The sequence below is a fragment of the Varroa jacobsoni genome, unplaced genomic scaffold, assembly GCF_002532875.2.
Source record: "Varroa jacobsoni isolate VJ856 unplaced genomic scaffold, vjacob_1.0 scaffold_345, whole genome shotgun sequence".
Taxonomy (NCBI): Eukaryota; Metazoa; Arthropoda; class Arachnida; order Mesostigmata; family Varroidae; genus Varroa; species Varroa jacobsoni.
The window spans coordinates 96,865-229,740 of NW_019213247.1; the positions used below are offsets into that span (position 1 = coordinate 96,865).

A 132,876-nucleotide genomic window follows, 5' to 3' on the forward strand; every position below is an offset into this window, starting at 1 on the left:
ATTCTTTTCTGACGAATTAGTTGGAGCCAAGGGAGCATCCACTTACCTGTGGCTAGGATTTTAATAATGGAATTATTATTGGTTGAATTCATAACGCATAATAGCGCTGCATCTTTATATACATATATAAGGCGAAGCAACTGAAGTGGGAATTGTCTTCGTGGGTTTTTAGGACTATATCTAAAAAAGGATAAATACTTCAGCCATCATCAGCGTGTGTTAGAAGTGTCCTTCAGGATAATCATACTCATTAACTACAATCATCTGTTCACTGTAATTGCATCGTTACTTCCTTACTATTCATTTTAGAATCTTCCATCTTTAATCAGCATCAATCGATATTGATAGATATGAGCCTAACTCAAATATACTAGGTGGAAAAAATTCAGCGAAGTTAAATATGGGCCCGCTAGCTGGTTCAATTCCAAGCAAACAAGAACCCAAAGGGGTCGACAAATCTAAGACATGCAAAATGGTGCACAAAGTCTCAAAAGAACTAGCTGTCGTAGTTTGCTTAGACGATCCAATGGACGGTTCACATCCTGCTTTCCAAAATGATTTAATTTCTATATTAAAAATCAGGCATATTCAAAGTCGATTTTTAAACACCTCAATGAATTTCCAAGTCCTTTAAATTTTCTTCTGTATTTTCTGGTTTGCTTCGTAGCGATCCCTTTGGAATTTTCAAGAAAATCTCGGCAAAAAAGTTTTTAATCTTGCTGAAGGTTCCTCTGGTACGAAGAGATTGGACAATGGCTCACTGTTGTTCAGATGATGTACGGTTTCCTGCCGTAGCGAGTCTGATGTCTGGTTTTGGAAAAAAACTTATTTCCTTCCAGCAGCAAAGATAGCGAAGGAATGCAGTCCCAGGTTTAGACATCCCACCCCGTTTGCAAGGTTTAATTACGGCTTCCTTCTCGATCCGAAATCACTACTGAACATTTTTGAAGATACTGTGACCATCAAACTTGCCTTCACAGTTACAGATAGACCTTTACAGACTGTGCGCTTCCCAAATGTATTTCGCTCTGTTGTCGAAATGCATTCATATACTGCGATGCTGCCTTGTTGCATGAGATGGAAGTACGCAAATAAAAGCGCGACAGAAATAGAAAAAGCTATCAAAGCTTCAAGTCATTTGTATCTAATGGATGCATCAATTTCAGGCCAACCATGTTTTTCTTATATATTTTTTTAAAAAAGTTTGTTTTTAGGCTATTAGAAATCGTCTGGATTTACGCTTAGCGGCAATGCCAAACGTAGAACACGAAACACTTTTACATTATTAGTGATTTTTGTTTTTCAAGTATATGTTTGATCATGATTATTCCGCAGCGTGTCCACCTTAAGGCTTGCAATATCATTCGATGACTCAAAACGCTTTAACAGTACACATTGGAATATACATAATTTTAATTTATTCAAAGCTTTTAACTTTAATTGCTTTCAATGTTTTTTTTTTTTTAGATTTATTGAAAATGCACAGCAGCCGTCAGATAGGAGAATATAGCCAATTTTGAAATTAGGACATAAACAAAAATGGAAAGAAAAAAATTTTGGTATGATTAGAGCTAGAGCATCTAAAGCAGAACTTAACTGAGAGAAGACTCCGTTCATTCCAATAGATGTGCTAAGAGTGTTTTTTTTCGGCAGATCACGTTTTTACATCTTTTTCCATAAAAGTCCTGGAAAAAACGACAGTGCAATAATTTAATATAGCACAGCAATAACATGGTACAGTTCATGTACAAAATCCGTATTCCGGCTATGAACTTTACTAGATCACATTTTTTCCCATTATCTGCATCGAGCTCTGTGTCTCACCGCGAGAATTGCGGAAAGTGTGTTTATGTTGCATTTATCAAGTACCAAAAACGGATTTGCTATTGTATTATACTTCATACAGTTTCACAAGATGGGACCATTATGCGTGCTTAGTTTGTTCTAACAGGTAGAGAGAGGGTCGTTCTAAAAGGTAAGCAAATGGACCAGCACTCTCTGGCAAGACTCAAGATCAGCCCTAGAAACGGTAGGAGGTTTCCGAGAAAGAAAGTATGTGTCAGATGACTTGATAGGTACCATTATCCTAATAACGGTTATCTGGGCTAGCACTCCTTACTCCATCTAGTATGGTTGAATTACCTGGACAATTTCAGCAACGATGGTGTTCTCTTCCTTCGAATTACATCAGAAACCAATCTTTGACTTAGTTTCTACTTCAGCCACTTCGCATGGATCCTTTTATATACCCAGAGTGTTAAGAAAGGAAAAAAGGGTGTTAAGAAAAGAAGTTAAAAAAGAAAGGGGTTAAATCAGAGATAAAAAATCCAATTGGAAATCTCATTAAATAATTTTATTACTTCTGTTTATTCTTTTTTTTTTTAATTTTTCCACTCCTGTCAATAGTATGACAGACGCACATTATTCGTAATGTTTTCTTCATTGTTATGAGCCGTCTAGATGGCGCATGGCGAGAGTAAAGAACCGGAATCGGCATTTAGGGAACCTCCCGACCAGGCCAGGTTGTAAATGTATTTTTTTTTAAATTTCATTCAGTGAAGCGGCCAGTAAAGTTTCCTCACGAAATGTAATCATTTAATAATGAAACCTTACAAAAATATATAAGATAATTTACTAAAAGCTCATGCTTTTGTAGATCTCCTTTTTAGCAGTGGATTTGTGTCGAATAAGGAGTCTGTGACAAGGCATGCACAGGTTTCTCACCTTCTGCTAACACTCCACTATAGTATCGATGACTGCACCTATTTGCATTAGGTTAGTAACGAAAGATCTTTACTATTTCAAGCACGACTATGTCAGAATAGGCTTGTTTGTTTTGGAGGAACGGCTTACCTCTTTTCAGCTGTGTGAAAAAAGCTTTCGTCTTGAACAATGCAACAAGTATCCACCAATTGTAAATTTTTTCCTTACGAAAACTATCTGCGTCAGATTTTTGTATTTGACAGTGATATAGAGGCTCTTAATAGGAATTGATTGTCGTAAGTGAGATGCACTGTGATTAGAACTTTTTGTGTCGATAAATTTCAAGTTATTCAATAAGCATGCATAAGAGTACTGGCCTAAATCTCATCGATGCATGAGATTATTTTTGGCGGCATAAGTTACTTACATGTGCTGGTAGGAGTTTCACGGATTAGGTCATTTAATTCTTTCTCACTTAGTTCAGGAATGAGGCTTGAATAATTATGGGATGCTCAATATATCGCTAACTAAATTTGTTTGTGCGAACTTCAGTTTTGGGGTTTTTACGAACGTACTAGTTGGAGCCAAATTTCTGTCACAGGTGAAGACTGCAGAAAAAAAGGAGAACTTTTACTTCGGTACTCGATTCTTTTCATCGTCTACTTATACTTTCGCAGCAGCCTCTCTGCATTAGGCTGCTTGACCGGATAGATATCATTATTCTTTTGAGTTGGCGACTTGCAGCTGTCCAATAGGGTTATACGAAAAAGTAAACTGTTTTACAAAACAGTTTCGGACCCCGTTACAGTGTGCCGGATTGCAGTCTTCCATGTTCTTCCTAGACGAATGTCATCTCCGTGCAGACGAAGCAGTGCACACCGGACGACTATTAATTAACAACAGTCACCAAGAGATAAAGAAACTCACTGATGTAACTACTCTTAACGTATGGGCTCAATTGTGCCCCTAGATAGTGACAAATCATTCAACCTCTAGCGTGGCATACACAATTTAGCCCGTGCAGCTTTTTTCTGAGTTTTAGTTTTCTTATGTACGTGCATGTGGTGCATGGATGCCCGCTTGTCGCGTTTGGTCTAGCAGATTAAATACGGCCATTGTTAAAACTCAACCCAAAACAGCACATTGGAGGCGGGTCACAAACAGCTCTATGCTATAGATGAGCTATGTACGAGCGAAACGTTCACAAACATACGTTGCCGTACAGTGCGACAAAAATACTTGGGAAACAAATTGATCCTCTATAACAATAAGACCGCCGAAAAGTTAGGTTAGTTTGAAATTATATATGTACCTGTATGTACAATGAAAATTTTGTGTATTATGAAAAAAATAGGCAGAAGTTAACAATTTACTGAGGAAAGATGTAGTAAGCAAGCAAAATTGTCGTTGCTATAAGGTTATTCATATAGAGAATATCAGAAATCAATCAAGAAATTCCGGATTTAGCACTAAGTAAGATCTCGAATCAAGCCTCTTGGGTATATCTTGATACAAGATAGATTAGATCTTATATATTTTGATCGAACATTCAAACAACAGGACCTGTACCTGTGAGAGGAAACATCTAACAGATAACAATGTGTGTGTAACACAATTATCGAACCTTGCCGAAGATAATATTGTAAAATGATTGGATCATCTGATTGGTCTGTTTCTAGACTCTTCTCAAATGTCTGAAGGACTTTATTAAGAATATCGGTTTTACAGCGAACACAGTGTAGGACTAAAACCATTATTATTATTATTGAAGTTTTATTTGCTAGGCCTAGGTAGTACCTTCGAATCAAGATGTTTAGGCATTCCAGATGCTCAGAATCGGACCACAAAAGAATATGAGGTGCTCTGGTAGTGGATGACTTGTACCATGTTAACATATATTATGTGGTTTCGGAACCATTTATGAGAAAACTATGTATGTAAAATCTTATGTTTATTTTTGTTATTAGAGGCTTCTTAGGTCCTACAATTGTTTAGTATAGAAACAGTAAACTACTAAAAAATATCGCGCTGTTCACGCTTTCACTAATCTGAATGAATAAAGTAACGCTTTTTCCTATAAACAAAAATTCTGTTTAGAACAATCTTTGGTTACTCACACTGTAACAGTGGTGAATCAGTTTGTATTTGAGAGATATCGTGCATTCTTTGAGACATATGAGATAACGGCAAATGTATAAATTGTTTTCCTTTTTTTGAAAAAATTTTTCTGAAAAATTGGCAAGAATGGATGAAATGTGTACATTGGAGTCAAAATGGCGACCTGGTATCTCGAGCTTTTCATAGGGAATGTAATAGTTCCTCTTAGAACATACTCTGGTTGACTTCTAGAGCTGTACACTTACGTTTTTATATAAACGTACACAAGTAATACGTGCCTTAAATGAAGCTAGTGTCGAGTGCCGTCCCAGTATTTTACAAAAGCGTAAAAACGTGGCCCGCCGTGATCACGTGACAGATCCCAAGATATGCTCTAACCACTACTGTCGTGGACCTTACACGCGCACCTTACTGCCCGCCTAAGGCCTCAGGGGATTTAGTGGACATTCTTCGTTGGCTCAAGGATTAGTTCTTAGGTTGGCCTGCCGTGCTAGCATGAAAGTTCCCTACTAGACGCTGCAATCGCTCAGAGGAGCGTGGCTAATGGGGAGACCTGAGTCGACACGACTGTCCACTTACGACCAGACGCTCCAGCAGGTCCTCCCTAACTCAGGTTATTTTTTGTTTCCTTAGGTTGCTGCCATCCTCCGCTAAGCAAGACCAAGGTTCTATCCATAGCTAGCTACTATACGTTGAGATTTTTTGTTGTTTTTCTTTTCTTTAAAAGCATCTGCCCTACGTTTATGCCTTTTCTCTTTGTGAGTTATCGTCGGAGTAGCCGATACAGCCATAGCCACAACGATGGCATGCTGGCTCTACACGTCGGCGCACGAATATAAACAACCGTAGCCAAGGATAAGTCATGGGAAAATGAGAATGGAATGAAACGAACAGACTTAGCTAAAATGCGGAGTTTTCCGTGTCGCATTTTTCTTCGCCGCTCCGCTTGTGTCTGTCGATCAAACCCCGCGTTTAGGGCGTCGTTTCAAATCACTTCTGTTCCTTGTGACTGCTCAGCAGATCCGCTTGCCTGTCATTATGCAATTGCTGAGACTAGAATACTCGACTTACCCATAAAGACGTTGGGTATAAACTAGTAGGATAACAGGAGTGTGATGCCTAGTATGTATCATGTATGTATACCTGGTTAAGCAAAGGCAGCCTTGTATAAACCAGTTTTGCAAAAACATCAACTCTACCTGTTATTTCCTTTATGTTGTTGATATGGTTAGCGAAAATAACGTCATCTACGAAACGGAGCAGATTAATTACTGCTACTAAATTCAATAGGCGTTACATTTCTACTGGCCATCTTGATTTACAGTAGAAGTACGGTATTTTGCGCCACAAAGGTACATCCACAGCTCGCGAGTACGAAGAAAGTTAAGGCTATGGTGCGAAAAACACAAAGTGCAGTTGTGTGGTTGTTAATAAGATCAACGAAAAACAGAAATCTGTGGGAAAACTTTTCCAGCCTTCTGAGTGCGATTGTCAACGATGATCTAAACGTTAGGTCACTCCTGAGCGTTAGACTAATAATTCAGAGCGGTGATGTCACGACTGCTTCAGCTGGATGGTCAGCAGTTGCCCTCACGAACTCCTGCGACGAACAACATGGCTGTAAAGGAAAAGTGGCAGGTAAGCCATTTTAGGAATTACCGCAAGATTTCTTTCTTACAGATTTGCGTCTGTGGATCCTGCTATTGCTCACGTAAAATCAGGGAAGCAAGGGGACAAGATACGCCTGGTGGTAGCGTATTGGCGGCATTTAAAGATTCAGCAAGCTTCCTTTGTACGAAGACAGCAAGCTGTTGTGATCTTGACCCTATGCACCATACACTACACGGAACCCTACCGCACTTCGTCACAGCTCCTGTTTATGCAAAGGTATTGGTTAGAGAGAACGGACGGCTCGTACATTTCTCGGCCAGCTCTTCTTCAGATTCGCAGGACGGCGGTACGCACTTGCTCATTTATATATATTAATGATGCGGCTTTCGTCGCTGCGTTAGCAAACAGCGTAAATGACAAAACGACCCGCACTATTATTATTTGATCTTATTTTTGCGATTCGAACAATTTTTCACTGAACATTTAATTTTATTGATTAACCTCAAAACACGTAATTATTTAGTCTTCTGTATGCTATAGGAGTTGAAACAAAGATAACTTACATGTGGATTTCGATTCAATTTTGTCCGACGTGAGGGCTGATGCTTGTTACTCTACACAATGTATTTATAGAGTGTCGTACAGCTAGTACATATAACGTAACATTGAAGTAAGCAGGATTGGCTTTCATTCAAATGAAGATTTTTCGTCAGCTAATTCTATGTACTTCTTGCATTACTCAGTCCCGTGTTTACTTGACACCATTTCCCGAAAGCGTTGATTACTACCGGCTGTAAAGGTATTTAGCATCACACCGACTAATTCGGATTGGAAATCAACCGCAATGAGCATGGCTATTCAACTGTACCGTATTTAATAACCTATCGTACGATGTAAACACGGCTCGGTTTTTACTCAAAGAAGTAATCCAGCACAGAAGAGAACAAGTCTACACACACACTGATGCCTTTAGTTTCTTTGTAATTGAAGTAAATCATCCTCTTCACGCAGCTAGTCAGTTGTTTCGTAGTTTTGTAATTTAATAACTTCTTAGTTGTGCAGTCTATATCAGTCATCTTTAGTGTGTGTGTGCGTGGTTTTGAGAGAGGGCGTCTTCAAGAAATGGATTTCTTTAATAGCCCCCCCGTCCCCTTCAGATTTTCCCGGCCGAGTTAATCTTTACTGCCGTTTAATAAACGATGATATTAAGAGTTCTTCAATGTGTTTTCACGTTCCCTAAGCCTCCGTTGCCCCTTTAATCGCCTTTGGCCTCTGTTCAGGTGCCTCTCGAGGCACACCCTAAAAATAAGCCTTCGTTCTCCCTTTCTCTTTCCATAAAGGCCTTTTCGCCGACATCACAGCGACGGCCGCGAATTGCTTCGCCTAAACTAGTTCCTCTAATACCGTGCTAGTTCTTTTTTACGCGCTCTTTTTTCAAAGGTGACTTTCAAAGTGGCCCGGCAATACTTACTGCCGGGCAGCAGAAGCTTTGAACCGACTCACCTGATACCACGCTACCGAGGCTTCGGTAGACGGATAAATGCCAACCGAACGGCAAGGCTAATTGGTAATACAGGTTTGGTTGCTCGAAAACGACAAGCGAATTGGCCGGACAGATTTTAGCTAACGCGAAACTGTCCACCTCGTTAGCGCTTACATCTTTGCCCGCTTACGCACTTCTGTGATTGAAGCGGCCACGACGGAGATCCCGAGTTGAATGTCGACGACATCACGCTATTCCTTTAGTCGATCACGAACCAGTCAAAGCATTAGCGACAACACTGAACTTCTATAAAACAATATGACGCTCCGCTACTTGTTTGCGTAATATCCTTGGAAGCAGCGCGACGATTATCCCGACCGTCAAGTAAGCCAGAAATTCTCCCTCAGACGAAAATTTGAAAAGGCGAGGGATAACGTTCCGCACACACTGAACGAGATAAACAACGGCAACGATAGTAGATAACACCAGCTGGGTCCAGCAACTCGAATTCAAAAGCTTATCTCATTCTGTTCCGTTTTACGCGAGTCCATCATTTCGAGCAGGTTACAACGGACATACATGCGGCAAATGCGCCGATTCGCCCACGTTGGTGCGTACATATGACGGTTCTACTCCGACACGTTGCGCGGTGTTGGCCTACTCTCGGATCTGCAAACCGGCCTGTAAATTTGCTTCTTGTCAATGGCTAGTAGGTACGTAAGCCTAGATGGAAACTGGTACGATAGTATTAAAGGCCATAAAGACTGTCTTTCACAAACCTTATGTTGTTCCGTTTTCCCCATCGAAACGCAATAGGAGCTACTCCATCAAAGCCTCAAGGTCAACTTTGGGAGATACTAGAGATGACATTCAACCGTGGTCTACACCATGGTCGCCCTTCTTACGCAAAATGGGTGCAAGTAGTTTCTTATTGCAGTTCACTGTACAGAGGGATCTATGTAGCACAAACATGCCACTGAGCGACATATGACAGTTTTTTTTTTCTAGTACAACATTAACAGACGAGGAACTAACGAGATTGCTCGATTTCCGTGTTTCATCCCTAACACAGTCTTCATCCCTCTACTAACTCATCGGCAAACTGAACACTGATAGGACAAGCTAAAGGGAAGAGTCATTTATTATGTTCAGTACTGCAACTATATTTTTTGGATTATACTAGTTCAATATTTCATTGTCAACATCTTTCCTTGAATACTGTCCATCACTATCGTCTTTATTATTATTTCCATTTGATTACGGTCATCAGTGTTTAATGATTGGATTCTATCCATCTGATTCCTACGTGCTTGGGCAACTTTCTGACATCGATTGCTTCGTTGATCATCTTATCAAGTCTACGGCCCAGCAAACACGGTACCTCACAGCTGTTCGGCGGGACAATGGTGCTTCTCACACTTGCCTATATTAGGCATAAAGACCTGGAATGAAAAAAAATGCCCCCGCTCTATTTGTTATATATATATATGTATCTGTTTTCTCGTTCTGTATCTTCCGCAATCAGTCAACGAACTAGAAGGACGGTGCTACCTGCTTATGGAATTTGCTCAAAGTCAAAAGCCCCTTTCAAAATTGAATGAAAATACGTTTTTTCTTTATCGAAGAAGTCTGCTACTATAACGTCTACGCACGAGCCTGCCTTTCACTTACATAAAGTTATCAAGTGATTGGATACATCTAAGGGTTGGAATTCATCTTTATGTTTGTCTTCAACTATTGACCAACAAACATCACTTTACGTTGTGTACTACTTCATTAATCGTCGCTTTATTTGTTATTATCTGTTTTCATTAAGCACATCAGTGTGAAGTTATTCATAGTAGTACATTAGTTAACATCAGTGCTGTGGCGCTGTCTTTTTGCCATTACGTGCCTACTTTCTACTTACAACAGCTACTTATTAAGGTGTACAATGGATCATACTGATACCACTTTTTCGATCACTCATGGTCTTATGTATGCATGCGAACGTTATCGACTTCTATGGGGGAAAGTGCACTGTTGCGCGACGGTCGGGTAGAAGAAGCAAAGGATTCAGCGGAGAGCCCAAAATTGCGTAACTGTCTCGTTTCGTCCTTTTTCGCAGAGGAGGTCTAACCTGGTCAGTACTGTTGGACGTAGGGGGACTTCATCTCCGGGCCACGAACCGCGAAACAGTGAGGTCGGGACGAATCGCAGGCGAAGGAGAACGGTGGTTCAAACCCAGCAGGGGCAGGTTTTTCATTAGTCGCTGTATTTGGGAGGACCGCGTATTTGGTGTATCTGTGTGTGTTGTCAAGAATAGTCAATCTGTTTAACCGGCAACGCAATGAGATATCGAGTGAGACTGACTCGAGAACAATAACGAATCTCCTCCTTTTTTTGTTCCTTCCACCTTCCGAGCCCCTTTTGTTTTAGTTTTTCTCATTCTAACTGCTGCCGCTATCTTTTGCTCGGATCCTCTCTGCTACCTCCTCGATGTACGTTAGATTAGGAGCAGAGGCCGGTGGAGGGGGCTCGCGGCCCAACCTTGCGCTATCTGCGGAACAATTTGGCTAGGAGGGCGCTGCGGTCGAGCAGACGTTCCTTAATGTTATGGAAAAGATTACCCCCGCCTACGTTCGACCTGTCGGACCCTTCTTCAGGCCCCCCGCTACCCCCAGCGCCTCCACTCTTCGAGCCAAACGCGTAGCAGCTTTTAGTCCGAACGGGTTTAATTTTGGCACCGCCAACCGGTACGGCGGGGTCGGCGCAAGCTAAGGCACTTAGCTGATCACTGGACGGCAGTTTCTTCGGGAGATCTCGGGACATCATGGGGCCCGGGCCAGGCGCAAGCAAGCTGGCTTCTAGCACGGGCCCCAACTCTCTCATAGCGCTCGAACCTTGTGACGCTGTTGCTGCTTCAGTTGCTAATATATGAGGAAGCACATTTTTATCTCCACCTCCTCGCTCTCTTCTACAGCCATTTCCATCGAATGGCGTCGCTAATAGCGGGCGCTCGTCCCGCATATCGGACAACAAAGAACCGGCCGTAGGGCTGTAAGGTCAAGGCACATGGGTAAACGAAAATGGCCGTTAGCATGCCCTACACATAATTAGCAACTTAGTCGTGCGGTTTGTAAAAACAGTTGCTTGGGCTCGTTTCGGATCGGTCTAATGTCGAGAAAAGGAGCCCTAAAGATTTTTATCGATCGTGAGCATGCCATGGATGTAAGTGAGAAAGAAAATATGGATATGGGCAGATCAATTCCTACACACGTAACCCCAGTGATGATCATTACTAGAAATGGTCCATTACCAGATAAATACTCCTTAATGCAACTTTACTACTGTGCAGTTTTATGTGTACAGAAACAATTGCGCCTAATTGCATTAATAACAAAATGCTTTCATGATTTCAGGTGTTTTGTATAATTTTACTAATACATTAAGGTATGTGCGTGCGCTCTCTTAGGTGCAGATATTAAGAACAGAAGGGTGAACAGAATTTTGTGGTCAGAAGAATGACCATCTCTAAAGGCAGAGCAAACCTAACCATTGTCTGGTCTAGCCTGTTGTCAACTATAGCTGACGCCTAAGTCAGACTCATACTTTCACTAGTAGACTCGCGCCAGTCAGGTTGCCGTCGAATTTGGAAATCACAGGTTAGCCAGGACAGGTACCCGTCTGGTGGAAGGCTTAACGGCGATGCAGGATGTTAAACTCCAAACATAGGTGACTGAGACAGCAAGGAGATAAGTAAGTAGTTTTAGGCGGAATTGTCAGGTTGATACTCAGGCAAACCAGGCTGAAGACAGGCTGAGTTCAGGTCGTCTCAAGCTTAACCCTCAGGAGAAGAGAAGCTCTTGGAGATAACGCGATAGAGGACAGTGAGCGCCTTTAAATACGTCTCAGAGGTTTCCTTGTTTTTCATATCCTTGAATAGATTACCGTTGAAGATACCGTTCTCTAGTTGGTGACCCTACCTGGATACGGGATCGAACTCGCCCTCAAGCGACCCTTGACGACTAGGGACCGTCTCGATGCTGATGATACATGGCACAATTTTCAGAAGGTCCGGATTCGACGACTGGCATGCTTCAGTTAATCGGAGCGGAGATGCCCTAGAGAATAAGGCAGAGATTAAAGAACTTACAATAGGCACGACAATCATGTTGATCGCACGACAAAATTAGATATTACTTTTTGACATCAGCTAATTTTAACATCTGCTAAACTACATCGAGAATGTCTTGTTTGCATTTGTTCGGACATAGTAATTAAAAATGTTCTGCTTAGTTCCTACCCTCTGACAGAATCATCATTTAGTCTTCTTTGAGACCAGTAATATTGTTAGTAATTAGCAAGATTGAGATTACAGGCACTCTACGCGTATGTGCATACGAACTCCGTTGCATTAATTTAGAACAGACACTCATTGACATAACTGCTATATGTAGTCCTTGTTGTCTCCTACTTTATTCTCGATGTACCTGGGATTATTTCGAAGTTCATCTATTTCCGCCTGGGCGTGACGGCGTTCGTTGTTTGACCCGATAATGTCAGACACTGAAGGGAGGTCGAACTTCTTTCGAGCGCAGAAAATTTGCCGAATGCTCCCCTGGCGCGAGACGTTTTCAATCTCCTCCTGAATTGTCCCGCAAGACAATACAAGGACATATGTCGATCGAGGAGTTGATACGCCAAGAGGCGTTTAGGCCGAATCAAGGATTCAAGCATGGAGCAACCAGCAACGAAAAAGGGAAGAGCTAATTAGCCTAAATATATCCATTCTCGCTAGAGCGCTCAGTTTCGCACTCAGTCTCCTCTTGTCTGTATACCTACGAAGACCATGCAGGCTGTAGACTATAATCGTCACCTGAGGATTAGAGTGCGCTGGGAAATCGCTGTTCCGCTGAACGCAGCATCGAATACTAGTTGAGACGACAAATAATAACACACAAGATGTCGCCTAACACTAGCTAGCTTTCCTTCCTTTTAACGAGACTACGAGAGTTTTGACACTCATGGTTTTATCCGCAGTCACGTTCTTGTATGTTACAGACGATCGAAACATTATGCTAATTTATTTTGTACTTAATCCTATTATGCTAGGCGTTATATTATTCTTAAGCATTTAGCGTCTCTTGCAAAATCAATGGGATAGTTTGAAAAAAAAACTGGGTTTATCGAGTAAAAATACACGCGACCGACAAAGCACTTATGGTTTTAGCTGTCTTATTATCAACTCACCCAGACACTAGTCGCTATAACTTTTCTCCTGACTGTGGTATTGAAATGAACATACCGTATTAAATTGATTTAATTTTGTATGCTAGCAGCGACAACGCTATGTCTTTTACTCAAATCGAAGTTATTACTAGTTACTATTTAAGTTACTGTCAATTATAGCCGTCATTCAACCATTAGGCGCAGATCAATATAACTTCACTTTCGTCTAGATTAGAAATCCGTTTAGTGTCCTAGAAAAATGCTGCTCTTTAGATTTTTTTTTATAATTAAAATGTTGTGTGATTATCGGTACCAACAATCGATAATTTTTCTTCATTCAAAAATGCTTACGCTTCCCAGTGGCCAGGTAGGTTTTCAGCTCAAGACATGTATATTGAAACGCTTTGAAAAAGTTCTGTTCTTCTGTTGCGTTTGCTATAATTAACTGTTTCAACAATTTACTCTTATTAACGTAGCACATAAACACCAAGTCCTCCCAGCTTCTACAGTGCCTGAGTCATACGAATCTTCCATCTATGGCCCTCTGTATTTATGTGTACTTTTCTATGTGGCGATAAAAACCTACCAGCTGAACCTCAAGAGGTGAATCGGAAAGCGAGCTGGACGTAGAGTGGGGTGAGGCTGCGGCAGGAGGAGAGTTGGATGGTGACCGGAAGTGACCCCCACCAGTGTTTAGCGAGACCGGAAGCTGCTCATCCTCGGCGTTCCATCGGCAGCTAGAAGTGCCTACGGATCGAGGCAAAACGAAAACGAAGAAAGAGACAACTGGTCAGTGAGCTGTAAGCGAGAATTGTGGAGTAGTTGTTGGTCAGCACCAACTAACAACGGCACGATGCTCCATCTCCCGTAAGCCAACAGCAACAATAGCAGCATCAGAAGTAACAGGCGGCAGAAAGCGTACGGAACAACAGTTGTTTTGCGTGACATATCTATTAAGAAACTCGGTGTGTTTCAGGGTGGATGAATAATCGCGACAAAATACAGCTTATAGTACGTGGCTAAAACAGAGGCGCTTCAAATGGCCGCCGCACTTTTAGGACAATTCGTATCATTGAGTACTAGTTGTTCATGGATTACCTATGATAATAATAAAAAAACGTGAAAATTTAAGCGTGTTTGCCCACGGATACGCTCTCGATATACCTCTCCTTTCGCACTGCGTATCTTAACTATGTGTCTATTGCATTAGCCTAAAAGTATCTCTACCTAGAAGTTACGGACACGAGTAGAGCGCGTTACTTGTTTGTCTTTAGTTGTTTAAGGCATTCACCTTCACAGACCGAAATGGCTTACATGTTACGAAGTAGCAGATGACGTCCAGGTCGTTACAATTCGTGTTTCGTAGAAAAAAGTATCTCTGTTGGTCCATGAGAAGCTCCTTGGTCACTGCGCTAACATTGACGTGCGAAGGTAGACTACGGGCTTCTATTCGGTTGGCAAGTGTTACCGTATGGCCGAACAGACAATAACGTGGCATGTGTGCACCTACGATGCCTGCCATTGCTGGCCCGGAATGGATGCCCACCCGAATCTGACAGACAGACAGACAGACAGAAAAGAGGATAGGCAAATATCATGACTGAGTAAGAAAAAGTTAAGAATGAAACTAAGAACAGCTTAATCGCCTACCGCATACGCCCCTTTTATCTCTTTTATTTGAGTTTGTCTTTCATTATTTATACACGCCGGCCGACCCACAGACCCAGTGTGAGAGACACACGTTGCACACAGTGACTGGCAAACGCCGCAGTTAGCGCTACAACAAAAAACAGTGTAACGTAGCTGAGTACCAACAGAGAGACACTTAAAGAGCGACAAGGGTCTTCTTCGCTGTCTGCCCTTGACAACCCCAGCGACATGACACCATCATGCGGTAGCGACGTAGCTAACCAACGAATGGACCAAATCGTCTTTGCACGTCACCCCGCGGGAGAAAGAAAATTGGATTTGGGGGGTTCGCGGGTTGAGGGAGACATGCGGGAGACAAGTGTGGAAGCACTCATAAAAGCACCAACAGCTATAGCTCTAGCGAGAGTGATGTTAACTCAGGACGAAAGAACGAATGCCAACGAAAGCAAATTGACCACGGCAACAAACTGAACTGCACCGGCTATTCCACTCATCACTACTATCGTCATTTCACCTTATTGTGACAAAAGCTTAATCGCGCGTTTTGCATATCGCCTCCAAATGGCTTTTAGAGATCACACTGCCAGCGTAGATTCTGCCATACTTGCCGCTTTCACTCGCCGGCAGAATCAAAAACTCAGCTTCATTAGAGCGTTCTTGAGGAGGTCGCTAGCCGGTCGCGCGTAATAGCGCTTCTTGTCCCCATCATTGTCATTACCATAGTCGTCGGGAGCTGTGTGGTGAAAACGGTAACGCTATCTGCGGTGACCGAGCGTTAACCAGCGAAGACGGCCTTTAAATGTTCTAGACTGGGGACGAACCATAGAGCTGTTTCACTTGTGCCACCACTGCGATCCTGCTATGGCTGGTGGACGCAAAACTTGATCCGTACTGAGGAAACGCAAGGGTTTGGGCACAGAAAGCAATGCACACAAGGACAACGTAGAGGCTCAGAAAAGGCTAGCGTAGGGCAGACCCGAGAGAGCCGCCTGTGTTTGAGCCGCTTACCAGCTGCCTGCTTGCTTGCTTTCTTGTTAGCTGCTTTCTTGTTAGCTGCTTTCATTCTATGCTAACCAATCTGGTTGGGGGTCGCTCGGCCTATCGGGCTACACTTAAATGTGAATGAAATGTACGAAACAGAGAAAAATAGGAATGAAAGAAATAAGGAGAGGATTATGGAAAAAACGATAGTAAATAAGTGTACTGTATTATTGTACCTACCTCAAGTTTATGTCCGGGTACAGGCGATTGTACCTTACGGGATATAGTGACCATCTCGAGCCCGAGCATCACTAGCCGGTCGGCGTGGTCCGCCATCGGTTCGGGAACACTCGAAACCACCATGTATGCATCTCCGATGGTCTCCACCTATATAAAGATAATATTAACGAAATCCCCAATTATGACGCTGGGGGAAATGAGGCAACTAAGACGAATTACCATGTAAATCACTATTGCCATGTAAATTATTATAATTTTTTTGTTCGCATCTAACTACTTTCTAAACGTCGCGTGCTTCATTAATAATTAATAAATAAATATATTGACTTTTAAATTAATAGTTTGATTCAAAGTGTACATACAAACGCTAAAATATAATCGTTAGCACAGGTAAAAGCACACATGACCGGTGACCATTGCGATAATGTAATAATTAAAAGCCTATTCGCAAATGCTTCTTTGTTGTTACTTCAATTATAACATAACTATGGCACCTCAGCTTAAAAAAAATCATTATAATGTGTAATTAATGGCTCAGTTCAACGTAGACATTATGCTTTAAGCATTCCACGCTACCAAAACAGCTACATATGGAACTATTTGCCGCCCTCTCATCTAGCCTTTGTATGGCTAACCGAATAATATTCCGGTCAGAATCTGAAAGTTTTTGTACGCCGAATGGACTGTAATTTGTTGTTATCAGGTATTAAGCAGTACCGAAAAGATTAGCCCATAAACCGGTAACCGGCAGGGCTACATAAAACATACTTCTCTTCTCTGGGATCTGAGAAAGCTGTCTTCTTTAATGAGTAGCGGATAGAAAACTACCCCGTTAGTAGGACTAAATATATTTAGCCTTGGTATTTTAAGTCTGGTGACGCTTTGCTCAATCCCATCTATGTGCCAATGCATCAAGTGAGACTCGATTTGAAGCTGAAGGTGATTTCTATTTGAGTTTGATTGCGAGTGGAATCACAATAGTTGGTCGGAGCCATAGAAAAGCGTGAAAGATATATGCTGCTACAATAGGGACACCTTGAGACCGATAAACCCAAAACATCTTGATTTCTTTGAGGCACATATATACCTATATTAAAAAGATTCCACTACTGGAGGGACAATCTCGCTAGACAATTATGCCCTCATGGGCAGCTCTTGCATGAGAAATGCAGTTTAGCCTCAGTTAAATCTACTTAGATATAAGGCGTCAAGGGACTCAATGTAGATTTCACTTGCCTTACAGAGAAGAGGGAAAGATTACCGATAAAAAAGACGCCTATGAGTAACAGCAGCTATGGAAGTAGCCCTTATTTGTTATGTCACGTCCTTCCTTATCGTCGAATATGTGATCTACGAAAAAATTCGTTGAGACAAGAACGACGTCGAGATTAAATTTCGTTCATTTAATCTGAATCTTTATTCAACACAAAAGCAGAAAGTTCGACGACTATTCTTAGTGTCTATAATGTAACAAGACATATACTTTCTTTACCCAATACCTGTCAAGAAAAGGCCATATTTTTGCCCGCAAATAAAGCGGTTAGTTAAGACTTCACCTCTCCACAGCTCGATACAACATTGGAGTTCGACTCATTCCGCATGGGTTTCCGTTTCAGACGGTATCAAAAGAGTTTTATATTCCGGTCTCTGAGTTTCGATTCTCAAACCAAGTGACTTAGCACTTGATGGGGGAAGAAAGTCGGATGATGTAACTATACCATTATGGTTTCAAGGCCAATCTTATGTTATGTACAATGTCCCATTCCTAGGCTTGTCATGGCATATCTCTCGACCGAGACATTAGTGTCGATTGTTTGTTTTGAAATTTATCTTGTTCGAAGATTAACTCTGTGCAGCAGATAGATTAAAGACAAAGTGGTGGATCTTTAACGATGTTCGCTTAGAGGTTGTAGCCAATGAGGTGGTAACCATTACTAACAGATTGCGTAATCAATGTTTAATCTCTGCATGTTTCTCTATGTGTCAGCTGTATTTAATCTACAAAAAAAGACAACTGTCAAGAGTTTATCATTCGTAGATCGTTGTTTGCTTTTTGTTTAATTACTTACGTTCCCGTGATCCGAAACGCCGAATAAGCACCGAACCACAACGATTTCGGTTGTTTAAGCAACTTGTGAGTACCTACGTATGTATCTCTGTGTAGCTGAAAGTTTAATATGCCTCCTTCAACAGCATACTCCAGCGTTGCTCGCGGCAGCTGAACCCCAGTAGTGCCTGACTAATGCAAGCCAGCCCAATGTCAATTAGTCCAGCCCACTGCCGACATCCTCCGTCTGAAAAGCTTCACGAACTAACTTATCGAGTTGCGAAAGCGCTTGGACAGTCAATTTTTTCGAGGGCTATTCTCGAAAAAAGTGGCGGCGGGGCCAGAATTAAGGGGTATTAGGGGAAGTTAGCGTTTAGCAATATGGATCGCATGAGGACATATGCCCAACAAGCTACTTAGAATGTTACCCCCTCGATCCGCCACTACCGCCCCTGCTGCCACCGTCGTTGGCCTCCGTGATATAGATAAATCCAGCTGTAGAGCGTGCAGTATCGTGCTGTTTCAACCACTATTCCATAACGTGCACAAATACAGATGCAAAATAGACAGGCGTACATACATACCCTGGTAGTTCACGGACATGGTTGCTGTCGAAAATGAGAAGCCCGCAAGCTGCGCGCGTTAAGTGAAGAACAAGAGGAAGATATTATACAATGGACTTGCTCGACAATGGGTCGGTCGCAGCCGGTAAATGACAAATCAGCTACCGACCCAGTTATAAAACAGAAAAAGCTACGCCGATGCCGGTGACCCGTCCGGTCGCTCCCGACTCTCGTCTAGGTAGTTCGATCCATTAACATCAACATAGCGACAGCCGCTGCAACCGATACTAGCACAGATGCGGCACTCGCCAGCTAAAAACGCCTTTCCCGTTTTTACCGTCGATGGTGCATGTAATGCATCCATAAACGCGCAGATATATAGGTAAGTTCACTCTAATCCATGACGATTGCTTACATAGCACAGCCTGGTGACACAGCGGGAGAACACGGTCTAACTCACGTCGTCGCTAGCTTAGCATAAAGCAATAAAGGACCCTACGCGTGGCTCTGTAACATTGTAATAAGTACCTAGCTGCTGGCCTGCAATATCGACCTCAGATAAGAACAGGCTATAACACCTGCGGTGCACTTTCAAACGACAAGACCCACCTTGTACACTTGATGGATGTTGGTAAGCGCATCGAATTGCACGTACAGCCGATTGAGTAGTCGAATGATGTCCATAGGTACGACATTTTCGTTGCTGCAAAGCGCTGTGAAGCCGACAATGTCGGAGAAAAGGCATGATATCATCGGAAATTGCTCGGCCTCAACTGGCAGGTCCTTTAGGAGGCAGTGTGCAACTTTTGCCGGGAAAATCGAGCAGATCAAATCTTCAGTCTTTTTTTTATCGTCACGCAACCTCGCTTCGAGCACCTGCAATGATTGTGCCGACAGAAACACAGAAGTATAAAAGCTTATAAAGGGCAACCAACAAAGGTATTTCGTACTAGGAGCAATCAATATCTGTGTGTGATAAGAGGTGTAAACAAGAGGAAGGCATCTCATTTTGTAAAAACGTTATGGCTATTAGCCAAACCTCTTGAGGATAATTTACTAAAATTTTTTGTTTCATTTAAATGTGTACCGTTAGCTTTGCCTAAAACACACGTTACCGCTCGGTGTCCAGCGGTATTGCCTAAGCTATAATATATTCCATCAGAAAGTTCTTTCATACCTTGAGGTGATTGCTAGCTTCGTCCAGCTTCTCGACGAGTTCCCGCTCGCCTTTTTGATAATGCGAGAGCAAGACGAGATCCTTTGAAGCGTCGTGTACAGGAAAATCAGAAAAGTAGACACCCGTACGAGCCATATCCTCGATTTCTGTAAAACGTGGAGAGCCTACGAACAATAACGTGTCGCTCTCCGGGACCGAAATCATCTGGCCCTTGAAGCGTACAGACTCATTCAGATTGCTCATTGCATCGTTCCCGACAACGTTCGCCTAAGGGAAAATAAAGGTAAAAGTGCTCAAGGACTGAGGATGAGAAAGCGTAAAACTCGAGGACAGATGCGCTGTAATACTGAACCCCACCACAAATATCGCCCTTCCAATTATGAATCGACTACATTGAAAGCACCAACAGTAACTACCTGGACAGCTGAGAACCGAGGTGCGTCTCACTGTTGTCATATGCAATGAATGGTGCGTGAATTTTTCGCCACACTACGCCCTCCAGGCAGGGGGCAAAGGGATGCATACGGAGTAGTGTGGTTGGGCTGGGTCGGCTGGTCGCCTTCGAAACCCAACACAGCCAGACAGCTATGTGACTAGTAAATAGGTCTGTGTAACGCCAGTAGCAGCATATGCACAAATGCAGAGAATCTCAACGCACGCAACACTTGCACCACGCCAAATTTTTCCCCCTCGCTGACTAAAAAACAAAAACTACGTCTACAACTGGTACAGATGCTACGATGGCTACTGTTACCCTCGTCAAGCGATTATTTCAAGGGTAGACTTCTTTAAATGTTAATGCAGCTGCCAAAAAGATAATTTTTTCTCTCGGTGCCGAACAACGAAACTGAGCTGGCAAAACGCCACGGGTGGCGGATAGGCCCGTCGATACGTCCGGACTCTCTAAACGGCCATAGTAGAGGGGACAAGTATCTGAAAGTTTAGTTGGTCACTAATTAGCCAACTAACAATGCCGAGACTTGCTTTAGGCGGTCGCGTAGGAAAATCCCTTTCTGAAAATATCCGTGCAGTACCTACTACGCTAGCGAGATAAATATATGTCAACACCTTTTTTTTGTTTTCCTTATTTATAAACTGGTTTCGAAATTTGCTGTCAAGTACGCAGTCTGCTCTCGGTTCCCGACAATTGAATGTAACTGTTTTGAAAAATTGTCTTAATTTATTATTAATTTACCATTAAGTAATTAATAATTAAATTACCATTAATATGCAACGCTCTACAAATGATTTTCGATTACAATATTGTAAATGTCACTAGTCGAACCGGGCTCGTCAAATTATAGTTGAAGAAATTTGTATAGTACGGTGTCTGCATGATGATTCTGGATGCGTAAAAGCAACAAAGCCAGCTATCGCAGTAACAGCGATAAGCACAGAATTATTAGGATTAATTTTAACTTTATATACAGCTAGGGTTAATGAGCACGCTTAGTTTAACTTACCCGCACATTAGCGGCATCATTGCGGAGTAAAAGTACGAATGCCTGGTTGAGATAGTCTAAGATCGCGTCGAAGCTCACCTCCAATACGGGTCTCGCAATACGAAATACGTCCGTAAGCTTGACGGAGGCTGGACCGCCGAGTGATGACGATGTCCATACGCTGTTTCGGATCATTGCACGCAGCGCGTCTCCTACTTCTAATATAATCAGGTCCCTGGATATATGCCCCGATCCGTATTGCGGTAGGATAGAAAGTGAACGAAATGCATGGATAGTAGGAACGAAAAGCTTCACTATAAAATTACTCGTTAATTCGACTTGTACCGTCGGCAGACTGGTTCGGCCCATTAAGATATTTTTGACTTCATATTCTCCAAAACAATTGTGCCAGAGCGGTTTCTTTTGTGTGCAAGTCCACAAAGATGGAGTATAACTAAATGCCACGACTCTATCTTCTATGGATGACGTGTTTTGCTTCGCTCTGTTATCTAAGTCCATTAACCGTGTTGTCTGATGTTCGTCATCCAGTATTATCATTCCCTTCAACATTGAATTACGATTTCCCAATAAATAGACTTTTTTCCCCAGGTATGGAATAGTTCGTGGTTTTCTTAAGAAGCCCTCAATAGTAAACTGCACCGTAGATGTTCATGCACTTTTAGACCTGGACTTAGTTGTAATAAAAAACAATAATCGACTGCACGATATCATATTCATCTGTTTTAAATACTGACAATGAAACAGATACGTGACCACAAACACAGGTATATAGATAATGTCAAAAATAATATAAAAACACAGTTCTCATCATTATTTTGTAACAACTCTACTTAAAGTAACTTTTTTATTGTTTAGTCACACAGTAACTCGATTACTGCTATTGCACGTATCGGCTTACCTATCAAAAAGTGCATGGAACGGGAGTGCTGTACAGAGGGTTCGTGTTGAAATGCACAGATCCTGGGGTTGCTTGCTGAGGTGGTCGGTGATATGTGCAGAGGCGAACGACGATCGCTTACTCCTATTTCCACAGCTACTTCCTCCACTTCCGCGGCGCACGCCGTCAGGAGTTGCAACCTGCAACATGTTGACCTACCCAAGCTTATGACATCCACCGCTCAAAGTTTCATACGAAGAAGGATAAACAATAAAGGTAGAAGTAAAATGGGCCCATATAAACAGGCATCAGTTTCTACGAAGACGGCAATCCTTTTCTGCTGCTGCTCTACTTGGAAATTAGGCCTTGCTGGCCAACTATCACGAGCCAACTATGATACTAACTAGCTGGCAGACAAACTTAATAAATAGACTTATGTTAATAGGTAAGGCTTATGAAAGCCTCGATCACACTTTATCTGGTACCTTTGCATTACCCAAGCAAATATAATGATCGTATAGCTTTCATATAATTGAGTGATTGCGCATGTACGGCTGTACGTATCACCTGCTGAAGCTTCTTAAAAGCGGTAAAACGATCTGTCGCTTTTCAACTTACTGGATTTTTTAGCTGGCCTATCTATTTTCTAACAGCTCATCATTGGTGTTTTATACGATATTGGTATTTTTAATATTATTCGCATTGCCTACTGCGAAGATAATGAATGTACGTCCTCTATTGACTGGTACTCTGGTTCCCGATTAATTAATCCCGATCATCATCGTATTACCCATTAATTGACTGGGACAAAGTCTCTTTTCGCATTAAGTATCTGTACATAGCCTGTCTTGCCCATCGGTGTCTCCTAATCGAAGGATTACGAAATCCGCTGTCAGGCCTAGCTGTAGGTCGCCGGCGCCGATTCTTGAAATAGAAATAGCAAGCTCAGTATTCATCGCTATACTTTAAAATACCGTAAACATTTTTATCAAGAAAAATCTATTTTGACTGGATACGAACTCAAACATCGTCTGATACATCTTTACAAAAAGCTAATTACGCAGTTTAGTTGCCGGAATCCAATCATCTAGAGCTTATTTCATCCACAAGCTCCAGGAATTTCCTAAATAAATAGAGAGATTTTTATAACTACGAGTTCCTTTTAAAAAGGGAAGAGTGAAATGTTGATTAATGCACAGAACGTACATTCGATCGATTGAAAGGGGTCTTTCCATATCTCATGACTAATATAGCAATCCCAAGTTTTATAAAAATTACTTTTAACCACTATCGAAACCTATTTTTAGCGCCTCAAGATATATCACTTTTCAGTCTGACACATAGAAAGCCATCCATTTTGCTAAAAGTAAATGCATCCGCAAGTTTTTTTTCCGTAAATATCTAAGTTCTCAAGACTATAAGAGTTTTGGGGGACTCTGCCACTCCGCCTGACGAATGTGCTCAAATAGAGTTCGCAGAAAGTATCTAGGTGACTAAAGCAGACATCTATTGTGTTTTACGGTTCATATCTGAAAATTTTCTGAAGAACTGCACAGATTTGACTGACCGTTCCAGCTCGCCTCATTTTTGTATTCAGCCCGCAATTTTTTCTATGCGCTTTCTTTGCCATTGTTCTACGTCAGGCGTTATCAAACACTTGGCTCGCGATTCTATTCCTGCGTCCATTAATTCCTTATTGCCAGGGAATAACCTCACGTCGACGCTACGTGTCACGAAGATCAAGGCACCGTTACCTGCTTTTATGTGCCCTACACAGATGGTGATAAGGTACAGCCTGTTCACCTAAGCAAGCATATCTACCGCATCAGATACTCTGCTCACATATTGCCCTGGTCTACCGGGCCCTATAGAAGTCTAATGCGTTTTCTTACGTATTTCTCAATTGCGTAGGACGATACCGTAGCAAACCGGTAAAAGCACTGATTTCTTGTGTCTTCGCATGGCCAACAAGTGTATATATATGTTGTCGTTATGCAACTAAATCATTTAAAGATCTCAAGAGAAATTGAGTACCCTGTCTTTTGTCTCGTAAAACAGAGGCGCACCGCAAAGCTAGACGAGGGAAACGCTAAAGAGAAGGTGAACATAGATCTATATTTTGGGCCTTTTGGTGACTGCAGCTTGAGCAAAGTTAGCATGTCTTCTTTTTCCGATACCTTTTTATGCCCCTTTTGGCTGCGTACACAAGTGTCAAAGAGAATTTGCTAAACACGCCAGGTCCTTTCGTCTTCTTTCTCTTTTCTCTACGAATAGAGGTTCGATTTTATCTCGTTGAATAATTCTTGGTTCAGGATGAAAAGCGTTCGAATATAGAACGTACGACATGGGTTTGTTGAAGTATACAGGGCGGGGTGGAAGTATACATGCGAATGAGGCACCAAAGCAAACAAACGTTTCCCTTTAAGACTCATATTTATCTCTCTTATAAGTTTATTTTTACATTATTCTGACTTTATGCACTCTACAGTAATCCCGCAGAACGCCATTAGACTCAGAAAATGTCAACACCAGTGAAGTGGTGGACATATAACAATGAGTTCGATCGCTTACCTTGAGGAGGGAGTTATCTGAGATTTCCATGAGGAAGTGGTACCTCTCACCAGCCTGTTCGAGCACCCGACAAATCCCTATACTGACGTCAGTTTCGAACAAATCACGCGCTACCGTTTTAACTAGTCCACGCACGATACCCTGCAGGCCCTTTCGTGTCGAATAATAGTGGAGATGAATGGAACCGTTTGGCCCCGGCGTGACGCGGAAACTTGGCGCCTTCATGTTGCAATAGGACACCGTTACATGGTCGTGGAGGTTATCCAGATTACTTAAGAAGTCCGAGAGGTTGGACCCCAATACGCGAAGCATTTTGTCGTAGCCTCGCGCCAAACAATAGCTGAGGAAATGGGAGCCCAGCTCTTCTAACACATCGTCGGGGCTTAAACCTGTAACAAACAGCATGCAAAAAAAGCGACATATAGCTATTTTTGAACGCAACGATCGATTGGTCCTATGCAAAGCAACTGATTGCCTATAACGAAAAGCATGTGTAATTGAGTGGTCAAATATTACGATCATGGGTAGGCCATATTAATTGCATGTGTACAGTTAGTATATCTCTTGTAAAGTAGCATTTAAACTTAGTAAATCTATAAAGTCGACTTAAAATAAGGCTCAAGGCATAAAAAGGGTTTCGGAAGAAGTTTCGTTTAGTTCTGACCGCGTCAAAGCTCGCTTTTGGTTGAAGAGATAAAATCTAGGATGATGAAAGTAGGCTACAGGTTTTTATGTCCAAACGTAACCCTTACCATGATTTTTCATGGTGATAGCTTTCCAGTTGTCAACAACTGAACGTTCATTCTACGTCGTAAGTGTCTGTCTCAGTTTAGCTAATAGCACTGAAAGCCTCAGGAAGTTGTTTTGCTTTTGACAGCTTTAGCCTCACACCCGTTTTAAATGCCACCTAGACTAAAAGGTCTACCGAGATCTAAAGAACAATATGTACTACAACATAGCAGCAGTGATCTATTATGAAACGTTAAGGCCACCTGACTTGATGATCAGCAATTGTATGAATGTTAAAGCACGCTATGCTCTTCGGTTTAAGTTATATATATATATATGCATGTTAAATCACTTCAAGTTCCTGATCATTGTAATATATTATAGGGCTACGTATCATTTTATGTTTACCTCCAACTGGTGAAAGATGACTGGTATATATTTTCACTAAAAATTAAAGACGAGAAGAAGTATTTTTAAAAGTATTTATTTTTAAGCTACTGAGTTTGATGAGACTAAATTAAATTTTTGTAAACAGATTAAAAAATTAAGTTAGGTATTTGTCAAATGGAGGTCACGAATATTACGTGCTTTAGCAGTTAATCCACGTGAAGTTTCTGATTACACGCCGTTGAAAATGTTTATAACGCTGTTCCGATTATGACAATGTAATTTTCAACTACTATTCAACTAAATATATACTATTTACTAAATCTTATCAAGATCTAATAGACGAAATAGGCTCAGTGTGTCAAATCTACATCAAACATTATGAGATAATAGACTTGACACGAAATCTGGTATTCCATTTTACCAACGTAAAAATCCAAGCGACCCGGTCTAATATCTGAATAGCTGAACACATATTTGTTTTTCTGTCCCTCTGTTTTCACGCTACTGAGTATTACGACCTCGTCTGCTGAGCGTTCCGTAGCTCACGGGGGTTATAAGCTAAATTTTTCATACGCAGCTAGTAATTGAAATAAAAAACGGTAATTGTTATCGTAATAAAAATGTACTTGTCGCCAAAGTACTGTAACCCTAAGCTGACTGAACCACTTTGACATTGCTGCATGTATTCTTACCATAGATACCTTGTTCTATAGCATTACTATGCTTGTAGTTGGGTAAAACTGGGCTATAAATTGCCAGTCTATTTTTTAGGATTGTCTTCTTTGGTCGCTGATCTGTTATTACAGGGAGTTTAAAGTGTCACCAATAAATGTTTCTGTACTACATTTCTACTTGACACTAGTCGACCTATACCGATTGTGTCGGCGGCAGATTGCACGAGTTTCAGAAGAAGATCGTCGGGATATTGCTTGTGTAGGAGGAAGGATCCACCATGCAGCTTTACGTGACTCTTCCGTCTGACAATGATTCACATACGACATACAAAAAAGGAAAAAAAATCTATAGGTTAGCTCACATTTGTTCTACATGCGCTTGTTTTATTTTACTTTTAGTCATACAACTATTTATATCCATTTATATTCGCCTAGTCTTCCCATTAATTACCGTACATACCTCGTGCATATTGAAGTTACTTGAAGAAAAACACGAGTTTTGTTTTTAAAGGTTACGTTCCAACATGTCCTGGTCCTTTCAAATATGTACGTTTTTTTTTTCTAGTTTGTACTACGCTTCGCAGTCGCGTTGCATCGCCGTTCGTGAAACAGCAATGGCAATAACACTCAACGCTGCATCTATCGTCACATGCTTAGCCACATTCGCTTTGAAGATGGCAGTCGTTCTTTGATCGCGGAGCCTGCTTCATGGCGTATGAGGCAGCTATCATTATGAAGATCTCTATGTTTCGAGTTTTACGTCCGGTATCTCCGTTAGGTATTCCATTAAACGGCTGGTTTTCACGACGTGTGTCTATGCCCGGGTTCGAACCCATACCGCTACGCGTTTTTAAAATTAGCAGCCAAATACATTACCCACAAAGCTATCACAAGGGATTATTATCTAGATCTGAATCCATTGATGTTGTCGAGACGAACATCTATTTGCTGAACCATCAAAATTCCGTTACTATCTCACATCTTTGGCCCGATATCCTCAAGAAATAAAGCCCTTTCCACGATTTCTTCCGGTCGAGAAAACTGCAGAAAAGCATCAGCTGTCTTCATGTCTTCCCGGCCACTATTTACTGGATGCATCGGTAATAGGCCTTTTTGACGGGCCCTTAGCGTTTGCCCCTTTTTGCTCGTGTTCTCTACCACTGCCTCATACAAAAAGAAACGAACTTTATTTTCTTTCTGCTTTCGCTTCTACGCGATTCGTATCCGTAAGAATCGCAAATGTCTCTGATAACGCTGGCAGAGAACCAGCATTCTCAATACAACAAAATCAGCATCCATAAGGCAATAGTGGGCACAGGGATGAGCAGGACGAGGCCATAATCTATTCTGTCGACGAGTTTCACAAACTCTTAAATCAAACGAGCAAATGTCGAAAGCCATTTTTTTTACATTAGCCAACCAGTTTGCGAAGCGACTATTATTTAGTCCAAGGAAAATAACTCAAATTCTACTTATAAACAATGGTTTTCTACACAGTATATCCAGAAGGGCTCATAAGAACTGTTCGTGCTAAGCCCGTTAACGGTGCTAAGGGTAACGAGGCCAAATTATTCCTTGCACCGTACCTTTGTAGGATATTTTTTGAAACAATATTTAGATTTTAAATTTACAGAATAGTATTGAAATTTAAACGACATAATGCAGCCGTCAATGCGAAGAGAGGAACACGCTGTTGATATTTATCACCGTCAAAGCGTCGTTCACTAAAAAATAGTTTGCAAGAATAAGTGTGTATAATTGATTCACGCTCGGGCTCAGGTATTTAGATCTAGTTCGATAGAACTTCACTGCGAATGGATGGATATTCATGAATTTTGCCGAATACAAGGGAAGTGTTATAGGACCACCTTGTATGAGTCTTATTGCTAGGACAAGCAAATAGGTTTACAAATCAAGGTGTTCAGATTTGCTGCTCTTTTCACATTAGCGATCTTCTGCGATACGTTCTGTGATGCACTTTATCATTCACGAACGGAACTACGTTGGTCTGTGACAGCTGCCGTCGTCGATAGAAGAACGGGGTAAGTTAAGTGAGGAGATTATTTTCGCAGAAAAACCTATTTACAGGCCATCACACAAAAGTGGTGAATCGATGCACGCCTCTCCCTTCGAACCCAGTCAACAAGCTGACAATCCTTTATATATATAGTGTTCCGCTTATCAAGCCAGGCAGCTGCCGATATATGCAAGGCGAACAGCTACTGCTTGTGCAGATAGAGAACAAACATGTGAACGGAGGAAAGACAATATGACTGCTCGGAAAATTTTCCGCGGATATACAAATGAGATTTTGTAATAATAGTTTAATAAAATGTGTGATAATAGCGCTATAAAGTTGTACTCAATCATATAACCCAAGTACACGTACTTGTAGAACTATAGGGATCTAAAAGAATAAGTTGCCGCAACTATCCCTAAACGTGTCTTTAGATCATCCCCTTGACGCTTATTTTCTGTTTGGTTACCAGTCAGTTACTCCGAGTTGAACCAAAGCTTTTAACGGTACTGAAAAATCTGTAGCGGGGTAAGTTGTTCAAGTATGCCCGAAGTATGTTTCTACGAACTTTACTGAAAAACTAAAATTTGTGCGCGCTATGCAGATTAGCCGAAAAACATCAGAGATTTGAAAAAGCTGTCTGACATGTTGTATTTATAAAGGTCTATTTAAGAAAATTGTAACTTTTTTTTTAAGTTGACGCTTTCCTATTCAAACTAAGTTTGGCTGCGTTGTCATAAAAACAATGTCAAGGGCAGCGCGACCAACAGATCATATCCCTATAACATTCTTAATTCTATTATGGAAAGCGCGTCGTGCTACTTTGAAACGTGCCTATTGTATATTTAACAAAAGATTAATATATGACTACATGACTATAATGTTCAGATTATATATTTTTATAATCAGGCTATATTTATCTGATTGTCAAGCGAAATGTGCTATGTATGTATATTACCCAGTGGTTGCTAGTGTTCATTTTTGCGTTTTTTACGTCCTTTTGCAGAAGGTCAGTATCTTTGCTTTGGCATCTAGTAACGGTAATCGTAGTACTGATCGCTGTAATGATATTGAACTTCCGACACACTGCAGATCGGAGAGGGATTGCTGTTGGAATGCGCGCGACTGGAGGCAGGCTAGATTTACGGACGAACCGCAATGAGGTTTAGAGCCGCTTTCTGCACAATTCAGAGATGAAAGACAAACTTCCATCCCCCCCACACCACCCCGCATCCGGTCCGAGTTCCGAGCCTTAAATTGTGAATTTCATTTGAATACAACAAACTATCTCATCCTATTGGATGGCATGCTATTTAGTCGTTGGTCATAAATTGTATTTTTATGGAGTAGAACTTTCCCGCTTGGCCGTGCTCTTCGGGGCGCCCGAATAGAGCATCTTCAACTAGAAGCTTGGGTTAACCTGGCGTTAACTTTTTGTTTAGGAAAAAGTTCGGCGAGAGAACTCTACGACGTCACGACAGTGGAATCGAAGTACACGAATAGTGTACAAAATCTACGTGCTTCAGGCCAACTCCCTTTCAACTGTATTGTAATCGGTCGTTTTGGACAGAGTAGAAGACTATGTTCCTAGTTCTGGCGAGAGAACGCTGCGCCAGGAAGAACAAGGGGAACGCAAGCCATACAAGTTGTTGTTTGAAACTGAATTATTCTGTTCGCTGGCCCATCGTACATTTACCACTCTAGACAAGTGTAAGATCCGCTCAAATTTGATACATTAATGGCTACATTGCGTTCTAATTTATCGAAAGTCAACTATGAAACTTACTGGTATTACTCAGACAAGAAATTTCATGATTTGTTGCCGTATCAAGATCTAAGGGAGGTGATGTATTTCCCTGTGAAAGGTTTCAAGGATCCGCCCCGAAGGGCAATTTTTCATTGCTCGTGGACAGTTCCGTTACGACCTTTAAAACGAACAATTGGTTCGGAGCAGAATACGTTTTTAGGCTTTATTTTAAATGTGGCTGTGTTATACGAATAAGGATAAACGCAAATTATCAAAAATACTTACAAAATTTTAATCCACGCATCGCGTCCATGTTTCTCAACGATAAACTCCTCAAGAGCTGAACAGAAGAATCCATACTGAAAGTTAACAATTAAAAGTTATATCATTTTTGCTTGCGAAGCCCAGTTCGTCAGCTACGGTCAGTACTAATATGGCGTATATTCCAATTTGTCTCCGCTTGAGAGCTAGTTTGGGCCATATACAACAGCTTTTATTCGACCTATTCGATCATAGACTGAAATGCGCCGTGACTACAAAGTTACTTGGTCGAATTTTATCTAAGAAAAACACTCTATTTGCTCGAACTTTAGCGCCACTTCCGCTCACGAACCAAATTCAAAAATGGCAAATTCAGGTTTTAACCTCGCAGATAGGCGGATACGAAATAAATGAAATAAACGTACCCGTAATTTACAAACATCTGGAGCTGCGGCGTGTTTATGGGTATTTAGGTCACAGCCATTGCTATGTGTACAGTTGATGCTTACGATAGCCCACACATTATAATTGTCTTGTTTCGTCTTTAGATAGCCCGTGAAGTTTCACCATTTTATTAAGATGATAATTAGCATGTTAAAAAATAGGACAGTTCCTTTTTCATTTTATACTGCAAATGGTGTTGGCTCAGATGTTTTCATTCGAAAAATCGGTGCACGAAGAAAATTATTTAATCAGATCGGTTCATCAGTGTATACTAATGATCTCAAAAGAGCTCTACTAATAAAGGTGTTTCGCAGACGCCGCATTCAATTGTCTGACACAGCCAGTGGTCTACATGCTCGCTTGGACTTTTGCATGGAGCATCGTACCGTGGCCAGCTTAAAGGTTTCATGATAATTGAACTATATTCATGCCTTCTTAGTGTTCATTATTGCAAAAAAAATTAGAGAAACGATACGTGCGTCAATAGAAACTAGCTTTCGTGAAACTCATAAGTATGTACATGCTGCTCGGCTTCAGAACAGCACGAGTGTAGAAGCCATTGATTCTGCATACCTGACGAGAAGTTACCCCACACCTGATATTTTCGCATGGTATAATATTCTAACACTGACGGCAATTCTAGCGCAAACATCTGATTTAGTTCACTCTTGACAGGTAAAGGTGTACGAAAGTGTTCCCTCGTTTGCTGTCTCTAATTATGGACGGTGTAAAAGTGATCTACGTTTGATATCCCTGCCTGCTGTGAGTAAATCGAGGTTCTTCAGCGGCCTTATTCTAGTTCATTAGAAACCTTTTTGCAAACCATTAAGGTAACGAGATGGCCTTGGCCAGGTCAGAATTATATCATTCGATGAATGCCGGTAAATAGCATCTGTGCAATGGTTCAATATGCAGATTTCAAGATTAACGATCTGGTCGCGTAATCTTTCTAACTGGCTAATTTTGTTATAATTAATCACGGACAAGGACGGCATCCAAACATAAGGTAGGTAATTAATACAAGCGACGATTATCTACGACATCAAGCTGTGTAGGCGGCCTGCCACGTCGAAGGGTCTCAGAAGAGTACGAGCAGTACCCTTTTGATATTTTGGATTGCATCGGCGAAAGACTCTATCAAAAATTTATTCTTCACAAGTCTTCGTCTTGTTTTGCCAGGTTCTGATATACAAGCGTAATATCTGAGTAGTGCGGAATTGTAGGCGCAAGACAGTATGTTCGACGTTCATGCCGTATCTTCTTCTCACTCTAGGAATTCCCTGTACGATTAGGTACTATATAAAACAGTTATGGCAAAACGTTCTGCTATTAGTTGGTCCGTTGGAACCACGACTTGCTAAGCGTAAGGCAGAAAAATATATTTAAAAAGGTCGGCTGCAAAAGCCCGCCCTTAGCTCGCTTGCTAGGCGGAAGTTTGCCCTTATTCTATGATATACCGTTCGTCAAACTGAGCGAAGACAATCTAATTCTCATCTTCTTCGGAGATACTCAGTTTTGTTCGGGTCAATCGGGATCCATCGGGTCGATAGTACTTTACCTGCGAAATCCTGAACCACCGATTGCGCATGTCCTGCCACGGCCTCCTGGCAGGCAAGGATAAAGTCGAGACAGTTGACTAGGTGCGGGTAGAAGAATACATTACATACATACGTGATGCAATTGATACAAGTTTTACAAGACTATTTAGGAGTGGTTACTTGTGTAATGTTTATGGCGTAAAATATTATGTTATCGAGACGATAGATGCATTATTTTTTAGTAAAAATAAAAATTGAAAACCTCTCATTGTAAATAAGATACGTATATGGATTTCGTAGTACTGTTTCGTTTTTTTTTTCATAAAATCGACGTTTTAACAGAGTTAGATGTATATTTCTAGCGAAACTAGATAGTTGTTTGAATATTGTAATACAATACTGTTGATATCTGGTTATGTCGCGTACCGCTTCATCATTGGTTTAAGCATCTACTAGCTGCAAGCGATGAAGTAGATTAATTTCAATCCATTTGGTAAATTTGACTAACGCCTAGCCGTTTACTATTTGATGCGTCTTTCCATTTGGGCCTTTGTTACACTGAATAGTCAGGATAGAAAATTATTGAATCTGGGCTTTCCTATTTCTTTTACAGACGATGAGATCTTGTGCCGATCACTACAACGATGCCAACGGCAGTTGGAGGCATAGTACGAGCAGCAGCAGCAGAAGTCAGTGATTCGTTTTTTTATATCTGCGTTTGTCGTTCCGCTATTGCCGAAGAAGCCTCAGGGTCATCTACCGTTGTGAGTAAGACAGTACAGAAACAAACCTGATAGAAGTAAGCTGGAAAATGTGCGCTAACAATAAGTAAATAAAACTTTATTTTGTCCGTGGAAGAAGGACAGAAAACGATTGCCTCACAGAACAGCAATTAAAACTCTTCGTAGGTGAAAATGCCTCATTCACACTTCACGCTAAGCCAAACATCTTCGCTTCAAGATTTTTTTTGTCGTTCTTCAACATCACTACCGAGCATTGTAGACACCACTGACTAATAAGTCGTACATTACTAAAAAAAGCACTATATATGTATGTAACTACTTGAGGGAAAACTAGCGAAGAATCTTGACTGCTCAAAAATCTTTGCGTTTTCTACCACATATTAGTTATCATACATATGCAGTAAAACAAATCAAGTCAATAGCGTGTACAGAACTGGCCTGATTATTTATTTGCGTGGTTGTAATCTCAATAACAGTAGCAATAGTGGAGCCTGTTTTACGTGCCAACATCAATGCGATAAAAGACATCTAATGCGCTACTTGTGATCCAAAACCTATAAATCTGTTTTTTCTCTCTAGATCATTTCGCTCCTCTGGTATAAAAAAGATTACGCTAGTCTACCTTTTAGTCCGTTAGCATAACATGCTAGAGTTCAATGAGTTTAGCAAAAACCTAGTAGTATATGCACGCGCCACCAGGAATCGTCTCGGCACCATTGGCTCTCGAGGAGTTTTTTCTTGACAATTAGAGGCCAAGATAATTTACCAGATCGATTTTGTGATAAACGATAAGATGAGGACAAAATGTTTAAGGTAATCTATTTATAAACATACTAGAGGATATGCTTGAACGCTAATGTAATTTTCTAAAAATGTTTACGCGCAGAGCGGCTAAGATGAACAATATCTACTTAAGCATCGTGTGCCATTAGGACTATTCTGAAATCCCAGTGGGGGCTTAGCAGAGTGCGCACCTTTGTCGGTATCGCGTAAGCTTATTATTACCGTTCAAAGAAGCTGGTAAATAACTATACATCAACCTTTCGTACCCGGCATGATTTTGAGAGGTAAACGTGAGGAAAAATCCGAGACTTGAGAACCGTCGACGATAATACATTGAATAGTAAACTACTTAGTAAAAAGCACAAACTTTTGCCGTCGTCATCGCCTCTTCTCATATGTTGAAACCGTGCTAGATAGCGAATCTTGTCACTGCCTTCAATAGAGACTCCTATCGTGGTTGTTAATGAACAAGCACAGGATGGAGAATTTAAATCTAACACTTTCTATGAGTTATGAGTATTTAAACAGAGACAGACATTTCAACGACGCTTTCCATGTACCAGAATCTAATTTCTGACAATCATATTTGTTCGATAGCATCATTATTCGCCACGACTACAGCTTCCGTTCGGGACCCAGTAAATTGTAAAATGCTTCTCCTTTAAGTCGTATAAAACTTCCATGTAGTAATTACGCGTCTAGCGATACTCATAAACGTAAACTCGTCTCGAAGCATCTTGATAATAGACCAAAAATTTCCTATACAAAAAGTTCGAAGCAAATCACGTTTTGGACTGATAACTGGCCAAAAGATCTGGCAAAACGGCCCGAAAATTTAAAAAGAGCCAAAAGTCCCAGCTGTTGAAATTTATATGAACGACCCAATTGAGAGTATCTTTTATAAAACATTTAGGTATATCGAAAAATGGCATTTTGAGCTCATAAAGTCTAAGTCCTATTGAGGATCAGTTTGACTCATGAAAGTCCTTCTCGGATTTTTTGGGAAGCCGCATGAAAACTGGCAATAACATAGACCATCTAAATCGGCCAAAATAAAGTTTTTAACCTTGATGAAATCTGTCTAGCTCAAGGAAATTGAATGGTGGTTGATTTTCGGTCAAGTTCTTGTTTTTTTCTACCCCAAGGATGGCGGGTGAACGCATGCCCGCTACAACGAACAGATCGCCAACTTTGCCCGAATTTGAATGGCCCACCCAGACGGCGCTAACGAAAAATAACACGCCAAGTACGGATCGCTTCAGAGCCTTGAAAAGCCAGATTTGTAATCCTTAACAGCTTCATATAACCATAGTTGTCATAAAACCATTGAATTTCTATAGAATAGAATATGTTTTTGCTGGACGAGACGTGAAGGTCGCAGTAGTTCAACTTGAAGAAACTATTACACTTATTATACTACTCTACATACCTAGCTTGGTAGTTCGAGAGTTTCTCTAACACGTACTACCACATTGCTTAACCAGAACCAGACCAACCCGTCAGCGAGACGGCGTTGCCTGCGTGTCAGACAAGATAACCGTGTGTTAAGCCTCTGTACTATGTCACACTAGCGATCCAGAAGTATTTACAAGGCACGCTAGCTAGTAACCCTGGTTTTGAGGTTTGTGAAGCTACGTAGAATAGCTGCGAAGATGATGGCTGCCGTCATTTCTATGCTGTTTGTGCACACTTAGTCAGCAGTAAAAGCGTACTTACAGTAGTTGAGACGAGTGAATCGTGACTCTTAATGTGCGCTCTTAATAATTGTATAAGCAAAGTATATGGATGAATTTTCCATTGTTTATAAGTGTAAACAGAAAATCGATTTAGTTTTCTAATTTCTAATAAGGTAAGTTGTTTTGCTTCAACTAAAGGTTAAGACAAGCAACGATCGATATAATTCGCAGTGATGCAATCTATACGCTTTCTTCCTGAAACTGTGACAATAATGCAATATTATACGCCATTATACCAGACAGCGACGGCTCGATGCCCATAGATACTTTATTTCTGACTTTGAACGCTTACTTAAAACTATGTCAACGTGTTCTTTCACATAATCCAAGCCAGAGACCGGCAAGCTTGGCCAAAAATCCGGCTTCTTACTAAACGAGCTTCGGAACAGACGAAGCAAATGGGGCTTTTTCGTCAGAGTATCCTTACTGTTAGATTCAGAACAATGTCTGGTATTGTTGGTGCGCAAAAACAGGTTGGAAAATAAGAGAGTGGCGACCTTGCCGGTCGACTTTTTCGTTGTCTTTCATTTTTGTTCCCTTTACCGTTTTCGTTTCTTCCCTGGAGTAACAGAAGCGGCAACGGCTATGAAAGGATCAAACAGAACAGACTTATAGGGAAAGCATGCGAACTATAGACAACGATAACTGCGATACCGAGCACTGACTCTGTTTGCACAGCACTTCTTATATACGCGGTATACGATGGGCTGAAATCTCTATCGAAAATAACAAAGTCACCGTTGTAAGGACAACTAGGCGGAGGACAATCGCCAAAGTCATCGAAACGCGTGTGACGCTACAACGGCGTCAAAGAAATATACGAACATTAAATGACAGAGCAACAAAGGAAGGAGAGGAAACTTGAGTTATTTATAGACAATGATTAGCTGAGATCAATGCATAATAGTTAACAACAGGGAGAAGACAGCAAATAAGGACAAGTATATATACATGTATATATCCTCGACGCGGTCACAAAAACAACCAAGTCCCGCTAAAGGCACATATTGCTTCTACGACCAACGTTAAGAACATAAGAGGAACTTAATGTTATGCACAAGATAGGATTTTCCAGTTTAAAAAAAAGGCTAACTTAAAATTAGGCAACTGAGGCGGAGTAAAAAATAAATAGATTAAAAATAGGTCCCGATGGCCCCTATTTAATTATGATAACTACTCTGCAACGATGATCTCATTGCATATTTCAATCACAGTTCGTTTGTAGTGTACAGCTTTTGGCGACACGGTTTGCCTATGTGCGCCTTATTCTTACTAACAATTGATATTTGAAATTGAAAAAGAGAACGGCTGAAATACGTGAGATGAATATAATTATCCTTGATATGCACCAATGCCTGGGTCGTTCCCCTTCTTTAGCTTATGGCCATGTAAAGATTAGTTTATCGAATAACCCTCGGACCTTATTTCTTTCGAACACAACTGTGTTTCAATCAACGCTGCCTATATCCGAGTGCTAATCACGTAGGACTTAAGTGATCTGCTTTTGCATTAAGGAGAAAATTAATCTCAACATGCCGTACTAGCATCTCGGCAAAAACAGTAATCGAGACGTTCAGAGCTCACAATCGATCGTGAGCCACTAGAATTCAATTTCGTCCAATTCTAAGAGAAATATCAGTCCTACCCTAAAAATGACGTTCGTAATTAAAAGAGATCTCAATCGAGTTCTCCTTTTATATACGATATACTGCTACTTGTAGGTCAGGGCCGTTGAGTGTTGAAAACAAAATTCTAAATGAAAAAGGCAAGTGAATCGTAGTGGAATATGCTCCCTCTACCGGGTAATGGCATTAATACCCGCAGCAGTATGTGTCATAATCCGTTTATTCATCCAAATCCGTTCATTCAAAATAGGTACTCATTTTTCATCACAAACAGATTTCTGCAAAAGTTTTCCCCTTCAAAAAGTAAATATTTCCTCTTAGTTCGCGTCATTTGATTCTAAACAAAGTCAGAGTTTTGCTCTATCTACTAGACTAATAAAACAGATTTGATACAGAATAATTGTTCTATACATAATGAAAAAAAACCCACATACAAGAAAGGAAAAGAAATATCGCAAGAAAAACCAGCATTGAGCTTATTACGAAGCGGCTTCATACGCGTACAGCTCGTGAATTCGTTTATTTAAGCCTCGTTTAGAACCTAGCACATACCTCACAGAGAGACCCCACTGATGCATACTTTGAAGAGAACTTATGTTGCCTGAAATCTGTGCCTGTCTGATTACGTCATTCGTGGTGGTAAATCGTATTGTTGGCATAGTTAAATTGCGCAATAGCCTATTCTCGTTGCTGGTCCTAAGTAGTGTGAATTAGCTCATCGCCGGATTTGAGACCAATGGCAATCAAGCTTGTACGGGTATGCTCTAATCGTAAAGGCATTTGTTTTAGTACCACATATTTAGGCGGCCCGCTCAATGAGAAAATCTTATTTTAAGCACATCTATGCAGGCAGTTGAGGTGATCTAGAAGTGTTGAGACATGCCTACAAATAGGCTTGCCTTTATAGAATGAAAAATACGCTGTACACTTGCACATGTGAGAGAATGCCGATCGACGCAACGTTTAAATAATTATGATTTCTACAGACTTAATTGCGCAAACAGGTAAAAAGTGATACTGTAACCATGGACGCGGCAACGTCTGCTACACGCGTTGAACGCGACCTACCTGCCATCGCTCTATCATCGTCCTTTTCGAATATTCCATTCGAATGCGATCGAATTGGTCAAAGGCAGAGACAGCGGACCTTGCGTCATGTCGGAATTCAACGACTCGAGTTTTTCCTCTTTCGGGACGACAGTGATAAGGCCTTGTTGCTCTTTATGGCATTGCTATAACCCTTTATATAAAGATACAAAACTCAGCGACGCTAGAGTTTGTAACGCAAGAGATTAAATATCAGATTTACGAAGAGCAGGGTGAGACGCACCTAAGTACCGAAGCTCTTGTTAAAGAGACAAATGCAAACATCAGCCGGGGGCGCTGAAATAAAAACCCCGCGTCAACCCGCGCGTCTGACGTCAAACTGGATGAACACCAGGTAACGCCACCGAACAGACCCGCTCTATTACCGCGGGTGGGAAAAAACGACTGAAAGTTGCTTTAGGCGAACGTAGTTGCAGATCTCTCAGCAGGCGTCGAAGAAAATGCTTGGATACTATTTGATGCGCGAATCAGGTCAACGACTCTCGTGACTGTTGCAAATCACCAGAACGAGCGAAAGAAGAAAAATAGTACCGCGCCTGATTTCTGATTCCTATTCCGATATATTGCTTGGCAGAACAATGAATCAATCGTGTCACCTGGCATACGCACAGGTCGCTATGGTGACTTACTATGTGATTTCTGCTTGTCTCTAAGCGATGGACCGATAGTGTATCAGTAAAATAAAGATTTAAAGATGATAACCCTAGATATAGAGATAAGATGAAGAGGATGAACTCAAAGATACATTTTGTGTTATTACCGCCTGTATAAGATTAACCTACTGTGATTATTATTATAGTTCTTTCTAAGTTTTTGATTATTCGCCTTCAGTTAATAGTCATAAAAGATTTGCAATGAGATCGATATAGATAACTAAGACTTTCTTAATTTAGATTAACTTTAAAATCAGGACATCATACTAAGCCTATTTGCATTTTCAATGAAACTAACAATTATCTATGCTGCTCGTTTCGTTCAAACCAGCGCTTATGATGCTGACAGGAAAAAGGGTTGTCCAGCTAATTGTTCTGTTGCCATATTGAAGGGGAAACTAATGAGGAAGCTGAGCAGGTGCGTTTATCTCCCCTCGTTAACCTTAGTTCTTGTACCCTTGAGCCAAGTCCCGCCTTTCCTTAACCGTAAAATGTATGCGCCATCGTTAAACGGCCAATGATACCCGATCGCCAAACACGAGACAAACCGTTTCCACATACTTTGCTTTTCAACGTGAGCCCATCTGCAACTTGGGCGTCCTTCGATCACATCACCAGACGCTTTCCTAGCGAAATAGAACTTACCCGCACAGAGCCGACTCCTCTTCGATCCCCTCTCTCCGTACACGCCACATGTTTTGTAGGTCGAGAAACAACTGGTAGCTAGCTAGCTTGGTTTGCTCTCGTTTTAGCCGTACCCATGTGGAGGACGGGTAAGACGCGCACCTCAAACTCTCCTCTACCTGAAGCTCTATCACCACGACGAGTTAGACTTCCAGCTTTATTGACCAGCGTCAGCAAATCATTTCCTGATCACGAAGAATGCTGAAAAGGGAGTCAGGGTTGGTAGATTACCGCTTGTTGGCCTTTACTTGGCGAGGCATAAGTCAAGAAACAAGGATTCGAAGCCACAACGGCAATATATCATGATAATAGCCAGGCTCGCCGAAAGAGGATGAAATGGCCCTTGACAGGCATGAGAATGCTCGTTGCCTCTCACTACATTATGATGTCTAGTAAATAAAAATTGGCTGGCGGACTTGCCGCTAGCATGAGACGATTCGTGCACGCCGGCGATATTTTATCTATTTTTATCTTCGACTAATATCTAATCGATATAATAAGGCCTGTACAATGAACGAAGGATCGGGCAAAGCCAACAGAGATCTGCGGCTGTGTCCGTGTGCAATTGAAGGGTAAGTATTGCTAACATGATCGGTAGGACGAAAGAAAGACGCGTCTGATAGTGTGTAGAAACTGGCATGTTTGCTGCCGCCATTGTCTTGGTAACGTTCGAGCAACAAAACCGAACAATAGATATTTTATACCTGATACTGTCTCAGCCTACCGTTACAGACGTAATTAGAGTCAGGCTACAAGGCAAACTACAGGGTGTCGACGCTACGCACAACGTGAGCCGAAGATCTCCCTAAACGACCACAAACACTCCACCATTGTTATTGTAGTACGATGTGGATATTGGGAGACATGCACTAATTGTACTTGATACGAATACACATTAGAGTAACTAGGGAAGTAAGTTGATCCGCATGTCAGTCCGTAAGTAACAAACAAGTGAACTGTGACTGCCTTATCTTGGTTGATCTGGGGCCTTGAAAAGTTGCAGCTGGTAATCGTCCTATGCCATCCGCTATTCCTTAAATGCGCAAGTTACATACATCTGATACCGAATATCGGGCGTTTAACAAGCCGAACACAGCCCAGACATTAGTAGGCACATAAACGAGCAATTTCCGTATGAATCCACATCGCTTCCATTCTGAAAGGCTCGCATTGACGGGTCGCGAGTTTGTACTCTACAGCGAAGGTGCCTGTGCTGTAGGTCTGTAGACATAGTTATCATCGTATAATATATATAAAAGAAAACGGAACCAGCCCAATTCGATGATCGCACCTTCCACATACAATTACCTGTATATGTGCGTGTGAATCTGCGTATGTTTTGCATACATGCTATCCACATTTAAGATTTGAATTTATCTCGTATATCTGATGAACAAGCGGACTAATCAGATGCCTATCTGATCAATATCACGTTAGTTGGCCATAACTACGTAGTGGATCCTATTGTATACACTGAGATTATATACACTAAATATTACATACAAAATCATCTTTTTGGCTTGCACCATATTTTCTGACACTGGACCAATCGTATTAATATTATTATATTATACTATGTTTACTATCTGTCTAGAATTTAACATTTAAGTCTCTTCACGTAAATATGGTAATGTGCCTTCATTCTTACCATGGTCTAGCTACGGTCGTGAAGCCCTTATCATGGCGGGTTACGTTACCTGTGAATGACAGTAACAAAAAAATATCATATGAATTTCAGACGATAACAGGATACTGTATTTCAATGGCAAACAATTCCAGATGCGCCCAACGAACGATACGAGATGCGGCCCCCCAATGCTCCATATATTCCTGATTTATAGACGGGTATATACATCGTTGCGCATTTGGACTACAATAAATGTATAGACTACTTTGTGCATAATTCACTTGATCTTTAGTGCGGGTGATCGGGGAAGAGCTGTTCTAAGTCAAATCAATGCCACATATGTACATATATATTCTGCTATTATAAATATACTAGAAATGCATGTTTTGTCTGTACTTGGAGCCCAAGTGAGATCGACTGTAGACGGACTGCTTACAGCATGCCCAAGGTGTGGCATTTACTCTATATGATACAATTTGTACGGTAACATCGAAAGCATAATACAATGAAAATTAACAAAAAAAAAGAAGAAGAAAAAAAAATGCAAACTTTATAAGAGACCTGTTCGGTTCACTAAATAAACTACAATAATACATTTGTGTATCTGACGATCTTTCTGTCGAGTATTTGGTGGTGTTTACTTCTAAAATTTCGAATGAATAAGAAACCTCTATTAAAAATTTTTCATGGCTCGTTGAAAATATCTCGGTATAAGAAAATATATAAAAAACAAAATATATACGGCGGAGCAGCTTTGGGCTAACTTTTAAGCTCGAATAGGGAACACCGTTTTATCTACATAATACTAATATGTACCGGCAGCGAAAATATGACTTCAAGCAACTGGACGCCAATCGCTCAAGATGCCTTTAGGAGATTATTATGTGTAAGGGTAAAAAAGATAAAACGAAATTTGCGATATAGGGGCTTCTACTGCCATAGTATCGCAGAAATTTACTTCCCTTAATTTATTCAGTCTGAAAGCTAACTTAGCTAACGGCTAAATAACACATGTGTATCAAGATGTTCTAACAGAAACTTTTGCGAAAGCCACTGCTGTGCATAACATTACGTCTAATCTTGTTTATTTATTATGAAAGAAACCAAGTACCCCCCTTTGATTTACGTTAGCATTCCGCATAATGGTATGCCTGTCGATTTTGATTACCTCAAGAGTTGCATACATTACAGCGTTTTCTTAACGACCAGAGCAGGCTGAATTTACTGGCGGTATAAAATGACTACCATGCAAAAACAGGTCATCCTGTCCTTTTTGGGCACGAAATAAGAGCTAGATTATCGTGGTAACATTACTAGAAAATCCTCTGCGTACTATGCACTTGATTGTAACGCAGATGTCCTAGCAAGGGCCATTGATGGTTAGTTACAGCCGCATTTTGTCCATTAAACCAAGCGAATGCTCCTCTTTGTATCACCCGGTTGATTCAAAGATCTAACCTTCTTTACCTAGGCCCAGTTAGAAGCAATGCAGCTAATACGACGGACGATGATTTGCTGATAATAACCATCGATTCAATAAATCTGTATTCTAAAACCACCTTTACGCCTCTCTGCATTATGTATTCCTGTTGGAAGTGTCAAACTTGGGTTTATATTTTTTTTTCCCTAAACTCATTCTCGTTAAACCTTTCCACGATTCTTGTGAGGCCGAGGGCGACATCGCAATCGCTAGTACTGCGTTATATCTATGTGCCCTCAAGTATATACACGAGGCTTCGACCTGTTCGGCACATCTGGGTGCCAAATACCGCTGCTTCCCTCATTTCATTGTGGAGGTGACAGCAAATGCTCAGGGCTTGGCAGTACGTGACCTCATTTTATGCTCTGATCATTAATGCAGCCAATTATCCGGCTTATTCAATAGGTTGCGCAATTAAAAATAAATGAATTGCTTGATGATTTACGCCTAAACCAAACTGTGACCCCCTCAAAACCCACCGTATTTTAGCATACATCACGGTAGGGTTATAAAATATCCATATGCTGACACACACAACCGGCACTGTGATTATCTTTTTGAAGTACAGATTTCTTCTTTTCTATATTGTATATTATATCTTTCTGCTCGCGGATACCTATTATAGGATAGTCGCATTATAACAGCCGAACGCGTTCTGTTGTTTTAAGCGAGCCTTGTGAGCTAACAAGGCCGTTTTCGATATCGGCAAATGCAGTTATCTATAACTTTTCCTCTTGATTAAATTCAATATTTCTAACCGTAGAAGATTGTGTGATTTATTTTTATACTTTTGCGCGAGTCCTTTGTGACTCCGCCGAAGGTGGCTTGGGAAACCTTAAATTCAAGATCGATAGTTTTTGAGCTTTCTTCAGTTCATTGTGCAATTCACTAATGCAAAGGTTGCGTTAATTGTCACCGACAGATTCTGTATAGATCGCAAAACAATGTTTTTAGGTAATATAAACTTCTCTTCCGACGTCTGGTTCATAGGAAGGTTCCACAGTTGTTTGTAAGGTTTTATTTATGCTCTAGAAGTCCCCCTACAGAGTTTATCAGTGAAATTGTATAAAAAAAAAGATAAATTAAAACCCAATTGGCATTAACGTAAGCTAATAAAAAGGGTTGCAAAGGTCCTGGGCTTTCGGCTTCTTCTAAAGCGACTGTAAGCTCTCGACACTAAACCTTGTTCAAAGACTTACTGTTGGTAACGAGGCGAGGAACAGTCGTAATATATTAGCATGATTAATCCATATATATGATGAAATAGCGCTTAGAGAAACAATAATATGTATAAATACATATGTATACGCTGTATCGTCACTGACAATTATAGCAAAGAGAAATGGCCTATTTTTACAACAGCTTATGACTATTCTACTATCCTTAACAGCACAGAACTTTAATACATGATTATTGAATACAGGTAGTCGAATTGTTTGTGAGCTCGGCAACGACGAACGGATAGGCCACTTATGCCCTGTAAATTGTGTTGGCATATGAAATGAAAAAATAAGTTACCGCCTACGCTATTCTTTATTGCTTCTCAGTCGGCGGTAACCCGAAGAATCTTTACTAGGTCTAGCGAGGTATTGAAGTTGTAATGCCTCTATAATAACTGGAGTGTTAAGAAAATCTGCTTGGTAGAACGTGGACCATGCAAGCTTATAGCAGAATAGGTCGAGGTTGTCGACCTTTTTTGGCATTTCTAGGTTTAACGACCCTTCCGAATTTTACAAGTTAATTATATGGAATATTATATTTCATTTTGCCATTATTTGATGTTGATTAACTAGGACACCATTTATTAGTTGGCTAAGAACTTGATAGCAATCAAACAGTTAGAATTGGTTTGCACTAGTTCTTACTGATGGTGCATGACGCAACAGCGCTGTCTTGGGCGGGGGGAGTAGGGAGGGAACCTGGCGTCCATTTGTATAGTAGGCATAGGTGACTGTCAACGCTAACCTCAAAGCTTTTCAGCTTGGCCAGTCATAGCATTTGTCTTATTTAAACTTTGGTTGCTGACATTAAATCCTTTGATTAAAAGCAGCCATTTAAAGCCTAGACCAGCAAAGCCACCAATTATCTTATTATTATTATGGGTTAATCTCCAAGCTTTCTCTCTGTATGATGTTTTATTTAGTCGCGATTAGCAGTGAACGCTAGAAAGATTGGCCTATTTTTATTTCGAATTGTCAATCTTTGCGGCAGATCTTGTCGACCTATTGATTAACGGCACCAGGCCAAGCTGTAAACAAGCTGAATAGGTCGGCTTCAAATGGTATCCAAATAGAATATCGCATAGCAACGTACTATGAAAAGCCGCAAGCAAAGCACGGCAGATCCCATGGCTTGAGCCTTCAAGTCAAACATGCCACTAGCAAACAATTTGACCGTTTACGTACTTCACTGACAAGTCCAGACGGACATATGAGCGCTATTATGCGTCCATGAAATTTTACGAGACACCGTTATGTTTAGACAATAACTTCTTTTAAGGATTTCACGGTACACGATTGAATTCGGTATATAAGAAGCGTCGGTGTCAAGGTGTCGCTGTCAAAGGCTGTCCAAGACGCATTGATTGAGATGTATGGGTCGTGATGCGGCACAACTAATTGCAGCAGCTCACTTAGATCATGTCATGGAACTCTTCATGCACGGTGTATTGATACAGGGTAATTGTTATCACTGTTAGTGGTACTTTGCGTCAGTGTAGTTCGAGTTCGCAAACGAGACAACTTCGACGTCGTTAATTTAAAAGTAAGAATTTCGAAAAGCTCCCCTGGTTCAAAGAAGTGCTTTAAATGAAATTATGTTTCTGATTTGAATATTAATGGAACTTCCGTTAATAATAAAGTAACGAGGAACGCTAAACATTAATTAGCTGGCTTCCATGGCCATGATGGCAGAACACCCTTTCACTTCTAGTCACGTGGTCACTTCGACGGAAGGTCTGTGCGCCGCCGTTTCAAACCTAGTCGTTAGCCAAACAGATAGTTATTATGATGGCTACAGAGGTGGCATAAATTAGGTTCCTTTGAAAAGCGCTACGTCGGGTCACTCACGGTCGACCCAGAAATATATGAAGTTAGACTAACTTCGATTTAAAAAGCATCATTTCTGCAACCATAAGCAAAGTAATTATTACTCTGTATGGAGCATGTAGAAGTATGCATTTACATTACACAAATACCATTTTAGTTTGACTGCTACATAACTAACTGAATTCATACCAAACTATAGTAGACGATTAGATATATTTTTGTGAACATATAAAAGTAACTTAATCTTTGCGGATAATTTGTGCAGAGTGATAATAATGCATAATTTGTGATAGAAGTGCAGAGTCTTTATGGCTCTAATAAGTGGCATCTTCCTTTCACTATAGCATGTACAGCCCGATTCCGTTGTTTGAGGTCAAACGGTTTAAATATATTAGATAATTAGTGGCGCTGGAAGAGTTTAGTAGGGAATGGCACAACTAGATAAGCCGCCCATCAAATCTACAATCACGTGAGATTGGCTATCAAGGAAGTTTACTTTATCAGCTCAACTCCACCCAAATTTTTCATCTGTAGAAAAAAAGCAAATGCAAAAATTGAGTCGGATCAATAATATATCAGAGATACGCGTGTCGAAACATTCACCGTGGAGAATATGTTCAATGACTAGCCACTAAATAATATATTTTCATTTATTTTCCGGAAAATGAATCTATATAGCGACAATGGCTCGCCATCTCAAGGCCGACATGTTCACAGTTTTCAGTGATAAAAATTCTGTACTTGGCGCTAGCAATAAACCGTTCAAAAGTCTTGCTGTAATTTAAGACGACAAAAACCATCTTGTTTTACTACCATTGTTGAGAGGTTATGCTGATACATTATTCGATCAACTTTCATCGTACATTCGGTACTTGGATGAGATAGGTCCTGTTCTCCTTTTTCTCATCGCATCCATCGCTCTCTCGGTTACTTTTCCTCTCGTAGGTGCTTTCCACCGTCAGCCCCACAACCCCAAGCAGAATCGAGGAACAAATGCCCTCTACCCCCAACAATTTTTGTTTTGGCCTTAAGCAATTTTCGTATTGGATAAAAAACGTGCGTCTTCAGCTTTCCTTCAGACACAACCTCTTTCCGTTTTAAAATTTTACTCAATTCCTTGTATCATCTCTCTCTCCGCGCAAAGGATGTTTGTTTTTTTTTTTAATAAAATAAGCTTGATCTTTGTAAGTAATTTGAACGAGAACGGTAGATCAGCATTTCACACTCCACCCCGTAACGCGCTAGTTGGACTTGATTGATTTTGATGTTACTCAGAACGTGTTACCGTGCCCGTTTCCATCACTTGGCGCTTCTAAGCAGCACACGATAGAAAGAAGGTTAGTTGCTTAGTCCGTGGCTCACTGTAGTGTTTGCTTCGGGTTTTGTATTCGTACATTGCTCGGCTGCTTTTTGTTTTTCTTTCCGTTGCGGTTTCGCTGTTAGAGTTTACTTATGGCCTACAAGGAGGAGTTCCCTCTGGATGGCTCTCCCCGCAATTCGGCCCATCGGCCGCCGTCGCCATAGTTCAGCATTCCAATCATCTTTATTTGTCGTTCACGACAGCTACGATCTCATGTTATTTTGGTCCGCTGCCGTCTCCCTTGCCGGGGTCAGCTTTTGCATCGGGGACTGGAACTCTATATAGTGTGAAAGAGCTCAGAGGGCTAAAGCTGTAGCTGTGGCGCAAATACTTGATATTGTTGGTGCAACCGCACGCGCTGGCGCGTTACTTTTCTGCCTGCCTTCCCTTATTACTCCGATCAGCGGAATCATCTCTTTCCGAGGAATCCTCTACCACACTACCCTACTTCTAAGCCACTGCGGAACCGAACCATGGATGTATATGTACAGAATCAGAAATGCCGCTTGTCGGTTATGGAGCAGCAAATCGCGCATAGGAAAGGAGACAGAGTAATTCACACGATAATAATAACAAGCAACAATGCCAAATTTACCAGACACGGTCTTTCTTCTCGCCCTTCCCTATCATTCGAAGCTTCTTCGCGCGTTTAGACCTGTGCTGCAGTTGTTGTATGGCGATCCGGTCTTGCACCTGCCGGCAAAAAATGAACACGCAGTAGGGCTTTTTTCCTGGTGCGTACACAAGCTTGGCACCAATCTCTATTCACCCACGCACCCCCCTACATTTGCTGATATCTTTGCTTTGAAAGCACAGGGATTGGCCGGGAATAGTGTATATTAGCGTGATTTTGCGTACGTGCGGGCTTAAAAGGCCTGCATCGTTTGGTTTAGCCATTTGTCCCGTTACGTTAATAATGGGAATGAGCACAGAAAATAACATTAGAAAACAAGGGAAAAAGCAAACGGCCTAGTTGGAAGAGGTAACTCGTCTGGAGGGAATTGTAACACTAGAAAATAGAATAACAAAGAGAGCTAAGGAAAATAGCATTACACAACTTGTGAACAATATACATATAGATATATAATTTGCAATGAAATACGATGGTTCGAAGAATAAGAGCTGACGATTTCAAAGCAACAGACCATATCTGCTTTATATGTATGTATATTCATGTGTTTGTAACTCTGCTAGTCACCGCCATTGCCAAATACTAGACAGATAACCAAATGGCACTAGAGTGACATGCTTCTAATATGTAGGTGCGATCTTTCTCTCACGACCTAAAAGTCGAGCTATGAACCATATCCACAGACTTTTCGTAGACCATTAAGCATATCTCAAACCCCTTGTTTGACGAATATCTTAATCGAGATCGATTACATATACAACAATATCATCGACTATATTTTTCCTACTTGCCATATAGGAATGAAATAGTGCAGAGCTACTTGCCTACAACCGTCCAGCCCTCACCCATGTTGAAATCTAGTCCAGTGGTTTCTCAGCGAGCAATTTTGTCCCCCCTCAAAAATACCTTGTTGATCGAGAATCGAGCATGCAAAGCTGCTTCGGATTCTTTGTTGACGTACCGCGTAACTCAGGCCTAGGCCTTCGTAGTATATAAGTCATAATGGTATTGGATGTTTTACCCTAGTTTAACGAATTCCATTATAGAGCCCCCACCTGCCGCAAGCATGACTTCTCGCATTCCGCTAAAGCGGCCTGGCTTTTTGACGAAATAGGAGGCCACACGATCACTGCCGTCAATAGATTTCCCTCTCTTTTCTATTAGGCAGCCATAACGATTCTCTCAAGTACGCGTAGTCCGAAAGAAGGAAAGTTTTCCAAGCGAGACAGCTCAAAATCAATGGCCAGATATTTTATTGATATTCGGGCTAATCGCACACGAGAGTATAACACATAGATTTCTTCATTCTAGATAAACTCAATAACCGTTTTAAACTATAATTGGCAAGTTCGAAGTAGACAAACGTCTTGCACAGAAAAATGTGAAATGTGTCATGTTCTCTATGGGAAAACCTTAATAACTGGAAACGTAATAGTAATAGTTAAACAAATTCGTAGGGCGTTTAACCTATTTCGAGTGCCCATAAACGAGCAAATGCAACCCAGAGTAAAAATCAAACCTATAATTTAGCGTATTCAAAGATCAATACAACTATAGGGGTTGATAAAATCCGATACTACTGAAATTATGTTGTGTCTAGCACTACTACAAAGAGAAGATTTACGCATTATGACATCACTTCTTAGGCCTTGAAAAATGTGGGCTTGGCATTCTCTTGCCAAAGTACAACGCTATCAAGATTTTCCTACGCACAATGGGAAAGCACATAGCGTAAGTTTTTAACCGAGAAGATAAATCTTAATCGCATGCCAGACCGCGGCGTAGAGTTCTTTGTGTAGCCGGACCATCTTGGCAAAGTCGGAAATACGGTGTGTAAAATTAATCCACTGAGTCTTGCTGGTGACTTTATTCGAGTGAAGCTATATTGACGTAGCAAGCTAGCAACGATCTGAAATTTATGCATTTCTGAGCAGCAGTACCAACAGCAGCATAAGTGACACCCAGCAGTGGGGTTTAGCAGAAGGCACAGATCATTCGGAACATTTTTGCGGCCTGACTGTACTAAGCATAAGGCTTGATTCGAGCTAATTTTCATTCTAAGCTTATTTATAAAGTCCCAAACACTTCATGTATACCACGTATTACAGGGCAAGCAAGACACGCTTTTCAGTATGCCGTTTTGCAAAATCGAGATCATTGTAGGTTTCGACTACGCGGACTTACTTGTGCGCCGAACTAGGGTCGACATTTGTTAACTCTAACAGAACTCGGCTCATAAAATAGGAGCAGAACCTTTTTGGACATCCATAACACTGTGCTATAGAACTAGGAGTCCTTGAATAGACGGTCTATTTTAAACAATCACCTCAAGGTAGGAAATTATTTTATTGCGTCCTAACAGCAAGTCGTTATATAATTAATGTAGCAGTCCTATTTTTATGATAATAGCACAGATAAGATTTATTGAAACATAAAAACAAAGATAAAAGCGAAACATCGTTTTCAACCAATAGCTACCTAGACGCTTCACACTTTGCATGGCAAAAAACATTGGTAGCGGTTAGAACAGTCATAGTGCCCAAAATTCTGGAAATCGACAAAACGTCTTTCTTAGAAACCCAAAACTATGAGCTTCTCACACAAATGCAGATTACTGCTTTGTTTTTGCTAAAAATTACCTTTACGCCCAGCAATGATAGTATTTTCACATAAGAAAAGCTTATACAAAACTTTTAAGAAGTAGAAAACAGTTAAAAGAGAAGCACACATTAGAATTGTTTTAATTAAAAGCCGAAAACAAATGAACGATTATAGAGAAGAAAAGTTCAGTTGTTAAAAAAAAGAGAAAAAAGTTCAAAATGGTCAGTTATACTCTTGTTCTGAACTTGGAAATAGATTGTGTTATCTGCGGTACATGCGGACTTTACGCATCTGCTATTGTATTGTATATTTCGAACGCATCGTTCACTATTTGCAGTTCAATGGCTTGCTTATTTATCAGCTGAACCTGTTCTCAAGGTAAACGAACATAGACCGCATTAAGTGCGCACGGAAGGTCTGCTAACAGTACCCACTTCGGTTGTACAGCCGACGCCAAAAAGCAGATCCACCTGTTTTAACAGCAGGTAACGGTATTCCAGCTCTTTCTCGATGCCTCGTACTATCGTCCCCTGGTGACACACTGATCGCGTCGATGGCGACGTCTGCAACAGCAGCCACGTTTTGCTCTGTCGTGGCATATCCCACGTGCGTTACCTACCAAAGGCGAGGTTTTGACACCATACCCTTTGTTACCGATGGATTTGAACGAAACGTGCACCTTCACCTGTTGTCTCCACCTCCTTTCCTATTCGATTCGTGTGAGATCCTAACGCTTTCATGAATACAGGCAAAACGGCTGTCAGCAAACACACGCCCAGAGCTTTAAAAGCATAGTACTATCCTGTGATGCATGTACGCTGTCACAACAGCCGTCCATCGCTTCCCGCATAAACGACATTACAGTATCGTTTGCGTCCTTCTGGCCCTTTCAGGCTTCCTCGGTCCTTCATCTCGTGGAACCATATTTGCACATCGTACTGCACTCAGCTTAGCGTTATGCTTATATACAAACGCATTATATTCAACGCATCAAACGTCGGTAGCAGTGATCTACAAGCAGACACATATATACACGAAGGTACATTTATAGACCCGCGTACGTATTTATCGGGGTATTTTACGAAGGACGTCCACAATACGCTACATAGCGAGCTCAGGACATGGCAGATAGGGAAGCTGCTTTATGACAATGCTGGAGGCTAGCATTATCAAAGGATAGCTGTTTGCTTTGCTCAACAGTGATTCATGTTTGTTTTTTGGAGAATATGTACATCTAGTAGTCAACCTTGTGCTGCTAATTGTTCTTGTAGTTACGACCGTATATAGTGAATCATAGTTAAAAATGAATGACTATTTTGTAGAGCTCAGCGTTTCATAGGTTTCAAGTACATGAACTTGCTTTCAGTCGGACTCATTGACCCTTGCTTATCGTATTAAGGGGTAATACACTTCTAATCTCAATTCAATTCCCTATAGCACGTTTTCCAACAACACAAAATGGTATACGACGACGTCAGCTGTACCCGGATTGACACAGAATGTTCCTTGTTATTATTAATTGGTCAGATCCGTAAATTGCATGAAAAATTTAGATACCGATATCATCTTTAGAATGCGTTATTTTTTCCTTGCATGGAAAGCAGAACTATCTTCTGGAAATCTGCGCTGATAAGGAGAAATGCCTACTACATTTTATTGTTTTTTTTATGTTCAATATGGCATCTTGTATAACTTTTACAGGTAATATCTATAAGTTCACATGATACCGGGTGACGATAAGCTCGGTAAGTAGCAACAGAGTATGAGATAAATAGAAAATTAAAAAAAATGTGTGCACTGCCGTCTAACATCGGAAAGACGGCTACGCTCCTTAAAGCTACTGTGTCATAACCTAATAAAGACTTTAATTCAATTGCTCGAGTTTGGGAGGAGCGGCCATGGCAGCGTTATTCTCTATATATATTCATTATGTTAAAGATAGCTGTGTAAGAAAGTGTCACAATGCCTCGTTGAAAGGACTTTTTATGTGGCCTGCGGCCAGGGACATTTTGTGACGTAGTGTGCTGTTCAGAGCATCTCGACTACACCATACATACCTATCGGGTAGAGTTTATCTAAGAGGACAAAGTCACTCGTACAGAGTTAGTCAGCTACCTGACTATTATGTGTGTGCCGTGTCCCTGAACTGTCAGCTTAACATTGTTTGCCAGTAACACATGGCTTGTTTCTAATAGAATCTTGTTGTCCTATTCTTTGTGTCCTAATACTTACTCTCCTCTTAACTGAATCACTAAGTCTTTTTTGTTACGATCTATTCCTGAAAAACGAATCATTTCGATGAAGATTCGCATTACCTGGCCATTCTGGAAGGTTGCCTGATTTTCCAAAAATTCCAACCCAGCTAAGACATTTAAAATACATTAGAACCGTGAAAGACATACGAAAGAGTGTTTCTTTGGGGCTGGTCTCGACTCGCGTATAACTGTCAGCAGACATGGCCTGCTTTGACCCATGGCTAGAGGACGTATTAGAAACATTTATATAAGTTCGCTATCCATCGCCTTTTTACAAATTAGCTAAAGTATGCAGTTTTGGTGCCTGCCGCTACGGAGGCCAGTTACCATTTTGCTTTTGTGAAAACTGAGCAGAATTACAACAGAGGTTTTTTGTTATGTTAAACAATCTGTTATCTTACAGCGACGGTAAGTATTTTCGATCTTACATGGTCGCAGCTCTTATAGTTAAAAGGCATGTTTTTTATATTTTTCTCAGTAGTGAATGGTCAGCAAAGAAAGTACTGTTTCCAACACCTAAAAGGTCGCAAGCTATCAACGCCTCCTATTAAACTGGACTTTACTATCCTTTTTAAATTATTGAGCATCGGCCATACGCTACAGTTTAGTGCTAATTACCTGCTTCAATTGAAAACACAGAAAGTTGTTGTTTGGTAAAGTTCAGACTTTTTAAGAGTATCAATGGGAGTTTTCCTGAAGCCGGTTAAACTTTCAAACGGCCATCTAACGGAATGCCTAACGGCGATACCGGACGAAAAACTTGAAACATAAAAGCTCTCAAGCGAAAGGCGTAATTTCCAAACGTATTGACGATTAGCTTGACCAGCTTCCTCAACCGAAAGCAGCCGCACGAAGAGGCAGACATTGGGGCAAAGGAGGGTAAAAAGAGGGTAAAGAAATGAGTTACTGAAGATCGACAGAAGCCAGCAGAGTAGAAGCGAGGGAAAAAAGAACCCCTACTTGCTTGGTATGGTAGTTAGCGTTGCTGAACGAAGACAACGAACTCGGTCGTCTCGAGGGAGTCGACCAGGGTTTCCAAGGATTCCTAGGAGGACTCCACCCGCTTAGCTCCTCCGGGTTATGTGCAGCTCTTCTTACAGCTGCAGTTAAAAAAAAACCTGCTGAGGCGATTCTTAGGTTTGAAAAGGGAAGATGCTACAGAGCACCGAATGAATGGTTTGGTCCTGTTGACAATTGAGCCTATCTTCCGTTCAATTCGTTGTAATAAATATGTAACCCAACATAGACCCGTTATATATTTTATATAGACACAGAAAGACGCCTTACATGCAACTGAGTTTATAGGTCTATCCAAGAATCTGACCAATGTCAACGAATTCTAGAAAAACGGTCGAACGATATACCTTCTCCTCTGTGAGTTGAACTTCCTTACCTTAGTCGTTTTGATATAGCTTTAAAGTAAGCTCTCTGGAAATTCAAATAACTTCTACAATATATTCCCCAAACAAGCGAGCCGTGCGTAAGCAACTCAATTTGTGGCATGTACAAACATTCACAGGCGGACATATCTTCATATTTTTAGCTAAACGCAATACCAAAGGTTTCAACTGAAACTACCAAGTAGATTTACGTTTTACGTAATAGGTAGTGGGTCGCAAACTTCCTCCTGCTAATACGGATTGCTATGCTTCAAAAGTACCATGTATGTAATTGTTTCAATGAAAATATAGGAATAACGTTTGAAATGTTATTGAGAGATATTTTCAATGCTATCAATTTCAATTTTCCGACAGTAGAGGGCAACCGATTGCGAATTCACTTCATATATATATACACCATCTAGCTAAGGAACCGTTTCTGCAACCCGTACACATATATATATAAGGCTGTCAAAGAATATTGACGAGGTAATATGGGTTGCGTCAAAACGACGCGGGTACCATTTGAACGCTGAGGTTCGCTATATCTTAGAGTTTTATTACGATAAGAGCACATATGTCGCCAAGACTCACGACAAATTGTGCGGGTCATTAAGAAGTGGTATTGGAGAAAATAGCCTGAAAATGCGTATGTGGTCAGAAGACTTGATGGGGAAAATGCTCCTCGTAGTGGCCAATCAAAGCTGATGAAGCTACTGCGAAAGTTAAGCAAGAGCGACACATGAATAACTAACACATCGCCAAACCTAGACCTCCTAGACAACCTAGACGTCTACGACAAGGTATTTTTAAACCATTTGAGGAAAATTGGCCGCAAAAAAACCCAACACTCGCGAGTCGAGTTAGAACAATCTACCTGGTCGATTTGCATCTGCAAAAGTTCTACAGAAATACAACAGAATCAAGATCTTTCACCAAAGCCACATAAGGCGTGCAAAAGGACTGAGGTGCTATTCGTAGCAAAGCCTAAGGAAGGTGCTACACGTTGTATTTGGAAATGTCCATTACGAGCTGTGGCCTAGCGACTCTCATTTTGACTCAGCAAGCGTCAATATACGTTCAGCTACTCGGACGAAAATCGGCTTTAAGGCCTTAGATTGAGACGCCTGTACTGCTTCTGGATAAACTTCTACATAGATGATATACATCATTTATACAAAAGGCGTATTTTAGGAATAGCATGCAAGTCGTAAGGGTGCTGTGTATATGAGAGCGATCTGCTTGAAGGTTCGCAAACAAACTGTCTTCCAGTGAAGCCGCTAATCGTTCAACACAGTAAAAACGTGATAATCGTTGTTTGCTTTTGCTTATTAGTTCGACGGTAATTTTCTTCTACTAATATGTCGTTTTTTTTTTCGCTTTTTATTTTAAGGTTCGCTGGCGACTGCTAGACGAGAGTCGTGACAAAATACTGAAATTAAGTAGAAAAAGCAGTATTTTCGACTTTTGATACAGTTACGTGCTAAATAAAGTTGTCGCTCGTCGAGTATGGAAGCCAAAGGGGTATTTATTTCTGCTCATTCGTGTAAACACATTTATATAAATTTATGGGGGCAAATTAAGTCCCGACCGATAATCTGGCCAGGACAACTGTATTCAAGAGTTCTGGAATAACTGAATATCGAGACGTAAGGCTTAATATGTCTTGCCCAGTTATCTCCCAGCGCTAATTACAACAAGTTGCCGTATGTGAGTTGAGATAAGGATACTTTGTAAATTGCCGGGATATTTTTGCGGGGCCATGTCCAATGCGCAAGACACATCTCCGAATCCGTACGTAAGAGGGCCATTTCGCAGAGGCGGCTAACATAATTCAATAATGAATTTACAGGGCAATTTTGTTTACAATTAAGATAAGCAATCATCTGTTGAAGTCTCTAGATGCTGCATCATGAGACTGCGTATTTAATTTCATGTTATCATTAAATGATACCAATAGAGTTTTGACGTGACATTTGCCTTGTCGTAGACACAGTGAAGGGGGATGTACGTGAGTGAAAATAAAGGATTCATTGATAGATCTATTCTACTTTGTGCCTCAACGAATCGCGGTTCTATTTAACATTTAATTGTATTATAAATTGAAAATACTGCTCCTTCTAGTTAAAATCGATAGATACCTAATCTTATTATTTTGTCACGGCTCTCATCTAGCAACTCTCAGCGAACCCTAAGATCTTTGTTTATCTACTCACAGGTCATAGAGCGCAAACGTGTACTAAGAATATACAAATGGACACCTCGCCCAAAACGCGTCTTCATACGCACTACGTGTCCGTGCATAAAAATACCTTCCTGGTATGTATTATCGATATAATGATCGTCGACTGATATAAATTCAGCTTCAAAAAGCCTCCTTTAATTGCGGCTCACGACATGCAAGGCAAACTGCATACTGTTTTGGTTTCTGGAGCCCCAGAAAAATACGCACATCTGCAAAATACAACAATTATATATTATTTATATAATGAACATGCCGTCTGCGTATGCGGCTGCACGTACCTCAGTATATACTGCTTCGAAGAAATCACTCGGGTCTTCTTCCACTATAACGCATAGTACTATATCTATTCTATCTAAATCAATCGAACTATTTTTTTTTCACTGAGTGAACAGTTTTTGCTACAAATTGTATATGTAAATTGCTGTAGATGTAAAAACATTCAAATAAATTCGACCCTTTTCAACCCGCTAGTCAAGTTCACGGTGCAGCTGGCCCAGTTCCTTTTTTGTACATTTTCAGAAGTGTTTCCCACATAGACCTGGATGCTAAACAGATGTATATATGATGTTAGTGTATGTACGGAGATACAGAATGGCCCGCGCTGCGAGGAGCTGCTTGACAGTGGGAGTGGTACGTGACACGACTGTGATAACCAGTTGTCGCTTAGCTTTAATAGCTGATAAGGCACAGACGCACATGCCACGCAAGCCGTCCGGCAGCGGAACGGGACTCCGATGGTATCGTAGCGAACGTCAGAAACAGTAAAGCAGTTATACAACGAAATATGCGATGTTTTACTATGTCTTATCAGTTCATTGAAGTTCGTAAAGCTGAATCCACCGATATTAGCACAACTGTCGTCCGTGATTTGCGCCTAAAGTTTCCCAGTATGTGCTCTAGTTTATCGACATGTGAGATGCTTCCACCTGCTAACAAGAATAAAACTACTGCAATGGATGCTCTTCCGACTTAGCTCAGTAGCTGTTCGCTTTACTCGTCCATGTCTCTTTTACGACCTTCACAAACATCTACTATTAAACAAGCAGTGACGACGATATTTGTGAACCTTCTACAAGCAACTCAATGGCTATCACACGCATCGCATTCTGAAATACAACTCTGATAACGCAGTACAATGCGCAAACTTGTACGTTCGCTTCGACCGTTTCAAGATTACACGAAACGTTTACATTCGGACGTCCTCCTGGGCAGAGCTGCCTACAGCCGAAGTGGTGGTCGAAAGCAGAGCGCGGAAATAAAGCAGCAACGGGGACTGCCGATCTTTCGGTGGCCGCGACGGCGCCGGTGATGGTGCGTGTTCAATGAGTGGCATCACAAACTCACGAAAAACTGTACATACGATTGACCGGTAGCATTACCGCTTTTCTATTCTCCTCGCTGACCATTCACTCGGTTCCAGCCGCTCAGCTCTCGATCTCCGTGAACGAGGCTGGCGAGCAAAAAGGGACGAAGGGCAGCGAAGGCGACGGGAGTGCTGTTAATGGTTTGGGGGGTAGCTGTTCATTAAATTCCTGGACGCGTTGTAACGGGCATATCATAAACATATATACTCGGGTGGCACGGGTCAAGCCACTTGTTTGAAGCTAGTTCGCTCCATACTGCATCAAAAAACTTTCAAATCCTTTCACTATTAACTTAATCTTCAACATTACTACGGTTAGTAGTAGATCACTATCAACATGAATACACAGTATCTACAAGAATGTCCTAAGGAAGCCAAACAAATTGCATAGCATGCCCTTACAGCCGAATTCAATGATTCGACTTTGGCTTTTAGAAGGTTATTTAAGATATATATTAAGAAGAAGATATATTAAGATTATTTAAGATATATTTTAAGAAGATTAATAATAATCCTACGTGATTTGAATCTTGATATCTTGTGACATTGACTGCGCAAGTTTATTTAGGCACGTGCACAGACAGAAGCAGATGGTGCTTCTGAAAACACATTGGAATGATCTGAAACCAATGTAACAACCGTTGCAGAAGCTCTTAAAGGCTCGCAAACCTCCCATATAATCAGCCAAGATGACTGCTCCTTACTAAACAATTTTTTAGGAATAGGGCCAAGGACTCGAACCGATCGAAAACAATCGAAATATCTTTTGATTAGTTTGTACGAGCCCTTGCAGGGCAATTAGGCATTGGCAAGATATTATGTTCCCCAAAGTATTCTATAAATTGCAGGACCAAAGAGCATTTTCAATAAAAATAACTCGTTGGGTAATCAGACGCGTCGTATGCCTTCAAGGTTTAATTCTCTAAACCTAAGCAACCGATTTTTTAGAGTAAGCTTCTTTCATATTCTGCATTTGATAAACGAGTACGATGGGTTTGACTTCAAGCCGCATCGCGAAGCATCCCTATCCCTAAGTTACTAACCAGACGATCTTATCATCGGTTTGAGATTTGATTCGAAACCTAATATTGCTATACCCGTTTATAAAGTAAAAGGGCTGTAACACGACCCACTAATATACGCTACCTCCAAACAATCCGTTTTCGCTCTGAGCTAGCGTACATCTTCACGAGGTGTCCGCCAGAAGCCTAGCAGAATATAACAATTGATTGAACTGCAATCTCTCGTGTGTAATGACGATGTCTACATAAAATTAAAGAATATAATTATGCTCTTTAATGTGAAACGATACCTAACATCATTCCATGTACACAACCAACCGGTCGAAGCCCTACCTACTATTCCGATCCATACGAAGCTAATTTTGCAGGTTACATTGCAGAGTACCATACGTGTCTTCGTAAAGTAATGCTGCCGATCGATAGTGTTGAATGCCGATGTATACAGGAGAGTCACTTAAGCTACATGCACCCGTGTACAAACGGCTACAGGTAACGATCGATTACATTATACATCATACTAATGTCAGTGGAACAGTAACCAGAAAAATACGTTTTGCTGTGCTACCGCTGTTGAAATCCCACTAAGCGTTTCTCTTTCGTCTATATTTTTTTATCACAGTTATTAAACCGTTAAAATCATAAGTGTATTAACGTTATAACGGCGTGCCATTTTTACTTCATTATTAGCGCATTCTGTGAACAGCCGCGTCTCTGGACTCACTAAGACCTGGCCTTTATTTTATTCTCAGCAATTCTGCGTATTCAGAAACAGACAGACGTTGGCATCACTGGATTGAAATCGTAGCTCGGACCTTATGACTACGAAATTCACCCACATAGTGTCGTATATTTACTATATAAAAGTAAGCTCTGATGAGTTACCCGTCGTTTAGCTCACCTAGTGGCCAAGATCAACTAGCGGTACAACTATGTAATAGGCTGAAGTTATCGAGGCGGAATGTTTTTGGCTTTGTTGTGAGGGGTAGTGTTTAGTCAGTCTTTCCCGAACTGTCATCAATTCTACATCCGCTACCTGTTACACACTGCGTCAAAAGGCATACTTTCAGTATGAAACGAAGCGTGTCTACGCCTGAACTTGAATCTGAACCAATATGTGTGGTAAATAAGCATATTACTTATTAACTATGAAAGTGTAAGGCATCGCAGTGAATATACATCTCGTTGAGTGCATTGCCATGGCAACTATAACTAACGAGCACGTTACCGTACGTAAGTTGAAATTATCGTTAGAAAAAGGAAAAACTAGGAAACTATTAAGTTTCATAGCTGCTTGTAAGATTACCATGCCGTTTTATAAGCCACTTAGGGAAACCGTGGATAAGTATAGCGAGACCCGTTACGGCTAGATTCCTAGTAGAGGCAAGTACTTAATAGTATAGGTGAAAAAAGATAGTTCCAAGGACCACTTCATAAAGAGACCAAACAGAAATATTAAAGAAATAAAAACGAAACTAACTGGGTCAAGCAGTTGCTTGTGTTCTCTTAATATCATAAGATACAGGCAATTCGAAACTCCTCGTGTAAGTCGCAGACTTAACGCGGATGCTCGTTCGAACGAACCGACGAATAGCTATATGAGACAAGGCGCTTCAAAGCTTTCTCTTAGTAAGAAGATCTTCTTAGCCCTGCGTCCATGACAAAATATTCAACAAGAAATACGTGATAGTAAATTAATATCTGTAACTGATGCGACCGGGTAAATTGCTTTGTGAATTAGACGTTATAAGGGTTATGTTTCTTGGGTGAAAGCTTTCTAGGGATCTAGCTGCGTCATGTTCACCTGCTGAACTTGAGGGACACGTCGTCATTTTGGGATCGTGGACACACGTGGTTTTGCGCTGGGAGCAAGGCGTCGTGTATTAACCGTAAAACACAAATTTTTAAGCAAAGCTACATATGATACTTATTAGAAAAAAGTATAGGATGTGCTCCGCTATCAATTCAGTTAATGACATAGGTATCTAAAGAGTGCTAGGAGACCCAAAGCAACTCGTATCGTATGAGTTCAATCTAATCATTGATTGCTTGTTTCATTCTAAATTTTGACTATTTTGCCTATCGATACGCTATGTATGCATCACGCACAACAATTTAGGAAACGCAATACAAATCTCTAAAAAAGTTTAATCAGATGTCAAACAAGGTCTCCATGATCGTAAATGACTGAAATCTATTTCAGCGAGAGCAGTCTCAACAACTTGTCAAATAAAGACCTACCACATAGCCAACCTGATAGTTGAAATCCATAACCTTCTATAGTTGTCTATTATTTTGCTACTTCAAGACACGGCACAAATGGGACAAGGATTGGGAGTAATGCCTTTCCAACAAATAGTGATTTGGCAAAAGACCCAGCTACGAAAAGCACGATAATCAACCTGGTCAGCTAACAGCGAATCCGTGCTTCTGTCAATGAGTAGCCTCGTCTCTATCGATCAGATTTATTCAATTCGGATAAGACCCAAATACGTTCTCAAGCAGCTTCGGTAAATAAATATATATAGAACAATCCTTTCTTGGTCTAGGAAGATGTGACTTTCTGTCTGCCCGCAGACGTCTGCTCGATTATGCAAGATTACATTTAATAACCCCCACATATTTATCTGTGCGACGCATCCTATTCCGGCTTCTTCTACTGTCATCATTTACTTCCTCGATGTATCACCTTTTCGCCATGACTCTCCCGTTCCACACTGTTCTTGCGCACGCTGAGATACGGCAGCAAGCTATATGGCCAAGGGCTGTACACTTACCACTATCCATCCATGATATAATTGATATGCAATAATATATTGGTACAGGATACACAAAGGCAACCAACTTTGCTTACATGAACCCATTCGCTAAACTAATATTGCCTATTTACGTACGGTTGTAGGTACGTACGGGTCGCAGCTGAATTTTACCACTGCACTGCAGATAGGTCTCGTTACCTTAGGATACATGCCTAGTCTGCAGACTGAATAATAATCATAACATAATAACCTGTAGAAGTATAGAAATAATCTATTTCAGATAATCCGGATTACATAATTGGATATATTGGCTAGCATTATGCCAGTTGATCGGCAAATAAATGACTAGACTCTTTCCCTTTGTTCTATTCATATTCAGCAGTAACTACAAGACACGTAAATACGTATTGGACGTTGAAAATAAGTGCGTCTATTGTGCTTTAGTTAAGTATACGCACAAAGTCGTACGGCCAAGGAAGCTAAAATTCAAACGACGATAGAGATAGAGATAGAGATGCGCGAATCGAACCATGGCTGCTTCAGAGCTTCCAGGAACATTACTCTGAATCTATTGCAACTTTGTCATGGGGTCAGAGGGCCGGAAGTGAGTTATTGCTACAATGGGAGATCGGATCTCGTATGATTTATCGGATCGGAACGAGTTTTTGCTACTGTAGCGCTCCATAAAAATATCCCTTCACTAATACTCTGTACAAGATATATACGAATGATTTAATTTAATTTTATTCCTTTTCATGTGACCCAAACCCTGCGTGATAAGGATAAAGCTTCTGGCCAGCTTAAATTTTTTTCAACCAGCATAAAAAATATTTACGTTTTGCTCACAGATGTGGTTCTACATACAAAACGATAGCAAATATTACCCTTGTAATTCATTGCGAGCTATAGGTTCCCGTAATAAAAGTGACTTCGCTTTGAAATTTTATTTATATCTGAAGATCGTTTATATAAACATGGTCGGGATGCGGCATAGAATAATGGTCCGTGACATCGCATCTCACAGGAATGAATGATAGAGATCCGTGTGATTGTAATAGTCATTGCGAGAGGTTTCTTCGTAACTGTAAACATTGGACCTTCCACCTAAACTATCAGAACCCTATGAAGCCAAATATCCAAGTACGTGGCAGTTCATAGTTCTATGTAATGGTACCTGTTCGAGTCCAAAACATATCTGCCGTAAGGGTAGCCTACTTCTATTAACTATTGAGTCACGTATAGCACACACGACAGGCTTTGGCCTATATCTCTCCTACAAAACCGACGTTGAGAGATTCGAATCTGTATATCTTAGGTACAGCCTAAGCTATAGCATGCAGTGTAACATATTGAAATCAAATGTTAAAAAAATTGGTAAATGGAGGCAACTCTGTGTGCGGAAGACTTAAAATATATTTATAATGCCCGGTTAACTAAAGATTTTTCAGGACGTCTTTTTGCACCATTTTGGTACTGAGATTTGTCTGGTTCAAGTTAATCAGTTGTTCATGTGGCCCATGCGGCAACAACAATGATCAAATGTATAATATAAAAAATAATTATTAATAGTTAGTAATTAGGTCCCATGTTTGGGTACTTCAAGCATTACCAATTTAATTAATGTAGCGTCCGAATTGAAATGAAACATTTATTTTATTTATTATTCGATCTGTTCTAGAAGATAATAAAGGTTGTACAAGTCTACACCAATTGGGCTAATTCCTACATGGCGGTAGTGGGCGACTGAAATAACGTTGGTTAACTACAAACGCATACGTGCAATGCTTTTTATTGGTGACGTTGCATTTTCTTAACTTTAAACTTACGTTTGTCGATCGCACCGACGCCAGTTACATGCACAGTGGTAATGACGGTTGCGGGTTTACAAACGCCATTTTAATCAATCTTATCGGCAGGAGTTAACTAGCGCTCCGGTCTTGCTGTCCGCTCTCAGAGCTGTTTGCCATGCAACACGTGCAACTGCGGGAACCTTCATTTTGTCTTCTTAGGTTACCTTTCCCTCTCATCATGAACCGCATATGTAAATAGACTTGCGCGTTTAATTCACCTTGCTCTATTACGTATACGCACCCGTAGCGTTTCTCCTGTCTTCCTGTTCTCGCTGTGTGTCTTCCATCATGTCTCGGACCGGCTTTACTCGACTGTTGTAATATTCTGACGTTTTTTTGGTTTGTGATCTAATGAAGCCTCCTCTTTATAAAACTGCCTACCCTGTCTAAATTGACCTAGTGAATACAGGGAAAAAGGATCAGCAAGAAAAATGATATTGTCACCAATACATTCCTGCCCTGTAGTTGTGACTGGGAGAAGTGGTCGCCATTGTTCGATTCGGCCGACTCCCTCTGTTTAACTGTGTAGGCGTGTTGATCTCTATCTCTAATACGATGGTATATTTGTAAGACGTGAGGCACACAGGCTCAGTTCTATCTTTTTTCCTAATGCCGCTGTCAGGAAGTCTACCGACGGGGTCTTCTTGCTACGATCCTTCACCCGAAGAGCAGGGCTGACAGCTTCGTTAAATCCTACATTTACTCTTCCTAGATTCGAAAACCCACTCACGGGTCACTGGCTGTGCACGCACTTTATCATTTCCGCCATTTTCACTTGCTGCCTACATGCTCGACCTGGGTCTCCAAATCCCCTATTTATTCACATCACGCTATCGACAGTTCGCTGTGATCGCCAACCAATACGAACAAAAGTCGTCAAGCGACCGCAGACGAGAAAAATCTTCAAGGCTTCGATTTACGTTAACGACCTTGTTTGCCCAGCACACCCAAGAAATCGCATATGTTAGGTTATCGAGGGCCTTTAGCTCAGTAGGCTTATGTTACTGCGGGGTTTTTATAGGGGCTTTATGCTATGAAACAGTATCCGTTACAAATCCATATTTTCTAGTAGGATTCTATTAGAACCAGTGTTTTTGTTGAAGAGACTTTTTTATAGTGCATATAGATAAAGTAGAGCTGGGACGGAGTATCAGTCACAAGTGTGCTAGGCTTGCGACGTTGGCTCTGCAACGCATGAGATGAAGGCCGACAGGCGAAGTAAAAGCTAGCTGCCACTGCATCATTGATTATTTCCACATCATCTTCGACCCGCTTAATCATATAAATGACGTTGTTTTCATGGATAGGCAGTTTCAAAGTTTAGTTATTGAACAGTTAAGTCACCATAATCAGTGAAAGACAACGACTGCAATGGTGAGCATTTGTTTCGGGCCACTCGAAACATGGAACTAGCATTAGCTAGACAAGACTGAAGACCAATGAAGCGGTTCTAACCGTAGCAACAGTGTAAAAATTAGCTTCCACAATGGCAGTAACCAGGCTAATCAAAGTTGTTACTGTACCACGGACGATGAATTCCATAGATGCATGTTGATTGCAAAGTCAAGGTTCAGCGACAGCCTAAAGAAACAGGTAACATTAAGAACAACTTACCTCAACCTAATCATAAGTCTCAACAAGAACATTTTGATAAAATATTGTGTAATTACGTTATTGATTTTGTTTATCCTAACAAAAACCTAGTACACGTCTATATGGTTGTATTTTATAATTTTAAACATTTTCAGGTGTAACGCAAGAGAACAGACATATGGCGGGGAAACAGGGAGGGATGGGGGGTCGAGGAGGAGGAGGACTGAAACAAGTTGTCCCGAACAGATATTTCGTTTAAAAGTACGTTAGTACGCACTTTTTTTACTTCCGATGACGCCGATGCATGTTCCCATTTTAGCTATAATGAATTATCAACATGGTGATTTTTCGGGGATCATTGAAGCTGAATGACACTCGATTTCTCGTGAACCTTTGGGTATGTAGTCGCTCTGGTATTACGCACAGGCTTAACCTCCGTAGAGAGTCAGTGTTCAATTCCATTCGGGAACGCGCCTGTTTTCAAATTAGTTTTATTTTTAGGGGTATGCTATAGACGGTTATTAATGTTACAGAAAGCTACGTACAATGGGAAGACGCGTTTACTCGTTTTCCTGGGACGCATGATATGGCCTTGAATGGAAACTGCCGTACCGACCGTCCACTATGCATAAAGCCGTCCAAATATTGTGCCTCATATTTGCGTTATGCGCCATTTTAGACAGCTTGACCACTATGTGCTTAAAAAATCCATTAAATCTGCCGTGGCATTCTATTTTAAAGCCTATCTGAAAGGGTAATAACATCGGGAGGTTATGTTCCCTCCATGCGAAAGGCAAAAATTGCAACACATAGTGCGATTTTCCAAAATCCGAATTTTCCAAACTGGTCAACGAACGAATTAATTTCGTCATTTACTTGATCCAAAAAACGAGTAGGGTTGAGTGACATGTGTACGATTCTACAGACTGCTGGTCCTTACCTGCAAAGGCTGCACCTAGACGGCAAAATTTAGGTTGAGAAACAGTCGTCTATGGAAACTCTTCACACCATTATAAAATCGAGTACAATCGACAACATTTACCAATAGATTTCCAATAAGGACATGTCTCGAATCCGTTGAAATTATTAGTGCCACTTCGGACCATATCAATGAAGAATAAAGTTACCGTAAGATGTGTGCGTCATGAAAAATGCGAGCTATATTTACATCGTGTGTAGAAATAATGCACTTTCATTTGCCACATTTAATAGACTTGTTAGACGGCTCTGAGCCATATTTTCGGCGTTTCTCATCGCAGGTTGAACGGTGAAGACATGAATAACTAGCTAATGTACATATCCTCTATGTAAATTTCAGTGTACTATACAATCATCGAAAATCAATATCACTCTCAAAATGTAGCCGACGACAACACCTGTATGCTTCCATTTTACAACGAAAACATTTTGCTCAGTTCTGATATGCCAAGCCAGCAAGTGGTAACGCGCAGGACTACGAAAAAAGTTCTAAATTGTGCCCCGTAATACACTGCATGTTTAGCGTAGCCGCTACCTCAGCTGTGTTATAAAGCCACCTTTTCTATCCATGGCTAAAAAAAGAACAATATTTTTTCTATTAGCAGCAACAGCATAGCTTGCGTCAGCTGCATAAAAGCGCGACAGTAGATGATACCCATTTGTTCCATTCGCTTTTTCCTGTTGAATTGTCTCGTTGTCGAAAAGCGATACCTGACTTTTTCCTGTGCACGAAGGAGGCGGAAGTTTTACAGTCAGCTTCGAACATCCACTCCTCGTCATGGTCGACTGTACGCCGCAGTGAGGTGCCGAAGAATTTTCTGTAATACGCTCAATCCGTCAGAATTTTACTAATCAAATTATCTAACAATATACCTCTCTACGTGCTCATTAAGTGCTGATTAGAAAGCATGATATAACTGAAATTCCAATTGGCTCGATATCAAATGGCTGTGTTCTCACCGTTCGTTTCCCGCTAACTTCCACACTAGTAACTTTTGATGTAGGTAAGTTAGTTATGGATAAGCACAGATGGAAAGCTACATATAAACGAAAGCACTATAATGCCCTGCCAGTGTTAAGTCAAAGCACGAGAGTATGACAAGAGCTGCAGGGGTTTCCAGATAGATTCACTAGACATTAATATTTAGCCGACTGTAGTTTCTGCAGTGACACACTCAGCTTGAATCAAAAAAAAAAAAAAAACAGTCTCTTTTTTCAAACGTTCATGAAATGCTGCCTCCAGCGGTCACAACAACTAAGGCTTTCCTCTGGCGTTAATCAGAGAGAAGTTCAGATCTTTTTTTTTTTGCTACCTGAGCTGACATAATGATTTTTACATTGGGCATTATGTAGTCTATAAGGCCAAAACAAGCAAAATCAGGATTGCATGTTAGTTAGAATCATATAGGAAGTACTGTGGAAGAAGCTATTTTCTCACTGTCATTTATTCAGCAGCCGTGTTATGGTCTACAGTGCATGTATAGAAGTCTATCGAAATAAGAGGATGTGCACTCTTATGTTGTTGCTACGTTGCGGTACAGATTAGGTCATTTCTGGATAACAGATTTATTCAAGCGGTCCAGCACCGCTTATTTCTCTGCAGTGAAAACTACACCGAAGTGTATGCCAGAGGCTTTCTATTCGAGCACAGTGAGAAACAACACTGAACTTGGTGTGTATTGTTTTGTCGTCTGGGCTCCATCGATCGCAAACTGTGTACGTTCACCTTACTTTTGTCAATTGAATTGGATCTAATGATGTACATGTTCGCCTATTATCCTTTTAAGAGTATCTTATCATGAGTATTTAGAAAAAGTCCTGTGCATCTTATGGCTCAGAAGAACCCTACAAAACGGTGATATAACCTTTGAAATTTACAGTCAATTACGTAAATAAAAGGTGAGCAAAGAAGCTGCAATCGGGTTAGCGAGTAATTAATCTCATAAATAAATAGACAAAAAAAGAGAAAATGAGGTATATAATTCATTAGCGGTCTCTGGCAGCCCTTATTTGCAATAGGGTGCTTATATGCTGCATCGAACGGGCGTCTTCATTTGTATTCAATGTGATAATAATATAATAAAATTTCGACCAGCTCTCTCAAAAGAAATTTTGGCATTTGTTATTGAGCAACCGCGGTTACAAACGGTCGAAACGTATCACCAACTAAACTATTGTATATGTTATTTAGCGTCATTAGTCCAACAGCTGAACAGAAAACGATATCGGAATTACCCGTAGTGGCCCCACTTCTTAATCTGCTATCTTTTATCAGGGCCCCTTACCACATCACCGACCACTTAACTAATCGATCGGATTATGTTTGAGCATGACGAGGTTTACGTTGTAGGTTTCTGGCAAGGTGAGATACAGTCTTTAAGAAATTATAAATAATGTACACGCGAACCTTGTGTCCTCAAACCCATCTAAAAAAGTACCGCCTGTATAGATATTGTGAAGGACACAGAATCGACCTGCAGGACCTACGTCGCGGTCGAACGGATACAAAGTTCGCCAACAACAGAAACCTTACCACCACCTAGTGAATATTTTTCGAGTTCAGTCTTACTCCAGATAAATCTTTTTTTTTTTAAGCTACGGATGATTCATTACAGTAGACAGTATGGCTGGTCCTGATTCCAATTGATGGCTGTGACACTAACGCAAAGTCGGTTTACGTCCGGTCGAGTTGAAGGAGCCTAGGATTTTTAGTTTAGGGATGACAGACGATGATTTGGTAATTTATTGAAGAACAGTAAGTCCTTGGTGTAAGCCAGCATACCACGGTCAAGATTTTCGCATGAAGATATTTTTAGCTATTGCACAGAAAAGTAAAAATCAGATTTATCAGCTCTTTTAATTACTAAAGGTGATGCAAACTTGACTGTTTAAACCTTTATTGCTTCTGGGAAACTACTGGGAAGAACCTGATATAGGATGTGCTGGAGGAAGCCTATTATCGGGACGTATTGGAGGGAACCTAATTATAAGGATGTACTGGTCATTGACTCAAAGATTATCGTTTATTCCGAGATCACTTCTGATATTCATAGAAGTCGCAGCCCTGAACTTGATGAGATCAGCTCCTTAGACCTTTCTAGATTACGCATAAATCTAAGCCGTCATGTCGAATACTGCTTGTATGGACTATACGAAAAATCAGATAGGCACATTCGTGTACAAACGTGCTCAAGGCATACGCAAAGCGTAGGCACAGCTCCTGTTTCTGAAGTCCTGTCAAGTCAGCCATACTCCACCTCGAGTAATAACACGAACGGGATGTTTTAGGTTCTGAATCCCCACATATTTACAGCTACACTAGAAGAGGATTGGCCGGAGTCGCTGTGAATATTGTTTCCATATCACGCAAATTTCCTGTCGACTCCGACCGTGTTCATGCACGCAAGCACACGTCTGCAAATATTCAATGTTCGGCCAGGTGCTCGAAACTGACAACATCACTGAGAACATATCTGTATCAGTTTTGCGTATCGCTAGGTTTTTACCGCTGAACGTGCCGCTCTTACTGCTAGCAAGCGTGCAATTCTATCGTGATGCATGATAATCTGTGACAGCGGCGCCAGCCAGAGCCTGTACGCCTGTGTTCGTTCTGCGATTAGATCGCGACGGATCGAGCAGCTGGTGAATAAGAAGAGAAGTTAACATAAAAATAGACAGACACAGAGGGAGACTGATAGAAACAGGGTCTAATCCAGCTAGTCTCTCGGCCTGTGTGAAGTCCTGGAGCTTTCGTACGCACACACGCCATAAGCATCGTCACGGATTTGCGGGAGCCAAAAGCGTGGATTGGGACTCGAAATATGACCAGCCGATTGTGTAATAGCATACGCAGATATCCGATAAGTGTGATTATGATCGAAACAATTATTATGGTTATTATTATGCAGTGCCGTTCTATGGGACGTCGCAGAATATTTTCAGGCTCCTCACTCACTACATCGGTATGACGAAGTAGTTATGGAACGCGCTCACAATCAGTCACTGCTTCACGTGGTGGCAGTACGGTCGCAGGAAAGAGCTAGGAAGTTTTCTTTATATCGACGCTGATCGGGTCTTAATACGCCTATCTGACGACGCATAAGCCCGACAAAATTCACACGTATTCTTTTGTCATAGGCAGAATGCATCGGGTCAAATCTATGGCAGACTGTACACTCGTTTGCTTGCTCGTCATGCTTGCTTATATGAAAACGAACTAAATATGGTCCTTGCATCCGCATATGTTTTGCAGATGGACGTTTTAGCCTTTCGCACTCCTAGTAAATCGAAGTACATCGTTCGATCGTCGTTTTGCTAAATTTCATTGTCTTAAGCTTAGCTTCCTTACGAATCAAATCTATGCTGTTTTTATGCTGAAGCAGAAGTGTAAATACTAATTTTCTGTCACGACAGCCCTTAACTAAACAGCCAAAAGATGCAATAAATTTTTACAGCGGAATTAATCATTACACTGAGATCCGCGATGGGCATAAAGCGTTGGAAATAAACTCCTTTCGGACATTTTGCTCCAGCTTGTTGTTAGAATATCGTTTCCGTAACATTGTAAACTGTATAGTCACTGTTCGATACAACTTGATAATACAATAGAACCAAATCGAGTTACGTTTCAACAGAAGGACGGCATACCTAACCTTTATGTTTGGCGAATTCGATTGCTTGTTCCTAAGAAAGTCTACGGATTACGCGAAATGTTTCATTTAGCTATTATCCTTACTACCATCTTAGTGACTGCAATAATGGGAACAGCCTATCGGTTTCGCTCCCATGTCCGCATCTTTTACGGCACTTGATAAAAATTTAGACTAGATTTTTATTGAGTTCGTCGTAGTACTATCTCCTACGTGCACAAACATTACAGCTCCTCAAGTGTTCTCACGCCTCTTGGTGGCGCCTTAAGCCTCAATCACACTGCCTCAATTTGCCCCTTGTCCCCCCCCCCCCCTCCAACTCGACCTACGGCCATGAACGCCAAACTATACACGGTGCGAGTTGGCTCTCACAAGCGAAAGTGATATAATTGTGCATACAATGATTGAGTAACTATGAACAATATCTTGAAATTGAAGAACAAATCTTTGACTGAAAGCAAGTGAGGATAGTCCTGAATAAGGCAATGATAGTAACATTGTTTTGCAATAGGTACGACATTCACAAATTCTATTACGCACGATCAATTAACAGCCTGGACGACCACACGTCTGAGTTGTTTTCTCATATTAGGTATGAAAACCTCAAACGGCACTGATAAAGCTCTTTTTTAGTCTGGCAAAAATGCATTAGCTACACGCTGTAGCTACTACGATAGCTAACAGTGCCGTCATCTATCGTACGCCAACAGTTGTTATGGCTTAATGGAATACTATATATAATTGTATTTTTTTTTCCAACTTTAGATACAACGATTGAATGACATGTAACGGCCGTAACCGTTATGATCATAACCGCTACAGATCGAGCAATCGCATTTCACGATCGCTTTCATGGGAACAGTACATAATCATTGCATTTGCTGGCAACCGCTGAGACAGTATTCCTGATAATCTTTTGCCAGGGTACATAATTATTATCAGCATTAGTTCTTTGAAAAGATGCAGAGAGGGGAAGAGAATCAACACACTGTCCTGTTTTCAGGCTACTGGTCGTGGAAGATATTTGAATATCATCCCCGCTAGAACGTGCCTTACTATACATTGCAAGTTTGCATCCAGATTCCGCGTAGAGATGAGAGAGCCGACATGCTTTAAGCCGTCGAAACGCTATCTAGCTTTGTACATTCGTATTTGTATACGTTGACTGTAATACACGCTGGTCATAGGTAAATACAATGATTTAGCAGACTCATCCTATTACCTTTTATACGCGCACGTGAACCGAATATTCCACAAACAAAGGCACAAAAAAACAAAGTAAGAGCATGCTTTCATATTGAACTGATCGTAAATGTTTCGTTTTCGTCCCATATTCCCATCGTTATGTAGCCAGCAAATTTTCTCCGGGTGAATTTTTTTCTCTTCGTTTCTCTCCGTTACAGCAAACCTATTTGTGTACTACTGCTGTAGAAATTTTTTCGGCCATTTCGCCCCATCTATCCACGTGTCATTTTAGCTCAGCAATGAAAAGTATCTGGAAATTTGACAGAGGATGCGACAGAGGACAACATGACGAGAGGGTACAATGGCGCAAAGTGAGGCTGAGGATCGCATGGGCTGAAACTAGGAGAGACGGAAAAGATTTGTTATGACCTCTATCTGCGCTTTTAATGTATTTATGTGTGTGTACGATGTTATGTAGATATTGCTTCTGTGAAACTTTCGCGTTTTTTGATCGATCCTTGTGTTTGTTGGACCATGGTAGGAGAGCTTCAAAGCATATTGTGCCATTTGACCGACGTCTTCGGTTTCTTTTTTCTAGCCCAATCTAATAGATCACTGGAAGGAGGGAAGAAAACTCCAATCTCCGGACAGACAGATTCGTTACCTTTTGGCTTTATCTTTTGTCGCTTACCTTTCGCTTCCCCGTCATCCCATGCCCCAAAGGACTCAACTCCCACTTTCCTACGGTTTTCTGCCTCATATATTTTCTCCAGTACCCTACTCTATATGTTCAAATGTTGAGAGCCGCTTACGTCAACGAATGGTGAGCACGAAGACACGATCTCAATGTCCATTCGATCTATCTTTTGCATTATAATGGTGCTGCTACGGTTCCCGAAAGAGTATCAACAACAGACGCCTAAGCTATATCTTTACCGTCCACTGTAGCTCTGGCATGGCTTCTTCCTTTGCTATTAGAACATATGGATAAACTTTCTAAGCATGGGGAAGGGGCCTATGATAACTACCGAGATGGGCCCAAAAGGCCAATTTTAAATCCGAAAAGTCGGTTAACGAATTCACCAAACTCTTGTTCCGAGAAACAAATGGAAGCATAGTAGAGAGATGCGCTGAATTGGAATTAATTCAGATCTGCAGCTACTAGAGGTGCGCAGAATATCCATTACGGTTTTGCTGATTTATATGAGACGCACAGGGAGTACAGGCCGTTACTGTCGGCCTGCGTCCTTCTTCACATTGCTGCTATTTTAATGGCAGTGCCAATCAAAATAATAGTCGCCTGAAATTCGAGAATGGGTTTGAACCTGAATATCGGCCTCTTTTATCTATTATCAAGGTATTTCTGCGTTAAGTTGTAAGTAGTTGTGATTACTATTTATTACATTTGTATTTGTTAACATATACACCACCTCCTGACGGTGACACTGGGTGCTTTTACGCTATCAAAACACGTTGACTTTGTCCGGCACCTTTATGTTTCACGTACATACATATATATATGTACACATTAATTGATCGATTTTAATATGCCGCTTTAGCCTGGACCTTAAAACAGGCATTGACGTGCACGAAAAATAGGTTGGTGCGATTGGTGATATCATCGGTGTGGCGATGTTAACCGCCCACACCGACCTTGACCAAACGCTGGCCAGCCAATGGCTTACCCTGCCAGCTTACAGACGGGGCTTGCCATAAGGAACCAGCTAACCTTGAGGCTCCACTTTCCCCGTTTATTTCTCATCTTGCGTCAACGAGTTTGGGGCTTTTGTGCGACTACAACTGATAAAGCGAACCTTGCGAGCGGATCACAAAAAGGAACCGGCCAGCTTACCCACTTATAGGTGGGTGTGCATTCAGTGTTACGATAAGCGCGCTCATCTATCGGTGTTAGAAAGGTCAGAGGATGAGGCGGCAGTCGTATTTGGCAGTGACAATATTCGCCGCAGTGGAACTAATGAACTTACCGGTAATGGCGATAGTGGGCAGCGAAGCCAAGTGGCTGGTCTGATAGTACGTCATGATTTTCTCCGCTCGAAAAATGGTTTGGGTTAGGATAAAGTGGCACTCTGTCCGCCCAGCTAGAAGGGGAGGAGGTTCGAAGGCAACCAGGTGTGGGTGAAATGGCGCCAAGTGGCCTTGGAATGAGGTGGTCAGACACAAAAGGCTAGAACGTAGGCATATATACCAACACAAATACACTCCTATCGCAATACACCTACACGATAAGACAGAACCGGAAAAAGTCTTGAACAGTACGGACGCCAAAAATATTTGTAAATATCAATCGAACGTGTACCAGTTCAATCCCGTACCTGCTTGCTCTAAGAAAATCCCGCAAATGCTTCGAGCTCCTCGAAGGCTCATTGCGCAATACCTCTTTGAACCTTCTGACCGGCCACCCTTTCAGAGTATTTGAGCAGCTTTGAAAAAGTACACACACGAAAGCTCTTTTGCTCTTTAAAACCAGCCTTTTGTTGCTGCAATCAATCGCCGATAATGTTGAATGCTTATTATTATTATTATTGCTATTTTATATATACATTGTCATTGCATAATAAGGCACTGTCCAAAACGTGCGTAGACGACTGAACCTTTGTATTATACTTAACAGACATTGCGAGTGCAGCAAGTGCCTCGCTTGACTTAGCCTATGAAACGTTTGCAGACATTCTGGTATTAGTAAAAAAGATACGTTCTAGACCAATCAGATGCTGTTGGAAAAACGAATATATTATTCGAAAGACCTATGCTAAAATTCACTTGAAAAAAAGGTAAGGCAATAGAAGAAAATGTATTTGCCCTTAAATCATTTTTCACATTGCGATGTCAAACTTTATCTGTTGTAGTGAAGAAAATTGCCATAACAAGATACCTGCAGTGAAGAGCAGATGAGGGTATAACAAAATTGGATGACTAAGTCAACTTACTACAGTTTCAGTGTTTGGGCAGGTAATTGTCTATGGCAAGCCAAGAATAAAAATCCAAGCAAGCTGTTCTTGTCTGTTGCCATGTGATCAAGCTACACTTCCATTCGCAATTTTCGTCGAAGTCCATACCCTCAGGGCCCATTGCAAGTGGTATTTTCTGTTCAGGTTACCGGTCTAACAAAGGTCCTGAAGCCAACTTCCGCTCCGCTGCCATAGAGAACACAGGGTGATTAAACATTTGCCGACGACGCCTTCTTCTACTTAAACTTTGACCTCTTCCTGATAGCTTTTCTTTATCTTGGCGCTCGCTTGGCTGGAAAAGTTAATCTTGAGTTTTGCCTTGGGGAGAACCTAAAAAATTCAGCCTAACAGCCCCGAATGTCTCAAGTAAATCTAATCATAAAGAGTCTACGTAATTAGACGATAATAAAGAAGAAATAGAGCGTCGTCGACTGTTTTTCACTCAGGTGAATTTATTGAGAGCTGATTAAAATGTAAAGAGTAAACAATTTTTTTTGCCAAAATGTTTCCTCGTATGGTTTGCTAAATATGAATATGCGTAATATTGATAGATACATTAGTTTATTTAGCTAGTATATAATTATTTAATAAAAACTACCCTACATTTAAGTAATACAAAGACAAAATACCCTTTCTGTAATATTTGACGTTCAATTGCATACATGCAAATTTGGAAACATTTTTAACCTTTTTCCGTCCTGGAGTTATTATTCAGGTCGCCAACATGGTGATTGATATTCTGCCCCTTTCTTCTCATTCAACCTTTTGTTGATCCTTATTTTTTTTTTTTTTTTGTTACGTACATGTATCATTACGCTGATCATCATAGTTGCAAAGAGAGAAAAGTGTTACCTTCCGCTCACAAAAAGCATTTATCAACATGCGTAGTTTACCTTGTAGCGATCCCGCACGATGCTTTATTAAGCTTTCTAGCGGGGCGACTTTTAGGCACGGAGGCAATGAAGGTAAATGTCGAACAATTATACGCTATTACACACCATTACGCGTGTTAACGTTAAGTGTATTGATATCTACGTAGGTAAATTGCTGGTGTAAATATATGTACGGATTATCCAGCGTACCCTGCCGTTCTGCTGTCATCATCGCTCGAGATAATAATGGGACGGAACAATCTTATTTCCTCTTCTACTCTTCAACAATCAAGGGAAACCTCATTTTCGCTCGACTGACGTCCTTCGTGACATCGACATACACTGGCTTTGTTACTGGCCATCTTGGAAAGTTTCATACGAGTAGCCAGCTAGTCTATGCCTAGCTAATCCTATCGTTACAAGTGTCAATTGCCATCTAGGAAGTTAGAATACGCGAAAATATTCGTACACAAAAAATCCTTCGGGGCTCCAGGCTCGGCCCCGTAATCATCAGTAAACGATACAAAATAGGTTCTGGAACTCTTTCTCTCTGCTCCCTTAAGGCCGCGTGTTACTAACCAGCTGTTGGCTGTTGATAAGATGAAAAAAAAGAGGAAAGCAGCCAGATTCGGTTCATCACGGAATTAGGCCCAATCATCTAAAAAGGACCCTTTTATGTAGTTGTATACGTGCAAAGAGGCTAACTTTTCACCGTTCTGCTAGAAGAGTAATAAGTGAGACAGTGTTTTCGTTCAAGGAACTTGCACGATTAAATTAAGCAATTTTAATCAAGTTTTTTTTTATCTCTGGGGAATGGGGGGAAGCAGCCTGCCTATCTAACCGCAAGAGATTTTGGCACCTTCGTTAAATCAACGCATACTTCGAATGCTAGATCATCATCAATCAGTCAGTCAAGATCTTTACAACATCTTGCAGAACTTGCTTGCACCATTGCTACTCGTCTATGCTGCCCAACCGACTATGCAGTTTCCCCGTCACTTTACTCAATGCCATCCATGTACCTGTGTAAACTGTTCGGACAAGCAATCGGAACTATTCCATTGTCAATGTTACCGGATATACGGCATGAATCTAGGGCTACCTAAGTATCATAAGTTGTTCCACATGCGATTATCAAAGTATTCGACCCAGGAGCTCCTTAGAGGTTTTAAGCCAGCGCGAATCATCTAAACGCATACGGCGCTTTCTGGCTGACGCGTAGAAGAGCGTTAATAGGTAGTATATGAATATATTTTTCCTTAATGCATATATAATCTGGGATTGCGCCACTTAACAGCCAGCCGACCTTGATTTTTTTGGTGACCGATTTTCTCAATGTAACAATTTGCTTTCGAGTGTGCTTCGTCCTTGCTGCTAATGTTACGAATGATGACAGCGGACGTAAACATAAAATAGTGAGGGTAAATAATAGTATGACGAGATTTGTTGCAAATTCTTGAATAATACTTGAACTTTTCACAGGATTTCAGCAACGACAGGCTACCTTAAAATTGGTCTTTTGGCTATCTTTAGTAGACACTTCTCAAATACCCTTACCGGACATGAACACATAGAAAGCGTGGAGCTTAGCACATGGTGAATAGTCACTTGCCCCGTTCACAAAAAGCTTAATGCAAGCACGGGCCCGCTTCCTCCTGCGGGATTATATTTTGCACGGCGCATGTGTTGAGCCTGTAGTTATTAACTCTAGACCTAATTTCTTGTAGCACGTATCATGTCCTTCAGACACAGCTTCCTTTTTTACTGTGGGAGCACTAGGATTCGCCAACATCAGAACCCATGTACATTTCGAATAGTTGGATAGCATTAATGCATTTGTACGTTCTTTCAGAAAGACAGTAACGAAGCCCATTTAGTAACAGGTAACAACTAGCTGAGGAAGTCGAATTAATGGTCTGCTATTGATGTTGTTGATAAGTCATTGTAGAATATACATACATAAAAGGGCTCAGAGAACATGTATGGCTTGATCTGAGCTTACAGAGAGAAAACTAAGATAAGGTTCTTCTAAACTAAATTATCAAATATCTCTGCCCTAAAATCATACAATGGCCTTGCCTAGTTGTTGCGCCATTTCTTCGTCGCTCGATAGAGTAGTTTTTATGAAGCGCAAAATCTGGCAGCTCTAAGTTTCAGTTGGTATGAACTTAATCATGCTATGTTTCAACCCGTGCATGTATTCGCTACTTCGCAAAACTTTGTTAATCTGTACAGGAACATGCTATTTGTTTTACAAGATTAATTTACTAATTTACCTTATTGTCATCTTCTATGTGTTGAAGTATCTAGAAATTGTTGCAGTATTTAAGTTAGTCGTGGGAATTTTGGAGATTCTTTTTCAGATACGAATGTGATTTATAGCATATATGTTCAGCACTATACTATTTATGTATCTCTTGCCTTATGCTAAGTCCTACGTCGACAAAACGAAGGAGATTCTAATTCCGCATTTATACACCCTTATAGAAAATTAGTCGCGCTGGTATGAGCTTCTTTTCGCACGGGCAACCATCATTGCCGAAGAACTCATTTCTTCTTCATTTATTTCTTCACGCTCGTACTATGCGCGCGTAGCAGGGTATACAGTATCAATTATAGCTTCGTAGTTGTCAATTAGACATTTCTAAAGTCACATTAATTTCCGCGATCATCACCGACAGTCCCCATATCACTATCGATGGCCATATCATTCACAAGAAGAAAATACTCATAACAATTCTTTTACGCCTTTTTTATGTTGACTTTTCTTTGGGCAAGCTCGACAAAAATTGAGATCTTCCAGAATGAGGATCAATTTTAGTTCTTCTGTGCATTTCTATGTGTATTCGCATTACCGTTTCAAAAACAAAATAGGAGATTTGATACAATTATCAGAGTCCAATACGCTGAGATCATACCATACTTTTGGCGTTTCTTCTTGATCATCATTCAGTTGTTGACGTAAACGGTTTAACCCAGATTTGGCGGGAAGATGTAGGATACAATTAGGCCTTCTTTACGTGGTGGACGTTACTCCTCGACCGCCTTCTGTATGCCAGTTACACATTATTACATATTAGGAAGCAAAGACTAAGCACGTTTCTTGAATTCAATTGTATTCTTGCTAAATGTAGGATCTGATCATTCCATCATTATGATCGAATATTCGAACTAGCATCTTGCTGGGTTACCAAGACCTCCAGTCCTGCCGTGTCTGTTCCTGACGATATACCTGCCGACCGCATTACTTGACCCGATGGTCGATGCGCTCGTCAGAGAGAGCCGGCCAAGTCGGACGAATGTAAATGCCGAGCTTATGTAAATAAATCCAACACTGAGGACCGTTTACTGAAGGAAAGTACAAGTGGAAAGCAATGTTTTAACCCGCGTAACCGATGCGAACTATAGGCACCGATTTGTTCCTATGGATAGACACGTTTGCAGTCCACATTTATATTGGTACAGGTAATTTTAGTACAGCCGTAGTTGACACTTATCGGTCAATGAAGAAAAGGGATGAAACAGCTACTGTTACTTCTATATGTTCAAGTGACTGGATGGACTTTCGATACATTCATGCTTTGCCTGCCTGACATGGGTTCTCCGATTTTTTTCTTACATACGACCCTGCGCTTATATAAAGCTTATATAAAGTTCCTCGTGGCACGAGCGAACCGAAAACTCTAGCGTGCTACTGTTTTTGTCACATTTCCATATATAGAAATTTAATTCAACTACGGAAGTGAGAGGCTACTGATGTACCGCACGACGAACCACTGATTCTACTCTGTCATCAGGTTGACATACAACTGATACCGATATGTCGTTACCGAAAAAAGCATACTGCTAGTTAAACTCAGAACTGTGATGATTGGAGAAGATGAAAAATTTTTACAAAGGAACATAATAGTGGTAATAATAATAATAAGTAGATATCATAACAGCTGGTTACAGAGAAGTGTTGCTGACAGGACGTTTACTTTTGTTGGGTTAAAGATACGTTGGCATCATCTGGAAGGCTTGCTTAGTGAACCTCGGCTATTCGTCCTTTTTTCTGCATGAACAACAAATAAAATTGCGGTGTGTGCCACAGAGCCATCAGGAAACAGTAATATAAAACACACGAGAGTGACAGGGAACGTAGGACGTCAGCATGATATCTATTCCACACAGAATCGAACCGCAATCGGAATCGTCCACGAAGGTCTTCTGGTAAAAAAAAAAGAGATCTTGCACAAAGATATAATAGAAACGCTCCTCGTTTTTAGCTTTTGTTAGACAGCCATATCTATATATGCACGAATGTATACAAAGTCACAACCAACGCAGATTGTCATCGTAGTTATCGTGACAAATTGAACGAAACACGCTTATATTTGTACATAATTTATATAATTGAACGAAAATAAGAAATACATTTACATTTTGATTGTTGCATGTACAATTTATTGAAGTCACACTTGCGAAGACATACATGACTTAGAAGGTCCATAGGAAGTAAAACAAATCGGTTTCTCAACTTGTGTTAAGCATACGATTAAGAAAACAATTAGCTTAATTCTCGTAAGCCCCGTTCAAAATCTGTCTGCCAATTCACAATCCAACATGCTATAAGTTCCTACATGTCATCATTTGAATTCAGTTTTTCAGTGTCATGAAGTAGAATGCAATCATGCTAGGTACTTACAAAGACTGACGTGACAAAGAAAAATTGCCTACAGTTTCCTAACGCGTTAGAGACTCAGGTGCCGTCCGCGATTACTTCTTCTTCTTCAATATCAGAGTCACAGTCGTCGCTTCCCTGGCAAGGAAGTTTTTAGAGTGATCATTTTCGCTTCTTTCATCATAACCTCCACAATTTTCTCTTTGGTTGGCCTCATTTCCGTCACCACAGATTCATCAGTTAGCGTCACTAATGCACCCGTTGCTGCTTCCAGCATAGACGATGCTTCCAGCAGTCTATCCTTTCTGTTCCTTGCTACCCTTAGCTGTTCAATACGGCGACACAGAAGCGTGGCGAAAACGACGGCGAGCGGTAACGCCGTCACCTCTCGCCAGCCGGACACGAGTCACTTCGTGTCTTCGCTCAACTCATCGTCTGACTGTTCCGCAGCGTCGTTCTCTGTTCAGATAGTAGCGGGTCGTCCTTTCACATGGTGTTCGAAAATTCTCGCAGCGCCTAGGCGACGAGCTCCCGACACAACTACTGCCGCACTCACCGAACAACGAATGAAATACGAAAAACAGGGAGATCTCTCCGTTTGTATACGCATGTATTATAATACGAAAAGGTGCCGTCCTCAAAACCTGTTTCGGTAGCGTTAACTCCACAAAAAATAGAAGCACTTCCCTTGGTAACTTGTTGATGTTACAGCCGTCAAAAAATAGTAGGACTCTGACTAGTACAGCCTTCGTATTTTAGCGGATGTTTGTCAATCACTACAATAGACGCACTGTACCTTCTGCATTATTCTTGCCTCCGTTTTTTTGGTAGTTGTTCGAGAAACTGGCTGAGGGCATGGCTAAGCATCACCGACGCATGGTAAGTGCATGCAAGCTTTCTTGCATGTACCAGCTGGCAGGTACCACGTTTTTAACACCAGCAGCAAAAGTAGCAATGTTGTCGTTGGTCTTACTGCAAAGTTGCTTTGGAACCTGCCCAATTTATATATATTTGGAAATGTGAGTGCTTCGTACCACCTCGCCGCGTTCACGGCACGCCGAAAAGGTCCCGCCGAAAGGGCTCTGGCACTTTTGGTGGAGACCGCGTTTGAGATACAGAGCTAGTTCGATTACCCAGCGCCTCCACGTGGAGTGGGCCCCCGGGAAAGGGAAACCGGCGGGTAAAGAGGCACTTGGGGAAGGGCGAAGCAAAAAGGCTTGTAGTAGCCCGAAGACAGAAGCACGGTGGCCACGACGCCTGCTGCTCACCCTGTAGTGGGTGTCTTCGCATCTGGACCACCTCGGACTGAAGGGAGGAGGACAGTGCGGCTAGAAGGGATTTGGGTGAGAGGGTTAGCGGAGGTTAGGACGGGGACCTGCATCGGCTGAGAGGATTAGTGAGCCATGGCTGGGGTGGTCGAGAAGCAGAGGCGACCACGCAATGATCGGAAAAAGCACCCGCTGCCGACAGCCTTCGGGGAGGATTCAGGGTTGGGCTCAAGAAACAAGGACCTGTGAAGGGGGAAGATAGGTATTTTTAGCAGCTGCAGATGCCTTTCTCTAGCAGCAGCGCCCGTAGTAACTTAAATTGCTTATTGATGGTCCTCGATTCCTACCTCCTGCTCTTCACGTGCCTGTTTTTCAAAGTTGAGGTTAAAATTCCGCAGGCATTTTGTCGCCCCTACCGCTATTGTCGTACGCTAGACATCAACATCCACACGATCGCCCTAGAACTCCCACTACTATACGTGGCTCACTCGCTGCACTGCCCAATTGAACATCTGGTTATAATTCAAAAAGCTCCCGATGTGACGCGGTGCAACCCTACGATGCGGCTTTATATCGAATGGGTGTTCATTAGAGTCGGTCAGAGCCTAACATCCAAAGAAAATGGATATCCGCGATGAACGGAGAAGCAAGACGAAGGACACACGTTTCTTTTATTTTCTGTCCCAATCGAATCCAGCTTCGATGTGGAAGAGGTAACGAGGTAAAAGAGGAACCGAGTACCAAGGAACCGAAGGAAACAATGGCACTTCTGTGAGACTCGATCTTCTAACGATAATTAACAGACCCCTACACTCGATGTCTCATAATCGAAAGTAAAAATGTTCAGTAGCGTGCACAAAACTTGAAAAATTTGTATCACAGTATGGAGTAACAGGATTTTTTCTAACTACGACGAACTATATAAAGGCTTTGTCGAGGCTTTGAAAGCAGAACTCTGACTAGAAAATGAGTTTATACTATTTCTCAAGTCGTTTCGTTGTATCTATCAAATGTTCAAGGTATTTACTTATACGATAGATCATAGGGTATTTGTTGTCGATAAAATGTCATCTGGAGTTTCCGTTGGCTATAACGAAGGACTCACAATACACACAAGAGCTACAGTGGTTTTAACTAGGTTCATTATGATTCTTCTTCATGCGTCCTGAATACTGCTGCATCAATATTATGGATGTCAAGGAAAAGACTCGCCGACTTTAGGCGAAAAGTGCCAGCGTTCAGTAACCAGTCCAGGGTCCGCAAGAGCTGCTTTAAGGAGCAATAGAAGAATTTCTAAAAGGCACGAACCTCACGATATGATACCGATGCAGTGTTTAATCGAAATATCTGCCTCGTGACTTATCCACTTTCAGAGTATTTCGTAAGTGCCAATAGAATACGCTGGACATTAATGACTCTGAAAAAAAAAACTACCTTTATTAATTTGTCAATATTCCCAGTATATTCCTCATCTTCGAGAGATCATAGACAGGAACAGAAAAATCCTTCGTTTGTTTATCGTATTTGCCTGTCGTAAGCATTGTCAATATTGCGCTACAAACTTACAGAATTGTTGATTATTTATTATTATGTTATTATCTTCTGCATGATCTTATAATGGGTTTTAAAGACAGCCTGAAACAGCCCTTTTATTACCCGATTTTCGAGCCTTTCGATTCAGTTCGGCTAAAAATTCTTCGAAACATCAATTGATCACAATTAAAAAAAAAAAGTCTGTACACCACGTTACTCTGTCGTGTACACTAAACGCCAAAGAAAAGTATCCTGTGTAAAGAAACGTTGAGCTTCCTTATTTCTTTTAGCATGCATTTGACCGAAGATATGCCTACATTAGAAGTAATAAAGTCGTTCAAGGACTCCTAAGCGAGTGCTCAAGACGTTTTTATTTCAATTATTGATAAGATCAACGTCAAGAGGAAAAAGAATGTATTAAACAGAAAGACATGTGAAGACCAGCCGCAAAGAAAAAACAGGAATGGCGGCGTTTGTATTGTAAATAATAGATTCTTATGAGTGCCTGGGGCATAATTTTTTTACAGTGTTATACATTCACAGCCCTATATTGATACCTTTCTCTATGTAGGTATATATGCATGTGAGCGTTTGTGTGATGAACACTGAGTGAACAAAACGGATCCTCCGACCGAGTCCGAAAGGGAATTCAACCAAATGAAAGAACGTCATTATCCTTCCCAAATTAATCTCTTCCTTGAGGCAGTACGGACATCTCTAGCTGGTAGTGGCGGTAGGCCCTCCTAGAGCGCAGGAGGTTATAGTTTGTCGAGGACCACAGAGTTGACTAGCTGACATCGTCATACATGCCCAACCTTGATATAAATGAAAGTTTTCAAAGTTTGAAAGCACGGGAAAGTTAATGGGTGACTATGCAAAGAAGCGCGACCGATATATTCAATTCTGCCGTTTTTCGCCTAGTACTAGCGATGAGAATGGCAAACGGGCAAAGAAGAAAATTACAGAACGAAGACGGAGTTGGAGCTAATGAAGATCGGTGTGATTTATAGGAGCGAACACAGAGCTTTGCGGTGCGTTCTCTTCTCGTTTAGATTCAAGGGAGGACATACATATGTCCTATAGATTACTCTCTGCAACACTCCTCGTCGGGGTATAAGGTTGGGTGACGTGAAAATGCGTAGCCAAAAATAGACCTAGCCTCACCCCCCACCCCGCGTTCGTTATATCGAAAGAGCTCCTCACGATGGTGACGCTATCGTAACGTGCACCCTTGCTGTTCTGCAAGCATTCCCCATAGAGCCCGGTGCACTGGTGTTTTTGGCTAGAGGTTCTCACGATACAGATGAAAAGAGAAATTCATTCGAAAACTACTTGTATTTTCTGAATCATTGAAGGCTCAAAATAGGTAGTTCAGAACGATGAGGAGTTTTTTAACAACTGAAAAAATCAAGCATGAAATATCTCATCAATTTCTATTTCCTTTTGCGATGTTCTTATTTACTTTTTAACATTTTCGATTAGTATAAATGCAATTAGTTTAAGCATTGGAGAAATAATATATTTTATTGTAAGTGTTGTTATATCTTACTAAAGCGAGGTAAACCCGTAATCATTCTGGTGGTGCATTCTGTTGGGGGACTTATAATTGAATTTAGATCATGGAATATTTATTCAAAATACCTAATTCTAAAATTATAGATTATGAACTCAGAGCCAGACTTATTGAATTTACAGAATATACGGATTTCAGTTTCAGCTTAAAAGGTGACAACGATATCAACGTCTGAATCTTGTTTACGGTACTGAGTCTTAAACCTAGATGTTTGCTACTGTAAAATGAGACATGTATACATATAAAGTGAATTAACTCGAGATATAGTCAAGATTAGCGATTTTATTTCATGAATTATTTTGTAAGTATATGTTTATTTAAGAGTTAGCTCGTAACTTTCATGCGAGGTGTATATACCAAGATACTTCATCGCCATTTAGCCGCGCGATCTATATAGAGTATGTACCGTGCTACCACATTTTTTTTTATAAAGATTGACAAAAAATAGGCTTATGGTGTAAGATATATATATTCTCATTTTTCTCTGCTTAACTATGAGGTTCTTGCCTCATTGGCTTATGTTGGGTATAAATGAGTATTGGCTGATTCAAACCTGGCATTTAAAAACTGTCCCGCTAACCCACTGTCCCACAAGTATTTTTAATTATTTAGCTGCCTTTATTCACGTGCTACATACGCGAAAGGATGATGAGACTACTGACATCTCACACGTACAGCACGAGCCATTCAGTCCTTGCTTAGTGCTGTCCCCTAGGATATACCTGACAAAAACAAGAACTAGAACGTTCAATGTGAGTCTCAAGCTATTTCTAGAGTCATTGCAATCATAGTGCCTTAATTGGAGAATGCGCCTTATTGTTCCTCGTCAGACACGAGTGTAGGACAAGGCGTGGATATGAACGGCTCCACAGACATGCTCTTTTCTGCAAAGTATCCCCTCCAGGCTTAATCTGATTATTGATGAGGAACTACATATAAAATTAATTTCATATAATTAACTTGCCACGTATCACGCAGTAAAGTACTTAAAATGATATTGGTAATGAAAAAAAATCCGATAGAGAAAGGTATATGCTCATGGACACGCCTTTGACGGCAATAGGAGGCTGCGGCAGAGAGAAACAAGCTACGTGTTATCGGAAAACAAAAATTACTTATAGTCAGCTTCGTGTTAACGGAAGCATCGAAAACCGTGACAAACATTGATCTCCTATTTCGAAATGACGCTATGTTAGAACTGTGCGATACTTTGCGACACCTTTTTTCTTATAGTCGAAACGTACTTAGACTTTTTAAAATCTGAGAGTGTTTGCTCGGATATCATCATTCGGACTTTTAGCAGCCGAGTTGTAGTGAGCCATTGAAAATCAGAAAGATTCAAGTGACTTACGATTATGGTGACGGTGCAGACAGTTAATTGTTAACCCTTTGTGTTCTGTAAAGGGCCTACAGCTACAAACATCGTAAGCCAATGGTTGAAAAAGTTTTAGAAGATATTTTGAACTCGAAATTTCGAGTTTCATGGAAGACCATGTGCGACATAAATTGGACAAACAACATAGCTTGATCTGAGCGACAATCACAAGCAAAGACGCTTGCTTCACGTTTCGACAATGATATTTTGATGAAAGATTGAACCTCTACGGTTATCCCAGGTGCTCGCGTCGGTGGCTAGTTGTGAGTGAAGCAGCATAATATCACTCGTAAGGAAATCGTATAGCTTATGGTCGGCGTTTAATGGCCTAATGTAGGTACTACCGACTACAGCTAGGTAAGCTATAGTTCGTTGGTTATAACTGAAGTGTATTTTCAACGACCGGACTCCTCTGTTCGACGTCGCATTGCAAAAATCACGGTGACAAAAATGCAAAAGTTGCAGTTAGTTGAAGGTTCTCTGTCATCCACCATACCCGCTCTGAGGAATTACTACCACTGATTACCATTTTGTTCAAGATTTTAATAATTTATCAGTATCGCCATTTGTTGACCCATGTGTCCCATATTTTAATAATAAATAAGTTGCCATCCAAATGACAGCAGGTCAGAAATTATAATTGCGCATTTCTCAATTAAAAATCACAGATTTTAGCCTGTGAAGAAGCTTAGAGTTTACTATGTCAGGGTTCGTATTGAACGGGATGATAGATTGGTATTAATAAATGTTCATTTCCAGTAGAAACACAAGACAAGGAAAAGGATCCAGTTATGGAAGTAATCAAATATTAAAGATCTTGCGCCAACACCCGTAAATTAAAAACTTACTACTCGAACACATTAACAATGAAATTTTCAGTTGCTTCAGACTTATCAAACGATGCATCCCAAGCCGAATCCAGCCGGCAGGGACCATTCAAAGTCGTAGATTGTTGTGTCATGACACCTCCTTACTTCTAACCAATTGTTGCCACCAGATGAAGCCAGTACGAGTAGATGACTGGAATCGTTCAAACTGCGTGTCGATGAAGACCGTTTCAAAGTGATGGGATCCCTATGATGTCTTCTTTATCACGAAACCATAGAATAGCCGCACTTGTCAGAAGCCGACCAGCGCTTCTCAAACAATCAAAGACCTGTGTGAGCGCTTTGACATTTAAGGCATACATAGCAAAGCCAATGCTGCTTGAAAATTAGCATCAACACATAATTCAAAAAGTCTACAAGCAGCTTAAGTATAATTCAATTTCTATAATACATTTATGAAGTCTTCTATCTCTGATTCATGATGAACTCCACAATCATAGTCTTACACGTGTGTTAATCAACCTTGTTCGCATATATTGATTTGAGACTATCAAAAAACCTCAAGCGCTATACCGTATTAAGCAATACGTGTGATGAAAACACCACCTGTACCAGCATGCATCTTGGTGTCAGCTGAAGCCTGAACAATATTCAAGCATGTGAAGCTCGCGCATTGCTTTTATTGCTTCATATATTCGCACAGTACTGTCTGAATTTCATAAATAAAAGCCGTATTCGGTTACCTTGTCTCGACAAAGCGTTTCCATTTTGCAGCTACCAAATGCTTCCGCCAGTGGGCTAGGAGAGCTAGAACCCAACGGTATCTTCTTGCCAAGAGTGTCTGCTCTGAGGGAAGTTTTAGCTCAGTCGGGTTAGCTTAGCGGAACCAGCTGGAGGTTCAGTGAAGCCAATATTGAATCTCTCACAAAACTGATTTCTCCAGTGGGTCGGCGCTGACTTTAGAGGTTGGATAGGCAATCAATCCGTTGCAACATCAGCGTTCAGTTCACCATCTCTGCTGTTTGGTATCGTTGTCTAAACATTTGAATATTAAATCGTAAAATCTCAAGAACCCATACCGAATAACCGCTGTAGAGATGTTAACAGAGCATGGCGTAAGTCGAAAATACAGTGTTACCAAAGAAAACAAGTAGTGAAAATCGTTACCCTTTCCTGATCTTCATTTCGGCATTGTTTTGCCGTAAAATAATTTCTATACCTTGCTTCAACTCAAACCAAATTGACAGATCGCGTATATTGATTGTATCGCCTGTATTTAATTGTACGAGCAGGAACTATTCAGCATCACTGTGTTAAATTTCGACCAACAAACTAACGAAGATAGATAGTGGATCTTTGATGACTACTAAAAACACTCCTAGTTGCAAGCTGCGGTTTGGGCCTGTGGCGACGAGAATAACGGAACGTACCACAGTATTTCCAAGTATACGTTACGAGATCTAGCTGAATTTGGCAATAGTATGTTACAGTTCAGATCAGTGCTGGCACTGATAGAGTTTTTGACAATATTTTTCATTCGCTGTCTGTGCTGTTATTATTTTTACAAGACGTTATTCCTATGATTATACTATGAACTGCAATCTGCTTAATGTTACAATGTAACACCAAATAAGCAAACACAATACCTTAAACTTATTTGCTACTTGTCTGAGCTGATAATTATAATTACACAGAACTTATTCTTCAAGGGATAAAACGCGAACGTTTATAACGCGGTGTTATTGGCGGGTGTTTGACGTTATCTTTCTTTATGACGCACTAGCCTACACTGCATATTCAAAGTAAACTTGTCCGTCCGTATGAAGAAATCTTTTAGGTTACCCAAATGTCTACGCCTAGGATCACTATGCGAGTGTGATCAATCAGTAGTAATATTACCTCTAACTTGTTGTTTCCAATGATATGCGATGCGTCACGTGATCAGCAAAAGTCAACGGTCGGATACAGAAACAATCGATACGCTCCTACTTCAACATCGCTATGTAACCTTTTTCCCATAATTTATATGTCGGCGTGTTCCGTCATTTATGCCGATCGAAAGGCGGTTGGTGTGTTTTATATCAATGATTATTTGCCACTGGAGCATTCGAAGAACGATGATATATTCGCTTTATCATGAATTCATAAACATTCGCTTTTACCTTTGAATACGGTGAGAGAGTAACGCTAGGCAAATGTCGGATCTTTGAATAACCTGAGCCTTTTTTGTTTAAATAAAAATTTTGGCCTATAATCAGCAGTAGATAAATTAACTGTTTGAGAGTCTAGAATATGTAAACATTATGATAGTAATGAGATTTCTGAGCTAGCGAAATTTAAAAAACGCAAATAAACGACGGCCGTAAGCTTCAGAAGATATGTTCGCATGTTCAAGTATCTCGAATCAGAGGAGGCCTGGAGTCACGAGCTAGTTCGCAAACCTGTGCGCAACGATTTACTTCTGCTCACCATTAGGCTTCATAACTTATAAAAATCTTTTAAGTTAGCTACTCTGGTGATTTACTGGATTTAGGGTGGTAAACTACCCTAGTCTGCGAGTCATGCTGCAATTTCTGGTGCCGTAAAGCAGCTGAAATGGTGAAAGATAGTTACAATCTCTTTCCACACTTCATTTGAATTGACCTTCATCTCCTCTGGGGCAATAAGTGATTTAAGCGAGGGTGTTAGTGCTATGTTTCACTACTTATGGCTCTGTCCAAGTGTAGGATACACCTTAACTACCCAGTAAATATCAAAGGGGCCGCGGCCGCTCTTCTGATAGTTATATGTATATACATAGAATGCTTTATCTTATTCGATTTTCATAGTTTGTGCTTCACGGAGGTAAATGAAATTTTTTTACAGGTTTCAGCACGATGCTATTTATTGCAAGCGAAGTCATTTGATCTATTCGCGTATTTACAGGATATATCAATATCTTGGAAGTGATTCTATTTTTCGTTTATGGTACGTATGATTATCCGGGAGTCTTGCTCACCGACAGCAGTAGAAGCCAGCCCAAGAGAGTAATAGTTCTACAGCTTTAACGATATAGACCAACAGGATCTAAGCGGCAGTGTAAAAGCCCAATTTCAGTACCCTCTACAATTAACCCTGTATAAAGTACCCTGTATAATGAACCTCAAAGAAAAGATATCGACGTTGCGAAAAAGGTTCCAGGTCTGCTCGGAGCTAGGAGCTTTTTACTTGGCCTTCGACTTTGAACCCGTGCAATACTAAAGGGATCATATCATAAGTTGGTGCGACTCGAAAAATGTACGAATATGATGACGGAAAAAAGGTCACACAGATGATTCCTGTAGAATACCCACATAGGGGACGCCTAAGCAACATTGATGCTTATTTACTGTTGCCAGTTGGTGAAAACCTCAAATTCCTATACGTGATTCCGAACATTGGATCAATGATGCATCCATGGAAAACGATTGGGAGATATAATCACAACAAAAGCCAGCATTGAGACAAACTGCACTGCTTTTCAGATCATTGCTCATTCATTTAAATAGTCATAACTGAGCTGACAAAAGGATACAAGCTATATCTAGTTAGTGGTATTCCGACATAGAAAACGTCTCTGGTTTCTTGCATGGCAGTTATTTTCTCTATTCCCTTAAGAGTAGAAGGCTAATTATGTTCTTGAAAGAAATGTCTAGAGGGAACACAGGCCTCAGATATACGTATTTAGGTAATATTCGGGCGTTTTAGAAATCATAAATAAGAAAACACACATCGAAATTCACGGTCTGTTAAAAAGCGGATTTTCGTTCTCTTCTTCCAATTCCGGAAACGGGACAACACTTATCTTCATGTCGTTCACTAATGTACGTCCTTTCAATGCTTATTTTTCTGGGCATTATTGTTCAGGATGGTCACGTTCGAATAGTTAACATCTTTAATAATATAACTTTCCGTTCGTAGCAATAAAAGCACTAGACTAGCACTGCCTGCTAACAATAGAAATACACCTCTTTGAAATTCAGTAGCAAATAAACAACAACACAAAGGATACATTGGAAATGACAGACTGGCTTACCCGAATCGCGTATAACATACGAGAACTAATGTTGTCTCTAACTCTAGAAGTAGTAGTTGAAATACGGAACGGAACAGAACCGACAAATTATTTAAGCGCATCGAAAAGTGGGAACAATGAGAATATTAGAAATAAGCATCGCGCACGGACGTGATTTCCGTTCAAATCATCTTAAGGACGACAGACCCCGTTTGCGTCCGTGTAAATAATATGTCAAGCGCTGATATATGCATATGGTGCGCGCAGAACAACCTGCAACCGTACGAGTTCCTTCTTTATCTCAAACCTTTAAACGTCCGTTGGTTTTATGCATGCACAGTGGTCGTTGTATTTAGATGAACTTCAAGGCAGGAATGAGGGCGCAAGGCAAACGAACGAACGAACGAACAAGGTACCTATACACTTACGTATAAAAGACGTCGATATTTATGTCTCTCCTTTTTCCATCTATGCAAATGGATACTGGTCCTCCGTATTCAGCGTTTGCTATTTTAAGACACTGTAGCACATAGGACGCGTAAAACCTTCAGCCCAATTTCGGCATCGGCAAACCACCGGGGAGCTTTTTCTCAGGTGTTTCTCATTCATTTAATCGATCCATGAAAAATAGGCGACAGAAGCAGCAGCAAACTACGAAAAGCGAACTGTGTTGTAGAGGCATCAAGGAGAAGCCTTTCCCATGAATTCTTCTTCACCGTTTTGTTATAAATCGTTGTCCTTATCCTCATGTGTAACAAGGCTTTTCATGCTCTTTTGCCCGCGTGTCTAATCTTTGACCGGCTAAGCCTGTCCTTAGCGAAATAAGAAAGGAATAGGCCACATGCGAAGTCGGCAACTGCATGAACTTGCCTCTAGTTTGACACCATCGTTTGAAATAAGATGTTTGGGTGTTTTTATCGCTCATTTTCTTAGGCTGCTGTTTTTGCGACCAAGCACGACGGTTCGTTGGAAGAAAAAAGGAACAATTCGTGCTAATGTTAAACTAATAATTGATCGCATCGAAATCGATAAGACGAACTCAGTTTTCACACGCAAGTACAAAAGGCCCATATAGGCAGGCATCGTGTATGTAGACACGACGGCTCCGATTGAAAACTAGGACCAGTGTGAATTTACCGACACTTTTAGTTAAGAACAAGTGGGTTCAGGTTGGTTTACCGCAATTCTGTTCTAATCATATGCGTACACCACGTAAAAACTAAAGAGAAATCGTTTGATAGCAGTAGTCGGCCGTGTCCGAAAAAGAAGACGACACAAGATACTACGTAGAATCCTCATGTCACTTGGACTAAATGTAAATAGAACACTTCATATCGATTGTGAAGGACGAGTAAGGCGGAAAATAAAATCAGCTGAAGATCGACATCGCCGAGAGGGTAACTTAACGTATGTTTTACTAATATCACATAACATTATACTATCTTAATAATACAGCAGGTCAAGCAGAGGCTTGATTCAATTATTCCAACTTGGATAGTTATTGTAGAAATTGGAATGTAACTTAAAATGGATCGAGTGGAGGAACACAAGTTATCCAAGACGCTTAAGGTCGAATATAAATACCAATGGACCCAACCTGACAACGTACAGGAAATGCCGGGAGCCATAAAAGATGAAAGTAAATTTATTAAGCTTCCTACGGTTCGTCTACTGGATGCTGTGAATACTCATTGCCTTTTATCAATGTACACTCTCTATTTGAATATGAATTGACAAGCTTGAGCTATACATACATGGTTCAAATATTCATTTCCACTTCGAAACGATAGCACACCGCATTTACACATAAATTCAAAACAGAAATTTGAGGCCGAATATTTATCATGTCTGCCAAATAAGTTATAATACTCAATCGTAAATAGGTAGGATAAAAGCTATAAAAAGTTCGGTAGAATACTGTGCACTTACTTGCAATGCAATGGCAGATGTTTACTGTCGCTATCAGTCTCCGGGGTACAATTCATAAACGAAGTTATACATTTGATCGAAAATGTGCATGCTTTACTTAGTCCCCTCTCACCTAAATGAAAGAAAAAAGTTCCTATAGTTCGTGCCCCTCACACTAATGAGTGTACACGCCATATATTTAGCTACAATAAATTAGAAGGCCAAACAGCTTAACTAAGCTCAGAACTACCGCCGCTAGTGATTTCCATATTTGTATTTTGGACGTAGTATCCGCAATATGTAGAATAGGTGTTGAAGAAGTATCGAGAAGAAATCGCTCTATTTGATTTAGTTTAGAAAGATACGAGTAAATGTGGAACGGTTGCGCTGTTCTAAAAGCGATCGCGTTAATCGGCACACGTTTCTTAGCGCTTTTTTTTTAAAAACTTCCGGTTGGCGTGGATAGTTTTCATGTAAACATAGCCTAAACAAGCTACGAAGCTGTTTTTGTCAAGTCCCTTCAAAAAATAAATCAAATATCATAGCTGATTTATACGGAAAATCTTCGCAGTTATCTTATTCTGTCTCATCGTTGCTCAGTCGTGTCGACTAATGAAGTTTTGTCGTGCTAACAATTAGATGTTGCTTACTAATTCAGCAATGCGAAAAGTCTTTTACTATGTAGGGATAATTTAATTATGTAAATTATCACGTAATGGTAATTTACCAAAAAGGAACACTACATAAGATCATGTCGATGGCAAGAGTTGAAATAATGCAGCAATGTATTTCTTAGAGAATAAATTTAACTAACTTTTAACGAGACCGATATAGATTTCTATAATCTGTCGTCTGCTATTGGGTGCACAGTAATAAAAGCGATAAGGTTTTGATATCGCACTAATCTATATTGGTAACTGATATCGTTAATATGGTTACGGCAGCAGTTATAATATCTACGACACACCGCTTCAGAGGAACACCAGCGATGTAACAGAAATGTTCCGAATCCCGTCACCTGATCCCGATAGGCCCTCTGCCTAGCCGTGGCCAGCGAGGTCTACGTTAAGAATGGAATACCCCTGTTGTTGCCGAACCGCGAAGTTGGCGCGGGCCTGAAACCTGACCGTTTATCCCACTGGATGTGACCGTAGGAAAATCGACTCGATTCTCTACCGAAATAACCATGTACCATAGGCTGAAGCGAGTAAGTGGTTTCGAGTCAATTCCAGACTGTGTAAAGCGAGTCGGGACTAGGCTATAATCTACATGAAACCAGAAAGAAGTTTGAGGTCATTTTCTCTACGGGAACACGTACTTGTCAGAAGACGCCTAGCGGTCATTTCATGATGAAACAATTCGATACGTTTAGGAATCATTTAGATCCAGGAAAGAGTGGGCTAGGAAAAGTAAGGAACTGAATTGAAGTATGACGGTTCACATCGGATTTCTTCTCAAATATTGACTGCTCTTTTCCAGTTCGCTCAGAGCGCGAGTATGCTTCTTCATGGGATATTGTAACTGCTACATATTCAAACAGAAGATACTAGAACGACTTGTACTTTAGAGCAACGTAGCGTTTCACACACAACAGAATGCCCCCAAATAGTTATTAGTCATTAGTAAGTAACAACCATGGAAAGCTTCCAGTTACATCTTGTTGTACTCTATTATTGTTTTGCTATCTGAGGCTTTCCATGATGTGAAAAATTCACGAATATCCACTTCTTTCCGCAAATAAATAGCTCAAGTATTCAATGTTGATATAATGAGCCAATAATAACTAACTCTCACATGATAATATTTGCAAGTGATAAATGCATTGGTAAGTGCTAGGAAGTGACAACAGCCTAAGATTGACACTCTAAAAAAAACCTCTCCCAACTTCACTGGCTACCGATTTGCTTCAACGGGAAAGAAGAGGTAGAACGTCAGTTAAGAGCGCGTAAGTTTGTATGAGTGTAAGGAACAAGAACAACGAAGAAAACTGCACGAGACACACAGGCACACACATCGAAGGTATACAACTCAGACTCACATCTCAAACAGCTGACAAGGAAAGCTTGATTGACGGGTCGGCCCACACTCCGAGGCTATGTTCACCAAAGCGACTGCTGAACGTTGACTTCGTTCGCTAGTTCGTTTCGCCTAGCTAGCTGAACGGACTGCTACTTGGGCCTGGGAAACTCGAAAAGCACAAATCGCACACCAATTATAGCTTTTGAAGGGCTTAACGGTTCCGTCGACGATCGGAACTTCCCGTGACTCGTTTGACGGAGAACTCTTTGGTAAACATTTACAGAGAGTACAGCGGATGTGCACGTGTACGTCGTTTACTGCGGCGAGGTTTCGACGTTTGGCGTTCAGAGCTAGCCTAAAAAACAAAGTTAAGTTTTGTGCATGCATGAGAGCAACGTTTTTTTTCTCCATATGTATACGACTCTATACGACTCAGCGGCCTACATGAGATACCGAAGGCGTTTGGCAATGAGTTGGCGATTGTGGAAATCTAATTTAAAACTGAAGTCGAAGCTAGCTACAATGAAATCACAGCAAAAAAGGACAGGCGAAGTTGCAACATATCCATTGGTGCATTCCTACAATCACGATCATACTTCAAACTCTGTCTGTTATATATTTGAATATCAGTAAACATGTATCATACATCTACTACAGTAATACGTCAGAATCCCTCTTTATTTGTCTGGTTGAAATGTATAGAACGACGTGCCATTAACCACAAGCGTGTCTACAGATAGGAACGCCCATCGACGACACGCCGCAAAAGGCGACCATGTAAAAACGAGCTTATGTTCGCGTCTCAGCTCCACTTAACTAGTGCGTGCTGTTCGTAGCGGGTATAGCATATGGTCAACTTGTCCGCTTAGACAACGGGGTAAATCATTACGACTTACGCTCGCCGGTCGAATTTGGAGAGCCGCAGAACATCTATGTGACCGTAATAATAGGAAGCGCTAGCGATTTCCGTCCTCCGTCTACGCTATGACTAGATGTGTAGCTGCTACGAAGGGAAACAATTGCAAAATTTGTCAAGTGTTTGTGTTACTCTATCACACATGCTATAAATGTTAGTCATTTGCCTATAATCCCTTTTCACATCTGCGGAATTTTCATGTAAAACTTGTTCTGGAGGAATACTGGGAGATTAAAGAGAAAGTTTGTAAACTCAAACTCGGTTTGGCTTGAAGGACTGCTTCTCATTCCATCTTTACCTAAAAATTATATACAAATTATCCAGGAAGAGCTACGTAAATAAATTTCTTCTAAAATATGTGCGTTCGTCAATCTGAAGCTTTTGCAATTCACGATTTCCTTTCTAAAGTCGGCTAATGAATCTGAAGGACTTGACAGTTAGACAGAAGCAGCATTACTATTGAAGGTAATTTGAAATAAACTCGTTTTAAAGATATCCCATTATGATTGCAGCTATATATTACGAAAAATCCAGCATATAAGGACTATAAGCTTCCATATATTCACAATTGATTGAGCAATATCGTTTACCTGTGTAAACGTTTTCCAGTGGTCTTCGCCTTATGGGATAGCCAGGGGATGCGCTCAAGAAATGTGTCCTTCAGTAATGCTTGTAGTGCATTCGATTGATATACCACCATTGTTTTGGTGACCCGAATAAGCGAAATTAAAAATCATGTTTAACATAACTGGAAAATAGTATGAGATAATAATGTGTCCTCCCTGTTGGCTAGCTCTTATATATCTGTTAGAGCCACCTATACAGGTGAAAACTTTTAGATTGCTTACACACTTTTGCTGGAGCTGAGCAAAATCAGTCCGTCTAGGGCAATTCAATGGCAGGAATAACAGCCGCGAAATGATACACAAAGCACAGTACATACAGGTATAGATATATTTTCCCTGTACCCTGTGATTGTATTTTCATTTTTTTAATCTCTTTATCGTCATTCGCAAAACTTATAATAGCCTTCCTTCTTTATCGGTAGCATATATAACTAAACGTTGTGTGCTAGCCGGTGGACGGCAGCGTCGGTGGTAGTAACACACACATCGAGACCGCTCCTCGACAAGAGGAAGGACAAGAAAAATGCCCAACCGTACAAACAAACTCAACATGGTAATCGTAACGGCCCATTGATGGGGAAAACGTCTAATTCTAACTGAAGAATGATAACGAAAATGGATTTGTTCCGCTGATCGATGTTCTTTGTCAAACGGCAGAAAATAGTTACAGCTCAATATCCCTCCCTACATAAATAATAATATTTAGTAATATCAGTAGACGGACACAATTGCCCCGCATAAGACTTAAAATTTGTTGTATCTTTAAATATGTACATATTAGGTTATATAGGGGAAGTCTTCCTTAGATCTGCCGTCAATCTCAATTTAAATAAAACAATCTAATTATGAGAAGTTCGCAGAACCTCATTTCAAGCGTTCCGAAAAAGCGACAGGCGATCACGGTACCGCTACGCCATTTCTGAGATCATACAAATACTCAAATTTATCAGTAAGATTAGCTATTTTGTGGCTGCTGATGATGGGCTGATAATTCAAAAAGATCCTGTTTTCAGTTTAGTCTGTTATTATCATTGTCCATCATAGAAAATGCATGAAAAATCACTACTGACAAGCCAACAAATAAATCTACAGTAACAAAGTCTGCGAGGGCGATGAGGCAGTTGTATGATCTATTGCAACGGTATATTCGTAGTCGAAATTATCATAGCGGTTCGAGTAACTCTATTAGCGCTGGAAGATTAGTGGCTCCGAATTTTATTAATTAGATAAGAAAACGAAACAAGTTTCTCACAATTTAAAAACGAGCGAGCGAAACCTTGGCAATGCTTACGAGTGACTACCTATCTTGCTCAGGCTGAGCACACAAGAAACGGACGCGTATTGACTAGTAGATCAAGTTTATCCCATATTCAGGACTACGAAAAGTTAGACATCTTTATTTGAATTTACTCCTCGCACAATGCACAAGTTCCTATAAAAATGGCTCATATGCTTAATCGCTTCTTTAACTAACCCGCGTGCTATAATAACAGCTAGGCAAACGCATGACACGAGTTTCAATCAAAGGTGTAGTGTACTGTATTCTATAGGCGCTCCACGATGTAGTGTTGCTGACTGGAACTGTCTACGAAAGCCCACTCATGGCTTCTTAGCTAAGAATTTCTTTTTACACGGAGCCGCAGAGGCGATCCACGCTCATATCACCACAAAACACACCCGAATTTGCATCACCGAGCAAGTTGCCTATCTTAATTTCGACGCGACGAATGTTCGATTGCCACTAAAATGAAGGATACGTTCTTCGATCGTATTGAGGCGCGGGGCTTCCGGGGGTACTGATGGAGTTATCGAAGCGTTTTCAACGATTCGTACAGTTGGATATAAGAGGTGTCACACAATCGGATGTTTTTTAAAGCTTTCTGCACTCTATTCACGGCTCTTTTCCTAGTTGTTGTAAGTCGCGTTCAACGTGATCCTAAAACAATTTGATAATCGATTTTTGAACCGACGGCCTACGTTCGCTGGCTAAACTATCATCCTGAACAGTACCTTCAAAAACTATGTGATTTTCTCAAAATTGAAGATCTTTAACCTTGCCATTACCATTTTCAACACGTTCAATAACAGGGCAAACAGTTTTGTGAGCACCTTTACACTTGGGCAGTTCGACCATATAAAGAAACGATCCTAAATAGTAACTTAACCGTCTGACGCATCTATCTACGAAACGAAACGATTGTCATTATTGCATGAACTAAATTTATCCGTGTTACCCTTGTATTAATATTCCAATAACGTCGTTTGTCGATGCTACTAAAGGTCTACTTAGAAATCCACCGTGTATACACGTGCAACAATAGTAACACAACTTCAAGCCTAGTAGCACTTAAAACTTAAAACGTGTACTAGGATTTGTGAGGCGGTCATAGATGCGCTGAAACAAGGCTTTTGGTGTTCGTCTGCATAATAGACTTCGTTGATTACGTGTATATATATATATATTTTTTTTTTTTTACATATTTATAAGTGAAGACCTTATATAGCTGTCATCACACCTAAAGCTCTGAAGTTATAGTTACCTAATGGTTGTGTGCCAATTATTTGCCTTTTTCGCAAAATTTATATTGCCTTTGCAACCTCTTGTGCATTAAATACGCACTTATACCTAGCAATTTACCAGCAGGGGTCAACTTTGAGATTGTTTATTTCTGCTTTAAATGTTTGAAATAGGGGAAAAAAAACGTAACATGTATCACATGTTACGTTTTGCGAAACGCACAATAATTAATTAGTTCGTATATCTTTTTCAAGTGAAACATTAATACTGTAAAAGGTATCTCATTATGCGTATACTACGACCAATCACTCAAGATGATAGTGGCATATGCACACGTTTCGAAAATCGAGCTTCATTTTGAGAGGGGCAACTTCTCGGCACCGGTCGTCTGCACTAAATCGGCAGCGCTTTAATTTTGAAAATGCACAAGACAATGTTTTGAGCCTTTCCTCTCTTAAAAGTCGAAGAACAGAATATTGCAAGCCTACGGGTCTACAAAACGAATTAATTCTATGGTACAGCATCATGCATCAGAATTATTTAGAAACAATGACCATATATTGTGGTTTTGTCCGATTGCGAGCAAACCCTAACGGTAGCCTGCAACCTTACCTTTCAGACATACCCTGATGACGTCAACAAGTGTTCGCTAAACAGTCGTAGCTGTTCAGTTGTGATAAAAATAGAATAATGTCCAGAGCACTCAGCTGTCAAATGTTTACTCAACCTTTGCGTGACGTTTCCAGTTAGCAATTCTTAGTTAGCCAATATAGATACGTCTGTAAAATAGATCAAACCTTACGGTTCTGAACAGCAAATATATGGCTGGCAAAAATCGTCAATTGATTGCCAATGGGTTATTGGAAGTGGAAGGCCTCAACCGCATCATTAAAAAATTGAAGTATTTTTTCTTTTTTGAAATTGACATTACCATAATGTTTTCGTAACTGTGGCAACTGTACCAAGGTAGCTACATTCTCTATCTAATATACAGAAGGCTGTACATAATTTGAGTGCAATTTTCGCTCAAATGGAGCCTGTCGCATAAATATTCAAAAATGCGCTTCTTATATCTATAGATGCTGATAAATATAACTTCCAACCCATTCTGCAGTTACACATCGTAACATGTGTCTGTTACTCAATTGGGCACCCAACAAGTGGTACCAGCCGACCCGGATGTGCAAATGCCGCTTTTACCGATCGAGGTTGCCACAGATGACGAGGTCAATAAATGGGACAACTCTAAGAATCAGGGCCAGTGCCGTAATCGATAACTCCGGACGATCGGTTTTCCTACAGATAGTATTTATTGCTACATGTCGTAGAAACAACACACAACATAAGGATAAACGACCGCGTCCTTATTTTGTCCATATTTAACTTAAGTTTGCAGAAAACTTAATTAATTATTTATTAAATATACGCATTGTATAAAAAACGCCCTATCCTTTATTAAATTAGTGAACAACAGAATTAAAAAGAAATAACAATTTCTTGTTCGAAAATAACCGCATTCAATCTGGTTTCCAAATAGAATCAGCAAGCTATTGGTTTGTTACTATGAAGATGACCTTTGCTATTGCTGCAGATTTAGGCGATGCTGTTTAAGTTAGCCGTACTAACTAAGCATTGCCAAGTTATTATTGTTATAGAAGCTTTTTCAAAATCTGTATCTTTTTTTTCACGAAACATCACAGATCAGGTCGTGACCATCTACATCTCTAGGTAGGTAAAAAAAATTGGAATTTTGTATAGCAAGCGTGGGTAGTGAAATGCAATCAAAAACCTGAGCCATTCGTTAACAGGACGAGTACACGTGATTCTGGCCAATGGCATTGGCCATTGGCCGGACATCCACGCTCTTCTCGGGAATGATCAGCTCATATATTCAAGTACTTACAATAAGGAATAATACGGTTTAAGTATATTCACTGGTTATTGTTTTCACAAAGCGCTACGCATGTTTTCAGCATGAACGACAACGTTCCATGCTGAAGCAGCGAGCGTAAAAGGGCAAAGCCGACTTTAATTGGTACCTATTTTTGAACACTTCTCAGTGCTACGAGTCGTCGACTGCTATACAATATCTCGCAGTACAGATAGGATAATAGGTATGCAAATGTACTGTAACGTTTCACACATGTCAATGGATAGGCCAACGCACAAATACATCGACTCGTGCTTTCCCTCCTGACCCAGTGTACAGTTACCAGAACCTTATAGAACGCTTTGTCACGGTGCCAGATCCAATCCAATCCAATCTATTCAGTAGACTCACTGATTCGGATATTTCATCCTGGCTCGGAACAAATGCTTCAGAGAGACTGCGGAATATAAACTATTTAATTCGTTCCTTTCACAGAGAAGGTAACATAGATATACTAGGAACTAATAATTAGGCCTACGTCAAAACTAGGCTTTGAGTGTCAGTCCATGCTGTTGGGCAATGGGATACCATGGTTGAGTGTGATAATAACGGTATGATAATAACGGTAACACTAAAACTGAAGAACATGTCAAATCGTTTATCACCTCACCAGAAAGGCCTCTTAATGTGATCCTGGTAAACTGATTTTTTACATGTTGCTGGAGATTACCGAAAGAATCTGAAAGATGCTGCCGATTAGCCAAATTATTTTTCTCTTAAAAGAAAGGTTTGCCTTTTCGAGACGGAAAGCGCAATACTGATTTGGTTGGTTATAGGCATTCAAGAGCAACTTCTTTTTCGTTTCCATGTTTGAAAATTGCGCCGTGCAGCGTTAACAAACACCCGGGCGACTGACGGCATCGTCAACGATGATATATCATTAGTGTAAAAATTATGTTGTATGAACATGTGTAACCAGTGTGTGTTGCATGTAAACTGTGTTCAAACTACACCGCTGACGAAGCTACGAAGTTCTGCGCCTATCAGAATTACAGCTTAGTGATTAGTTGTACATGCCGAAACGATTAAAAACAATGGCCGAGAAAGATCAGTCGGGAAGAAGGCTAAGAAAGTTGCCAAAACAGAAGAGGATCCAAATGTTCGGCGTGAAGCAGATCGCTACAGAAAACAAACCTTCAGGCCAAATAAACCAACAGAAACGTAAGTGATGGACGTGTTGCTAAAGTCGAAAGCCGTAAACGACGAAAAATAAGCGAGGACAAAACAGTCTCAACAAACGTCACTAAAATGGCCAGTATGTGCCTGTACATGAAATTGCAAGTTCCTGTTGTGCAAAAGAAAAAACTAAATATATTGATAACCAATTGTTTAAAGAACTGAATGAATCGTACGCAAGAAATGCGCTACCATCAATGGCCTTTTAACAAAAATATCAAACAGTACGGTTGTCTATTTCAGATTATATGATCCAATGTCACTTGGGACGCCGTCCTGATGACGGAATCTACAGGTCTTTATTCCGTCTTTATTCAGTCTTTAGATGCGATTCACTATCGAGTTGAATCGCAGTCTCAAATTTATGGGTCTGCAAGACAGCATTGAGTGCCGCCTATAGAACCTCAGTTGTCCAGAATTTAAGTACTTGTAATCAGTTATTTTTTGTTTTCATATCCAGCACTTAACAACAGCTACAGAATATCTTAGATATTTACGAGAAGCGCGTATCAATCCGGATACATGACCACTACAGACGAACGAACGTACGACGTTCCAGTAGAGGGCGAAGTAGAAATGATTGATGCAACCGGATCAAATACAGCCCTGCGATAAATCACCCTACAGTTACCAAAACAGCTCCCGTAAATAAAATGATGGAAACAGGAAACGAACAAATCATAGATAATTTCGGAATCATATTGATCCTATGACTGCTTACGGTGCGTACTACTGTTCGTATTGAATGATTATCGTACGACGAAATCATAAGCACAAGGCGAAACACAAAGATTTTATGCAAATTGAGCAATGAGTCATGAGAGTCAATTCAATAACCATATGCAAGTTGTCTCTTTCAACAATACCTGGTCAGACCAGCTATAAAGGATGTGTTTGAACACATCACCTATATTTAAGACAAGCAAAACCCTCCACGGCACTCTTGTAAAGAACTTAGTTAAGCGCCATAAATAATGGCGGTACATTTGGTTTTTTTAGACGGTTACTAAAGGTTTTTTTTTTCTCATCATTATTCAAGGGCAGAGTTTAGACAGGACTCCATTACGCACATTTGAACGTATGGAAATGCACCACTGTTCATGAAGGTGACGGAATCGGCCCTGGCCTTAAATTATAGGTCATCTTAGTGAAAACCAAACACCGGAAGATTGACCATATTTAACCGAAAGAACGTTTCAGTCGAAAAAAACCTTCTCATAAGACAAAACAGAGTACATTTATGCAAACTGAAATTCCGAATCTAACCTCAAAGTCGAGACCTAACAGATTAGTATTAAGGCATATGGTTCATGGCCCTTGACGTGCAGACAATTCATGTGCGCTTTTAGCGATTAATACTTAAAGGGGTTTTCAAAGCCATACGCCGAACATAGATGACGTATAGCGAAGACGCATTTACCGTATACAAGCAACCTTCTTCTAAGCTGGAAGATTTTGTGAGGCATAAGAAGAGCTACAGCACACTATGTCACAATGGATTGTCCCATACAATGCCGGACCTTCAGTGGCGACTTCGACGTTGAAATATGCTTATCGGTCAAATCAATCAACTGTACTACGAAATGCACGTGTAAAGAAAAACTATCTTTAATGTGTATAAAATCGAGTAGTACCGTGACAGGCAATACACAGGACCATGTAAAGCATTTGCTCAAATGCTCCCGATCCGTAGGCGATACTCGTTTATCGAGCGACTTAATTGCAAAAACATTATGCATTTTTGAAACAAATCTACGCAACTCAAAAAAAACCTACAAAATTAACGGCGTTCATAACGGCGAAAACTACGCTACGCGCCTATGCATCGAAATTTTACGTCCGTCCCAGTTCATTATTTTCACTTACTACCGAAAACTATACAGCCCTATAGAGCTAATGGGATGGTACCGTTAGAAAGAAATCGACTAAGACTTCTGCCTCATTATGTTCATAGGTCTACATCCTTGGATCGCTCACAACACACACACGAGTACCGCATTGAAGAAAGTTTGCGCCCACAAAGGACTATATCTCAAAAACGGTTATTGCCAGACACGATTATCGAGAATGGAACGACAATGTTGGATAAAGGTGGATGTTTTGGGTAGTCGAGATTTGTTAATGCTTATGCTAATGACAAAAGACGTTACCGACCTGTTAAACGTGTGAGATTTTTTTTTAAGAATGCAATAACTCAAGGCTATCGCCATACAACCTAGCTATCGAAGCACAGTTTGACATGTCCTCACATACATTCTAAAGAAACTCGTATATTCTTACACTAAGGTAAAGGACTCAATTGAGAATTTGGAATATTTCAGTTTATAATTTCATTACATCGATACCAGAAAAACGAAAGCATCAAAATCCCATCAAAATCCTACAAGAACTCTAATTAGGCACTACGGAACAGGATGAAACTGTACTAAAATATATGTGAACCACTTTTAAATGGTCAATTAAGATAACTATAACGATGCCTATGATTGCCTACAAAAAGCAAGGACTTAGTGATTTTCTTCGGGAGCAACATGTAAAAAACCTCGTGATCAATTTGATCCTAGCTAAATTAAGGCAGGATTAAAAACGGTTATTGTTATAGCAGTGATCGAGCATCGCCGCAATTCTGATGCCTGAAAGCAGAACTTAACACCCATGATTAAAGTTTATAACCAAATTTTACTTTATTAAACTTTGCTGGTAGTAACCAAAAGCTTCGTGGAAAATTTCATGAATACAGGTCAGCAACACAATAAAACTGGTTTGAAAGATTTGCCAGACGTCCTAGAAATCGTACAGAGGTCATCGAGTAGCATAGCATCTGACGTCATTTTCTCCGCTTCTCGCATAGACATAGAAGTAGTAGAAACCTAATTTCCCGCAACGTCTATGATCAAACCCATGTGTGGCAAAACGAGTGACGACCTGTTTTGTAGGTTTGTCCCTTTCCACTCGTTATTCCTCATCGCGTTCAAAGCAAAGAAATCCCCGTCGATCTCTGCAAATTTTCGCTCTAAGTTACTAAAATCCGCCTTGAAGATTTTACTTTCTAGGAGCTCAAAGCGACGATGCGGGACCTCAAACACCAGTGGCGATTCCGGATCACTATGCGTAGTCAATGCTTTTCTGAGGAAGCAGACTTCGACACGATTTAAATGTTGCGGTCGGAGGTACTTCGAAATCGAACAAGTTGATAGCGGTTGGTAGGGACAAGCGATAAGACGATTTTATCGCCCATGCGGCTAACACTTCTGTCTTTTATTTTTTGGTTATGTACGCAGTAAAACTTCTGCCGTTCGCGAACGACCTTAGGTATAGAAATTAATTTACATAAACGATTTGGTCAAATACAAGGTTTCGGTGGCCACTATCATCATATAAGTTCCATCGCCTTCGTTTTAGTCAGGTTTACGGTCAGTCCCAAATATGCGACTGCTGCAAGAACCAGCGCAGAACTTTCTGCACTTGAAACCTGTTCGACTCCTAAGTCGTCTGCGTACAAGATGACTGCGACTGATATTCTTGGCTTCCCATTCGATTGGAAAGGCCCTTCAGCAAGATGAAAAATAAGAGTAGGCTTAGGTTTTTCCTTGAGTGAGGCCAATTACACGTATGAAAAACGGAAGTTTCGCCACCCATCGATGGTTATCATCGATGATTGGCCTGTTCCCTTGTAGAATCGCAGCTAGAAGGTTGAGCACGTTCATGGAGAGACCTTCCCTGTCCTGGCTCAAAGTCGAAGACTGCCTTTAAATCGACGAATACATCTTGCTCCGTTGGTATGACATGTACGCTTTCCAAGTAGCTGTTGAATTTCTTACTCAGCAGACCGGCGAGCAACTTATAACAAATACTCTTTTTTGCTATTTCCCGCTATGACGACGGCGCGGTAAGGTCGCTCCTTCTTTCGGGGATCAGTAAACACGAAAGCAGTCTTCACTAGGCTAAGAGTGTATCAGTATGTAAACATTACTAAATAGTGCCCTCCAGCACGAGGCCAAAACGACTGCGCATTTCAGATGCTGAGATCTGGATCGGCAGCTTTCCTACTGCGCAAGCTCCTAAGGCCTTGCATTAGTTCCCGTACTGTAGTTTCTTGAAGGATACTTCATTGCATTGAGATCACCTTTTCCCACACTGCAGCGAAAAAGGGCGCCGCGTCTGGTGCTATATCCTTCGACGTGATCAGTTCCGAGAAGTAGTTCATGAAGCCGGAAAAGCTAGTCGAGTAAGCTAACGAGCTGCGATGGCGCTTTAGCCACTTTTATGGTTGCCATTCTGCATCGGCGATCAAACGAGTCTTCAACCGTTAAATGTGTTGTTTTCTTCTTGATACGTGCGTTTCTCGACAGACCGTCTTAAAAACGGAGAATAAAAGGTAAATTTCAAGCTGTACCTCAACTATTAGCCTAAAAGCCATCTGCAAACATTGGGCAAGGCTGCAAATAAAACTGAACTACGGCCTATGGTTCTAAAGGGTACGTAAAGGCTGTACTCTTGCGAACATTATACCAAATGCTCCGCATAGGCTTCATCACTTATCACCTGACAGATAGGTAGAGCATTGTGGATGAGTTCCAGGAGCTTATCTAGATCTAAGCGTTGTGACGAAGGTTGGCGTTTGACAATCCGCGCAGGTGTAAATTGAACAATACGGTCTATCGCTATCGGTATGTGAGCACGAATGCTTGCGCCCTCAAACAGAGAGTAATTTTCATCCTGAAACTTTAGCGCGTCTTAAGTTACGTTTGTCATAAATAGATGTGGGTGATCGAATTTTCTGTGTGTCCTACAAAAAAATTGGCTCGAGATGGAATTGACTATTTGGTAAGTAAAGTCTGCAAGCGTGTCTAGGAGAGCCGTAATACGGCCGCAATTCAGCTGGTCAAAGCAAGCATTAAAATCGTCGGCAATGACCAAAGCAGAAACAGCCTCCTCCTCTGACGAGTTTCTCTACCAGCACGTATGGTGATTCCAAATCGACTTTGCAGATTAGACTGCTACGAGACATAGACACTGGTCACGCAAGGCAGTAACTATATTACCCATTAGGCACGGCGTAAGGATCTATGGTTGTAAAGGAGGGAAATTTCTCCACAAGGGCGGCCTGGTCCGTCGTTCTTTGTTGCAGGGCTGTGCACAGGATCTAAACGCGGAACATTGAACGCGGTAGTTGCCCAAGTCTCTGTTAGCACGAGAATGTCTATGCTGTCAAGAGACAGAAGCACTACAATTGCAGTTTCCTCACAGTTCCACTGTCTAGTTTTTAGCGGTTCCTCTAGGTTTGGCGTCGCTACAAGCTCCTTGAACTACCTCGGCAACGATTGCGGTGATTTACGATGTCGCATACAGAGGCCGGCCCTCCAATCGTCAGTGCTGCCGCAATCCACTTCACAAAGTCCTCAACCATTGGAGGGTGGGACCCAGTAGTCATAATCCACCTGTTCGTCATTACTTTTTCCAATGACGGTTCTATAACGACGATTTTGCATGCCGGCGATTTGTATTTTCGAAGCTGACCGGATAGTGGAACGTTCGGCTTCGACAACCCGGCTAAACCGCTTTGACTTGCTATTTAGGCCCCTTCTTGATGTTGTCATCTATGACCCTTGAGTGAACATTTCCTGGCTCTTGCCCCCCCTTCGTTTTTCAACATTTTCACGCCTCCAGAAAGTTATAAACAAACAATCTTCCCGGCCACCTCACATTCATAACTGTACTGTTTACTTCTGACAGCAGGCACTGTTATATGGGCAGCCGACAATTTTGCGCTTTCTTGACGATTCAGGCTTCCTATCCACCTCAAGAAGGATATAATATGTAGAACAAAAAAATGCCAAAACTAGAAATTTATTTCGCGTGACCGCACGCATCGTTTGGGACGAACGCCTTTATTAGACAAGAGGTCTTCGAAGCTCTTGATAAAATGCTCCGTGATATGGGTAGCAAAGATTAGCCTTTCGGAGGCATTGTAACCATATGTTTAGGCGATTTTAGCCAGCTGGTACTCGAAGTCGATCAAAGTAGCGATTCCGATATTGAAGACGTTTGTGCCAAAAGATCGTACTTATGGAGATACTTCAATACACAACTTTACTGCCAACATGCGACTGAATGAAGCTGACGCCAAATAAATCGATTCTATTGCAGCGAAGATTACATCACTATGCTTCTAAAAATGACTATATCCATCAGAAGACGATGAAATTCCGCTACGATTACGATTTCCGGTACGACCATGCTATTTTAAGACAATACACAAAGCATCAGAACAGACAATGAAAGACGTCTTCATCTCTTTCGAAAAACCCGTATTTAATCACGGTTAACTATACGTTGTCCCTAGTCGTGCACGAAACTCCCAGAAGGTCAAAGCCTACTTCAAAGGCAACAACGAAACTAGAAATATCATTCAATTATAAATCTACATGCACATAACTACGTGTTCACATTTGGTCTACCTGTAACTGAAAGGACCAAACCTGAAGGTCCGATTCTCGAGGACGTTTGTTTCTTGAAAAAGCAAGTGATTCAGCAACAAAACATCACAGAACAAAACCCAAAGCGGCCCTTTTCAAGGATTTTCGAAATTACAAGACACGGTTTTTCAACAAAAATTTCAAAACGAAATAAGAGTTGTTAGATAGTCCTTCTAAACGATCTTTATATAAATGAGTAGTTTTCTTTATCTCTATCCAAGTAAAATGAAATATGCTTAATAGCAAAATAGGCTCTGGAGGTGGTCAAAATGTCAAAATGGCTGGAGGTGTTTTTGTCTTTTAATGTAATAATAAGATGATTATAACATGTTTGCTTATATCTACTTTACTATGATTGAGTACGCACCGTAAGTGTAGTACATAGAAGTAAAAAAAAGTTTCAACCTTATAAAACAAAGTGCTCATTAACAAAACAAGTGCTGTACATTAACTTATAAAAAGGTGCGTATCACATATTATGATATATTAATACCATATTGAACAGTTGTGCGAAATGTAAAATGCATAATCTGCAGATCCATTGAGTCAGTGTGCCTCTTCGATAAATAGAGCTGGCGGAAGGAGGTTAGTCGCCGCGAAAGACCTTCGAACGAACCTCTGAAGCTAGGCCTACAGAAAACTGGACGGGACTTCGGTAGTAGCACTAAAGGGGAACCGTGAAGATAATTACTTTGAAGTGCATGTACTTTCTTTCCACTTGCATATTCCAGTTCGTCGATAAGTACGTTGGGCCGCTAAGCCGCCTCCAGAATTACCAACGTGTCGGGCACTGTGGGTGGAGGTTGGACCCGTGTTCAGATGTAGAGGCGAAGCGACAACCCACAGGAACCGACAACGGAAGCGGGCATAAAGTAGACGCTAGGAAATAGAGAAACGTAGATAACCTAGAATTCAGCTGAATTCGCGAGGGCATTCAAACCCATCATTGAAAAACAACTACCGCTACTAGTGACGACCTTTCTTCTCCTCATTATCTCATTTTACTCTTATTTTGTTCTTATTTTGTCGAATTTTGCAACGGTAGCAGCGCACTAGAAATTAAGAAGACAGGGAAAGTAGGGCATGGTACTGCAGCGAGCAACGGAAGTGATTGAAACGACAAATTGATGGAAAGCCAGTAAAAGAGAAAAGAAAAGCAACACGAAAACACAGCTACTAATGCTATGAGAACCGCCAGCAAGTTTTCTTTACCTATACACATACGCAATTTTCTTCATGCACTTAGGTATATCATGGATGTTACATCCACATAATCGACGTTTTCCTACTTGCATTTTGTCCATTATATGGGGCTTGGTCACTTTTACATATTACTAGATGGACCCATGGGCTTTGCCCTATGCCTGTCTTGCATAAATTGATTGATCGACTTGTTGATTTTATACCCAGCCCAGTATAAATAATCGTTTAGACCAACAGTTATTCCATTGCAGTTACTTTGCCCATCTCACCTCAACTTTTGGCCTAGTTAGAGTTAGCCTAAGAAAACCACTCAAAACCATACTGGGCCTCATTTTAGTGTCACTGTTTCATCGCAAAATCAATACGACTAATAGAAGTTTTGGTTTTTCCACGCTGAGATATATATATATGTTAAGTGTAGAATAGTGTATATTTTGTTCGTCGAGATCTACCGATTGGCACTGAGAAAAGCCGCTAAGAAAGTGATATTTTGCATAGCAAAAATGTTGTATCACCTATATGCTCGTCTTATCAGGTACTTTAACATTAAGTTTAGGTACAAAAGTGTGTATTACGTTTTTACTCTGCCCGCCTAAATCTATCTACTAGAAGCGACAAATACCCCATCCCCTCCTAAATAGAACACCACCTCTACACGTCAAACATCATTTACGGTTTTTTTTCTTTCAAGAACAAAAGCTTTCGATTAGTAACAAGAAGCTTACCCTCCATAGGCCTCCGTGTAAAATTTGACTAACAGGAGAAAAAATGTTTTAAAAATCTTACCTGAGCGTAGTTTACATCAGCTTTTACGATATTCAAGAGGTTCCGAACAAAAAAAGGTGATTTCATAAAGGATCCTTATAGTCGGATAGACATACCAGAAAAGGAAGAATTTGATTCGCTCTGGGTCTATCCAAACAAATTATAACTCGATTGTAGGCACCTTTACAGCAGTTTCGAGCAGCAATATCGTTATCTCATTGCAACGATCCCATTACAGTAACTAGATTTTCCTGCGTCAATCAACTAGGCATAGTAGCAACATTTATCGCCTTATAGTTATCCTGCTTTGCAACGCTCCAGTTATGTCACCAGTTAGTTCTAATACTTGATTTGTGACGTAATCTATTGCACCAATCCTAACCTATACTTACACAAACGTCCAGTTGCTGTTTTCCTAAGACGATATTATACTATTACGTTATCCCGTAGGAACTCTATAATTAGGGTTCTTATATCTCTTGAATACAGAGAATTTTTTGCTTGGGGTCAGTGAACCCCTTAGTTTGGAACAGTTATTACATGACCTTGCTCCAATAGTAATCGATTACTTTGCTGAAATGATTCCGCTTTCCTAGTATATCCTAGGAATATACTAGTAGCCTAATTTTCCTAATCGCAATTAATTTTTTAGTACGTTGCATGTAATTCGCTGATTGAAAAAATGTCAACTTAATTTTAAGATTGCAGTCTGAGATCTTGCCTAATTCAGCCCTATGTTTCTCTACAACCATTTCTGCTTACCAGTTGAATCAGCGTTATAATCTTCATACCCTGCTACTTATAGCTTGTTTTCCTATTTAGACTAATTTAACCATCCGGAAAATATATAATTCACCTAATCCAGGAATACGAATTATATATGCCGAAATGATTCTTTACCAATCATTCCGCAAATTAATCAATTAGCATTACGCTTTCTATGGCTACTACGCTTTCTAAAAATATACTGAATTGTTATAAACCATTTTGACCAAGGTAGTCACTTTACGACAAAATCGCGAAAAAAAATCTGAATTTTGCCCTTAAATTCAATGCTGCGACCATTTTGTAGAGCTTGAGAAAACAAAAAAAAATTTAATATATAAATTTTCAACGTCGAAAATAATTATTTCCTTTAAATTGGTATTACACTATAGGAAAAAAGGCGCTTTACTTTCTAGCGAAAAAGTATTCAATCAATAGGTGCTATTCAACGCACAGGTCTTTTTAGGATAAAACTTTATTTACTCAGAAAAAATCAACTTGGTACGACTACCAGACAGGACAGTTTTGTATTTGACACACAAACCAAAAAACAAAAAGACAAAGTTTAGTAGCAGAACATATTAAATCTTTTGCCATTAAGTACATTTTATATGACTTCATAGAGATACAAAGCAAATCATATTTTAGAAGTAACGTCGAAAGACGGCTAGTTATCAAAGAAGAATCTTGATAGGGTCTAAACCTAAAAGACACTTTCAAAACATAGCTTAAGCACAGTTTTTCATGCAATACACGTTGAGGACACTTATTTGCACAACAGTTGTCACAGAAATATACATTTGTACATTTGATAACATTTAAGCACGGGCGATGCTCGTAACCGCCTTGGTGTTTGCAATTGGTCCTGCCGCGTTATCTTCAAATGTGGGAATAAGAAAGAAGTTACTAGTCTTCCGTTAAAAGCAACTAAATTCAGAAAAGTAAACCCTTTTTTTCAATGAACAAAGTATTTGCCTAGGCAGATTCATATTCCGCACAGCAGTTTTCAGGACAAACTGTAATAAGTTAAAGTTTCCACAATAAACCTTAGCTGACCATAAATTAGCCCAGTCGACACGTTCTAAAGGAGCATCTTGAGTTGAACCAATAAGTTACCGAAGACTTTAAGTCGGTAAAATTGGTAAATAAGTAAGTAAATTTTACAATAGTATTTACCAATTTACGGTAAATTAAATTTACATTGTTCTCTAGGCTTCATCTTCCGCACAACTCTTTCAAGGAAATGTGCTGTATATAGATGATCTGTATAACTCAGTTACCTAAAAATGCCCAAACTGTAGTATGAATTGGGCGTACGAAACAAGTGTAAACCCAAATTTCGATTGGAACTGTAAACAAATACGAGAACCTAAATCTCTCGGCTACCAATTGGAGTTCCGTTCCAACCCTTTGCAATAAAATTATATAAGTCTTTTGTTCTAACTGATGTACAGATAATACGTGTATATATTTGATAAATACAGATAGCTAAACACTGGCAAAGTAGCTATTCATCGAATAGGTTTCATCACTAGTCCTTAAATAAAATGCGTTGAACATTACGTCCGATACCGTCGTTAAACGTTACGTCAAATAACTTGACTATAAACTTACGAGTTGTTAACTATAATAATGCCGTATTACCAGACTGATTGTTGGTTGGCTATCGCTGCTGACGCCAGCCGATGCAGAGCGTTTTAAAATTCGCAATTCACGTGGCGGTCCGATTCAGACCACCATCAGTTGTCCATTGGCGCATTCGCGTGGAGGCAGCTACTATTTAAAATGCTCAACTTAGACGCATAGAGTTTTTTTCCTGACGGGCAGTTTATGCAACTTCGGTCGTGCAAAACTCAGTTTTGCTTAAAAACATCGAGTTCATGATGCACAGAAAGTAACTTGTTGGTTCAGTTGTAGGTACAATGCTTGGTAAAACGCAACAACCATGAATATATGTTATTATGACAAGCGCTACGCTTTTGCTACAAATACAAACGCTATTAAACAAAAACACGGCGTATAATTATACTAGCATTTGCAGCTAAGTGAGCCTCTAAAATAGTTTAAACGAGTGTAACCGTATATTGCGGTATGTAAAAAGATAGCACTCTAGGAAAGATAAGTCAGATATAGGCTCATTGTGTGTTTTTTGTAAAGTTACGAACACTTTTGATTGTGCTGATATACATTAATAACTCACGGAAACCCTACAAAGCCTGAAAAACGAAGCTTTCACTGGCTTAATACACTAGGTTCTTTTTAGGTCTTTTTCAGTGTAGTTCAATCTCTTTTATACGTTTACTCGTTTGTTCGTTAGTTTTACACTTGAAATACTCTTTATAGTATTGTAGGAATAACAGCCATGATTAGTTAATTTTAAAAAATAAGTAAGTTGAAACTCACAAAGGCGTAGCTGGACAAAGTGTTTTAGTTCTGCATATAAACCTCGCTTACAAAAGAAGATCAAATTCCAGTCTTTTGGATAAGGCGCCAAGATGAACACTGTTCATCCACTAGTCGCGTATGTAGACTTAATCAAAAGTTTTAAGCAGACTAAAAAGGCTTCATCAAAAACAGCAAATTTCGTATTCTCAATAAAGGTAGGACACCCTTAGTAAGTATACCAATTAGTAAACGCCTTAAAAAGTTAAAGTTCCTTTTAGAAATATGAAAAAAGACACTGTCATAATAGGAAAGCTTTATTCATATTTCTCATCAATTTTATATCGATTTAGATTAGTTTACATTGGGCTCGATACGTAACTATTACACTTGCTTTATAGACATAAATAATATTGATGTAACTAAGTAAATATACAAAATTATATGCTCAATAAAGTGTAGTCCATTCTTTCAATGTACGTACAACTAGAACTAATATTCTTCGGTTTACCGAAGTAATATTTCGTTCGACAAGATAAGCCTTTGACGCGAAATTCGAGAGCAACGTAGTCTTTATTACTGTTGAGGAAGTCGACAAAGGCAGGTCCGCTCTAGCAAATTATACCTAGGTTTCAACTCGATGAGATTTTGTCTGACATTGAATCTACTATCACCATTATAGGTACCTACAATTTTTTCTATAAATATGAGGAACGTAGTAGCCAGTCAATATTTCTGTGAAGTTAAGGCTTCTTCCGCACTAAATAATTCACTAATGTTGAATAAAGAATGGTTCCATTAAGCGCGTATAATTAGCAGCGCGTTACTAGCAGTATATTGTGCCCTCGTTATAAATACCAATATCATCGCTTAAACCAGAACAGTTACCGCTAGAATCATGCTGAGTGGAATTTGGTACGTTCTTCCAAAACACATGTCCGCTAAGGACGTGCTTTCGCCTCTGGTAATAAACCGAGACGTCCAACTCAGGAATGACGGCGTTGCTCTCTTCTTCTTCGGCCGTTTCCTGGACTAGTCGACGAGCTTCTTCGCATATTTGCTCTGCTGGAGTCACCACAGCAAATGGTACGAAGTCTGTGACATCAAAATTTAAACGAAGATCGCCCACCCCATGGCAGCCTGGCATCACCCCTATATCGCTATTGGACATATCGATACTTTCCGGTACGTACGTGCCGAGAAGCATTTGCCTTTCTGTCTTCTGCTGTAACGCTTCATCTAACGTTGTCATCTTAAACGCTTTCAGTTCAACAGGAGGATTTAGCTCCCCTTTTCCTTCAAATAATCTGTACACCTCAAGAATCTTTCCCCGTTTTTCAGGGGAAATTGGTGGATCGGCGCGATCAAGAACGAGCTTTAGTATCGACTTCGTCGACGTAGAGCAAACGAGGCCAGCAGGACAGATCAGCTGTGCAGTGTTGAGGAACGAAGCCATAAAATCACCGTTAAAAACAGCGATCTCAGAGAGAAGGAACTGCAGCCACAGCAATACGAGACGCATCTGCGGATTAATAGCCTGACCCGACATAATCACCTTAGGCAACTTATAGTGTCCCAGAATTTCGATAAATAACAGCGTCACTCGATCCTGTAATAGATGGAAAATTGGTAACCAAGTTCGTCGCATAGCCAAAGGAACCGCGGTCATCTTCAGCTGTTCGGCGTCTTCCTCTTTGGTCGTGACGAGCAGTTCTGCTTCCGCGATATGTTTGACAAAAGCCGCGGCGTCAGTAGTTATAGCAGTCCGTAGCTGATCGAGCAGAGAATGAATATGCTTGTCGTCAGTTCCCCGTCCGCACGTCATAGCCAGCTCAAGATACTCTTTCAAAACATCCTTAAAGTTTAAGGTTTCTTCGGAGCTTTTCGAACGGGTAGTAACAATTGGCTCGTCACGCTTCCAATATGTTTCCACTAACCACTGGATTAGTATGTTAGATACCTGTCGTAGAAGAGACAAAGAACCTGTAAAAAGCCAAAGAAGACCTCATTATTTGTAGGAATATTAGATTCTAATTCTTGCTCATTAATACCACCATAATTCGTCATTAAATAAAGTAAACATTCTTTATTCACTGTCGAAAACAAAAAGGAGCCATGTAGTTAGGATCACTAAAAATAGTGCTGCGTTACATGTATCATTTCTTTCATACAAGATTACATTTAGTATCGATAATAAGTAAGAATATACTTACTGCGAAAATGATGTGTGCAGTCGTTACGTACGTCAATTATCCAAATAGGAATGTCTAGCTTCTCAGCTAATTGCTTGTTACTTAGATACTCAGTTTGATTGGCATGACTGTGTTGCCGACGCTCAAGAAACAACTGTACAAATTTGTTGATCGCCCCGCTAAACGTTTCAACGAGTTGTCCATTCTCAATTGGCGTCGAGCATCTAGCATCAAGAACAAAGGCTCGAATGAGATGTTCGGTGGCTTCAACATATGGCGGACAACGTTTAACGTCGCAGCGAAGGATCCACACAATTAACGAGGCCTGGGCTTTTTCTAAATTTTCGGGCTTCAAACTTAAGATCTAAAATAAGAAAACAAAAAAACCTTTATTATAATGGGCATTCTTGGTAATGGAAAAACGAATAGTGCTTTCTTAATGTACGCTGCAATTCTTTCGACATGCATGCTATGAGCCTAATTCTATTTGAAAGTTAAAGTATCCTGTAAACGTCTAGATTTATTCTTGGAGTAATAATCAGGAATCTAAATTATGAAATACTTAACTTTCTTTAATTATATATGGCTAAAATAAGTTTTTACACATTATAATGCTTGCCATACGTAACACTCGGTATCATCCTGCGCAACATATATAAAATATCTCATCGAATAACATTTTCGTTACCTGATCTCGAACCGTAAACCATTCCCGCGCTGAGCTCCAAGGTACCACATGATTGCCGTGCACTAACATCACGTTTTATTCACGTTTAACACACCAGTGGAAACCGCCCTTTGACAAATGAATATACGAAAAATACCTATGAGTAACACCGTAATCGTCTTTTGATCAAATAGATCAATATTGGCGAGAACTTTTGACTACTCCAGCGTTTAGTTTATTCCTCTTCCAGACACACCAGCGTTGTTTAGTGTGCCAATAGTTTTTCGACTCTATCGCCGACCCAGAATGAAAGCAGACGACTACGAAAATAAATAACAACATACGCGCAAAGGAAGGTGTATTGTGATCTTTCACTAGTGTAAATGTAGTTAATAGAGAACGACCACGCAATGAAATGAAGCACCTATATATGAACATAGAGATATAAGAGATATGGATTAAAAAAACGGTTTACTGCTATCGCTGACCGATACCTTTTGCAACGTGTTCAAGCAGGCTCGCCTGCTTGAACACGTTGCAAAAGCAAGTAAAAGATTATTTTTTAATAGGAATCAATCGGTGTCACGGTTTAATCCATTCATGCCGTAACTTTCGACCAGATGGTAAAAGCAGAAAACTTACGACACAAATTCGATCTTTTATTATATGTTGGCATTTCAGTGTCTGCCTGTGAATGTTTGTACTCATGTAGGTTTCGACGATGGCAACTACCAGTGAATCTGAATTTTGTTCGATGCTCCAAAAGAAGGTATTTTTTATTTATAGCATGTGTTTGTCGAATGGGATGTCACGGTATCGATTATCATGGGCATCCAGACATTTAACGAAAAAACAGACAGTATTTTTGATTACTCCAGCTTGACGATAACAGACGGCCGGCGCCATGTGCCTTTGTCATCCTTAAAGACTTGCAAAAAAATCCGGTTTATTCTACTAACTCTCATATAGTATTTTTCCTCATGGAGCCTCTTAACGAGATGTTATCGTAAAATTTTTAGATCACATTTTTAAATGAATTATAAATCGTAAAATCGTAAAAAATACGCTGTGTGAGCATATGCTTCAGTAGAAGCGAACTGACGTAATACATTATTCTGTAGGAGTAATAGAAATTTGGAATTTTCTTTCTTATTACTTTATTCTTAAATAATAAGGTGAACCGGGTGATTTGTATACATGTAAAGGTACCGGATTCAGGAGGTTGCTAGCAACAACGAATTCCATGTATGAATTATTCGTAATCAAGTTAATAAATTACTCATAATCAGGCTAATGGTTACGGTGCAGACAGACGCGAATTACAAATTGACCGTCTTTGTTTATTGGGGGTGGAGGGTAGATAAAAAGTTCATAGATTTAATTCTTACCAAGACCGACCTAGGTAAATCAAAACAAACATATATGTGCATATATTTAGCGTTTCATATGAATTTGACTTAATAAATAAAGCAATAAGAATCCTAGTTTCCGCTACTTGGGCAGCGTAACGTTTTAATAAATTTTATCAGTTCTCCGGCATTGTAGACTCAGCGTGATTTAGATTACATAAATATGCTTAACGTAAAAAGAGGCTGTATTGCGAAATAAACTGCTTTCATTAGCAAACGTTTTGTTGCTGTAGATCGTAGATAGCTCTATGTTTTGAGCTTTAAATGCGATATTGCCGCTAGGCATTCCATCAGACATAGGGTTGGCTGACTTTCGGTATGAATAATGCAGTGATACTGGACGTCAAGTTTGAAATATAAAAACTTGAAGAATTTAGGTAAACTGTGCACAGCTTTCAAGTGGTGGCGTGTTGGTCAGTAAAAGAGAACTTTTAGACATTCCTTTACTGAAGCCAGCCTGGCTATAATAAATATTCACCTTCTAAATGTCTGCTGAGTTGAATAACAGCTGAGTATGATAATAATAAATGTAGTAATCTACTGCGTCGTTGCCCATTAAGGTATGTTCAGCTACATGGTACAGGAATCGAACAATCAAAATTAGCATTTTTGCAGCCGGTAGCCCAAATATTAGCTGAAAAAGAAAACCGTATTTATTATTATTATTATTAGTATTATTATTATTAAAATAAATAATTATGTTAATAAACATTAACTTATAATTCTAAAAATAATAAAGTTGTTTGATTAAGAAGAGGTAAAATTGAAGTTGTTCCAGTAACTATTGCTAGAAATGTATGGTTCTCTTTTTTGTATATACTGTATTTTCAGGAACGTGAATTGCAGGAGTTGACTAATGAAGTAGAAGCACTTTCACGAGGAGAGCTTCTAGTCAGCGTACCAGAGGAGGTCGAAAAGCTTCGAACCCAGAATGCCAAACTTCAGTATCGTATCGCAATGTTAAAGAAGGTTCGTTGCTTTCTTCATCGATTTTAATTGAATAAATCCGTGAATACATTGTGTAGGTATTTGGTATGAAGAAAGCTGCTTTTGTTATTCATTCATATATGTCATTCAAGCTATAACTTTGCAATTGTGCTTGCCGAGATAACGACCCGTTAACAAACTTCTATACTATTTTTGTGTAAATTGGCTTGTTGTTCTACACTATTGTGATATAATCGGATCGATCACAGAACGTAGCTGCGGAGGAATCCATGGTGAGAGAAGCCAGAGTATCATGCGCTCAAAGTCCGCTCGCCCTGCTTCAGGACATCTTCAGGCAGGTGAGCACGATGTTTATATTAATTATAAGATATGACTGCTACAAAAAAAACAAAAACAACGGTAATGAAATTATTCAGCTTTGAATTTTAAACTAATTACAAAAAAGGGTATTGAAGCATTTTGTTTGATTTTAGCTATTTTGGGAGGTAAATTGAATTATTGCATCATAGTTGAGTTTGAATTGCTGTTTTATCGATTCATATGATAGGCTTCCTGGTTAACTCGAAATTTTTCGCTTTTTGCTTTCTTTGACCTTTAGGCAATTAGCATTGCGTTCCCAGAGGCTTTGAATGATGGAGGTGTCCAAGTTTCATTGACTGTATCGACGAACGAAAATTTCGGTGACTATCAGTGTAGTGCATCAATGCCTTTGAGTCAGTACTACAAACGAGTTGGACAGGTGAGTGTGGGTACTATTTGATTTATAGATTCTAATAGTAAGCGATTGGTTATCTATTATTTTTTCTATCATTGAATGTTATATCATTTTTTTGAAACAAGGTATTAATGGAATGCTTAATTCGAGCAGCCTGTGTTAAATCTGTTCATAACAATGGTCACTTAAAAACGCCATAAATTAACATATCAGTTATGCCGCATGAAACAATTTTTTTCTTGTTTCAGAAATTATCTCCTCAAGAGATTGCTAGACGCATTCTTGAATATCTCCCGCCAAATGATATCATTGCGGAAACTTCTATTGCTGGACCAGGTTAGTGAAACATACTAATATTTCGTAGATGTCTTACGTGTAGAGACTTTCCTGCGGTAATTCGTTCAGATGTTTCAGTTTTTATCAGTCGCTAAATGCGGACTAACGAGCTTTATGAATTAGACGTGATGTAATTGAACCTTATTTTAAAATAAATGTTTTCTTTACTCGTCCACAGGCTTTATTAATATCACGCTGAACCAGTCTTTCGTGACCTCACAGCTTATCCAACTCCTTCAAAAGGGCGTTCGCGCACCCTTTGTGGCACGCAAAAAACGGGTGGTTGTGGATTTCTCGTCACCAAATATCGCAAAGCAGATGCACGTCGGGCATTTGCGGTTAGCTCTTTTCGTTATCACTGGGAACGAAAGATAGCCGAGTTGTATTTGCAAAATGTCGTTCTGTGTTTTTATTATTCCTTCATTTCTCAAATCCGCTTCATGCTTCTACTAGCTCGGTTGAGCAGCCTTCTTAATTTATTAATAGCTGTTCACATCACTGTACAATATCAACAGGTCAACGATAATAGGAGAGTCTATATGTCGTTTGCTGGAATTTGTTGGCCATGATGTGCTTCGGTTGAACCATATTGGAGATTGGGGAACCCAATTTGGCATGCTTATTGCACACCTCATGGACAAGTTTCCCGATTACAATAAAAACGTTCCTCCAATCCACGATTTGCAGGTATGTCTCAATATGAAATAGTTTTACATTTTTTAGGTTTATGTGAAGCTGTATTTTATTTGCACCACTCGTTCATTCAATAAAATCAATTTGGCCTTGTTGCCGGGTGCTCACCTATTCGCATCCCAGCCTATATGCAAATATATAGTATATGATTAATTCAGGAGATTGAATGTGCCGATTATCTTCCCGTTTAACTACTTTTAGCCTGCATTTTCATTTACAACAGCATTGGCTAAAGCTAACTAATCCAGTTCTCCGTTTGTGTTTTTATGCAGGAATTCTACAAAGAGTCGAAGATCCGTTTCGATAACGATGAAGAATTTAAAAAGAGGGCTTACCAGTCTGTTGTGCTATTGCAATCCAAAGACACGGATATGATAAAGGCATGGGAGCTAATTTGCGATGTAAGCCGAAAAGAATTGGAAAAGATTTACCGTAAACTGGATGTAAATCTGATAGAACGAGGCGAAAGCTTTTACCACGATTTTATGAATGAGGTGATCGCTGACCTTGAGAAGCGTAACCTTCTGATCGAAGATGATGGCAGAAAACTTCTCTTTCCGACAAATAAACAACTAATTCCCCTAACTATGGTCAAAAGTGACGGCGGGTACACATATGACACCTCAGACATGGCTTGTATCAAACATCGTATAGAGGTACGTATACCAAAATTTAGACCGATTCATCTTTTTAGTTTAGAAAAAATAGGCTTACTCTTGGGGAAAGTAGGTTTATGGTTGACAAAAGGTTAAAAAAACATATAAGCTAAAGTTTGCTTTTGCTTAAATTGTAATTTGCTCTGAAAAGAAACAATAAGTGAATAATGTTTACTAAAATGTGTTTAGTGTTTCACACTTATAATGCCACAGCACAGATTGTTGTCACTCTGACGTCTGAATGTTAATGTGCAGCCGTGAAGGCGAAACTAATAGTTGCAGTATCTAAATCATATAACTGCATACAGATATCTTAATATAAGAATAACTCGTTACGGTGTAAACGTTCGGTTGCGTCAATTTGCTTACGTCTCGTCAGTTCTTTTATTCCGCCCCATATAACCATATAAACAGCCTAAACATTTTTAAAGTTCTCTCAATTTCCTGTCATAGCTTCTAGGTAGCATTGTGTTGTGAACTATATAGCGCACTATATAGAATACGATAGAAGTTAGGCTTTCTGCATTTAAGGTTAAATTGAGTTTAGAGAATATGACTATTTGAAATTGCTACATATTAAAATGTGAACTATGTTCGAGGAAATCGAAGCATATTTGGCAAATCAGAAAAAAACGGTTAATAATAGCAGCGAATTCTGCGGCGATTCCAAACATTTACAATTGTTAACAATCAGCATTAGTACGCGACTATTACTATTGGTATTGATAAACATTTTTAAATAATCGCTTTCTTGATATTGTTTTGCATATGGATAACTACTAATTAACTTGTATCACGCTTGCAAGCCTATTTGCGTAGCAGACAATTATAAACGATGCCCGTAACAGCTTAATGAGTAATGTATTTGCCTGAGAATATTACGGGCACGTTATGGTTTAGATTCGAACCCTAACGTACACACGATTTTTCGTGTTTCGTACTAGGAACTAGCCATCTGATAGGATGTCTAGCGGCGATACCGGATGTAAAACTCGAAACATACGGACTATTATAAAGAAAAGTTTGGTAACTAATATACGTCTTGCTCTTGTTCGTTAGGTGGAGAAAGCCGATTGGATCATTTACGTGGTCGATGGCGGCCAGCGTATGCACTTTCAGACCCTATTTGATTGTGCCAAGGTGAGAACAAGGCTCGGATGGCATTTTTAATAAATACATAGATCAGAGTAGTCTCGACTAAAATAAACGTTTGCTATTTTGTCTATTTTTTATAGTTTTTTTTATATCAATACAATAATAATGTTACATTGCGTTTGATAAATAGATACTGTTTGTCAGATACATACAGGATAGCACGGCGAGATTGGAATAATAAGCTAAATATAATAAATCTAGGGATAATTTACTTGCTAATGATGCTGCGTTGACAACAAAAATGCTATAGGCGTTCGCAGAAAAGGGTAGACTTAATTAATTTTCAATAGAATAAAACTAAATATCGCTAATATATTGTAGTCAAGCAGAATGATAAGAACAATTTAATTTTCAGCTTGTGGGGTACGCGCCCAACCACGTCCGGCTAGACCATGTGGCATTTGGCTTGGTACTTGGTGAGGATCGTAAGAAGTTTAAAACGCGCTCTGGAGACACCGTCAAGCTTAACGACCTGCTTGATGAAGGCTGTGAAAGGTGCGAAGTTGCTAAAACGATTAATATAACACAAATCGTTCATGCATGCAGTAAATCTCGCAGAAACTTATGTTCAAGCTTAAGTTCGGACTTAATAAAACAACATATTGAGGCTAATTCCAATGTGCCTTTCAAATAACCAGGTGTTTTAGCAGAACATAAATTGTCTGAAGAAGTTCTAAATTTGTTTTGTGGTTTTACTATCTGTGTGTCTTTATTCATGATGAACTTCCTTATAGGTGTCTAGAAAAATTGAAGTTAAAAGGTCGCGATAAGGAATTGACTCCGGAAGAGTTAAAGAAAGCTCAGGAAGCCGTGGCATTTGGTTGCATCAAATTCGCCGATCTCACAAATTCTAGGCAAAACGATTATGTATTCTCATTTGATCGGGTTCGTATGTTATTTTGTGAGCATTTAGTCGCTTAAGCCTAATACGACGAAGTTGTTGATGGTGACTAAATTAAGGTATACTCTGCTGGATATTCATGTTTCAAATTCTCATCGGAAAGAAATACTCGATATAAAGCCTGAAATAATTACATTTAAAATAACTTGACGCATCAATTAAAATCAACAATCCTTTGCAGATGTTAGACGACCGAGGCAAGACAGCAGCGTACTTACTTTATTCATTAACCCGAATTCGCTCAATTGCGCGAACTGCCGGTGTGAACACAACTGCGCTACGAGAGACAGCCGACAAACACGTTCTTCTTGAACATCCCAAAGAGATTAAACTATCAAAACACCTCTTGAGGTTACACAAACACTTATATATATATATATGTATACTTTACAGGCTTGGAAGCTTCGAAATACTCTTCTATTAGTTTAGCCTTAGGCGTCCTAGGTACTTGACATTATGACCGGATCTGGCAATTTTTTCTTATATCATTTTAAGTTATTGTCCTTTTGCTTTGTAACTCTTAATTCGTTTAAATCAGTGATTGTAGTGCATTGAACTCATATTTGTGAGACTTCGAGTTCTCTTGCAATTTTGTTTAAATGTGTCTACAGCGGTTTACAATATTATTATTATTTACGGTGAAACTGGCGATGCGTATCAAATATTCAGTATTTTGAAGGTATTTATCTTATTAGTATATTATATATTGTTCTCTAATATGTTGCACGTTGCAGGTTCCCCGAGATTATCTCCGCAATGCTCGAAGAGTTGTACATTCATCCGTTGTGTGACTATTTATTTGATCTAAGCTCAATCTTCTCCGAGTTCTACGACAATTGTTACTGCATCGAGAAAGATAAAGTAAACGGTACGATTAAGAAGATCAATATGGGTCGCTTGGCACTGTGTGAGGCGACTGCACAGGTTATGGAAAAAGGATTCGGTATTCTTGGTATCCGAACCGTTGACCGCATGTGAATCATTAGCATCTTTTAACATATGTCGTGGTTCTAAAGCTGGCGAAAGTAAAGCAAGTGGCTATTAGCCCACTGCTCGACCCCCCCCCTCCCACCCTTAGTACTATGGTAAAAACTACGGACCGTGCCCTTTTTTTGGACTATGACTGTTGAATAAACAATGCATTTCAAAACAAATGTACTGTTTGTCTTGTTTTCTGCCTATGCGATTCATACGAAGTGCCACAGGCTAGGTTTTAATCAAAGAAATGAGTTATTCCTGCTAATGGCAATGATAATTTTGTGCTTAATCTGGACCGATGACCCATAGAATGTTGCAAAAGAGAGCTTACGATCCTGAAGAGAAGTAGGTTGGATGTATATACTGAAGAAAAATCCTTGTCATCACTCACGTAGCTTTGTTAGAGATTATCCCTTCTGCTGGATTAGCTCAAAAAAGATGTTCCTAATAATTCACTCTAATAACGCATTTCAAAGCCATCAAGCTTTGCCTGCCTTTTATCTATGCTTAGTATGTCATCAAGTTAATTTTCACTGCTCGATGGGTATTAAGCGTTTATCAGTGTATTAGAGCTAATTTCAATCCTGGCAAAAGATTCCTCTGCTCGAAAAACTATCATGGTTTGAGATGAATGACGGTGCTGACGAAACGGAAAAAAGGTGAACGAAGTTTTGAAGCGACTAAGTGCACAAATCGATAGCTTCAATACATTCTGAACTTTTCCTTTGAGTATCTGGTGAATGCAAGCGTTAAATGGCCATACACCATTACTTACATGGCACGAGCTATGGGGCCGGAATACCACTCTTTTTTTTAACAAAAGGCAGAGCGTAATGTGATATATAAAAATTTCAGATAATTTAGGATGAAGCTTTACTCTAAATCAACAATGATGTCAACATGCGAAATGTGCTTGTCTATTACAGAATCTGCGTTTGTATTACTAAAAACGGGTAAGAGTATGCAGGTGTAGACACATCCGTGAAGTATAAAGATCGTGTACATTTTAACTCATTCAAACTAGTATAACTTATTACTAGTATAATAATATTATAATTCTATTACTAGTAGTGATATTAAAACATATGCTCTTCAAAGAAAAATTTAGTAATCTTTGTATTTGGCTCTCAACGGTAAAAGATCCAAGTTGAATGTCATTTATACATTTTTCGTACAAAGGATATATGCAAGGTGTAACCCATTACCGTTGCACATCGTCCATAGTCTGCGCAGGCAGTGATGTTTTATGGTACTAACAATGAGTAAAGGAACTGGTCAGGCATGCGATGGCCAATACAATACTAAGTCAGTTTAGACCTAAACTTAAAAGATTGGTTATTTTGATCTTGAAAGTAATGCTGATATTAGCTAGATGCGAGTTGGGGATGTGATTTTGAACTATGCAAGAGTCCAAACCCGACCCTTATCAATAACTAAGCCTAAAACCACACGATAAAATTTGTTCGGATTGAATGCTTTATATGGCCCTTTTCAGCTAAAGTTGTCAGCATGTTAAGCTTACTCATCAGTGAAATATGCCTTTTATTCTAAATACGTTGTAAGCAAGATATTTTCATTATTTCTTTGCTTAAAAAAGTGATTAATATTAGAAATTCACATCCGTTCCTAAAGTAGGTTAATCTCGTCGTTAATTAAAGAGCATTTAATTAGGTGCTACTGGCCATAACTAAATATATAAATGTGACTAAAGGTGCACGTGAGCGATCATGTAATTAGATTATCCTCAAAGGCTAATAAACCAAAAAAGATCGATTATCTTTAGGAAAGCAGATAAAAAGCGGCATGAAACCGTTTCGCAGACTAAAATAACAGGCTTAGGAATCATGTTGACTTAACTGTGTTGACTGCTTACTGCGATGGTGACTAATCGCGATTGTATGCAAAGGTTATTTTCCAGCAAGTGTCCTATTCAAGCGATATAAATCAGGTAACATCAACTAAGAACAGCTTGTCCACGAAGAGGCATAAAACCTACGATGAGTAATAAACACAACGTGGATCAATCACGAAAGGTTTATATATGTGCGTGTGTGAAATGCCGCGAGCATCAACGCTGTGGTTTAGATAGCTGAGTTTCTGGTTGAAAAATAACTGCGGGGTCGCCGTTTAAGGTCCAAACAATAATATATAATTTCTACAAAATTTGTGTGGATAGAAAAAAATCTAATCCACGCTGAGTTTACGAGTGTATAGAAGTGCTAATAATTCTGCACATCGATGTAATTTTTATAGCGTTTGAAAACAAGGTATTTACTTTCAAACCGAAATGCTAGATCGATAAAAAACCCTCTACATGTAGTAACCTTTTACTAGAACTTTTACAAAGGATTCATGCTAAACGCAGCAAGACATGTTGAAGTAATTCCACTTCCGATAGCTAAAGGTGGAGGAGACTTGGGAATTAATCGACTCTTCGCTCTCTGCAACCTCCTGTTGGGCGACACCGGCCGGCATTTACAATCGCTATTGTGTTTTGAGTGCGCGACTTTGTTCCGCAAGCGATTTTCTCGCAATCCATGTATTAGATTTGCTTTTGTGGCAGTCGATTTCTTTTGTGAACAAATATATCTATTTTTCCCAGTCAGTCATTGTTAGCACCCTTCTATATCCGCATCTGAATTTATTGTTTAACTTTATCGGTAAAAGGTATATGAATGAGAATATATATATATAAAATCAAGTGGTAAGATTAAATGATAGCCAATTTTTTTTGGTGTCTTTTACAGTCATCGTCCATATTTTTTTGGCGTTTAGTTATACCCAACAAAACAAAAGGGAAAAGTGTTTTTGCGCACTGTTAGGAATATAATCACTTAAAATATTATAGGTTCAGACGGATTCAACATGTAACCTGTGCTTCCTTATGATTATGAAGTGTGGCTTGTTCTTGTGCTTGCAGATTGTCGATCTTGAATGCCTTTCTCTTATCGCCGTCTTGTGCAGTGTGTATTTAACTGCTTGGTATTAGACGGCGTGTATTAGGCTACAGTAAGCTGGGGCTAGTCTATCGTTCGTTGGCGTTGAAATGCGTCAGCCAGTAAACTTGTTGTAGTAGACATTGTTGCTCAATCAGTAGGTCAGCTGGCGGCGAATGCTAGCGAATTGGTTGGTAAGCCACAATGATAGCAAAGGCAAGAACGGCAGGTCAAAATTAGAAAAGTATTGGCACGGGCCGTGGTAAGCTTCGACCGGTCTAGGCATTGCTCGAAAATGTTCGATTGCTACTTTCATTATTGTTGTGTTTCTCATTTTTCACGACAGTTATGAACAAGATTACTTGGTGGAATCCTCTGCGTTTGGCGTCAGTATAACAAAGGAGCTCAGGAACTGGCAACCGCTGCTGTCCATCCAGGACACGTTGCCAATTGCTGATTCCTTGCAAAGTGAATTTTGCTGCCGTACCGCTTGTAATTTTCTAGTAGCGCCTGAAACAGGCGCAGCTTTTTCACTTTTAGCTATACAATCGCTCCTTATTCACTAGCTGTCAGAATTCGGGGCGCAAGCGCACAACCGTAAACGGGAAGGAGAACGTAAAATCTTGAGTCTGCGTGTACTGTAAGTGAGCAGATTTTGGAAAAAGTGCGTACGCTTCACTGTCATCACAGTCAAGGTAGTAGCATGTAGAGCACATCTGTACAATATCACTGTCCAATTTTGTGTACAAACATATCAAATTAGAATGGGAGTCATTGTCATCAGGAGAAGCATTGCATGCCTAGTTGAAGACTACTAATTCTAGTCTTTAAAGTCTAATGACTTTGATAAGTGAAGACCCAGTGACTGGATGTATCTATTTCAGCAACGCCATTCAGTTATCTAAAGGGCTAATATTTCTAGTTGACAAAAATGACCTCTTCCGCCGACTCGGAGCAGGGGAAACGCACTGTCGAAGTAAAGTCGAAAGGATTTCTCACCAAAAACCTCGCTTTCTTTAGAATGGTTTGTGTTTCATTGATTTTTTTTTACTACAATGCAATATAACGTTTATTCCAACATCAGTTATAATAAAGTCGAATGTTGTGGACAGTCAATATCCACCAATATCTATTTCATTGATTATTGTCAGTGCATTTGCTCAAGATGGCCCATGAAGCAGCAACGGGGTTAAGACTCAGAATCGTTTCGATGACGACTAAATAAGATGCTTGAATAAGCCATTTGTAATGGCTGAGCTTTCTGTTGTTTAGCCGACATGAACGTAGATATGTGGTGATTACTTGCACTCATTTACCATTACTTTTCTGGCCTGGGCCCTAAAGAACGCATAAATCGAATTTCAATGAATTTTATGTACATATCATTGTTGTTTGTTCTGTAGGGGGATCGCGCGCTTTATTTGAGTGCCGTATGATAGAGATAGCACGAAGCGTAGGAAAACGCGATAGTTTGGTTAAAATGCAAATCAAAGCAACTGCGTGCCCATTGTTTGTCGCGAATATCGTATAGGATATTAAGAAAACGTAAAAGCTGCATGTAAAGCAGCATAACGAAAACGAATTAGGTACACAAGTTATTATTAATTACGTGCTTCTGTGTGAAATAGGATCGCAGTTGTTGGCCCGAAAGAACTGCGATTTAAATTCTTTTGCCTTACGGTGACGTTTTCCCATGTTGCATACGGTCATGTTGTATAGTCTAATGCGCTCGAACGACCAATAGGTTTTTATAGTTAGCACTTTTCGAGTTGACAAAACCTTAGATGTTTTGAAAGACACGTCATCGAACTATAAGTTGGCAATTTCGTTCACAATAGGACACTTAAGCGTTTACCTCACACTATAACTTGCTACGAGTAGTTAGGCTCAATGACGAAAACTGGTCACAGATGCGTTAAAAATATAAACTGTTATTGGTTTAGTATTTTCAAGCTTTTTTGACGTAAGTGTTTTTTTTCGTTTTGGAAATCCTGCAGCAGTACTCAATATAAACGTGGCTTGAGGTTATGCATTTTGAATCTTGAGCGAGTCATGAGGATAAATCGTCACTGTTTATCGTTTATCCATGTGCACTGCTGCTAATATTGGAGAGTTTTGGGCTGGCCTGATAACATGAAGGTTTGCGCATAGAGCACGGGTGCTTTGTCGTGGGTGTTATACTCTATGCTCATTAATGATGAATTCAGAAAGATTTCTATTTAATAGTGCTTAAAATTCGCAAACCTGCTTACAATTAGTGTGAACAGAGATGATAAAAATTTCAGCAGTTTTGAGGAATGAAGCTAACATAAAAATGCTAGCTAATTTATCGTTTACCGAATTTCGCTCGCAACTCTAAGAGCATCAATCCCAACATGACGTCTAGAATAATGGCAGTGATACAGGACGCGACTACAACATTCTTAATTGATGTCCAACAATTATAGTAATGCTGTTTTTCAACGTCGGTTGTCATTCTTTTCATTGTAAAAGTTTAATCCTGTGGCAAAATTTTGGACTTGTTTTAGAAATTGGGCGGTAAATGTACATAAAACAAGAAGGCACTTAAGTCTATGAAGTCTGTCTTTTGTCTTGCCTTTCCGTCGCTAGCTTTTAAAAAGAAAAACATTTTCGTGAAGTCATTCACCTTACTGCGTACGTTACCATATTTATCTTCAATTATACTCTTTCAGTTTTCATGCAAAAATCTGGGTGACGTTCCTTATTGCAAATCTATAATATAATCGAACACACATGTATGTTTTAGAGAATCGTGCAATTGAAAGGAACAGTTTTAGGTCTATACATTTCTACATTCGTATGCTTAAAGTGGCTGAAGCATAATCTACAGTATCCGTGTCAATAGTGTGTTTATGAAAACGTTTAAGTTTATAAGGTCGTATTATGGGACTCTGCAGGTCAGATTATGCTTGGTCTGAACAGAATAATCACGAATTGTTACGGAAGCCAATAAGGAAAATCATAAAAAAGCAAGTTCAAAATGTTTGTATGCGGCCTTCAATTCAGTCCAATTCTTCTCGATTTCAGATGCTTGCGCTAACATCCATGTTAGTAAGTGCTGCTTTGGGAGGAATACTTGTGTGGCATCCATTATCCGATAAATTCCTTGACGATTTTCGAAGTAAGAACTCATGATGGATATTATATATATATATATACATACTTTTCGTATGTAACATATTTATGTACAGTTCGTAACAGCGGAAAAGTTGCAGCTGAAGTACAATCAAAGGCTGCTTTGTAACGTGAGTATAGGAATGTCGAATTGAGTTGTAAGCTCTTACAGCTCAAGTACTCCAACCATAATTTACGAAAGCAAATAACGTCAAACAGCCTAACTATTCCTTGCTTGAGTTAACGACTATTTTTTTAAATGCAAATAGGTTGGATGAAATCTTATCGAAGAAATCGCTTTCGAATAAAGTTATGGCATTACATCAGGATTTAAAGTATTCCTTTTTAAACAGCAAAAGTTTTCTCATAGCTAATTTTGAAAGCGCTATTTCCAAAGTTCAGCGAATTCAACACGAACCTGGTACGAGTCCCTTCTTTTTCTATGGTTATCACTAGGAAACCTACTCATAATTTTACTTCCATATGTCAGATCAAAGCGAATTTCGTCTCGGAGTATTTATATATGAACTTTTATTTTAATTAATCCTACAAGTTAAATGTTAAAGAAAATAATAGTAAATTACCATTCCTAGCGTTCGTTACTTGTACTACATATACATTTTTAGTAAAAGTATCTTAAGCATCATCTTCCATTACCGCCCAAGATAAGTGTCTATATATATTTTTGGAAAGGGGTTGTGGGAGTAGGAAAATGTATTTGCTCAAAGTAGGATAATCGAATGATTTGCTTGCTTGTTCATCGAACTCAGTTGAAATAGCGAATCGGGCATATATTGCTAACTCCAGGCTTTTTTGCATGAATTTCTGTGCTCAGCGAAATGGAAGACAATATTTTGGTTTTACAGCGCAGCTTCACTAGCAGTACTTATCACATCATTCTGCCTCGAGATACTTAGAAAAAGGGTAAGCTCTGTCTCCATTATCATTATTTTCTATATTATATATAGAACTATATTCAGTATTTTAATTGTTTATTGACCCATATTGTAAAAATCCTATAAATATTAACTATTGGTAATATTACCGCATCTACGGAATGCTGCTCAGCCACCATCGTTTTTACGCTGTTGCCTTGTAGTTCTAGGGCTACAGGTTGTCTCTGGATTTTTCTCTATATACTTTGAAAATAAAAACAAGAATGATGATAATATATTTTGATATCTAGTTTAAATTTATACGCAAACTTTGATTCACGTGTTGTAATCTATTGTAAAAACGTCTACTAAATTATTGTGGTGGAATGATCTGCGTCATGTTGGGCAATACAAGTCAAGAGTCACTTGTGGAATTATCATTGCGGATCTGCTAATGGTTATCCTTAGTGTGTACATTGCACATGTCGCGTCTGCTGACTCAGGAATGTTGAGAGGTGATACAAATGATAATGAGGAGCGGCCTAAAGTAAGTCATGGATTGTCCATTCTTTACTCCAATTGTATTTATTTATGTGCTTATACATCTCCGTATTTTAATAAAGGAGAATTTAGAACACCTCTAGAAAATCAAGACTACAGTTGTCATTGAAATACCAAGAGAATACTGTCCAACAAAAAATCAATGACAACCACATCTATGTGTTTTACAAAGTTTGTTTCAATTAATTTCAGGTATTTCTAATCGCTATAAGTTGCTTATTTTCTGGCCTTTTCGTTCTTGAGGTAGGTTTTCTAAGCATACCCTTTCAACAGCAATTATCAATGAAGGAATCTTATTATGATATCTTTGTTCATAAAAATAAGATAACGCGGTGATTTGGCACTACGCATTCTAAGAATTTCCGCACGGGATAACGAAACAGACCGTGCTGCAAGAGCTTATCACTCGCACGAGACAATGCTTATTGGTACTCTTTTTGGGATTAATGCCTTTCGGTAGAATCTTATTTCCTACCCTTCTAGAGGTCATATTAAATATGTTCATATACCAATGTGGATTTGTTTCCGAAGTTTGTAATCTCTAACTAAATTCGGTCACTAATTGCAGAAATGTCAGAAACGTCTCTTAAATTGTTCTAAATTCATAGCAACTTTATCATTAATCAGTATTATTATTTTCTGTCCACATTCTAACTTTCTGTCAACCAAACTACCTAAGACATGGAATATCCGTGAGAAAAAAGTTTAATATTGTTTACAAGCTGATTGCTAATAAAGTGTAACTAGACAAAATTTTATTTTCAAGCAGTTTTTACATGAAAAAGTACTTTCGACTAAAGCACGGATAAAGATTATTCAATTTATTTAGAAATATTTCCGCAACGGGTTGAGCAGTTCAAGATTACGCTTTTTTTATTATTTTTGGAAAAATATTTCATCGATTTCTGTTACTGTTATTTCTGATTCTGTTACTGCTATGTGAGCGTGAGCTTGGCACCTTGTAACGGTTCTTCCTTAACCTTATTCTGACTGTTTGTGCCACATTTCTACCATATACCTGCTAAGGTATATAGTACTTTATAAGAGCAGATTTTCAATACGACCAGAACTA

General features: G+C 40.1%; 4 protein-coding genes across 15 annotated transcripts in view; 2 read left to right on the top strand and 2 right to left on the bottom strand.

The window, feature by feature from the left end:
- Window positions 1-9,038: 9,038 nt before the first annotated feature.
- On the bottom strand, window positions 9,039-81,630 carry LOC111259559 (guanylate cyclase soluble subunit beta-1). 8 transcript variants are annotated; one of them, XR_002679702.2, is made up of 16 exons: window positions 80,376-81,630; window positions 66,725-66,831; window positions 30,538-30,611; window positions 26,688-26,791; window positions 24,696-25,084; window positions 22,146-22,339; window positions 21,248-21,461; window positions 19,785-20,051; window positions 19,217-19,483; window positions 15,998-16,144; window positions 14,441-14,678; window positions 13,713-13,873; window positions 12,388-12,542; window positions 11,881-12,018; window positions 10,035-10,952; window positions 9,039-9,357 (listed from the first exon to the last, which is right to left on the bottom strand). XR_002679702.2 is itself a non-coding variant. In XM_022831681.2 (15 exons), the coding sequence occupies exons 2-15, from the start codon at window positions 66,791-66,793 to the stop codon at window positions 9,339-9,341; spliced, it is 2,436 nt and encodes an 811-aa protein (XP_022687416.1). In that variant the 5' UTR covers window positions 66,794-66,831; window positions 80,376-81,630; the 3' UTR covers window positions 9,039-9,338. The 8 variants fall into 8 exon arrangements, 6 of the variants coding, with proteins under 6 accessions (XP_022687416.1, XP_022687413.1, XP_022687415.1 ...); XR_002679701.2 differs by having other exon boundaries at window positions 9,860-10,952; XM_022831681.2 differs by lacking the exon at window positions 10,035-10,952.
- Window positions 81,631-113,951: 32,321 nt separating this feature from the next.
- LOC111259566 (uncharacterized) lies at window positions 113,952-116,812 on the bottom strand. The gene is made up of 3 exons (XM_022831699.2): window positions 116,528-116,812; window positions 115,861-116,203; window positions 113,952-115,630 (listed from the first exon to the last, which is right to left on the bottom strand). The coding sequence occupies exons 1-3, from the start codon at window positions 116,594-116,596 to the stop codon at window positions 114,474-114,476; spliced, it is 1,569 nt and encodes a 522-aa protein (XP_022687434.1). The 5' UTR covers window positions 116,597-116,812; the 3' UTR covers window positions 113,952-114,473.
- A 299-nt stretch (window positions 116,813-117,111) lies between these two features.
- On the top strand, window positions 117,112-124,473 carry ArgRS (arginine--tRNA ligase-like protein). Its single transcript, XM_022831698.2, has 13 exons — window positions 117,112-117,275; window positions 118,747-118,884; window positions 119,112-119,201; window positions 119,462-119,602; window positions 119,827-119,914; window positions 120,093-120,252; window positions 120,430-120,601; window positions 120,880-121,263; window positions 122,323-122,403; window positions 122,774-122,913; window positions 123,153-123,303; window positions 123,501-123,670; window positions 124,054-124,473. The coding sequence occupies exons 1-13, from the start codon at window positions 117,228-117,230 to the stop codon at window positions 124,295-124,297; spliced, it is 2,007 nt and encodes a 668-aa protein (XP_022687433.1). The 5' UTR covers window positions 117,112-117,227; the 3' UTR covers window positions 124,298-124,473.
- A 2,923-nt stretch (window positions 124,474-127,396) lies between these two features.
- Window positions 127,397-132,876, top strand: part of LOC111259561 (uncharacterized) — a 9,033-nt gene continuing 3,553 nt past the window's right edge. Inside the window, exons 1-6 of one of the 5 annotated variants that reach the window (XM_022831687.2) lie at window positions 127,397-127,928; window positions 128,118-128,257; window positions 130,282-130,375; window positions 131,204-131,292; window positions 131,659-131,790; window positions 131,997-132,047. In XM_022831687.2, the coding sequence (XP_022687422.1) occupies window positions 128,165-128,257; window positions 130,282-130,375; window positions 131,204-131,292; window positions 131,659-131,790; window positions 131,997-132,047 (459 nt within the window). In that variant the 5' untranslated portion in view covers window positions 127,397-127,928; window positions 128,118-128,164. The remainder of the gene's footprint in view (window positions 127,929-128,117; window positions 128,258-130,281; window positions 130,376-131,203; window positions 131,293-131,658; window positions 131,791-131,996; window positions 132,048-132,876) is intronic. The other 4 variants (XM_022831688.2, XM_022831689.2, XM_022831690.2 and 1 more) reach the window with 4 other exon arrangements.

Coding starts and splice junctions, on each gene's coding strand:
- LOC111259559 (XM_022831675.2), bottom strand. CDS start 66,793: ATGACGAGGAGTGGATGTTCGAAGCTGACTGTAAAACTTCCGCCTCCT. Junction 20,052..21,247: donor ATGATGCCGCTAATGTGCGG/GTAAGTTAAACT, acceptor ATTTTCCCTTAG/GCGAACGTTGTCGGGAACGA. Junction 14,679..15,997: donor TACCCGGACATAAACTTGAG/GTAGGTACAATA, acceptor TCTGTCTGTCAG/ATTCGGGTGGGCATCCATTC.
- LOC111259566 (XM_022831699.2), bottom strand. CDS start 116,596: ATGTTAGTGCACGGCAATCATGTGGTACCTTGGAGCTCAGCGCGGGAA. Junction 116,204..116,527: donor GGTTTACGGTTCGAGATCAG/GTAACGAAAATG, acceptor TTCTTATTTTAG/ATCTTAAGTTTGAAGCCCGA. Junction 115,631..115,860: donor CTGCACACATCATTTTCGCA/GTAAGTATATTC, acceptor GGCTTTTTACAG/GTTCTTTGTCTCTTCTACGA.
- ArgRS (XM_022831698.2), top strand. CDS start 117,228: ATGGCAACTACCAGTGAATCTGAATTTTGTTCGATGCTCCAAAAGAAG. Junction 119,202..119,461: donor TTCAGGACATCTTCAGGCAG/GTGAGCACGATG, acceptor TTTGACCTTTAG/GCAATTAGCATTGCGTTCCC. Junction 123,671..124,053: donor CTATCAAAACACCTCTTGAG/GTTACACAAACA, acceptor TGCACGTTGCAG/GTTCCCCGAGATTATCTCCG.